Consider the following 128,916-nt stretch of genomic DNA (forward strand, 5'->3'; position numbering starts at 1 on the left):
AGACACCTGTAGTAGCTAGGTCACATGTGTGATACGAGATGTATCCCATGTAGACAAGAGAGCTACGTGAAAGATAAATGTAGCTAGGTCGCATGCGTGATTCCAAGTGAAGGACACCATGTAGACAAGAGAGCTACGTGAAAGATAAATGTAGCTAGGTCGCATGCGTGATTCCAAGTGAAGGACACCATGTAGACAAGAGAGCTACGAGACAAATCGGCTAGGTCGCATGAGTGGTACTAAGTGTTCACCATGTGTACAAGAGAGCCGAACTAAACGAAGTATGATGGTGGTGTGTCTTTGAAACCATTAAATATCGAGGATTCATCCGAATTGTTCAACGGGATGGTTTTGTGGTGATATTGTGGTTTGGACCTACACTTATGGTGAATGAAATGTGGTGAAAATGATTTGTGGTATATACAAATATAAGATAAAATGAGGTTAGCATAAAGAATTTGTGAAAGAGTGAAATTAGCATTAAAACTGTTTTTAGATGGTAGCAGTGACGTGATTTTGAAAAATCACCAAAAATAGGAGGAATATAATTAGAGGTTGAATGAGATGTGAAATTAAAGTTTAATGAGTCTACTTTCATATAAAAGAAACAGAGCAAGCAAAGGAGTTCTATATTTTGAGATATTTACAATTGTATGTGACTTGCTCAGGATGAATACGTGATCCCCTGTTTCAACTTTGAAAAATCATTAAAAATTGTACAAGGAAAATTAAGAAATATAGTTTACATGCCTAAATTCCTTATTGATACTAGTTTTAAATGAAACAGACCTCAGGGTTGTTTGAATTGTGTACTGAGAGATATTCAATTCGTAGTGAACAGAGGTCAGATCAGTCGAGCTGTGTAACAGGGAAACTTTAACTAATAAACTGTACTAATCGGCTGAACCAAAATTATATAAAAAATTAGCAAAAAGCTTTATGAGTCTAGATTCAGGAAATTTTACGGATTTGAATTTCGAGTTTTGTAACTCGAGTTATGATTTATTTAGTGAATATGACGCAGCAGAGACAGCTTAATCAAAGTGGAATGAATAGTGAAGTTAAAGTAGATATACTTGAATTGTTGTGTAAACATGTTAGATTCTTTAATTAGTATTTACATACTTACTTACTAAGCTATAAGCTTACTTTGTTTCTCTCTTTTGTCTTATAGTGTCCTTCGGCTTGTTCAGGAGTTAAGGATCGTGAAGATCTACCCGCACTATCATACTTTAGGGTATTTGAACTAAACGTTTTGAATTATGGCATGTATAGTAGGCTTAATTATTTTGTTACGTGTCATATTTGTCTAGGTTTAAAATATTAGTTACAAGACTCGACCAGCTACTTTGTACAAGTCATTAAAGTTGGCTAATATTGTTCAAGACATATGTTATACGATGCACTATCAAATTGGATGACATATTTACATCTCGATTATGTTTAATGGTATGTGTTATGTTCTGGTAATACCTTATATCCTGTTCCGGCGACGGTAACGGGTAAGGGGTGTTACATGCCAGCCCCCACTTATTCGCCTCTGATTTAGTTATGTGCTTATTTAACTTACTTGTCTAGTCAACAAGTTGTATTAACTTGATGATGTTAATTATTTTGAAAATGAAAATGATGGACGTCAAATCCACCAAATATAATTCCTACTAAATACTCTGGATAGTAGTAAGAGTGGTAGTAGTAGGGTCGAGTCCACAGGGATTGATACTCTAATCAACTTTTGAGTTTGGCTTATAAACAGAATGTCGTGTCAAGGGTCGTGGCTAGAGTCGTGCCCACGACTCAAAACGTACCAGCTGAAAAATAAGCAAATAAATAAGTAAAGCGGGGGATTTTGAAATTGATTAGAAATTAAATAATCAAAACTGCTAAGATAAATAATTAAATAAATCAGAAATTAAATTGGGATTTGCAATCAAATGTAATGAGCCTTAGCCTTAGACTCGGTAAATTCCGTGTTGAGAATCGATCCTCGAAAATTGATCTTCTCCTTCAAACGATAAGCTGGTTATAGTGGTTAAGAACGTCCTAACCACCAATTCTTCCTCTCGTAGCTGGTCCCGGTACGACCTGCAAACCAACCCTTACCGATTATCTAACAGAGATACACGTGTCCCTGATTCAAGATTCTAGTAGCCTTGCGTTCTGAAGAACCCAACTCGAATTAACGGCCTCAACTGTGTGGGTCGTTTAAACCCGATCACCTCTTCCTCTATTTGTTTTCGGAGATCTAAATACAGCACGGTCGATTCATTTCTCCAACTGTCAAAAAACACGACTCCAACCCAACGAGCTCTTTTTGACTTGAAATCGAATTATCCTTAAGGGATGAGTTGTCAATCCCGATACTTAGGAAAAAGGTGAATACCGATTGGAAAGATTTTAGGTGCGAGTATGAATTTCATGATTCTTGACCGGAAAAGAACACTTGCCTAAAGCTAAGATGGAATTTAGTTAAGCATGAAACTGTTCATGCTTTGTGAGTTTGGAAAAAAAGATTGATGATTATGGTGATGGAAATTGGAAAGGAAAAACAATTGAAAGGCAATTAGCCCAATTTTAGAAAAGAAACAAAACCAAGTGAAAAAGTGGCAGAATGCTAAACTCCAATTTGAAAAGGGAAAAAAGAGAGTATTTCTATTCCAAATAGAAGTAGGAATACAAAAATAAGAGATGATTTTCTAAGAACTAAAAGCCCATATTTATATACATAGGGTTTACTAAAAATATGCTAAAGCTAAATTAATAAAATAAAAATAAAAATAAATAATAAATAATAAATAATAAATAATAAAATAAAATCTCCTATTTTTAGCTTTTTAGAAAGTCAAAATTGATGTTAAATCCTTGGCTTTCTCATCTTTATGATTTGGCCCCAACTCAACATGACCACTTTTTGCTCATTTTTGACCAATTGCATCCCTGACAAGATTAATCCATAAAAACACCAATTAAGCAGGGATTAATTCAGAAATAAGCCAAATTAAACACAAGAATCATGTAAATTAACATGTTTATCAACTCCCCCCTACTTAGCTCATGCTTGCCCTCAAGCATGTTTGTTCTTTCAAACATTAAATTTGTTCTACAATTTATGAAAAATCGAGCCTTTTTTCGCATACATAATCAATGTAAACAATGACGGGCAAAAATAAATAAATGCTCAAGATATAAAATTTGATCAACAAATGTCATAAAATTGAAACATGTGGACTAAATAATTTCACTAAATTGAGTTTGAATCCGATAAAATGTAAGGCATTATTTAATTAACTATGCATTAGAAAAAATTATTCACGTGGTCAAACCTTTTAAGGTGAACTAGGATGACAACCCAAGCACCCTATCCCGATACTCAGTTTAAACCGTCTTAAATTTTATTTATTTATTATATATATTTTATAAAATAAAGCTCAGTTAGCGGAATGTTTATAAGTTATCGACTTGTCACTCGAACCTTTTTACATGAGATAAGATGACAATACAAGAACCTTACCCCGGTTACTCAATCCGGTCACGTTTTCGAAAATTCACTCAAAACTTGAACCTTTATTTATTCACTTATTTATTAATGCACAAGCAAATATAATTTTCCAAACAATCAATTTATATGGAAAAAATCAAGCTACATATATCAATTTTAAGACACAAATGTTGACTGACCTATATACTTGAACATTTTAATTCAAATTTTGCCCAATTGTCCAAATTAACTAAGTATGGGATTAAAGGCTCAATGTTAAATAAACTGTCGAATGAACTTAATGTAAGATTGAACACATGCAAAAGAGAGATATGCAGCAAAAAGCATGCATATTTACCATCCATTACCATCCATCCATCCCCCCTACTTAAACTATGCTTGTCCTCAAGCATATATTATATGAAATAAAAGTTAACAGCCTAAAATAAAAAGAAAAAGTGAAGAATACTCCCCATATATGTTAATGACGTAGTTGGTGTTGGGAGTAACTATTCTGTAAGATGTCGAGGATTGTGGAGACTTGGGTTTCCATTGTTCCAAGTCGAGCCTCAATTCGGATTAAACGGGCCTCTACAGTCGGAGGTTGTTCCTCTTGTTCTCGAGTAGCAAAATGTGGGCGTTGGCGAAAAACCATATTCTCACAAGCAGTTCGTGTACATGTCAAGGACGAGAAATCGATTTCAGAGATGGTGTTTTTTTTTCAATTAGCAAGTCGTGCCCACACCACCATCATGCTCGTCTTCTTGAGAATTCACGGCCTCCATAATGTTCCTGAAAACATCAATTTGACTGAGTAAAATAAGAGTTTATTTATTTACACCCTAAATTTTTCTTAAACTAAAAATTAAATAAATAAAAATAAATTTGGGTTGCCTCCCAAAGAGTACTTTTTTTTAACGTCGTTAGCTTGATGACCTGTAAATTTATTCAGCCAGCTCCTCGAGAACCAATTCTTCAACCAAGTGGACTTAGAAGTTTTCGTAAAAAGGTTTTAATCGCTGGCCGTTGGCTTTGAAATTTTTTTCAGATTCTTCGCTTTTGACCTCGACTGCACTATGTAGAAATACGTGAGTAACAATAAAAGGCCCCAACCACTTAGTTCGAAGCTTACCTGCGAAAATTCTTAATGTAGGGTCATAAAGTAATACTTTCTGGCCTACCATAAATTGTTTACGATTTATCTTTTGATCATGGTACGCTTTGGCCTTATCCTTGTAAATTTGGGCACTCTCATACGCTTCTCGTCGAATTTCCTCAAGTTCCTGGATATTTAATTTACGATACTTACCTGCAGCTTCCAATTCCATGTTGCATAGTTTGACTGCCCAAAACGCCTTATGTTCCAACTCAACGGGAAGATGACACGGTTTACCAATAATTAGTCGATAAGGAGACATACCTATAGGTCCTTTATAAGCTATTCGGTAAGCTCACAATGTATCATTAAGTCACAAACTCCAGTATTTCCTATCTGGCTTAACGGTCTTCTCCAAAATCAACTTGATTTCTCGATTCGACACTTCCACCTGACCGTTCGATTGTGGGTGATAAGCTGTAACGACTCGTTGCACCACTCCATGTTTTTTCAAGAGCGTATCAATTACTTTGTTGCAAAAATGCGTCCCTCGATCGCTAATCAAAGCTCGCAGTGTGCCAAACCTGGAAAAAATACAACTTTTCAGAAAATCGACTACTATTTTGGCATCAACACGACGAGTGGCTTTTGTTTCTACCCATTTTGACACATAGTCAATAGCAAGTAAAATATAAACATTACCGAACGATGAGAAAAAAGGGTCCATAAAATCAATGCCCCATATATCGAAAATTTCACAGACATGTATAGAGTTTAGAGGCGTTTCATTTTTTCGTCTCAAGTTTCCTACATTTTGACACTTTTCGCAAGTTTTAGAAAACAGATATGTGTCACAAAAATATTTGGCCAATATAGTCTTCATTCAAGTACTTTATGCGCAGTTTGTTTGGGGCCAAAATGCCCACTACATGCATAAGAATGACAAAAGGATAGAATGGATTTTACCTCAGTTTCAGGAATGCATCGGCGAATTACCTGGTCAGAACAGTACTTCCAAAAATAGGGGTCATCCCAAGTATAGTATCAAGACTCACGTTTGATCTTGTCTTTTTCAGATCGCGAAAGGTTAGGAGAAACCATACCTGTAGCAAGATAATTTATGATGTCTGCATACCAAAGAAAAATCGTCTGGGCAGTAAGTAAGTTTTCATCCGGAAAATCATCTTTAAGTGGTGTTACGTCCGTTGATAGAGGAATTCGGCTCAGATGGTCAGCCACCAAATTTTCACATCCTTTTTTATCTTTTATTTTGAGATTGAATTTTTGCAGAAGTAGTATCCACCTTATAAATCTAGGTATTGCTTTCTTTTTCCCGATCAGATATTTGAGGGCTGCATGATAAAAAAAAAACTACAATATTAGTTTCTAATAAATATGAACGAAATTTTTCTAAGGCAAAGACTATAGCTAGAAACTCCTTTCCAGTGGTTGAATAATTGATTTGCGCGGCGTTTAAAGTTTTAGAGGCATAGGAGATAACGTATGGTTCCTTCTCGATCCTTTATTCAAAGACTGCTCCCACGCTATGGTCACTAGCATCGTATATTATCTCGAAGGGATAACTCTAATTCGGTGGTTGAACAATAGGTGCCGAAACGAGCTTATGTTTGAGAGTGTCAAACGCTTCTTTGCATGACTGGTCAAACTCAAATTCATTGTTCTTCTGTAATAGGTTGCAAAGGGGTTGCGCAATTTTCGAAAAGTCTTTAATAAACCGCTTGTAGAAACCTGTATGACCAAGGAAAGATCGAATCTCCCTCACAGTAGTGGGGTATGGTAGTGAGTTAATGATGTCGATTTTTGCTTTATCGACAGAAATTCTCTCTGCAGAAATAATATAACCTAGAACTAATCCATTGTCTACCATAAAATGGCATTTCTCATAATTTAGAACAAGATTAAATTCTAAGCATCTTTCTAAAATTTTTGCAAGGTTAGTCAGACATACCTCGAAGGACTCACCATATACAGTAAAGTCGTCCATGAACACTTCGATAATTTTCTCAATGTAGTCTGAAAATATACTTACCATGCACCTCTGAAAAGTGGCTGGTGCATTACAGAGTCTGAATGGCATCCGTCTGTAAGCGAATATGCCAAATGGGCATGTAAATATCGTCTTCTCCTGATCCTCTGGTGCCACTGGAATCTGGAAAAACCCTGAGTAACCATCAAGACAACAATAGTGAGACTTTCCAGCTAAACGTTCTAACATCTGGTCAATAAAAGAAAGTGGAAAGTGACCTTTCCGAGTTAAGGAATTCAATATCCTGTAATCGATGCAGACTCTCCACCCGTTTTGGACCCGAGTGGGAACCATCTCACCTGCCAAATTCTCAATTACAGTCACACCCGTCTTTTTTGGTACTACGTAGACTGGGCTAACCCAACTACTGCCGGAAATGCGATAGATCATCCCGGCGTCTAGTAGCTTTTGGACTTATTTTCTTACCACTTCCATTATGGGCGGATTGAGACGCCTTTGAGCCTCTCTTTTAGGTACAACATTATCCACCACTTGAATTTTGTGCAAGCGAGTCGAGGGACTCAACCCCTTAATGTCGTCTATTGTCCATCCAATTACCTCTTTATAGTCACTAAGGACTCGTACCAAGTTTTCTTCTTCTACCCTCTTGAGTTTACTCGATATTATCACTGGTAGTGTATTTTTTTCACCGAGAAAAGCATACTTCAAGTGGCTTGGGAGTGGTTTGAGTTCCAACTTCGGAGCCTGCAAAACAGATGGTACGAGCTTAGTTTGTGAGGGAGATAATTCAAAGGTTTTACCTGAAGCTTTCCATAGTTGCAATGCCTGCATATGAGCTACTATTTCGCGAACAGAATCTTCAATGGTTATCCTCTCCTCAAGTTTCTTAATGGCATCAAAGTACAAACTTGTAATGACCCGAATTTTTACAGTTATCGAAAAAGTGCATTTCCGGGTCTCCGTTTCTGAAAAATAGATTTGTAAATATTTATTAAAAATATTTACTAAGTTAAGAGAGTGATTAATTAAAGTTTAATGAAGCAAATTAGCTTAAATAAAGGATAATTAGATAAAAGGATTAAATTGAATGAAGTGTGAAAGTTTAATTATAGGATAAAGAAATTGAAAAGACTAAATAAGTAAATAAGCCAAAAGAGTGCCAAGTGAATGGCAAAATAAAATACATGTGTAATAAGTATTATACATACATTTGTAATACACGTATGTATTTATTTATTATTTAAGTAAATAACTAATGTATTGATTATTATTAAATTGATATTATATGATGAATAGATTAAATAAAGAAAAGTGTATAGTAATATATTAATATATGTATTAATAAAAAATACATAAATTTTAATATATGTATTTGATATTAAATGGATATTTATTATTTAGTGAAAGATATTTATTAAATAAATAATTATATTATAATATATTTATATGATAAATAAATGTAAAATGACAAGTGTATGGTGAGGATGAAATACGAATGTAATAATTTATGTGTACCCAAGTGTAAAATAAATATTTGATATTAAGTAGATATTTAATAAAGTCATTATTATTATTATTGTTATTATATATATATATATATATATATATATATATATATAAAGTAAAACAAAAGAAAAAAAAAGAAACAGAGAAGGAGACGAAACAGGGGAAAGAAAGGAAGGAAAGAAAAATAAAAGGAAAATTGGGGTTTTTGAAGCCTTAAGCTTTACTAGGTAAGTCAATTTGATCACTTTTCTTGTAATTTTGATGTTTATGGAATTCTAGAGAAGAGTACTACATGAATTATATCAAAAGTTAGGAAGTTAATGAATTTTTATGTGTTGATTAAGTTGAACAAAAAGATGAATTAAGGGCTAAATTGATAGAAATTCAAGTTAGAAATGAAATAAGGATTGAATTGTAAAGTGATTCATAAGTTTTATGCTTTAAGGACTAAATTGAAAGAATTTTGAAATTATGGTTTTATGATGAAAAATAGATAATTCTGTCTAAGTTTGGTTAAAAATTGAGTAGAAATAAAGTATGAATTAAGATAGAAAAGTAAGTGAATTTAGTTAGGATTAAATTGAAATTAAAGAAAATCAACATTTTGCATTATAACTGTTTGGGACAGCAGCAGTAGTTTAAGTTTGAAAAATAAAAAAAATTGTATAAATTGAATTAGAGGATGAATAAAATATAGAATTAAAGCTTATTGAGTCTAATTTCTTATAGAAGAAACTGTGTAACCTATTGAATTGTAAATTATGAGATATAATGAGTTTTGTTAGACAAGGTCAGAATGAATTCGAGTTCCCCTGTTCTTACTTTGGAAAATCACCAAAAATTGAATAAAAATAATTAGAGGCTTAAATTTATATTTTTAGAATCCCCAATGAGTCTATTTTCAGGAAAAATCAACGAGAATATTATCTGAGTTCTGTACTATGAGATAATTAATTTTTAGTGAAGAAGGATCGAAACTGTCAGACAGCAGAATAGGGGTGAATTTAAAGAATAAACTGTATTTAATGGCTAAACAAAAAATTCTGAAAATTTTATGGTAAGAAGATTTGTGAGTCTAGTTTCAGGAGAAATTAGCGGATCTTAATTTAGAATTCTGTAACTCAAGATATAAATTAGTAATGTATTAATGATTATGAATTGTATTAATTTCGTAGTCAATGTGGTACCGAAAATCTCAGCTAAGAAAGGACAAGACAAAGTCAACGGGAGTTAGCTCGGAAATTATGGTTTGTATTTTTATAATCTAAACTTAATACTTAAATTATTGGATTTATTATTTAATATATATATGTAGTAGGTGTTTTGAGATGATTATATGAATTGGATTGAATATTGATTATATTGAATTGATTTATGGATATATGTGAATTGTTATTGAATTGAAATTGAAATTGCAATTAAAATGTAAATTGATTGGAAAAGTGAAACAAATAAAATACATGAGAAGTTAATATTGGAATGGCTTTGATTGGATGATATGGAATTGAACCAAATTGAATTGAATGTGATTATTTGAAATGTATATTGATTGAAAAGAAATTAGTGATTTTAAATTTGATTGGACAATAAATAAATAAAAAATATGAATTGAATAAAAATAAAATAAATTATGAATATGTGTAAATATGTGAATTGTGTATTGATTGAAAAGTGGTTGGAACTGAATCAAGTATAATTATATGTGAATATCTGAAATATGTATTGATTTTTAATTGTATATTGATTAGAAAGTGGATAAGTGAATTTGAATTGAATTGAATTGAATTGAATGGAATGGAATTATGATTAATTGAAATGTGTATTGGTTGGATATTGAAATATGAGAAATTGTGATTAAATTGAAAGCGAATTTGAAATAGAAAAATGATTTGAATATCCTATTAACTAGTCGGACTGAGTCGGATATAGTTGGCATGCCATAGGATTTAGAAGTGTTCAGGCACTGAGTGCCATACTGGTGTGTTTGGTTGGAATCGGTATATCCGCCAAAGTCCGAGTCTTGTTAATATGGGTAAACATGAATATTAAGTAAAATTGGAATAAGAATTAAATTTCCTATTAACTTGTCGGGCTAGTCAGATATAATTGGCATGCCATAGGATTGGAAGAGTACAAGATTTATCGACTTTACCGATCGGGCACTTTATGTGCCGTATTTGAGGCACTTATGTGTTCGTTACTGTTACCGCTGCTGCTACTGTTACCAATTCGGCACTTTGTGTGTCGAATATTGTTACTGCTACTGTTATCGATTCGGCACTTTGTGTGTTGAATATTGTTATTATATCAGATTCGATTCAGCACTTTGTGTGTTGAATCTTTATCTTATCTTATTCTTTATTATCGTTCGGATTTGTTCCGATGAGGTACTCTATGTACCGTACTGCTACTGTTACTATTACTGTTCCGGCTTCGGCCGATGAGGCACTATGTGTCGTACTGGTGTGTTGGTTGGATCCGTGTATCCGTCTGAGTCCGAGTCATGTTAATAGGGGTAAATAAAGGTATAAAATAACTGATTATTACTGAATAATTGACTGTTACCGGATAATTGACTATTACTGGATATTAGACTATTACTGAATAACTGAATATTACTGAATAATTAATCATTACTGAATAACTGATTGTCACTGAATGAATGACTGCTACTAAATACCTTAATAGTTACTGAATAATTGACTGTTACTGGATAACCGATCAATTGATCGATATTGAATAACTGGTTATTATTGAATAATTGATTGTTACCGAATAACTGTCTGTTACTGAATAAATAATTGTTCTGAGTGTTAATGAATATTACTGATTGATTAATTTCTATTGAAAAATAATAAATGATTTGAAATTTAAAGTAGACCAAAACATTGGTTGGAAAGTGAATGTTTGAATTCTCATTGAGTTTGAATAGTTCAAAATATATAAATTAATATGTTTTATAATTGTTTATGTAACGCCCCCACGCCCGAAACCGTCGCCGGAGTCGAGCTTGAGGAGTTACCGAACATAATTTATCAAATTAAAAACTTCAAATCATTTGTTTCTACATTCACAGCTTTCTAGCTACCTGCGTCACAGTTACAAGAAAAATCATATCTCGAGTTACGAAACTCGAAATCAAAATCCGTAAATTTTCCCTAAATCTAGACTCATATATCTATTTACTAATTTTTTCTAGAATTTTTGGTTGGGCCAATTAGTACAGTTTATTAGTTAAAGTCTCCCCTGTTTCAGAGTTCGACTGCTCTGACCTCTGTGTATTACGAATCAGATATCTCTCTATACAGAATTTCAATGACTATTATATTTTTTCTCTTAAAACTAGACTCAATAAGGAATCTGCACATATAAAGAAAAACTTCTAATTATTTTTGTAAAAGTTATTATAAATTTTTAAAGTCAGAACAGGGGATCTAGAAATCACTCTGGCCCAGTTTCACAAAAGTTTAAATATCTCATAAAATATAATTTATATGCCTGTTTTGTTCAATCCACATGAAAATAGACTCATTAATCTTCAATTTCATAACTTACTCATCATTTAGTTCCATTTATACTATTTTTAGTGATTTTTCAAATTCATGTCATTGCTGCAGTAATATTCTATTTTAAGGCAAATTTCATCTTTTCATGAGTTGTTATGAACTAGATAACCTATTAAACTTTCATGATATCAAACATGATCTAAATTTAACCATCACCATGACTTATCAATATCAAACATTTTCTCAACCAATCATGGCATATCATAAAATTATTTACACAAACTAAGTATATTGCTATACATGCCACACTTAAGTTTTACAAGCCATTTACCCAGATGAAAGTCCTTTAGATAGTGTGATCGAACCTTCGACCCGTCCCGATTCCCGAGCTAGCTTGTTCAAAACTACAGTAAATAAAGAGGAGGGAGTAAGGATAAATGCTTAGTAAGTTCATATGTAAATAACAAGTAACATAACAATACAAATATACCAAACAACTTTAGCATGGTATCACCAAAACATATGTCATATTTCTAAACATCATTCATCATCTTACCACCTTATCGTTGTTGTATCTATTATCAACCCGAGGGTTAAGAACATACCTGTCCAAAGTGTCCATTTCACAACACTTACCAATACGTCGCTTGCATCTTAAGTGTTCTTTCATTTCACTAGAAATTTCACCCGTTGAACACATCGGAATACAACTCGAATACACGGATAATTTGCACATAAGTGCCTCATGTGTAATCAAGAAATCACGTAACCCGCCCCTAAGTGAACTCGGACTCAACTCAACGAGCTCGGGCGTTCACATCCATAAGTGAACTCGGACTCAACTCAACGAGTTCGGATGCCTAGTTACATTTCACGAACTCGGACTCAACACAACGAGTTCGGACATTCGCATCCATAAGTGAACTCGGACTCAACTCAACGAGTTTGGATGCTCAACCATCCTAGTGACATGTCATTTATATCCTAATCTATTCCTAAGATTCAAACGGGATTTTCCTCGAACACATATCCTTGCCATCTTCCGTAAAATACCAAAACCAATACTCGGTAGGACTTTATATTTAACAATTAATACACATAATTTGCATTTTATTCGAAAATAACCACAAAGCATATATTTCATAATAAAAATCAGCATATCATATAATTAACATCAATAACTTAAAAATAACAATTATGCTACATTATTTACACATGAACTTACCTTGGTACCAAAATATAAAGATTTTGCAATTTAGTCCACAATATTTTCTTTTCCTCGATCGCGACTTGAATCTCGTTTCTCTTGATTATGGAGTTTGGAAGCTTGAAACAAACCCTAACTATGGAGAACCCTTGAAATTTTGGCCTAATGAAGAAGATGGACAAAAATTGACTTTTAATTTTGTTTTTAATTCATTTTAAGAACTAAATGACCAAAATGCCCTTACTACTAAACTTTCCAAAAATTCCTTCCATGTCCTAATTTTGTCCATGAACTCAAAATTGGTCAAATTGCTATTTAAGATCTCCTAATTAATATTTCAATGCAATTTCATACTAAAAACATCTAGAATGCAAATTTTACAACTTATTCGATTTAGTCCCTACTTTCAATTTAAGCATTTTAGGCATAGAATTTCATCACGAAATTTTCACACAATCATGCAATCATATCATAATCATCAAAATAATTATAAAATAATTATTTCTATCTCGGATTTGTGGTCACGAAACCACTATTCTGATTAAGCCCTAATTCAGGATATTACAGTTTAAGTGCTCAGATTATAGAAATACCACTGAGTGTATACTCAGCGTACGATTTATTTTCGTGCGTAGGTTAAGTTAAGGTTAGACCGTTGAATCAGCATCCCAGGCCGACCCCGAATTCAATGAGGTAATGTATGTCGAGTATTGGTAATGGCATGTACCTAGGATGTTTTATGAGAGTCATTTAGGTTGTAGAAGTATTGATGAAATGAGTAAATTATGGTTGGCAACGGTATATAATATGAACTTTGAAATTTACTAAAAATTCATAGTGATTCTAAATTAGTCCTGAATTGAATTTATTGTTCATATTGGACTGCGAGGGCCCATTAAAGGGACGACATCATAAAACTAGGATGAGTGTGAATATTTATTTTAATTAATGACCAGAATTGGACTGTACTGACTGGTAATGTCTTGTAACCCTGTTCCGGCGATGGTATAGGGTTACGAGATGTTACAAAACTTGTAACACCCCTAACCCGTACCGGTCGCCAGAGGGTTAAAGATTATTACCATATACAAAAGAGTCATATCAAGATAATTAGGTATAGTGATTCATTCTTAAGTTCAATTCACATCAAACATTGAAAACATTAATCAAATCTCAACCACACATTCACACTAACCATTTGGAACACATATAGTAACTTATCAAGCCATTTTCGCATGGCTATGCATATATACATTATCGAAATTTAACTACTAGAGTACCAAAAGGCTTAGATAGTGTGGACGGCTTCGACTTTGAGATCCCCGAGACCGTAGCTGACGAACAAGATCTATAAAACAAAGAATTAAGGCACCAAAGTAAGCATTACAATGCTTAGTAAGTTTTAAGCATCTCAAACAATCAAAACGTATCATATAAAACGAACATTAAATATCACAAAACTCGTATTCTAATTGTAATTCACTTGGCCAAATATACACAAGTACACTAGTTATAAATTCTATTGGCCGAATATGTATTTATGAATACACAAGAAAATTTCTAGCACATGTTTCATTATCTACATGGTTTATACAATTACGTTTAGTCACATATTTTCCTATAATGACTTACAGTGACCGAATATGTCATTGTCTTATCCTAAAATACCGAATTCATCCACACACCTATATATATATACATGGTTCTTTGATACTAATAAATCATTTTGAAATCAATTCACATATGAGCACATAATACGTACGTTAACATGTAAAGTATATATGTTACTTACTCGACGATGGTTACCACGGACATTCAATATCGTAGTCTTACTTAACTTACTGGCCTCGGTCCTGTCAAGTCTAAGAACTTGAAACACATTTATAACACAAGTCCACGGGTCTTTAACCCGGGTACCATTCCAGCACGTAGCCTGCGGACTTCAAGTCCGGATATATTTCCAGCACATAGCCTGCGGACCTCATATCCGGATATATTTCCAGCACATAGCCTGCGGACTTCATGTCCGGATATATTCCCAGCATATAGCCTACAGACCTCATGTCCGGATATATTTCAAATACCATGCATACTTAGTCATATTTTAACATGTCTCATTCAACCTATCACTTTAGTAATCATTTACTACATACGGATATAAGCTCAATATGCACATCATCATTCACATTTCGGCTCAAGAGTTATACTTAATACCATACATTCATTTCACCATTCAAGATTAAACCCAAAGTGACCATTATACTATAATGGTATACATACACTATTTATTATACAACTATAATCAAGAACAAACCAAAGATTTCAATTCACTTAATATACTCTTATAAAAGCGTCATCAATTTCATACTAAAAGAAACTACTCAAAACTTACCTCGGGTATAATTGAACAGTTACGGATAGGCTACTCGATTGCTTTCTCCTTCCCCTTATCTGATTTATTTCCTCTTTGCTCTTGAGCTTTAAAATTAAACAATTGAATTTGTTTAATTACCTACTCAACTTTAATTCTTTAATAATCACATTTGATAATCATATAACTTCCATACATGTTAAGTTTTATAAAATGTACCATGACTCGATATCATGCCTATTATTTACACGAATTTATCTATATAATATATACATATATATGTATAACCGAATGTCTCTATGTCACAAGGTACTTACCTAAGGCATATATTTTTATATACCTATGTGTGACTAACACAATTTAATCAATTACTCATTTTATGCACAACCACGTATACACACACATATATAATCATAACATGCCTTAATATCTCATATACCACATTCGGCCCTAACCACTCAAACTTAGCTTTCATATACAAATTCCATTTCATGATCAAATGTAGCAAATTGTACATAGGTTTCACCTATGCTAAACAATGACCGAATATACATTTCGAAGAAATAAATTACATAATACATAACTCACATTACCAAGTACATATAACCCTAATGACCTAATGTATATCACCCCAATTCCTATGACTTAGCCATTTACCCTTTTAGCCGAATATCCATAAAACATCTAGTTCACATACACAAACACAATCTCTTAAGGCTTATTATATTTTCAAGTACACATCAAATTTATATAGCCGAATATACATATATATTTAGCTCATCAAACCGATACTTAATCATATTTCCCCTAACACAAATGTATTCGGCAATGACCACAACTATTTAACCAACTTTAAAAACAAACCACAACATTTTAAATTCATCTTATTCCTTCCCCCCCCTTTTGACCGAATATACATATCAAATGAAAACTCAACTAAACAACAACATTTTTCTTTCCAAAATGCATATACACACATAGGTCAATTTCAATTCATACTTTTCAACCATGAACTCTACTTATTCAACCATCATTTAAGCTACTTAACATATAACTAACATCTTCCCAAAAACTTATCAAAATAATACCAATTTAGCACTTGCCGAAAGGACACTTGTTCATTGATTCATGAATATAAACCATGGGTTAACTATGCTATGTATTTATCCATTTAATTTCATAATCAATTACAAATAAAAATTGCATTACATACCTTTAAATGGAGATAACCATGGCCGAATGCCTTGGCTTCTTCTTCACTATTTTCCTTTCCCAAATTCAGCAATCAAGAAAGAAAGATGAACATCTATTTTTTTATCATCTTTTATTGTTTTACTAATTAATTTATTTCAAAAATAAAGCCATTACTTATTATAATACTTAAATAAAACATATATTATACATCAACCATCATTTATGGCCGACCACTAACAAAATTGGTCCATTTGACATGCAAATCCCTCATGTCAACATTTCATGCATTATTTGGCACTTTAAAATTTACCTATCACACTTTCAAGTTTTATCACACGAGTCCCATCTTATAAATTTCACATACAAATGACAAAATCAAAGAATGAAACTTTCACACATGCATTTACACATATAATAAATATAGAATTTAACAGTTAATTATTTTTATGACTCGGTTTTGTGGTCCCGAAACCACTTTCCGACTAGGGTCAAAATTAGGGCTGCCACAACTCTCCCCCACATAAGGAATTTTCGTCCCCGAAAATCTTACCAGTGAATAAGTTAGGATATCGATCCTTCATAGTGTCTTCAAGTTCCCAAGTAGCTTCTTTAACCCCATGCTTAAGCCACAATACCTTCACTAATGAGATTTTCTTATTTCGTAATTCTTTTACCTCACGAGCCAAAATACGAACCGGTTCTTCTTCGTAACTCAAATCAGATTGAATCTCGACCTCTGATGGATTAATTATGTGCGATGAATCAGATCTATAACGTCGAAGCATAGAAACATGAAAAACGTTGTGAATCTTTTCAAGCTCGGGGGTAAAATCAATCTATATGAGACCGGTCCAACGCGTTCGGATATTTCATACGGCCCGATGAACCTCGGACTCAATTTGCCTTTACGGCCAAATCTGAGCACCTTTTTCCAATGTGAAACTTTAAGAAACACTTTGTCTCCGACCTGATATTCAATGTCTTTTCGCTTTAAATCTGCATACGACTTCTGACGATCTGAAGCTGCTTTCAGACTTTCACGGATTACTTTTACTTTCAGCTCAGCATCTTTAATCAAATCAACCCCGAAGATTTTATGTAATACCCCATACCCGTACCTGAGACCGGGATAGGATACGAGGCATTACCAAGATTTTCAGAATAATTTCAATTAATTTATATTATTTAGTATTCATTTTCATGTTTCATGTAACATCCTTTTCAAATATTCAATTCAAACATCATATAAAATACGATACAATATTTAAATTGTCATATTTACATGCTCATTCAAGATATACGAACCTACCTGACTAAATTGCAGAAATACCAAGATTTAGGGGCATATTGGTAATTTACTATTTCCCCAAATTTCACCCAATCTTAAATTGATAATTTCATTCAATTTATTAATTTAGATAATAAAACAATTCATTCCCTTCAATTTAGTCATCTTTGACATTTTTACAAAATTGCCTCTAAAGTTTTACTTTTATTCAATTTAGTCCATGAGCTTAAAACATGAAAATTAGCCATGCTAACTGAATATTCATATATATTTTCCTCCTCCTCCTCTCCATTCCACATCCTTAATGTATATATCATGCTTAGAAGTAACGTTATCAATAATTTCACTATTGACTTATATGTATATTCAAAGCTATCCATCTGTGTCATTGTCACTAAATTATTTATATCTGGAGCTATGGAACTCAAAATTAAGATCGGCTAATTTTCCCTAAAACTAGACTCATATATATTCTTACCATAAAATTTTCAGAATTTTTGGTTTAGCCAATAAGTACAGTTTATTCTTTAAATTTTCCCCTGATCTGCTGCCTAACAGTTCTGACCCTTCTTCACTAAAAATTAATTATCTCCTCGTACAAAATTCGAATGATGTTCCCGTTTATTTCTATTGAAAATAGACTCATTAAGAATTCTAAACATATAAATTTAAGCCCCTAATTACTTTTATCCAATTTTTGATGATTTTCCAAATTCAGAACAGGGGAACCCGAAATCATTCTGACCTTGTCTCACAAAAGTTATTGTATCTTATAATTTACAATTCCATTGCTTACATAATTTCTTTTATAGGAAACTAGACTCAATAAGCTTTAATTTCATGTGTTATTCATCCTCTAATTAGATTTCTAAAATTTTTGGTGATTTTTTCAAAGTTAAACTACTGCTGCTGCCCAAAACAGTTTTAGTGCAAAATGTTGACTTCTATTTTACCCCAAATTTCACAATTCATACAATTCAGTCCTTGCTCAATTAACCCCTGAATTAAGATAACTTTCTCAATTAATACATTTTCTAGACATTATAAGTTATTTCATAACTATTTGAATTCAGAATTTCACATGAAACTCTAGCTTCAAACTCTTTTACAATTAGGTCCCAAACATTCACTTTCTATTCAATTCTTTCAATAAAATCAGAATATAAACAATTTAAAGCTCTAATTCCATGCTAAATCATCATATACTTCCAGCACTCATCCATAACAACTTCAAAAATTAGACATGGAATCAAAAACTAATGAAATAGTAAGTTGGACCCAATTGTAAAAGTCCAAAAGCATAAAAACTTCAAGGAGAAAGTAAGAATTAAACTTACATGAAGCTAGAGTATGAAAACCAGCTTGAACCCTCCTCCATGGCTATTTTTCAGCTGATGAATATGAAGAGAAATGAAGAGAATTCTAGATATTCCAATTTAGTCCCATTTTTATTTAGCCAATTTTGGAAATTTTCCAATTTTGCCCTTATTTCACCCATTTCCTGATTTTTCTCAACTATTGCCGCCCAAAATATCTCCTTTAGGCTTATTTTCACTTTAGGTCCTTCCTCATTTGACAATTGAGCTATTTAATCCTTTTAGCAACTTTTACACCCTTTTCAATTTAGTCCTTTTTATTTAATTAACCACCCAAACGTCAAAATTTTCTGACTAAATTTTATTACTACCTCACCAAGACTCCATAAAAATATTTATGGCTCGATTTATGAAGTTGAGGTCTCGATACCTCATTCTCAACTCAATTTACCTAATTAATTCTTTTAAATCCCCAAATTCACTAATTCAAAAATGCTTTTATATTCACATTTGACTCATAGGTATTAATTTATTAAATTTTTAACTCACTCGTCAGATTTGGTGATCTCAAATCTCTATTCCCGATACCACTGAAAATTAGGCTGTTACATTTTATTTTCACTAAGCTCGGTCCAAAACAACGGTGTACGGCATTTACGACCGTACAAAGCCTTGTAAGGTGCCATCTTAATGCTTGATTGAAAACTATTGTTGTAAGCGAATTCAATCAAAGGCAAATACCGTTCCCATGAACCACTAAACTCAATGATGCAACATCTCAACATATCCTCGAGTATCTGAATGATCCCCTCGGATTGACCATCAATCTGGGGATAAAAAGCGGTGCTAAAATGCAACTTGATACCCAAAGCTTCTTGCAATTTCTTCCAGAATCGCGATGTGAATCTCGGATCTCTATCCAACACAATAGAAATAGGTACCCCGTGTAACCTCACAATCTAAGAAACATACAACTCGGCTAGCTTGTCAAGTGAATAATCCATACGTACGGGAATAAAATGAGTCGACTTTGTCAATCTATCAACAACAACCCAGATCGCATCTTTCTTGCTTGACGATAATGGCAACCCGGATACAAAATCCATCGTGACTCGATCCATTCGGGTATCATGATCGGTTGAAGTAATCCTGAAGGCACTTGATGTTCCGCTTTCACTTGTTGACATACCAAACACTTTGAAACAAAGTCAGAAATGTCTCGTTTTATACTAGGCCACCAAAACTGACGTTTCAGATCGTTGTACATTTTCATGCTACCAAGATGGACCGATATTCGGCTATTATGAGCTTCGTTCAAAATTATTGAAATAAGTTCTGAATTTCTTGGAACATACAATTGATTTCTGAACCTCAAACAATCATTGTCATCAATTTGAAACTCTGAATCCACATTCGAAACACATTCAGCTCGTTTAGCAACCAATTCATCATCGACTTTCTGAGTTTCACATATTTGATGAATCAATAACGGTTTGGCTTTTAATTCTACTACCAACGCATTATCGGATGAAACGGACAAGTGAACATTCATCGCTCGCAAAGCAAACAGTGACTTACGACTTAAAGCATCGGCAACTATATTAGCCTTTCCCGGATGATAGTCAATAACAAGCTCATAATCTTTCAACAATTCAAGCCAACGTCTTTGTCGCAGATTCAAATCTCTTTGAGTCATCAAATATTTGAGGCTTTTATGATCAGAAAATACATGACATCTCTCTCCAAACAAGTAATGTCGCCATATTTTCAAAGCAAATACGATGGCAGCTAATTCGAGATCATGAGTCGGATAGTTTTTCTCATGTGGCTTCAATTGCCTCGACGCATAAGCCACAATTCGACCCTCTTGCATCAATACAAAACCCAATCCATGTAATGATGCATCACTGTAAATGACAAACTCTTTACCAGCTTCGGGCTGCAGTAACACTGGGGCTTCCGTCAAAAGCGTTTTTAGTTGGTCGAAACTTTTCTGGCACTTTTCTGACTATTCAAACTTAATATCTTTCTGAAGTAGCTTCGTCATTGGTGTGGTTATCATCGAAAAACCCTTTACAAACCGTCTGTAGTAACCGGCAAGTCCCAAAAAGCTCTGAACTTCAGTAATATTTCTCGGGGGCTTCCAATCAAGTATGGCTGAAATTTTGCTCGGATCAACTCGAATACCCGATGCAGATACTACATGTCCCAAAAAGCTAACTTCTCTCAACCAGAACTCATATTTACTGAACTTAGCATATAACTGCTTATCCCGTAAAATCTGCAACACTAATCTCAGGTGCTCGGCGTGTTCGGTTTCATCGCGTGAATAAATCAAGATGTCATCTATAAACATAACTAAAAACTGATCCAAATACTGTTTGAAAATTCGGTTCATCAAATCCATAAATACTGCAGGGGTATTAGTGAGCCCAAACGGCATCACTAAGAACTCGTAGTGACCGTATCTCGTTCTAAAAGCAGTTTTAGGTATATCTGAGTCTCGAACTCGCAACTGATAATAACCCGATCTCAAATCTATCTTTGAAAACACTGATGCTCCCTTCAGCTAATCAAACAAATCATCAATACGCAGTAACAGATATTTATTCTTTATTGTCACTTTATTTAATTGACGATAGTCGATACACATTCTCATGGTTCCGTCTTTCTTTTTTACAAACAATACTGGTGCACCCCAAGGTGAGAAACTCGGTCGAGCGAAACCTCTATCCGTCAACTCTTGCAACTGAGTTTTCAATTCCTCTCGTTGGTGCCATACGATATAGAGCTATCGAAATTGGTGTAGTCCCAGGTACAAGTTCAATACCAAACCCTACCTCTCGAACAGGTGGTAATCCCGGTAATTCCTCGGGAAAAACATCTGGATACTCACAAACCACTGGTACTGATTCAAGCTTCTTTTTTGATTCTTTACTATCAAGTACGTACGCAAGATATGCTTCGCACCCCTTTTTTACAAATTTCTGAGCCAACATCGAGGATATTACTGCTGGTAACCCGTTCATATTAGTAGACTCAACTCGGATTATCTTATCATTTGCACATCTCAAATCAATAGTCTTTCTTTTGCAATTCACAACTGCATCATGCACGGTCAACCAATCCATATCGAGAATAACATCAAATTCATTAAACGGTAAAAGCATCAAATCGGCCAGAAAACAGGAACCTCGGATTATCAAGGGACATTTCCTGCACACTTTATCGACTAGCACATATCGACCCAAGGGATTTGACACTCGGATCACGAACTCAGTAGACTCAACAGGTAGAGTCTTACTGGATGCTAAACTCTCACATACATATGAATGAGTAGAACCAGGGTCAATCAAAGCAATCACATCAGTATCAAAGAGAGTGAATGTACCGGTAATAACATCAGGCGAATAAGCATCCTCGCGTGTGCGTATAGCATAAGCTCTAGCAGGAGCACGAGCCTCGGATCTGGTTGTAGCATCTCTAAACCCTCTTTGACCGCCGTTAGCATTCCCCGTATTCTTAGGTGGTCTACTTCGTGTCGTAGTAGTATTCGGTTTCCCACTCTGATTCATATTTTGCTCGGATAATCTCAGGTAGTCTTTAATAAAATGGTCGGCTGATCCGCATTTATAACAGGAGCGGTCATGAAATCTACAGCTCCCCGAATGCCATTTTCCACAATACTTACACTCAGTCCTATCCTATCGATCATTTCCAATACTGGTAATTGAAGTGGCTCGTGTACTCACAAAGGGTCGATCGTGGTCTCGTCTGGAAAAACCCAAAGTGTTTTTTGACCAGCCTGAATCATCTCGAAATTTCTTCGATGATTGCTGAAAAGACTTTCCTGAATATCTTTTACAAAATTCTTCAGCTTCGACATCAGCTTTTCTTTTCTCTTTACTAAGTTCTTTGGCTTTGCAAGCTCGCTCGACAAGTACTACGAACTCTCATATTTCAAGAATGCCAATAAACATTTTTATATCTTCATCCAACCCGTCTTCAAAACGTTTACACATAATAGCCTCAGACGATACACATTCCCGAGCATATCTACTAAGTCTGACAAACTTCCGTTCATAATCAGTAACCGACATAGAGCCTTGTTTAAGCTCGAAAAATTCTTTTCGTTTCTGATCGATAAACCTCTGACTGATATACTTTTTTTCAGAACTCAGTTTGGAAGAACTCTCACGTCACCCGCTCTCTGGGTACAACAGAAACCAATGTATTCCACCAATAATAGGAAGAATCATGTAGCAAAGATATAGCACATTTCAGGCATTCATCGGATGTGCAAGATAGTTCATCAAGTACCCGAATAGTGTTGTCCAACCAAAATTCAGCTTGCTCGACATCATCACTATCTGTAGCTTTAAATTCAGTAGCCCCGTGCTTTCGAATTCTGTCAACCAGGGGTTTATTCAACCTCATCTAATCAATTACTGGAGGCATCGTGGGTGCAGGGGGCGTATTATTCGGATGTAGGGGTTGTGGAGCTGCCGTATTAGTTCGAATGTATTGGTTGAACCAATCATTCATCACACTATAAAAAGTCTGTCTAGCCTCATCGTTTTGATTGCTCGCAATAGGTTGAGAGTCCATCGGCGCTGTCCCATACGCGGGAGCAGGTGCTACACTCTCAACAACATCAGCTACCGCTCGATTGGGATCGGGATCTATTACTATACGAAAACACATTTTTAACTGTCAAAAATCGTCACACTATCATTTAACACTATATGGCATGTAAAGCTAGACTCATAAACCCTATGTTAGTCCTAGAATCGACTAAACCGTAGCTCTGATACCAATAAAATGTAACACCCCTAACCCGTACCTGTTGCCGGAGGGTTAAAGAGTATTACCATATACAAAAGAGTCATATCAAGATAATTAGGTATAGTGATTCATTCTTAAGTTCAATTCACATCAAACATTGAAAACGTTAATCAAATCTCAACCACACATTCACATTAACCATTTGGAACACATATAGTAACTTATCAAGCCATTTTCGCATAGCTATACATATATTCATCATCAAAAAGATAATTATTTAACAACAAAAAGTCAAGCCTATACATGCCATTATCGAAATTTAACTACTAGAGTACCAAAAGGCTTAGATGGTATGGAAGACTTTGACTTTGAGATCCCCGAGACGTAAGCTGACGAACAAGATCTATAAAACAGAGAATTAAGGAAACAAAGTAAGCATTACTATGCTTAGTAAGTTTTAAGCATCTCAAACAATCAAAACGTATCATATAAAACGAACATTAAATATCACAAAACTCGTATTCTAATTGTAATTCACTTAGCCAAATATACACAAGTACACTAGTTATAAATTCTATTGGCCGAATATGTATTTATGTATACACAAGAAAATTTCTAGCACATGTTTCATTATCTACATGGTTTATACAATTACGTTTAGTCACATATTTTCCTATAATGACTTACAGTGACCGAAGATGTCATTGTCTTATCCTAAAATACTGAATTCATCCACACACACACACATATATATATATATACATGGTTCTTTGATACTAATAAATCATTTTGAAATCAATTCACATATGTGTACATAATACGGACGTTAACATGTAAAGTATAGATATTACTTACTCGACGATGGTTACCACGGACATTCAATATCGTAGTCTTACTTAACTTACTGGCCTCGGTCCTGTCAAGTCTTAAAACTCAAAACACATTTATAACACAAGTCTACGGGTCTTTAACCAGGGTACGATTCCAGCACGTAGCCTGCGGACTTCAAGTCCGGATATATTTCCAGCAGATAGCCTGCGGACCTCATGTCCGGATATATTTCCAGCACATAGCCTACGGACTTCATGTCCGGATATATTCCCAGCATATAGCCTGCGGACCTCATGCCCGGATATATTTCAAATACCATGCATACTTAGTCATATTTTAACATATCTCATTCAACCTATCACTTTAGTAATCATTTACTACATTCGGATATAAGCTCAATATGCACATCATCATTCACATTTCGGCTCAAGAGTTATACTTAATACCACACATTCATTTCACCATTCGAGATTAATCCCAAAGTGACCATTATACTATAATGGTATACATACACTATTTATTATACAACTATAATCAAGAACAAACCAAAGATTTCAATTCACTTAATATACTCTTATAAAAGCGTCATCAATTTCATACTAAAAGAAACTACTCAAAACTTACCTCGGGTATAATTGAACAGTTACAGATAGGCTACTCGATTGCTTTCTCCTTCCCCTTATCTGATTTATTTCCTCTTTGCTCTTGAGCTTTAAAATTAAACAATTGAATTTGTTTAATTACCTACTCAATTTTAATTCTTTATTAATCACATTTGATAATCATATAACTTCCATACATGTTAAGTTTTATAAAATGTACCATGACTCGATATCATGCCTATTATTTACACGAATTTATCTATATAATATATACATATATGTATAACCGAATGCCTCTATGTTACAAGGTACTTACCTATGGCATATATTTTTATATACCTATGTGTGACTAACACAATTTAATCAATTACTCATTTTATGCACAACCACGTATACACACATATATATAATCATAACATGCCTTAATATCTCATATACCACATTCGGCCCTAACCACTCAAACTTAGCTTTCATATACAAATTCCATTTTATGATCAAATGTAGCAAATTGTACATAGGTTTCACCTATGCTAAACAATGACCGAATATACATTTCGAAGAAATAACTTACTTAATACATAACTCACATTACCAAGTACATATAACCCTAATGACCTAATGTATATCACCCCAATTCCTATGACTTAGCCATTTACCCTTTTAGCCGAATATCCATAAAACATCTAGTTCATATACACAAACACAATCTCTTAAGGCTTATTATATTTTCAAGTACACATCAAATTTATATAGCCGAATATACATATATATTTAGCTCATCAAACCGATACTTAATCATATTTTCCCCTAACACAAATGTATTTGGCAATGACCACAACTATTTAACCAACTTTAAAAACAAACCACAACATTTTAAATTCATCTTATTCCTCCCCCCCCTTTTGACTGAATGTACGTATCAAATGAAAACTCAACTAAACAACAACATTTTTCTTTCCAAAATGCATATACACACATACGGCAATTTCAATTCATACTTTTCAACCATGAATTCTACTTATTCAACCATCATTTAAGCTTCTTAACATATAACTAACATCTTTCCAAAAACTTATCAAAATAATACCAATTTAGCACTTGCCGAAAGGTCACCTGTTCATTGATTCATGAATTTAAACCATAGGTTAACTATGCTATGTATTTATCCATTTAATTTCATAATCAATTACAAATAAAAATTGCATTACATACCTTTAAATGGAGATAACCATGACAGAATGCCTTGGCTTCTTCTTCACTATTTTTCTTTCCCAAATTCGGCAATCAAGAAAGAAAGATGAACATCTATTTTTTTATCATCTTTTATTGTTTTACTAATTAATTTATTTCAAGAATAAAGCCATTACTTATTATAATACTTAAATAAAAAATATATTATACATCAACCATCATTTATGGCCGGCCACTAACAAAATTGGTCCATTTGACATGCAAATCCCTCATGTTAACATTTAATGCATTATTTGGCACTTTAAAATTTACCTATCACACTTTCAAGTTTTATCACATGAGTCCTATCTTATAAATTTCACATACAAATGACAAAATCAAAGCATGAAACTTTCACACATGCATTTACACATATAATAAACATAGAATTTAACAGTTAATTATTTTTATGACTCAGTTTTGTGGTCCCAAAACCACTTTCCAACTAGGGTCAAAATTAGAGCTGTCACAAAACTCCTGCAAAAGACAGTTTGTAACTCATCATTGTCATGATATTCCAAATGTAACTCAATTAAAGGATCAATAATATCAATATTAGAAACATTAGAAATCATGTTAGGACGGTTCATGGCTTCGTAGACATTGAATTTTACTACTTCCCCATCGAACTCTATAGTGAGTATCCCACTTCTTACGTCAATTTTAGTTTGTGCGGTACTCAAAAATGGCCTTCCAAGAAGTATGTCTGATGCATTGGCTGAATTGTCATCCTCCATGTCGATGATGTAGAAGTCTACAAGAAATATTAGCTCGTTTACCTTGACAAGAACGTCCTGTAATACTCCCTCCGGATGCACCACAGATCTATCTACAAGCTGGATTATCACGCCTGTTTCCTCTAAAGGACCCGCGTTAAGTAATTTATAAATCGACAAAGGCATAACATTAATTGATGCGCCTAGGTCACAAATTGCTTTTTTAATACCAACGCTACCTATTTTACAAGATATGAAAAACATAACTTGGTCCTAATATTTGGGCGGTATTTTCCGTTGCAGAATGGCAGAGACATTTTCTCTGACACTTACCTTTTCATTTCCCAAAAGTCACCTTTTACTCGTGCATAACTCTTTCAGGAACTTCGCGTATCGTGGGATCTGCTTAATTGCATCGAGAAGAGGTATGTTGATTTCCACCTTTCGGAAGGTGTCTAGGATCTCCATCTCGTCTCGCTCATTCTTACATTGGACAAGTCGTCCGGGAAACGGAGGTGGTACTGCAAATGACTTTTGTGGTCTCGACTCCACTAGAGCCTCTGTGCCAAGTTTCTCCCTATCTTGACTAGCGTCTTGGGCGTGACTAGTATCGTGGCCTCGACTTGTATCATGTACGGGCTCCAAAACCTTCTCACTCTTTAGCATCATAGCGCTTGCATTGTGTCGTGGATTTGGCTCAGTCTGGGATGGCAGCTTACCTTGGGACCCCAAACGGCTAACTGTGAGTGCGAGTTTGCTCACTTGCTTGTCCAACTCCTGCAAATGCATGTCAGTTTTTTATTGGAAATTCTCAGTACTATTGGTTAACCTTTCCACTATGGCCTCCAAAGATGACTTTGGGGGTAGTATCTGTTGATTCTGCGGCGGCCTTTGTTGGAACGGTTGATTGAACCGCGGATTTGTCCCATAGTTGAGATTTGGGTGATCCTTCCACCTCACATTATACGAGTTCGAGTAAGGGTCATACCATTTTTGGGGTAGTCCTGGGAAGTTCCCGACAACATTCGCTTATTCTGTCGAATCCTCTTGTAAAATTGGACATGAGTCCTTCGGGCGGTCTGGCTTGGCGCAAATTTCGGATAACTGTGCTGGGCCTGTTTTATCTGAAAGTAAAGTTTAAACAACATTAGTCAGCTTATCAATCTTATCTTTTAGAGACAAAGAACTTAACCCATGAACCCGTCTCGTGGGTTTTGTAACCGGTCAAAATTGTTGAGAGTTGGCAGCCATGGTTGAAATCAACTCTCTCGCTCTCTGGGGTGTCATATTAACGAGTGCCCCTCCACTTGCAGCATCTATCATCTTCATTTCCATCGGGAGTAAACCCTCATAAAAATACTGCAAGAGTGACTGCTCAGTCAATCCATGTTGTGGGCAGCTCGTACACAACTTTTTTTATCGCTCTCAGTAATCGTAAAGCGATTAAGTGTCCTTCTTATGGATTCCTACGATATCCCTCCTTAGTTTGGTCGCTCGGGGCTGCAGGGAAGAACCTTTCAAGAAACAAACGAGACATGTCAGACCATGTGTTGACAGATCCTAGAGGCAATTAAAATAGTCACTCTCTAGCAGAGTCGGCCAGTGAGAAAAGAAAAGCACGAAGTTTGATTTGGTCTTCGGTTACTCCCTGAAGCTTTATACTTGTGCACACCATATGGAATTCTTTAAGGTGGGTGTGCGGGTTTTCATTCTGTAATCCACGAAAAGTGGGTAGTAGGTGGATCAAACCCGACTTTAGCTCGAACGGCGTTCCTCCTACTGGATAGGTTATACATAAGGGTCATTGTTCATCCGGGTCATTGCGAAATGGCGCGATAGTTTGTTCGGCCATCTCGTCTGGTTCGTCAAAAAATTCTTCGGTGTAAAATATAGTTTCAAATTCGAGATTTGGCCGTTTACCATGTCATATGGCTTCTCTTCGTAGTTGTCGGGCCAATTTCTCAATTTCTGGCTCAAACTCTAGATTTCCCAGTTCTGATCTGGTCATAAGGTAGACAAACAAAAGCTAGAAAATATCTCTAATCCCCGGCAACGGCACCAAAATTTGATGGGCGTCGAATTCACCAAATATAATTCCTACTAAATACTCTGGATAGTAGGAAGAGTGGTAGTAGGGTCGAGTCCACAGGGATTGGTACTCTAATCAACTTTTGAGTTTGGCTTATGAACAGAATGTCGTGTCAAGGGTCGTGGCTAGATTCGTGCCCACGACTCAAAACGTACCAGCTAAAAAATAAGCAAATAAATAAGTAAAGCGGGGGATTTTAAAATTGATTAGAAATTAAATAATCAAAACTGCTAAGATAAATAATTAAATAAATCAGAAATTAAATTGGGATTTGCAATCAAATGTAATGAGCCTTAGCCTTAGACTTAGTAAATTCCGTGTTGAGAATCGATCCTCGAAAATTGATCTTCTCCTTCAAACGATAAGCTAGTTATAGTGGTTAAGAACGTCCTAACCACCAATTCTTCCTCTCGTAGCTGGACTCAGTACAACCAGCAATGTAATGGCCTAAATTCAAAATTATCGGAACAGTGGTTTCGTAACCACAAATCCGATTTAAAGAGAAATTTATTTCAATATTTTTGCATGAAAATTGATATGATAGGAAAATCGTATGAAAATATTGATAGAAAAATTTTACCGATTTAGTGATTAAATAGAAAAAGAAATTATTGAAGAAATTGGGTAAAAACAAGGTATCGAGACCTCTATCTCGTAAAACCGAGTCAAAAATAATTTTATAAATATTTATGAAATGTTATTAATGTGGTATTAAAATTTCGTTAGGAAATTTTAATGTTTGGGTAGTCAATTAAATGAAAAGGACTAAATTGTAATAGGTGTAAAAGTTGCTAGAATGATAAATAGCTTAAAAGTCTAATGATAAAGGATTTAAAAGGAAATTAGACCCAAAAGTTATTTGGGCTGGACGGCAAGGGTATGAAATCAGCAGAAAAATTGATAAATTAAGGGTAAAATTGGAATATTGTAAAATTAACTAAATAAAACTAGGACTAAATAGGAAATATCTAGATTTCTCTTCATTTCTCTTCAATTCCAGCAGCTAAAAACGCCATAGGAGGGTTCTCTAAGCTGGTATTTCATAATTTTTCCACCAAGTGAGTTAATCCTTGCCTTTTTCTTGTAATTTTTGTGTTTCTAAGACTTTTACAACTAGGTCCTACTATTAAATTCATTAGTTTTTGATTTAATGGATGAAATTGAAAGTCACCATGGTTGAGTGCTGTAAGTTTATGATGAAATAGAATGAATTAAAGCTTTAATTTGTTTATGAGATGATTTTATTAGGTAATTTCAATAGAAATTGATTTTTAGGACCTAATTGTGAAAATGCTTGGAATTAAAGTCTATTGCTGAAATTATAATTCCTAAAGGTTGTAAACTAGTTTAAGGTGATAGAATAAAATGTTAATTGAGAAAAATCAGCTCAATTGAGAGGCTAATTGAGTAGGGACGAAATTATCATTTATTAAAAGCTTAGGGGAAAAATGGTAATAGACAGCTTGCACAAAAACAGTTTGGACAGCAGCAGTAGACTAACTTTGAAAAATCACCATAAATTTTAGAAATCGAATTAGAAGATGAAAAAAATATGTCATTAAAGCTTATTGAGTCTAGTTTCTCATAGAAGAAATAGTGTAAGTAATGGATTTGTAAATTTTGAGATATAATTAATTTTGTGAGACAAGGTCAGAATGAATTCGGGTTCCCCTGTTTTGACTTTGAAATATCATAAAAAATTGAAGAAAAACAATTATGGGCTTAAATTTATATGTATAGAATCCTTAATGAGTCTATTTTTAATAGAAATGAACGAGAACATTATTTGAATTCTGTATGAAGAGATAATTAATTTTTAGTGAAGAAGGGTCAGATATGTTGACAGCAGAACAGGGGTGACTTTAAAGAATAAACTGTACTTATTGGATAAACCAAAAATTCTGAAAATTTTATGGTAAAAATATATATGAGTCTAGTTTCAGTGAAAATTAATGGATCTTAATTTGGAGTTCCGTAGCTCAAGTTATAAATAATTTAGTGACTATGACTCAAGTAGACAGCTTTGAATGAACTATAAATAATAGTTGAATTATAGAGAATGTTGCATATGAACATGAAATGTACTAAATTGATAATTAAATTTATTTATTTCGATCCGGAAGATTCAAATACGAAGCTAGATCGAGGAAAGGAAAAAGTTCGGGATTAGTAGATTTTTATTGTTTACAAACAAGTATCAAGGTAAGTTCGTGTAGCTTGAATTATATTCTTAAATGCTTGAGATTGTATGTTATTGATGTGAATATGATTTGAGTGTTCATTGTATGAAAATTAATGAAACATTGATATATTTGATAAAATGGGAAGAAATCCGGTTGAATGAAAGGAAAATTCGATGGATCTCGAAAAGGAATTAACGGTAAAAGGATCTAGCAGGACGGGTGATCCTATCTGATATAGCCCTCCGAAGAATATGTGTAAAATGGATTTAGCCGGACGGGTAATCCGAATTAGGTCTCAATTTAGCTTTGACTGGTAATTCGGATCCAAGCTCATTAGAGTAATTGTCGTTGTGAGGATTTAGCTCGATGGTAATCTCATTGCAAGGTTGAGGCTCATGAGTGTGCTCTCTGAAATGGATATGTCGCACATGAATATGAATTGACGGACCCTGGATTGTACAATAAATGTGTACCTCTGAAAATCTATCGAAATTCCGATAAATTCAACGGGATAAATATGAAAAAATAGCAAGGAAATGGAAATCATGGTATTGACGAGCTCATCAATCATGATATATATTATTGGTACATGGAAATTATTGTACTAACTTGAATGTTGAGTTTGTGCATATTAGCGTAATAATGCATTGAATGGATATATGGATGTTTATTGTATTGTATTGAAAATATTAGGTAAGTATAATTCTTTTTACATGAGCTTACTAAGCACGAAGTGTTTACCCCGTTTCCTTTTTCCCTGTTTTGTAGTGTTAAGAGCTCGGAGGTCGGATTTGGTCTGAGACACATCACACTGTCAAACTTAGGATTTCGGTATATAAAGAAACTTTATTTTGGAAATCAATGGCATGTATAAGCTAACAAAGTAAATGTTAACGTGAAATGAATGTAAAGTTAGCCATTAGTATGGTTAACAAACCTGGTTTTAGATATGTGATGACGTTATCTTATAAATATGAATGAATTTATCTTGAAAATATGTTGAATTGATTTGGTTGATGTGGATTGGTCTCGATTTAATATTGCAGGGAAGGTTAGATATTTATAATGGGGCTATATTGAATATAAAAAAAAATTTAATTCGTAAACTCCGGTAATGCCTCGTACCCTATTCCGGCAATGAATACGGGTAGGGGTATTACATGCAAACCAACCCTTATCGATTATCTAACCGAGATACACGTGTTCTCGATTCAAGATTCCGGTAGCCTTGCGTTCTGAAGAACCCAACTCGAATTAACGGCCTCAACCGCGTGGGTCGTTTAAACCTGATCACCTCTTCCTCGATTTGTTCTTGGAGATCCAAATATAGCCCGGTTGATTCGTTTCTCCAACTGTCACAAAACACGACTCCAACCCAACGAGCTCTTTTTGACTTGAAATCGAATTATCCTTAAAGGATGAGTTGTCAATCCCGATACTTAGGAAAAAGGTGAATACCGATTGAAAAGATTTTAGGTGCAAGTATGAATCTCACGATTCTTGACCGAAAAGAACACCGGCCTAAAGCTAAGATGGAATTTAGTTAAGCATGAAATTGTTCATGTTTTGTGAGTTTGGAAAAAAAGATTGATGATTATGGTGATGAAAATTGTAAAGGAAAAACGCTTGAAAGGCAATTAGCCCAATTTTAAAAAAGAAACAAAACCAAGTGAAAAAGTGGCACAATGCTAAACTCCAATTTGAAAAGGGAAAAAAAAAGAGTATTTCTATTCCAAATAAAAGTAGGAATACAAAAACAAGAGATGATTTTCTAAGAACTAAAAGCCTCTATTTATATACATAGGGTTTACTAAAAATAGGCTAAAACTAAATTAATAAAATAAAAATAAATAATAAATAATAAAATAATAAAATAATAAAATAACATAAAATAATATCTCCTATTTTTAGCTTTTTACAAAGTCAAAATTGATGTTAAATCCTTAGCTTTCTCATCTTTATGATTTGGCCCCAACTCAACGATTTGTCTTTCAATTTGACCTTTTTGCTCGTTTTTGATCAGTTGCATCCCTGGCAAGATTAATCCATAAAAACACCAATTAAGTAGGGATTAATTCAGAAATAAGCCAAATTAAACACAAGAATCATGTAAATTAACATGTTTATCAGAAAATTAAGGTTTAGATCTAGACTAAATAGATTATGATCAACTTTAGTAGTACCGGTAAAAATTAATTTGCGGCTAAGATAAAAATATACTTGATGCCCAAATCAACCCAATAGATTTGTTCTTAATAATTTCTCTCAACTTGTGTACAAGAATATAGCTAATGAAGACTTAAAAAAACTTAGATTAAATTAATACTTAAAATAAAGCAAGAAAAAATAACTATAAAATTCGACTTTAAATTATGTCCATTTCTTACTTAAATATTTATTGATTTTTATAAAAAAAATATAAAAAATATTAGTAGAGAAGTTGGCTGAAAAGCATGGATGTACACCGGCACAACTTGCACTTGCTTGGGTTCTTCATCAAGGGGATGATGTTTCTCCTATTCCCGGTAAGTCCCATTCAATCACTTTCAACTCGGAATCCGAGGTGATACAATATAAGTGAACTCTTATATTTTTTGAAGTTTTTCATATATTTGGAGGATTGTTTCAATACTCATGTCAAAATATGTTGGGTATTAGACACGGATACTCGAAGAAAAAACAGTCAGAGTAAGTTAGTAACCTGCAGAAATAGCATAGACTTTTCTAGCATATTCCTCCAGATATATGTAAAACCTTAGGAAAATGAACATATCCGTGTTGGACACTCCGATACAAGTTCCTGTACCAACGGCCAGTTTGCATTGAGATTTAAAACCAAAGCTTTTGACACATTGTTTTCACTTCTTACAGGAACAACCAAGATTAAAAATCTAGACAGCAACATTGAATCAGTGAAAGTAAAGCTGACAAAAGAAGATTTGAAAGAAATTACAGATACGATCCCAATCCATGAGGTTGCAGGGGGTACTTATCCTGAAGGTTTAAAGCAATTCACTTGGAAATATGGAATACACCACCAAAGAAGAGGACCTAGGTTTAGAAGCAAAGTTTCATGGGTGTTGGGATGAATGGATTTCCCAGGAAACTGCAGCCATTGAAAGATTGATGAGTTACTAAAGCTTTGGATTGTCATTAATGGAGGGTTCAGTATTTATGATGTTGTTGTGTCATATTTTGTATCGTGTTCTTTTTAGTTGTTTGAAAGAATCAAGTAGTGTAAGTGTTTACTTGGACGAATAGAGTTGTAGCTATTGTTTAATCAATGTATGTTTTTATTGTTCTAATATAGTTCTTCATCTCTTCTTTTCTCTCGTTTGAATTGACTAACATACTACTAAAACAAGTTACTTATAGCCCAATATAGTCATTGTCATTCATTAATTCGTTTAATGATGAAATTAAATATTAACCCTTAAATTAATATATACAATTTCACTTTTTATTAACATTCGAATGATCGAAATATTATAAGTAGATAATTTTAATAAAAAATATAACTTTTCAGAATTCAGAGATAATAAAAAATTCACCTCAATTTAATAACTATTTTTATAATTTATCTTAAAATAACTCAAATATAAATTCTAAAAAAACTAAATATATATTTAACCATATGATTTAAACCATGTCTGAAAAAGAGCTTTATCCACTCATTATGGGATGACATACTTAATGACGTAAGAATGTTGACAAAGCTGAGACCAAGAGAAGATACTGGATAATCAAGATTTTCTATTTAAGAGCTCCCAGACCAAGCTCCGCGGGTCCATTCGCCAGCGCTGTCACATCACTGACCACCGTCTCCATTGCACAACCTGCTTTAACCACCATATAGCCTGAAACCCACATCACCCAAAGCCCTCGTACCCACGTCAATAGTTTCCAGTGCTATAATATATGTCTCGTGGAAGAGAACCTTTTAGTAACCTTACCACCATTGATAGGAACGACGACAGCCATCGAAGATCCTTATCAGCCAGCTCGGTCAAGGGTGTTTCCGAGCGGGAACGTGACCGACAAGTGGAATTACGTGGAGGCTCTGAGACACTTGCGCCACAATGGTGGGAGTTTTTCAACTTCAAGTTAGTGAATGAGCTCGTCAATGAGGATGATGAAAGCATCTTTGGTGCCATTCTTGAATATGTGTTTCCTTCGGCAACTAATCCAGGCCCTGGATACGTGATCGCCTTTCGAGGTACCCTATTCAAACGAGAAACTTGGAAAAGGGATCTTGAGTCGGATTTCGCAATAATCCTATACACTTCATCAAACTAGTCGTGTTCGGACCGCCATGAAATATGTTGAAGATAGGGTGTCAAAGGCTGGTTCTTCAAAGGTATGGTTAACTGGTCATTCCCTAGGGGCAGCCATCGCAATGCTTGCTGGAAAGAATACGGCGAAAAGAGGCAAATTCTTGTAAAGTTTTTTGTTTAATCCGCCATATGCATCTTTCCCAATTGAGACAATCTTCAAAGACAATAAGAATGTGATACGTGGACTTCAACTGACAATCACTGTTATCAAAGGCGGCGTTGTCCTTGCTTTGGGATATAGTGGTGATGAAGATTCATTTGCTGCAATATCAGGGTGGAACCCATGTTTGTTTGTGAATAGTAGAGACTTCACATGTCAAGGAGATATTGAACATTTCAAGAAGAGAAGAAAGAGCGACGACGTTGGAGTTTGGGGACTAATCAGCCATCATTCACTAAGAAATATAGTGATGAAAGAACTGAAAATAATGGATGTTGCAATTTCGGAGCCGCTTCAGTTGCTTCCTTCGGCAAATCTTATAGAGAATCTCAGTCCTCCCGAAGAAAGCATTTCACCTCATAAACTTCGCCATTGGTGGAAGCCTGATCTGAACTCGCGTTGTACTGTTTATAACTACGAATAGTTTGTCGCTTTCATGGCTGCTGCTTCACTGCCTTCTTGGTAATATATTGATATTATCACGGGGCATACGATTATCATTACCAGCTCTGCAAAAAAGTTGATAATAAATTGAGGCATTGTTTGAGCCTTAGTGTGCGCTTACCTCATTGTTTGAGCCTTAGTGTGTGCTTCCATTTGCTTGGTTTGTAATAAATCCTAAAAAATTTCATAGAATTTGAGGGTTTGTTTGAGCCTTAGGGTGTCCTGCACTTGCTTGGTTTGTAGTATGATTGTACAATATTAATGGAAATAATGATGAAAATCCTTTTCAATACTATTTGATTCAAAATTCCGTTTAAATTCACATTGTCCTGATTGTTATAATAAAAATAATGTCATACCTCAGTTAACATCCGCTTAATTATTTATATATTAAAATTTAAAATAAAATAAAAAATAAGTTTATATTTTATATTTTTTACAATTAATTTTAAATAATTTATAAAATTATTGCTTTATCTTCAAATCAATTGGCACCACTGCTGTTGGAACAGTCAAAAGGATTTTAGTGTACTTAAGTACTTATCCTCTTATTTATAAATGTTAGGAGTTTTTTATTTAAGTATTGTAAAATTTCTTGAAAATTTGAAGTGCTTATCCCTGTGATTTACTCATTATAGTATAGTTCTTACCACGCTTCGCATTGGAATAAATTAATTTTTGGGGTAAATTATGAAATAAAATTTAAAAGTCAAAACATGTTCTAAGTGCTTATACTCTTTATACATTTTTAATTTAATCCCAATACTTTTATTTTTTAAAATTTAATGCCTTTTTAACATGTGAAGTAAAATACATAGTTGCTGCAGTATGCACTTCTCAAGCAATTTCGTTGAAGAATATTTTGAGCGAACTAACTCTTGCACAGGAAGTATCATGTTATTCAAGAGTAAGTGAAAAAAAAAAAATGGAATTGATCCCTGAGTGTCATTTTACTTTATATTTAATCAGTAAAAATATCCTTCATATCCTCTCAATTTTGATATAATCAAACGGGTCATAATTTTCAAAAATATTAGAATATTTTAATCTAAAACCAATTAATGATTCGTCATCAATTTATAAAATTTTAATTAATATAATAGTAAATTTAATCTTACAGTTTACACAATCTATCTATATTTAAATACATCTTTTTATATAATTTATTCAGAATCAAAATCAAATTAACATAATATATAAACATCAAAGACTTAATTTGTTATTATATCAACCAAAATTATGTACAATTATTTATTTTGAAATTGATAATATTAAATTACTTCAATTTTTAAAGCAACAATAAAATTGAAAAATATTTCTACTTAGTTTTTAATCCTTGAAAATTTTTTATTAGGTAAACAAGCATAATCAAATCTAAAGATCAAATAATTGGATATTTATCTCAAATTGAGCTACTTACTGACTTGGATTACAATGAGTGTTGCAAGCAATAGAGGTCTAGAAAGCTTAGAACATGCATGCAATCAACAAGGACGGAAGAAAAACAAGATCTACTGAGTCGACAACAGCAAATCAAGAACAACCACAAACAACATGGTCCCCTGTCGCCATTGAAGCCCAACCACAACTTATTCCCAACAAAAGACCCGAACCTGCAGCGATCAAGAAACCAAGCTCCGATCAACTCCATACCATCGCCAGCATAAACTTACTGGTGACAACACTGATCGCCATCATCTCATTCGCCGCGGGTTTCACCACGCCCGGTGGGTACAAAAGCGATGGCCCCGAGGAAGGAATGGCGATTTTAAGCAGAAAATTGGCTTTTAGAGTGTTTGTGATAGCTAATGCGTTGGCCTTTTGCTTCTCGTCCACATCGATGTTCCTCCATTACTGCAAATCGTTTGTGGAAAAACTCGATGCCCATGCATTTTATACGTATATTACTTCGTTGTTAACGAGTTATGGGATTACTGCAACGGTGATAGCTTTTGTTTCAGGCACTTATTCAGCATTGTCTGATTTTCCTGGACTTGCTAAAGCTGTTCTTTCCATTGGGTGTTCATTCTTTGGGCTTCAACTTCTTGTTTATTTTAAATGAATTTAATGTTAGAACTATGTAAATGAATGAAAGCAATGTGATTTTGTTTTGTAAATAAATGCTGATAAATAAGGCTTGTTGAATGCATTGTGAATTAACACTGTGATTAATTTATTCAATGGCTAATCATGACATGATCTATGCACAAAGCCACAATCTAGAATAAAAGCAGAACCAGCAACTGGTGTTAGGCCATAACCATAGCTTGAGACACACTGGGACAGGACAGGCTTATGATCACATCCTAGGTTTATGGCATTATCATGAGAAAGAAGGGGATGTTGGTCATATTTATAGACATGATAACAAGTTAGCTACTGATTGAAAACCTGACTATGTTGACCATGAGTTGGCTTTATCATAGAATAATGAATTCTCTGTTTCAAAAAACCAAGAGCTTGGCGATAACCTGGAATTGGCTGTGGTGGACAACCAGGAGAAGGGAACTGATTTTGTCCGAGATTTGCAGCACCAAATAGTATTTAGTTTCCCTCTTGTCCTTCGTACTCAAAATTCAATGATAAGTTGCACTTTCTAGCAGGGTGGTAGAGTTTGCAATAGTCCTTAGTTCACATGGGAAAAAGGCTTAACGATGGTAACCAACGTTTGTGGGAGACTAGACCAATGTGTGGCGAACTTGAACTGGTGGTCTCTTTTTCCACGCTACTCAGTCCAGCACCTGGTATACCCCAGTTGGATCACTACACATTAATCATTTGTACTGAAGATTTTATTTCTCGAGCTGGACTATCCAATTCTACAAGGAATTTCAGAATGGAGGCCTCTCGAGTTATGGAGGAAAGCTGCCAAGGTGAGGTCAGAGAGGTCACGGGACCTTTCCAACGGTACCTTTCTGGAAAAAATAAAGGCTATGGGATCTAATTTAATAAGTTGGTCTCAAAGGATCCGTACTAATCGAGCTAAATTCAATAAGGATTTTTAGAGGAAATTAGAGTCATTGTCCAATCAGATCCGACTACTGCAGTACTTGAAAAGACTATAAATTAAATGTAAGCTTGCATTGTTGATGAAATTGACGAGGAAGTCTATATAGAAGTGGTACTTATATTTGACAAAAGTTATATATTTGATAAAATTTAAAATTTTATAAATTGTAAAGGGTCTTTTTAGGAAGTGGTACTAATATATATATTTTTTAAATATAGTACTTATATTTGACAAAAGTTATATATTTTGATACCAAAAACTAACAATGGTAACTTTTTAGTGTTTAATCCAAAATTGATACCTGAAGTTAAAGATGCCAACTTTTTAATGTTTAATCCGAATTTTAGAGTTGGATGAAAATTGTAATTAGTGATAATATTAGCAATTAAATTTCATCACATCGATCCTAAAACTTGAATTAAATCATATCCATCAAGTTGTATTTAAATAATTTAATGCAAAACTAAACAAATTTACAAATAATACTAAATTTAATCTATTAAGAAAATCATGAAAAATTCAAACATTAAATATTAGAAGTTATTTTCACTAAATTAATATTAAAACCGAATCTAGAAAATTAATATTTTTATTTTTAGATACGGAAATATATAAATTTTTTCAAATGCATGTATTATATTGGATAAAAATAACATAGATTTGGCATTAAAAAATTTCAAACTTGAGTACCAAATGTTATATCAAACAAAAAAAATATGAGATGACATTTTTTTTCTTGTCAAGCATATGTATCATATTGAATAAAAATAAGGGTAAACTATAAAAATAATCATTAAACTTTGGTGATTTTTTTACTAGACTATGAAAAGTTATATTTTAGTCACTAAAGTTATCAACTTATAATATTTTGGCCTCTAATTCAAGGATTAATATCCAATTTGATCCCTAAATTATAGCTTAAACATTCAATTTAGTACTTTTATAACATTTTTAACAATAATTTCAAAAAATAAAAATTCTAAAAATATAAAAAATCTTAAATTATTTTGAAAATTTATCATTTATTTGACATTATATTTTTAAAATTATAATCATGTAAAAATAAAACAAAAAATATAAAAATTATATAATAAACAAAATACGTATTTGCACTACGTGACCATGACTTTACGTAGAGCTGCGCGGCTGTAACGCAGCTTGGGTCTAATAGTTCAATCATTGTCGGTTTCCCTGTAGCTGCTCAAAGGAAAAGGCTTGGCTTGCTTTTCAGCACTGAAAGCTACAGTAGCAGACAAGTTGATCAGATTTAATTATATCCAAGATATTATGCAAAATGGTTTTATGCTATACCAATAAAAACGTATTTTTCTTTTAATTTGTAAAATACGTGTTTTGCTTGTTATAAAATTTTATAATTTTTTACATAATTACAATTTTTAAAAATATTTTCATAATTTCAAAAATAAATAATAAATTTTTAGGATTTTTTATTTTTTCTTATTAAAATGTTATAAAATATCAAATTAAATATCTTAACTATAGTTTAATGATCAAATTAGATATTAATCCTTAAATTAATTTACCACACCTCACTTTTCTATTAACAGACGAGTGATAAAAATGTTATAAGTAACTAACTTTAGTGACAAAAATGTAATTTTTCATAGTTTAGAGGCAAAAAAGGAAATTTCACCCCAGTTTAGTGACCATTTTTGTAATTTACCTTAAAATAACACAAATATCAAATTAGAAAAAAGATCAAACTTAGGTACCAAATGATATATTTAACCAATTTAAACAGTGTCAAACGTGTCTGAAAAAGAGCTTTATCCACTCATTCAATTGTGGCATATGGGATGACATACTTAATGACGTAAGAATGTTGACAAAGCTGAGAACAAGATAAGATACTGGATAAAGACCTCAAAATTTTCTATTTAAGGTAAGTTTTGAGAGGTTCAGTAATCAGAGAAGCCTTTGTTTATAGCACACAAAGAAGAAGAAGAAGAAAAAGGAAACAAAAGATGGCAATTGAGATTCCTAGAGTGAAACTTGGAACTCAAGGATTTGAGGTTTGAGATTTTGTTTCCTACTAGTTTATATTAGTTAAGAAAATGGCGTTTTCTTTTGGGGGGTAAAATCTATTATTTTTTGGTTGCTGCAGGTTTCAAAGCTGGGATTTGGGTGTATGAGTCTTACAGGTCACGATCATTCAGTGTCAGATGAAGATGGCATAGCCATCATTAAGCATGCAGTCGAAAGAGGAGTCACTCACATCGATACAGCCGACTTCTATGGACCCAAAACTAACGAAATTCTGGTCGGAAAGGTAACATCCTTTCGTCATCTCTTCAAGCTTAATCACATTGAAACTGAGAGCGATTCTTTCATGTTCTCAATTTCCCACACTCTTGTGTCTATTACATATTCGAAGATATGCGTGAGAGATGGAATTTTTTAGTTTATCAAATCGATATGATTTAATGTTTTCATTCTGGTTCTTGGCTCGTTAAAGGAATCTGGGAAATCAACATCATTTCTTTTTTTGCAGGCATTGAAGCATCTGCCACGAGAGAAGGTACAGTTGGCTACAAAATTCGGTGTTGAAAGCATGGGTCCAGATGGTCCGGTTATCAATGGCACTCCTGAATTTGTTCGTTCTTCACTTGAGGCTAGCCTTCAGCGCCTTGATGTGGATTATATTGATCTTTACTATATAATCAGAGTTGACCACAAGACTCCTATAGAAGATACCGTAAGCATTGCTGCATTAAAAACCCTATTTTGTCTTTCTTTAACACAAATACAATTTTGTTTTGTTTATGGGAAAATTAAGCATAATTTATATTTATTTCATGTATGATAGATGGAAGAACTGAAGAAGTTGGTGGAAGAGGGAAAAATAAAGTACATTGGCATATCTGAAGCTAGCCCCGAAACTATAAGGAGGGCACACGCTGTTCATCCTCTTACTGCTGTACAACTTGAGTGGTCGCTCTGGACTCGTGATGTTGAGGAAGAACTAATTCCCCTTTGCAGGTTTATTCTTCTATCTTCAATCATCGTAATTTTTTTTTTCGAATATAGGTATATTCAAATTTTTATATATTTGGAGGGATATAAATATACCCTTTTGCTCAAATAGATTGAAATTCACTTATTGATTGTCTTTTCTCAAGTTATCAACTGTTTTAAGTCCTTCAACTGCTCTGAGGTTATGTCTGCCTAAATGTGTTCAACAATGCAGGGAACTCGGAATTGGGATTGTTGCATATAGTCCCCTTGGTCATGGTTTCTTTGCCGGTAAAGCGAAGGAGGATACCTCTAATAGTTCTCTGGTATGGAAACTCACTTTATATGGCTTTAACCTATACTTAATCTATGTTATATGGGTTCAGGAGTAAGTGTTGGATACAGATATGTGTGCGACATGAATATATTCAGTTTTTTTTAAGTTTCATTTTCATTTATTTGAAGGATGTTACTCTTATACTTATATCCAAATATGTGTCAGAGACATGTTGGATATGAGTAATTAAAGAAAATAAAGAATTCGGATAACATAGTAACATGCTTCTAAGTTGTAAAAAAACAGATCGGTTGACTCATTACAAACATTTATTTTTTAAGGGAGTGTTCCCAAGGTTTCAAGGAGAAAACTTGGAGCAAAATAGGATCCTATATTCGAAAGTAGAGAAGTTGGCTGAAAAGCATGGATGTACACCGGCACAACTTGCACTTGCCTGGGTTCTTCATCAAGGGGATGATGTTTCTCCTATTCCCGGTAAGTCATATTCAATCACTTTCAACTTGAATTCCGAGGTGATCCAATATAAGTGAACTCTTATATTTTTTTGAAATTTTTCATATATTTGGAGAATTGTATTCAATACTCATGTCAAAATATGTTGGGTATTAGACACGGATACTTGAAGAAAAAACAGTCGGAGTAAGTTAGTAACCTGCAGAAATAGCATAGAATTTTCTAGCATATTCCTCCAGATATATGTAAAACCTTAGGAAACTGAACATATCTGTGTTGGACACTCTGATACAAGTTCCAGTAACTAAGAATGGCCTGAAAAATCCTGTACCAAAGGCCAATTTATATATATAACCAAAGCTTTTGACACATTGTTTTCACTTCTTACAGGAACAACCAAGATTAAAAATCTAGACAGCAACATTGAATCAGTGAAAGTAAAGCTGACAAAAGAAGATTTGAAAGAAATTACAGATGCGATCCCAATCCATGAGGTTGCAGGGGGTACTTATCCTGAAGGTTTAAAGCAATTCACTTGGAAATATGGCAATACACCACCAAAGAAGAGGACCTAGGTTTAGAAGCAAAGCTTCATGGGTGTTGGGATGAATGGATTTCCCAAGAAACTGCAGCCATTGAAAGATTGATGAGTTACTAAAGCTTTGGATTGTCATTAATGGAGGGTTCAGTATTTATGATGTTGTTGTGTCATATTTTGTATCGTGTTCTTTTTAGTTGTTTGAAATAATTAAGTGTAAGTGTTTACTTGGACGAATAGAGTTGTAGCTATTGTTTAATCAATGTATGTTTTTATTGTTCTAATATAGTTCTTGATCTCTCTGTTCTCTCATTTGAATTGACTAACATAGTACTTAAACAACTTACTTATAGCACAATAAAGTCATTGTCATTCATTAGTTAAAATATTTACTTTTAATTTTTAATGAAAATATCATTTAACTTTTCTCAAGAACTTCAAAAAAATACATTTATAAATTCTACTCAATCATTTACTTCCAATTTTAACTTTGAAAAGAATCAACTGAATTACATCACTCTATCCTCAATCAATTAAAAACTATTTTACTCACAGATTATTTCTTTCAAAGCTCAATTGTTAATATTTAATTTGGTTTTGTAACCTTATCTTCTCTCATAAAGTGAAAGTTTTATAATACAAGCAAATAAATTTTTTTCTAAGTTAATCCTTGAATTTGAAAATTATTCTTGAAATTTAAATTTTTCTATCAAAGTTAGTCCAACAATTAAATTCAAATATTAACTTAGAAAAAAATTCAGACTTAAATGTAAGTGTAATTACTAATTTAAAGATTAATTTGATTAGGAAAATAGTTCAAATCGCAATATAAAAACAATTAGAAAGTTGAGACCCTAAATTTCAAAAAGAGAACAATGACGAATTCAAATTTGGGGTTTGAGTTTTTAAGATAAGTTTATTAAAGAGTTTAGTTGGTTTGGGAAGTTGTCGAAATGATGCAAATATATAATATATGGTTGAGCACCTCTTGCGTAGTTTAAGGACTTACATGTGGTATACTCTCACTAACCTTTATTGGCTTAAACTTCTATCTATTATTTAAATCCGTAAATTTACTTAAAATTTAAATTTATAAATTATCTTAGTATAATTATTCATATTTGAATTAAATATTATTACTCGTCAAATATTCAAATCTGCAAAATTTAAATATACAACATAATATAAATCAAACAAAAAATCATTTTAAATAAAATTTAAGGATAAGTAGTGTATTTATAAATTATACATGAATTTTGGCCCAACGTGCAATTTGAAACCTAAACACAAGTAGAATCGTCATTAACCAATTTAAATTAGGTTAGTTAATTGCCTATTGCCTACGACTTTAGAACTATTCTTGAGGAAAAATCTTAAAAAGTTAGATTCAGACTCGCACCAAAATTGAAGTTCGAGAGTATAATTAAATGTAAGAAAGATTATAGCATTCTTACAACGCCTATCTAAAGATAATCCTATAAAATTTGGTGCTAAAGATTTCTAGTTCAAAAATTTCAAAATTGACTCCTATAATCCTAAATCGAAATTTAAACTGCTCAAAATTTAATATTATTAAAAAAATCAGAATATCCAAGCTAATCAATTTTAATTCTAATCTAATAAAACTTTAAAATCTAATTGATGGAAGTTTAAATTCTAACCTATAAGAATTGATAGAAAATTAAAATTCTAACCTCTATAGCATAGGATCTAAGTAAAGAAAGAGAAATCTAACCTATTTGAATGTTAAGATTTAAATTAGAAATATAAATTGAATCCTAACATCCACGGGCTGGAGAGCCCCAGGCTCGAAAAATGAAAAATTTTCTATTTAGGTCATTTATAATTTTTAGTATTTTAAATTAGAAAAGGTAAAATTACACTTTGACTTCCTAAAATAATAAAAATTTGATTTAATCATTTAACAATTATAAATATATAGACTATTAAAATGGTGAAATTACATTTTACTATCGTAAAAATTACAATTTAATTTTGATCTCCTAAAAATTTTTCCGACTTCACCCCGCTAATATCTAAATTAGATTCTAACCTATTTAAATCCTAAGATCTAAATTAATCCTAAGATTTAAATTAGAAAACAAACTTCTAACCTCTTTGAACATCTAAATTAGAAAAATAAAACTTTAACCTATTTAAATCCTAAGATTTTTTTTTTTAAAAGGTATGTTATTTGAATCTCAAGATCTAGGTCAAAGAATTCTAAATATAATCTAACATAACCTAAAAGAGATCTCAAAATTCAAGTAAAAAGAAGAAACATAACATATACCAAAAATAACAAAGAAAAACAAAAATAATCATAATTCATAAAATATTTTTTAATATATATAAAGTCAGTGGACTAATCCGGTAATTTTTCCAGCCGAAAATTGCAATATTGAAAAACGAAGCAAAAATCACAAGGACCAAAATTGTCGTTTTAAAATGCGGAAATCCTAAAAATAAAAAACAGAACGGAAGGACTTATTAACAAATATACCAACCAAAAGGCTGAATATATATACTAATCATTATTTCTGCCGAAAACCAAACACCTTATTTTTTCTCTAAAGATGCGGCTGCCCCTGTTGATTGCTATCGGCCGGCTCCGCTGCCGGAGATCCCAAAATTTTCGAGTTCCGACGGCCGAGTAACCTTGACAGTGGCCGAAAAAAATTGGAAGGAAATCTTTTCTTTCGACCAAAAAAACTTTAAACCCTTTATTTTCTTTAAGAACTCATTTTATTCGGTTTTTGTTTTGATAAATTTGGATTGGAGGCTTTGATTAACGCCTCGGGACCGGAATCGTAGAACTGACGTGATCCCTTCATCGAAGTCACCTTCAACCTTACATACAAACCCAGAAGATGCATTTAATTGGAGGGTTTACTTAGAATGATTTAATCTTCAAAGACTCTACAATATAGATATTTAAATATGAGTCAACACATGTCTACAAAATTGTTCAAGTCCTGACTCAACTAATTTTGTTTAAAAGATTGTCAACTAATTTGATAGCAAGCGGTCGGTGGTGATGAGATTTAAGGGAAAAAAAGAAGGAAAATAAAAAGAAATCACTTAGAGGCTAAGAAATAACTCTCTCTACACCAAGAGAAACTTCAAGATTGCAAAGATAAAAGAAAAAGAGATTCGGAGTACTCGGCGTAAATTCTATAACTATTTTTCTCTCTATATTATTTTTATTACGTTATATTTATATAAATTTGTTTTAAATTTTTTTGTGTGATTTGTTCAATTCAACACGAAATAAACTTTATTGTCTTGAAACAATAATGGATCATATTTCATAGTTAATTAATTAATTTTCTCGTTGATTGTTTCAATTTTTTAATTATTTATTCAGTTATGTGCTTATATGATTTACTTGTCTAGCCAACAAAATTTAAATTTAGACTAAATGGATTATGATTAACTTTAGTAGTGTCGTTACAAATTAATTTGCGACTAAGATAAAAATATACTTAATGCCCTAATCAACCCAATAAATTTGTTCTTAGTAGTTTCTCCCAACTTACCTAGCACAAAAATATAGTTAACGAAGACTTAAAAATCCTTAGATTAAATTAATACTTCAAAAAAAGCAAGAAAAATTAACTATAAAATTTGACTTTAAATTATATCCATTTCTCACTTAAATATTTATTGATTTTTATAAAAAAATATATAAAATTATGAATTTAGTTTCATTTTATCGCAAAAAGTATGAGACATATAATAAAATGTATCACATGTTTTGTTTTTATTGACTAATATCATATTTAAAAATAAATAAGACAATATTAATAATTTAAATATCAACTTTGAAAAAAATATTTTAAATAGTTAAAAATAAAAATAAAAATAAAAATATAATTTAAGCAATAATTTTACATTTAATTTAAAAATCCGAACAACTTATTTCGTCTTATGTTCTTTATTCACAGCTTTGAGTATTTATTAATTTTTGAAACATTTATATTTTATATATATTCAAAAATTGATATTCTAAAATTCTCTAGATATTTGAACTTTTTTTTAATATACCGATATAAACATGTGAAAAAGTTGACAAAAAGGAAAATGGTTGCTTTATAAAATAAAATGAAGTTATAGCAATATAGGTTAAATTCAGCTATTAGTCCCTATATTTTACAAAGTTATGGGTTTAATTCTATTTTAATTTGGTATTTTTAGACCTTGTACCTTTTAAATTTTAATGTTTTTGTCCTCACCAAACTATAGCCGTTAAATTCATTAAGTTAGATTTTACTATTTCCAAAATTTGATACTGTAAACATATTGTCATATATGTGATGACATGTCAACTTGATATTTTTACGTCTAATAATTAAATTTAACCAAATAAATTTAACTGCTATAATTTGAGTCATAACTAAAATTTCAAAACTCAAAAATATAAAAACTAAAATTGATCAATCTGGAAAATATAAAATTAAAATTGATTAAATTAAACAACATTTGCAAAATAGATATACTAATAGCAGAATTTTACCAGCAATATGAATGTTTCAGTAAAAACATTGACTTTCTAGAAAAAGACAAGAACCTTTGAAAAAAATGAATGAAAGGAGGTATTACGGCCCCTTTCTCAGGATGTTTATCTGATTATTGATTAACACACATGACATGATTTACTTATTGTATATATCTTTTGACCAATTCTTTGCCTTTTTTTTTGGATAAAGAAAAAATGCTTTGCCTCTTTGTGATGATGATTATTTATTAGTTTTTTTCTCTAGTAGACTAAAACGATTACATACGGGCTGACACCATAATGATGTAAGCAAATGTTGACAAAGCTAAGAACAAGGTTCTGGGTAAAGGCCTCAAGATCTTCTATTTAACGGTATGTTTTGAGCTGTTCGGTAATCAGAGAAGCCTTTGTTTGTAGAACACCAAGAAGAAGAAGAAGAAGAAAAAAAAAAGGGAACAAAAAATGGCAATTCAGATTCCTAGAGTGAAACTTGGAACTCAAGGATTTGAGGTTTGAGATTGTGTTTCTTTCTAGTTATATTATTAGTTAAGAAAATGCTTTTTCTTTGGGGGTAAAACTAAAATCCATTGTTTTTTGCTTACAGGTTTCAAAGCTGGGATTTGGGTGTATGGGTCTTTCAGGTCACAATAATTCAGTGTCAGATGAAGCTGGCATAGCCATCATTAAGCACGCATTCGAAAGAGGAATCACTCATTTCGATACAGCCGACATGTATGGACCCAAAACTAACGAAATTCTGGTTGGAAAGGTAACATCCTTTGTTTGATCAACTCTTCAAGTTGAATTACATTGAACTGTGAGGGATCCTTTCACTCTCACAATGTCCCACACTTTTGTGTCAATTACATGTTCGAAGATATGCGCGAGAGATGGCTTTTTTTAGTTTATGAAATCGATATGATTTGAAGGAATCTGGGAAACCTTTTTTGCAGGCATTGAAGCATTTGCCACGAGAGAAGGTACAGTTGGCTACAAAATTCGGTGTTGAAAGCATGGGTCCAGGTGGTCCGGTTATCAATGGCACTCCTGAATTTGTTCGTTCTTCACTTGAGGCTAGCCTTCAACGCCTTGATGTGGATTATATTGATCTTTACTATATAATCAGAGTTGACCACAAGACTCCTATAGAAGATACCGTAAGCATTGCTGCATTAAAAACCCTGTATTTTGTTTATGGGAAAATTAAGCATAATTTATATTTATTTCATGTATGATAGATGGAAGAACTGAAGAAGTTGGTGGAAGAGGGAAAAATAAAGTACATTGGTATATCTGAAGCTAGCCCCGAAACTATAAGGAGGGCACACGCTGTTCATCCTCTTACTGCAGTACAACTTGAGTGGTCGCTCTGGACTCGTGATGTTGAGGAAGAAATAATTCCCCTTTGCAGGTTTATTCTTCTATCTTGAATCATCATACCTTTTTTTCTTAAGTCACTTAAATGTTATTTGGATTTGAATGAGTATCAAGTATAGATATATTCAAAATTTTATATATTTGGGGGGTTATAAAAATACCCTTTTGTTCATATAGATTGAAATTTGATTATTGATAGTCTTCTTCATTTGGGAAGTTAAAATGTTGTTTTGAGTACTCTTGAGACTCAATAAACTCATGCCATCAACAGTTTTAACTCTTTCAACTGCTGTGAGATTATACCTACTTCAATGTGTTCAACAATGCAGGGAACTTGGAATCGGGATTGTTCCATATAGTCCACTTGGTCGTGGTTTCTTTGCCGGTAGAGCGAATAAAGATACCTCTAATACGCCTCTGGTATGGAGACTCACATTATTTGGCTTTAATCTGTACTTAACCAATGTTATACGGACTCAAGAATAAGTGTTGGATAATGGATATGTGTTCGACATGAGTATATTTAATTTTTATCTAGGTTTCGTTTTCATTTATTAGAAGGATGTTACCCTTGCATTTATATCCGAATAGATGTCAGAAACATGTTGGATATGAATATTTAAAGAAAATGAAGAGTTCAGATAACATAGGACCTTAATATTCTACAGTAACATGCTTCTAAGTTGTGAAAAACAGATTGACTGATTGATTACAAACATTTACTTTTGAAGAGAATGTTCCCAAGGTTTAGTGGAGAAAACTTGGAGAAAAATAGGATCCTATATTCGAAAGTAGAGAAGTTGGCTGAAAAGCATGGATGTACAGCTGCACAACTTGCACTTGCCTGGGTTCTTCATCAAGGGGATGATGTTGCCCCTATTCCTGGTAGGTCACATTCAATCACTTTCAACTTGGATTCTGAGTTGATCCACTATGAGTGTCTTTTTAAAGTTTTTTTGATATATTTGGAGGGTTAAATTAAACACTCATGTCAAAATATGCGGAATATTGGACTCGGATACTTGAAAAAGAAAAGAAAAGAGTCGGAGTAATATAGTAACCTGCAGAAATAGCATAAGTCTATGTTGTTTGTACTCTCCATTTTTTCTATAAGTGCCTGTGTCCAATACCTATGTCCAGCATATTTTCGGACATGATATGGGGCATACGACCTTCTAAAAATTCTCCAAATATATGTAAAAACTTAGGAAAATGAACATATCTGTGTTGGACACTCCGATACAAGTTCGAGTATCATAAGAATGGCCTGAAAATTCCTGTACCAAAATGCCAATTTTTATATAGTTTCCATTAAGATTTAAGACCAAAGTTTTTGACACTTTGTTTTCACTTCTTACAGGAACAACCAAGATAGAAAATCTAGATAGCAACATTGAATCAGTGAAAGTAAAGTTGACAAAAGAAGATTTGAAAGAAATTATAGATACGATCCCAATCCATGAGGTTGCAGGGAGTAATTATCCTGATTCTTTAAAGCAATTCACTTGGAAATACGGCAATACACCACCAAAGAAGAGCACCTAGGTTTAAAAACAGAGTTTTATGCGTGCTGGTGAACAGAGGAAACTGCAACCACTGAAAGAGTGGAAGCTCGTATCGATGCAGTACAAAAGCTTTGGATTGCCATTAATGGAGGGTTCAGTGAGAGGTGAAGCCTGTATTCCCAAATAAAAAAAACTCTTGCCTGTGGTTTGTAGCTAGTAATCTCCCAATTCATGTATTACTGTGGTTTATGTATTTATTCTAATGTTATTGTGTCATGTTTTGTATCGTGTTCGAAATAATCAAGTCCAAGTTTCTACTTAGCTTTACTTGGACGAATAAGGTTTTACCTGTTGTTTGATAAGTATACCTTTCTATTGTTATACTGTTCTCTCATAATAATATAATCCCATTTATATGGGTGAATTCTGTATTAAGTTAAACTGAAGGCAGAAATATTTACTCAGGTAATAAAAATAAATTTGACTTCTGTTTTAGCTTTAATTTGAATGATTTATACTTAAGATTGAGGTTAAATTCGAATTAAATTTTCGATATTTATTAAAAATAACAAAGAAAAATAAAATTTTAATTACTCGAAACCAAGTTTTAAAATATTTAAATTCGACCTACATGAAAGCTTAAATTGCTCCAACTTTACAATTACTTAATAAATTTGTTATTTCTTTAAAAAATCAAATCCCAATAATTTACAATGACACCTTTAAAATCTTTTTATTTAAAAGGATAAATCTTAAAATTATAAATCAATTTTAGTTTAATTTACAATGTCATACATAAATCTAAATTTTATTAAATTTATATTTGACATTTTGATTAAATTCAATTTTATAAACTAATAGTACCATTATCGATATAATACCCTTTTAAGTTTACATGTTGCATACACAAATAATTACAGTTAAGCAACATAAAAGTATTTACTTTTTAAATGTTCACAAATAAATCAAAATTAAAATTTTATGTAAATATTTGAACCAAATTCAAAGTTTGATGGGTATAATTGCACAAAATAAAATTTTATGTATTAAATTATACATTAAATCAAAGTTGAGTTATAATTTTGATATGTATCTTTTTTCTTTTTTCTTTTTTTAATAGTCCTTTTCCTAACCTTCCACCTTTAGCCCAAAGTTCACCTAACACAAACAGCATAGATAAAATCAGAATGAAGAAAAGGCCAAAACAAGCCCCCGAATTCACTCTTTTCCTCCTATTAAACAAAAGCCAATGGCCTCCTTATCCTTCCTCCACCTCTCCTCCGCCACCCGTTTTACCCCACGCGCCACTCCTCTTAACCACCGGGCTCGAACCCAGAAATCATTCTCCATCAGGTCCCAATCTGCCCCAGTCCTTTCCCAAGATGAGCTCAAAAAGCTTGCAGCTGACAAAGCGGTTGAGTCAGTCAAGTCAGGTATGGTCCTAGGCCTAGGAACAGGCTCAACAGCTGCCTTTGTGGTTGACAAACTGGGTCAACTCCTTTCCACCGGTCAACTTTCTAACATCGTCGGAATCCCAACCTCAAAAAGAACCCAAGAGCAAGCTGCATCACTTAATATCCCTTTATCCACCCTTGACTTGCATCCCCATATTGATCTCGCCATTGATGGTGCTGATGAAGTTGACCCTAACCTCGACTTAGTTAAAGGCCGTGGGGGTGCACTTTTGCGAGAGAAAATGGTTGAAGCAGCTTCATCTTCTTTCATTGTAGTGGCTGATGATAGCAAGCTTGTTTCAGGGCTTGGAGGGAGTGGTTTAGCCATGCCTGTTGAAGTTGTGCAGTTTTGTTGGAAATATAACTTGGTTAGACTTGAAGGATTGTTCAAAGAGTTGGGTTGTGAAGCAAAGTTGAGATTAGCAGGGGATGGTAGTGAAAAGCCTTACGTGACTGATAATATGAACTACATTGTGGATTTGTATTTCAAGAATCCAATAAAAGATGGGTTTGCAGCTGGGAAAGAGATTTCTGCCATGGAAGGTGTAGTGGAACATGGGTTGTTTTTAGGGATGGCTACCTCTGTTATTATTGCTGGGAAGACAGGTGTGGAAGTTATGACTAAGTGATTGAAGAAGGCAAAGGTGAGGTGGAAGTTGCATTGTTGTTATTTCATATTTGAGGGGATTTTGATTCTGGGTTTTGGGGGCGGGGATTAATGCAAATGTTTCGGATTTTGCTGCTGTGTACTGTAGAGTAACTGAACATTGTGGAATAATTGAGGATTTTGGAAATAAAATTGATGAATTGGTTAATGATTATGTTGTGCTTCTATACTTGCAATGGTCTATCTAGTTTCCCTGTTCTTTTGGTTATTTTTGAAGTTTGGTTGGATTGATTTATGGGTTTATTTAAGTTGTTCTTTAGATCATTTGTGGGATAATTTGTTGCTAAAATATTGATTTTGATCGTGTATTAGACTAATTGTAAATTGTGGAATAATTGGGATTTGGAAATGTCCTGAACCGTCCAATGCTTGCATGGTTTTTGTAATGGCCTGCTTTGTTTTTTGGAATTTTCGCATCTTTGAAATAGCCTTGCCTGGTGCAGCTGTTAAGCGGTTTTGCTCCTTCTGGCTGCACCCGAGCACACCTAATCATGAAAGATTTGCTGGTTATACTTGTGTTTCCTGTTTCCTTTGTCATCGAGCATCGAAGTGTAAGGAATGAAGCATTGAACTTGAAAGCAGCCATCTTAACTCATCAGCATATAGCAAGACATTTTCGCTTGAGCATCATGCCTTAGCTTTCTTGGTATTGTCCGCCTTTCCATTAGTCATTGAACATTGTAGAGCTGGAATAGAAGTAAAGAAACATTGAACTTGAAACCAGCCATGTGAACCAATTAGCTTATAAACGACATGTTCAGATTAAATCCTTAACATCGTGCCTAAGATTATTTTGTAGTGCCTGCCTTTTTGGTTTCCATTAGTCATCGAACATTGTAGAGCTGAAATAGAAGCAATGAAGCATTGAACTTGAAAGCATCCATATGAAGCCATTAGCATTATAACAAGACATTTTCAAAGTGAATCTGTTAGCATCAAGCCTGAGATTTATTGGTAGTGCCTGCCTTTCCATTAGCCATTGAGCATTGTAGAACTGAAATAGAAGAAATGAAAGAGTGAACTTGAAAGCAGCTACATGAACCGTATAGCATATAACAATACATTTTAAAGTGAATCTGTTAGCATCATGCTTGAGATTTCTTTGTTTGGCCTGCTTTTCCATTAGTCATTGAGATTCTAGAACTGAAACAGAAGTAATGAAACGTTGAACTCAGAAGGCAGCCATATGAACCAAATAGCATATAACATAACATTTTCAGAGTGAGTCCATTAGCATCATGCCTAAGATTATTTCGTAGTGCTTGTCTTTCTGTTTTCATTAGTCGTCAAACATTGTATAACTGAAATAGAAGCGATGAAACATTGAACTTAAAAGTAGCCATATGAACCCAATAGCATATAACATAACAGGGCATTTTCAAAATGAATCTGTTAGCATCATGCCTAAGATTTGTTGGTAGACCTGCTTTTCCATTTCCATTAGTACTGTGTTTTGGGGCTGTAGTAGGTTCATTTTATCTACTATTGCGTAGGCAATGTGACCACTTACTCATCATAGGCAACAAATGCTTCACTCTGTTCCTTGTGAATCCTGCTTTGGTTCATAGGCTCTGTGGCCCTACAGTGCTATAAACTCAAGATATTAACGTGTGCTGTAGAAACTGGTTTTGGTCCTATGAGATAGGGTGTAAATTAAAAAAGAAATGATTTAATAATTCTTTGAATGTTTATCTGATAACACATGTCGTGATTATTTAGCTCTTTTGACCAATTTTTTGCCTCTTTTTTCAATATCTTATTTAATAGTTCTTCCATTAGCTTAATTTTGAATGTCTGCAACAAAGTAGTCAAAATCAATTACCTATGGGGTGACATATTCAGAATTATTTTATAGTTCCTTCTTTTTTACGATATGTTTTGAGTTGCTATATAATCAGAAAGGCCTCCATTGAGAAGAAAAAGGAAACAAACGATGGTTGATGAACAGCAGAGAGTTCAGATTCCTCGAGTGAAACTTGGAACTCAAGGACTTGAGGTTTTAGGTTTCGTTATTATTAATTATATTAGCTAAGAAAATGCATTTTTTGTTGTAAAATCCCTTGTTTTTGTTTGCAGGTTTCAAAGTTAGGGTTTGGGTGTACGGGTCTTTCTGGATCTTTCACGATCCAGTCTCAGATGATGTTGGCATAATAATCATTAAGCACGCATTTGAAAAAGGAATCACTTTCTTCAATACAACTGACTTGTATGGACACAAAACTAATGAAATTCTGGTCGGAAAGGTAATTGCCTTAGATAAATTGTGTAGTGTTTTAAGTTGAATTACATCGACACTTTGTGTCTATTACATGTTCAAAGATAAGTACGAGAGATGGCTTTTTTAGTTTATCAAACTGATATGATTTCATGTTTTCATTCTTGTTCTTGGCTTGTAAAACGAATTCAATAATTTGGGAAACCAACATTATTTATTTATTTTAATATTTTGCGGGCATTGAAGCAGTTACCGTGAGAGAAGGTACAGTTGGCTACAAAATTTGGCGCTGAAAGCATTGGTCCAGGTGGTCTTGTTGTCAGTGGCACTCCTGAATACTTTTGTGCTTCTCTTGAGAGTAGCCTTAAACGCCTTGACGTGGATTACATTGATCTTTACTATATAATCAGAGTTGACACCAAGACCCCTATAGAGGAGACTGTAAGTATTGCTGCATTAGAAACCCTTTGTTATTGGTTTTCAGTTTTTCTAAAATATTTGTGTATGAGGCATATTCGAAAATGGATATAAAGGTTAATCATCCAAACATTTCCTTATCGGCTGTGTTTTCAGAACCTGACCAGACCGGCTGGTTGGACCGGGAACCAGCTGATACACTGGTCTGCAACAAGGCAAAAAAGCTGGTTGATCCACAAACTAGTACAGACTGGTTGAAGCGGTTGAACCAGATTTTACAATTATATATATTTAATTTTTTTTATTTTTTAAATAATTTATTTGATTTGAATCGGATGGACCGGGAACCAGCAGTCTGACCGGTTCTACCACCGGTCCAGTTCCGAAAACATTGCTTATCGGGTACATACTATCCATCTTGAGTGTGCATGCCTAGTTGGAAACCATTTTAAAACTCATGTTATTTGGACTCAAGGATGAGTGTCCAACACATGTATGTGTTCGGCATAAATATGGACCTCTAAACATTCTCTTCTCGGGGACATACCCATATTAGGTAGAACCTGGACATAAGGGTGACCATTGGATACCTGTATGTCCAAATATATGTTAGGCTCAGATGTCAAATACTATTTATTTTATGGAAAAATTAAGTATATTTATATTTATTTTATGTATGTAAGATGGAAGAACTGCAAGAAGTTCGTGGAAGAGGGAAAAATAAAGTATATTGGTATATCTGAAGCTAGCCCTGAAACTATAAGGTGGGCACACGCTGTTCATCCCATTACTGCTGTACAAATGGAGTGGGCCCTCTGGACTCATTGAGGAAGAAGTAGTTCCCCTTTGCAGGTTTCTTCTTCTATCTTGAATCATTATCCAGACTCGAACTACCCTTTGCAGGTTTCTTCCTCTATCTTCAATCATTATCCAGACTCGAACTAGTGTTGAATACATATATGTGTTCAATGTTAATATTTTCAAAAATGTTAGGGTTTTTTTTTTCCGGAATGATCATACTCTACCCTCTTGTCTATATCAAACATATTGAATACGGATCCTTTAGAGAAAATGAAAAGTCTAGCTATCATAGATTGAAATCGATTATTGATAGTCTTTCATTTCCCAAGTTAAATGTTGTTCGAGTATTCTTGAGGCTCAAGATACTCAAGCTTTTTAACAATTAACTCTTTCCAACTCCTATGAGATTATGCCTACGTAAAATGCATTCAACAATGCAAGGGACTTGGAATTGGGATTGTTCCATACAGTCCCCTTGGTCAAGGTTTCTCTGGAAATAGTTATCTGGTATGAAACTCTCCTTATTTTGGCTTTTAAACCCTTGTCACATGGACTCAGAAGTCACTGTCAGATACTATTGTGTATCTGACACGAGGATTCTAAGCTTTTGGTAAGTTTTTCTATATATACAAAGGATCATACTTGTATCTATATCCAAATACATGTTAAACACATATGTCAGACAGAGATACTTGGAAAATGAATAGTACATATGAATTTAATCTTGTACAGTAATAACCCTTTTAAGTCTTAATAGATAGATTCATTGACTGATTACAAATATCTACTTTTTAAGGCAATGTTCCCAAGGTTTCAAGGAGAAAACTTGGACAAAAACAGGATCTTATATTTGAAAGTAAAGAAGTTGGCTGAAAAGCATGTATGTACAGCGTCAAATTTGCACTTGCCTGGGTTCTTCATCAAGGGGATGATGTTGCCCCTATTCCTGGTAAGTCACATTCAATCATTTTCAACCTGGACTCTCTTGTTGTATCATGTAACTCGGATTGAAGCATGACTATTGGACAAAGTTTCATGTATATCAAGGATCAAGGATCCTTGTAGGATCACATCCGGATACTTATGCCCAGATATGAGTTGGACACAGGTACGCCATATCCAAATATGTGAAGTACTGGATGCGGATACTGTTAAAGAAAATGAAGAGTCGAAATAATATAGCAGCCTACAGATATATTTGACTAGAATTCACAGCAGAAGCAGCATAAAGGGCCTCAAAAATCTTGAGCCAAAAGATCATAGCTTTTAAAAGTTTCTTTTGACTTCTTACTGGAACAACCAAGATAAAAAAAAAAATCTTGATAGCAACATTGAATCACTGAAAGTAAAGCTGACAGAAGAAGATTTGAAAGAAATTTCAGAAATAATCCCAATCAATGAAGTTGCAGGGGCTACTTTGCCTGAAAATTTAATGCAATTCACGTGGAAATATATCAATACACCACCAAAGAACACACCAAGGTTTAAAAAACAAAAACTTTATGGTTTTTGGTGAATGGATTTCCCAGGAAACTGCAACCACTGTAAGACTGATAGTTTGTATTGATGAGTTACTAAAGCTTTGGATTTCCATCAATGTTCAGTGAGAGCTGAAGCCTGCATTACCCAAATAAACCAAAATTCTCCCACTGATTTGTAGTTAGTAATCATCTGTGTACTAATGCTGTGTTTTTTATATATATATATATATATATATATATATATATTAATGTTGTCATATTTTGTAGTGTTATAATTGTTTTTTCATGTTTTGTTAGAAATAATCCTGATTGTTTCATAAGTTTTATGTTTTTTTTTTATTGCTCTTATACATATTTTATCTCTTATTTTCTCTCATTTTCATTGACTAATATATTCACATTCACATTGGTGAATTCTGTATCAAGTTAAATTGAAGGCACAAAAAGAAATTCTACCAAATATCAAATGAACCTTTAAACTAATCGAATAATATGATTCTTGAAAATCTTTTTAATCCGATCCTTAAACGAGTTTACTTATAACCCAAGATTTAAGAATAATCAAGTTGAATTGAGCTTTATAGATATTGGAGAGGACTTGAAATTTGAAGTTCACTTCAAGTATAACTGAATCCACTTTTAAAGTGAGATTTTGATTTGAATTAAATATCTAATTAACTTCAAGTATAACTGGATTCACTTTTAAAGTGAGATTTTGATTTGAATTAAATATCTAATTATTGACTTTGCTTTATCTCATTTCTTATATTATTTATGCTGTTCAAATTGAAATTTTTAATATTTATTAAAAATAATTATGTATTAAATATATTTTAGAAATAATATTATACACACAAATTATTAAAGTCAAACATTAAAATACTTAAAAATTCGAATGACTCAAGCTAAATATAATCAAAACAAGGGAGTTGGAAGGGAGAGGATGAGTGCGAGTTAAGAAAGATGGCAAGTCTCTATCAGGTTATCGTAACCCATTTACTAGAGACTTGTTCCAATGTTAATAAATGGGAAAGCCTTGGTTTTCTTATTTATAGTAATCTTAACCGTTTAAGCGTAAAAATATAGCTTTTTGTCGTAGATGACGTCAATTGTTATAATATTAAGATCGTGCGTAATTAAAATATTTTATTTTAATAATTTTAAAAAGATTAGCTTTTGTTTCACAATTTGTGAAAGTTGGAAGCAAATCCTAGAAGATTATTTTTACCTTATTTAAGGATTTAGACAAAAAGAAATCATATACGTGAGTAACTATGGTATTTATTTATAGTAATAAGACTCAATACATTAATGATTTGAATGAACAAAAATAAATAAGTGATTTGTGTTAACTATCATACCAAAAAAAAACTACAAAACAAAGAAGGCAAGCGCTTAAGAAAAGGTTAATTATTTAAAGGGTAAGTATTTACTTTTATTTGCCTTAGCTTATATTTTAATTATTTATATTTAAAATATTACGCTTAAGTCACTAAATTATTAATTACAAATAACGGTATGAGAGTAAGTTAACGTGACACGTTAAATTATCATTTCAAATAAAACTTTAGATTAAATTCTAAAATTTGTCATTTTTTATATTTTAAGTAATTTAATTTAATTTTTATTCTCTTATGCTTTCCTTCTATTTTCTTCCTTCTTTTTTTTTAAACTAGTTTTTTAACAAATAACAAGAAAAACTAAGTTAAAAGAAACAGGAAGAGACAAAATTAGAGGAAAAGAGAAAAGCATGAAAAAAGAAAAGTTAAAAAATATAAAAGAAAAAATTTAAATTGCTTAAAATAAAAAAAATACGGTGGCCAGCTGTATAAATTAACCTAAATTTTTTATTTAAAATGATTATTTATCATGACATGGTAGCTTACCGTTATAACTTTTACGATAATTAACAGCTCAATAATAAAAATGTTACATCGCGATAATATAAGTTATTAAAATGTAAATTAAGGTAAGTAAAAGTAACTATTTTAATAATTTTTTATAAATAATTTTAAAATTTTGACATATATTTTTAAAATATTTTTATGGGATATTTACTAACCCGTAACTCTTTAAAAATTCCAATAGCGTTCTACCAAATATTTTCTTAATTAAAATCCCACCCTATAGTTAGAGATCCAATCTACAGGCCAGTGGCGATAGACTAGAGAAAAACCAAAGGCAGAGCAAATTTGATAAAAGAAAAATCTAAAAAATACCCCCCAAAAAAGGGAAAAAAAACGTTTACATTGAGAGATGGTGAGCAAAACAGAGGAGACCCAATTGAATAGGCTTGAAAACCAGGTAGATAATGGAGGTGGAGGTGCTTGGGAGTACCTTTGCCTTGTGAGAAAGCTCAAAGTTAGGCGTTCAGAGAAAGTCTTGAAATATGGTTTATCCATCTTAAATGATCCCAAGAAAAGATCTGCTCTTGGCCCTGAAGGTTAGTCTTCCTTTTAGCTTCTTTGGGTGACTTGTGGATTTGGGTTTTGCTTGAATTCAATGATTCTAAAGTGTTTCGCTTGAATTTTGAGTTTTTGTGTTGGGGTTTTTTGGGGTTTTAGAGTTTAGTCTTTTAGTTCTTTCTATTGGTTTTGCTTGAATTCAAAGCTTTATGAATTGTTGCCCCTGTTGTTGATTTGCTTGAATTTAAAACTTGAAGCTTAATGATTTTTTTAAGAAAAAGATTGACATTTTGATTTAATTTGAGTTATATAAATTAGATATTTTATATTTGTGTGTAAAATTGAAAGTGAAATAAGCTTGATTTGAATTGGTAGGCATTAAAATAAGAATTAGCTTTGTAAGAAAGTCGGGTTGAGTTTTCATTATATTCATTTCCCAGCTGAGGTTTTGAGAAGTAAACAAAAATAGTTAGGTAAGCTTGATGAAGCACAATTTGTAATGCTTTATACCTCTGAGACTTTTGGTTAATTTTATACCTGCATTTAGATACAAGAACTCATCTTAGTTTTGTACATTTTTCTCATGTGCCGTGACATCATCCAGTGCTTCTCTTTGTATTGAGTTTTATACACCTCGAAGGGCAATAAGCATCAGTGAATCAGTGTTATTTTATCTATAGGAATGTGATTTATGAGTTCTCATTTTATATTACCATTTACTTCAGTTGATTTATAGCGGTAAACAGTAATAATTACTAACAAGTACTTATATCTTGATACAGAATGGACTTTGTATGAGCAGGTAGCTATTGCTGCTATGGATTGCCAATGTCTCAACGTTGCAAAGGTACAAATCTTGTCTATGAGTTTTTCAATTTTAGATTTCTTTTAAGCTTTTCCGTTTTCATATTATGTTAAATTGATTTTCGCATTTTGGACTTGCATATATGTGTAAAACTAATTCTACTGTTTCCTATTTAAATATTGATCACGCCTCTGGATTGACCACTCTCATTGTTTACATGATTTCTCTTTCGAACATGTTAAGAGTATTTTTCTTTTTTGATGGAAAGAATTCTTTAAGGTCTTGCTTGTTCTTACAGTTTTCTCATCACTTATGAAGCCATTAGTTAGGAAGATATGACTTTTGTCTGTTTTATATGCAAAATGGTGTAACTCTTATTGAATGTTGTTGGTTTGGGCTCCAGTGAAACAGTTTGTATGCTTATCTGCATATTACGCTGTTTCATGAATCACAGTGCTGTTTAGCATAGATGCTTTGGTAGTAGATTTGTGAAGTTACCTGTCTTAAATTGGTACAATTTATTGTTGCAGGATTGTATAAAGGCTCTACTGAAAAAATTTCCAGAGAGCAAAAGGGTTGGTAAGTATATATGACTGTTAAATATGTTCTACATTTTCCGTTTGTGTTACGAAAAGGGTATATATATGTTGACACTAATTTATGCCGTAGTTTCAGTGATTTGTGAATCATAAACTCATGGCTTACCTTTTCATCATTAACACACTTGAATTAAGCTTCGTCCAAACATCTCAGTCAATATTCTACTCCAAACCTTATTGGGCTTTTATGTTACTATATTATGGCTTGAATAAGGATGGATAAACATAAACAGTTCTTGTATAATTTTGGATTCCATAGGATGCTGGCGAAGGTATTCATTGTCCCCGAACATTTGATGACCTAGTGGTTTTGTTTTGTCATGGTCTACAGGCAGGCTGGAGGGCATGTTGCTTGAAGCAAAGGGATTGTGGGCTGAGGCTGAAAAAGTTTACTCTAGTCTTTTAGAGGACAATCCACTTGATCAAGTAAATTCTGTGACCACTTTCCGACCCTCGCTTCCCCTCCTTCTCTCTGCCTTTCTTGAAAAAGAATCAGTTGTAATGGATAAAAGAGAAATATAATTGGTTATTTCTTTTATAAAAAACAAAGAAGAAACCAATGACAATAAACCCTATCTTGGGCAGGTAATACATAAGAGGAAAGTAGCCATGGCAAAGGCTCAAGGAAATATTTCAGGGGCTATTGAGTCGCTTAATAAATATCTTGAAATGTGAGATATCTCAGAAAACTCTGTCTCTCTTTCCCCCTTTCTGCTGTCACACATTTTCCTAATTCGATACTATACAACAGAGCAAATGTCACTCAATTTCCCCATTTTTCTTTTGATAGATTTATGGCAGATCATGATGCTTGGAGAGAACTTGCAGAGATATATGTCTCCCTACAAATGTGAGTTTTAATCTATTACAGCTTAACTATGTTGCCAATCATAAAATAGCAGTGATTTAAGCTTCTTTTTTTTTTTTTTGTTTTTTTGGTTGATAAATCAGGTACAAACAAGCCACTTTCTGCTATGAGGAGCTTATTTTATCTCAACCAACAGTTCCCTTGTATCATCTGGCCTATGCTGATGTAAGTTTCTTCTTTATTGTAGTTAAAAACTTCTTTTACTCGGAATTTTTTTTTTTGGGGGGGGGGGGTTGATTATCGAAATATGAGTATGTATCTGGCATGTGTATGCTCAGTTTTTTTAAGAGGAACGTACCTCCGTACCCATGTCCAGTATATGTTGGATAAGGATTCTTCAAGGAAAATGAAGACTCAAACTATCATAGTTAGAAACTGGTATGCAATTTCATTAGCAGTTTCTCACATTCCAATTTTCCTAGAGAATAGCATTCCCTTTGTAAACGCTCATCTTTAAGTATATTCTCGGCTCTTAATGAGCTCAATGAACAAAGAAATGGTTCGGTAGTAATTATGATTCTGCTAGGATGATCCTAAAACAAAGAACCAATTCCTTAGTGATTGTGGTTATGCAAAAATGCAAATGACCAATGATTCCCAACCAAGAAGGAAACTTCCAGGTAGACGTTGGATCTGTCTTCCTCTGTGGAGCCCTGCACCCAAACTGCCATTGATACCATTGTGTGGAGATACTGTTTGTTTTTACTCGAAAACCTTACTGTTTTGTCCCACAAAAGGAAATTCACAAGCACGAGTTTCGAGTCTTTACAGTTTCACAGGATAATGCTTTTCACCTTGCATTGGTTCAGCAAAAGATTTCTAGCTCGAACTCTTCTGATTCTCCTCTGAATTCTTGTTTTCATTGATTACGCACTATGCTTTTTCATCAACAGGTACTTTACACACTCGGTGGACTGGAAAACCTTCAGACCTCGAAGAAATACTATGCATCGACTATTGACTTGACTGGAGGCAAGAATACCAGAGCACTTCTTGGAGTTTGCTTGGTAAGCTCCTTCTCTTTTGAGAACTCATGCACTGGCCTTCATCTTTATACTAACTGAAATCTTACTGGAAAAAGAAGGGTTTCACACTCACTCTTTTCAATGTCCTCGTATTTTATCTTTCTGACCCAAAGTTTGAATCCTCTTGTTCAGTGCACATCAGCCATCGGACAGGTTTCAAAAGGAAGGAACAAGGAAGACAAGGAGAGTCCAGAGCTGCAGTCTTTGGCAGCAAAAGCCTTGGAGAAAGAATACAGGCAGAAAGCTGATGATAAACTAGGCTTGCTTACTTCTGCTTTAAGAAGTTTGAAAATTTAGTGTTAAACCCTAACGACATTGAATCAAAGCTTTTTGATTATTGCCCCATAAGGGGTCCAAAGATAATTTTCAGGAATGTTTTAATATCTTAAAAATGTTTCAATCTTTGCTAAATTTTAAGTTACATTGTTGTCATTTCTGTGTTTTCGATCAAGATCGTAATGGATAGTGTTGATTCGAGCTTTTTTAGAGGTCATATTGTCTTTTCTTAATCAAATATTATGGATTTGAATATTTTCGACTATCTTCGTTTTTTTTTTTTTTTAGGCACCTTCATTGTTCAATGAAAGGAACATTGGCAAAACCCTTTTCTTTTTTATGCTTTTAATGCTCCTTTCTATGTTTTATTTCACAGTTCGAATGTTCTTAAATGGTATTCAAAACGATCTGATTGAAGCAATTATTGTTTAGGAATTGAAACTACAATGCTAAGGGGATTCTTAGCATGGATTAATAGTTACAGGCTTATAGCTTTAATCCTTGTGATCCTTTTTGTTTTGATAAATTAATTAGTTTGTAGAGCACATTGCATATGTCAATTTGAGAGACAATATGTTTAAACCAAGTATTTTGAAGCTAAAATATGAGCCGTGCCGGTTAAAATGCGTTTCTTAAGACATATTTTGATGGAATCCTATGTCAATGTTAAGACCATCGAACGAGGTTAAGCGAACCTATTATGCTCTATCCAGCCAGATTTGTCTGGTTCAAAAATTTTGTTCCTGACTCGATTTCTTAAGACATATTTTGACTTATATTCAATGTTTCATACTAACTGTTCTTTTGTCAGATTCGTCGGAAAATGAGAAAAATTATGATTAACCAGGCCTCTTCATATGATCTGAAAGAACTTGTTCGCAAGGTTCATCCCTGAGGTCATTGGTAGAGAGATTGAGAAGTAGCATAAAGTATTTATCCCTCACTAAATGTTTTCATTCGTAAAGTCAAGATCCTGAAAGGCTCCCAAGTTCGATCTTGGCAAGTTGATGGAGGTACATATTGGTTCTCTTTAAACTTTGATTCAAGAATCGTATCATGTTGTGCAATTCGGTTTTTACTCTAGGATGTCATGAGTAGGACTGCATTCAGAGGATGTTGGTATGAAGTTGGAGAGGCCAGCCGATGTGACAATGGCAGAAGAGAAATTGAGGTTATAGGGCCTAAACAAGTTTCTATTTAATCACTTATCCATACTTATCCATCAATTGAGAAAAGTGGAAAATCGTAGTAGTTCCGTTGAAAACTCCATTGATAAAAATTCCAAGCAAACTTTGTTTCATTTAAGAAGCCATCAACAAAATCGTGTGGAGCTCAAAATCCGGTAAGAAAAGCCGAGTTTGGAGTAAAGATTCCATAAAACAAAGCTGTGAAGAGCTTGAAGATGGGGAAAAAGAATTGGAGGTTTGAAAAACTTGAATTGGCTAGGTTAGGGGTTTGAGTAAGAGTTGAGAAAACTTTACTTGGAAGAAAAGAAACCATTGTTTTGTTCCAATACCAAATCAAATTTGGTTCATTCATTTTTTTTGATATAATCAAACAACCATTGTGGAATCTAGATTATAGTATCAAATAATTAAAAGAAAACAGTTTGAATTCCTTGATATTTTTTTTCCTGTATTTTTATTTAGATAGGATAATACATCGCATAATACAAATGACAAATAACTAAAAAAACAATAAATATGAAAAACACAAAAAATATAAATATAAATAATTAAATAAATTATTTACATGTTAAAGCTAATATTACTAAAATACACAGATGTCCGGATTTAATTACTAAAAAAAATTATTCCATTTCAGTTTTCACAAACCTTTGTCTTGGATCGAACATTGACAATCTGTCAAATCATGTCCTTTTCATGGAACTGATTGTAATAATTGTCCTCGCGTGAAAAATAAAAAAAATAAAGAGAAAAATTGCAGACCATATGATTTTCATGGACAAAAAACCTTGCCCGTTGCAGATGATCTTAGCTGGCTAACCACAATAGGTGAAACTCCAATCATTTTAACACCCAAAAAGTAACTTAAATGGAAAAATAATTAATTCAACAAAGTTTCCATATAAGTTTCCTCTGATCTGACACAATACCATTGGTTGAGTTGTTCATATTTTTGAGTCATTAGACCAGACATTGCTGTTGTTTTTCCCTTTGAATCACAACAATTACTTTTTTGAAGATGTACAACCAAGCTTTAATGGCGGATGCATGGCTAAGGGAAGCTGAAGAAGCATTGAAGTTGGTGGAAGACATAGAAAATAGAGTAAACAACAAGAACCCATCACTTCAAAACCATGGAAATTGCGTTATAGACATTGCCGCTCGTTCCAAGCTTTTAGATGTTGGGATCAAAATTGATCGACTTGAATCACTTCTTAGAAACCCTCCTTCAAAACCCATTTTGTATGTTTGATATTTCTCTCTCAGTTGCATCTTAGATTGTTTGTTTAATTTCCTGCTCTTAATCTGTTTTTATGGTAACCTAACTCGAAATATATTGACTTAAGCATCGAAGAATGTTTCTCCCCTTATCGAAATCTATAAATGGATTGCTTGAATGTTGTATATATATAATGTATGTATTTATGTATACGTATCAGACTCTCAACTGAAGTGATGAACTATGTGTTAGATTTGTTCTTATTCTGTTACATAAGTAACCTGTTGCTGCAGTACATTTGCAGAACGAATGAAGATATCGACTATAGATGGAAGATGCTATCGGATATGCAGCTAAGAATCAAAGCTTTGGCTCTTAGACTGTATGCATTACCAACTTCGAGCAGGTATTGTGGTTCTCATGTCGGGGTTCTTTCATTTCGGGCCATTGACTTCGGAAAGTCTATAGTTGATAAATAGGGTGTTCTCCCGGTGCACATGGTCGGATGTTTGTCATATGCAGCCTTTCCCCTGCATTTTGCAGAGAGGCTGGCTGTTACCATGTCCCGAACCCCTGACCTTCCCGGTCGAGAAGGAGAAATGTCAATATGATGATAACGGGAGAGCATACAGAGATTGTTATGGAAACTGCAGGGTTTGAACTTATTTAGCTTTGCAATTTTCTTCTTCTTTGCAGGCCTGGAAACTCGATTCATGGAAATCACAACGACATGAACAAAATCATCACCGACAACATACAAGGTAGAACGGATCTATATTCCGAATGCTTGGAGTGGGTAAAGGATAGGATTTGCAACTTCTAATAGAACAAAATGAGCTAATATAGTGATCTAGAAGATCCTATCATCACCATCTTAGTATGCATATGATTTCCAATTATGATTTCGATTTCTCTGCGTTACGTCGTAATCTGCATGAATGGATGGACCGGTTTGCTCTCCGGAATTAACTAGTTCTCTCCTATCGTTACATTGCATGCCATTACCATACACGTATCATGGAAACTGATGCTTAGGAAGGTCTCTTTTCAATGCCTTCAAACAAACGTTCACCAACTTTGTTTGAGTTAATCATCTTGTGATTGCAGATCGAACAAAATCATTCTTGTCCGAAGAGGATCGAGAGCTTTTCCGACCACTTATTGTATGTTCATAGTATTTCCATGAGATTTAAAATCATTGTTCCCTGAGCTTCTGTATTCTGAAAAGGCCTTGTTTGTTGCTATGTTCGTGCAGGCTAACGATGTATCGATGACGAGCCAAGTGCAGGTATTCGTTTCTTATTTCAAACAGATCTGTTCACAAATTAAGCTCCAAATCGCTTTGTTGATCTCTTTTTGCGTTGCAGACGAAACAAGGCAGTACTTCGACTCCACTGAGTTTTCTCCAGAAGATTTGCTGGTTCTTCGGTGCAATACTCGGATTAGCTGCACTTACATTTATCTTAATTCTTATCTGTGCAGTCATATAATCTAATACTTATCCGAGCTGTTCCAACACAGGAAGGCTCACATAGCTACATACAGATTTTTAGAGTACGGTCGAATTATATAATCGACAATTACTGACATTGATGAACGACTCAAAACAATTTGATTATAATTCAATTCATAACGGTCGTAAGTAGAAAATTCATATTCTTCTATCATTAATAAATAATTTGTTGGACAATACTCAACGCAGTTACTACAATACTTTTATAATCTACTGCAATGTTGAGCTGTTCTTGAATGCTACTTCCTGAGCCTCCTAGTGAGCACTCTAGGCATAAATTGCAGAGGATTTTCCTGAGAAAATGTTGAAAGTTACTTTTTTTTTTTTTCTGAAGAATTAAATCAATAAATATTGTCATTATAAATATAAGAAACTCTGGTATTGTGTACGTTGATTGATATATATTCGAAGATGAAAATTTCAGTTTGACATTTCATAAGAATTTTCCTAGCTGCTCTAATGGCATAATAATGTTTCTCTATTGCGATGTTTGGATAATAATAATAATAATAAGGCATAATGATTTATTTGACCTTTCAACTTTACAAAAATTCATTTTAGTCTTTTATTTAATTTTGATACAAAATGAATTGCCATGTAATACCATATTAGCAATTAATTATTTTTAAAATATAAAACATTCAAAAAATATAAAAATTAAAAATATATTTATTTAATATTTTTAATTTTTAAAAGCATACACATGGATGTTACATCAATAAAGTTAACATATGTTAACTTTTTCATCTATTTTGAGATAATTTGATAAATAATATAAGTTTAAGGACTAAAAACAAAAATTAAATTATTGTTAAAATAATTTTTTATAAAATTAAAGGGCAAAATAAATAAGAATATAAAGAATTTTCCACTATTGATTTTTAAAATAATAATTGAATTATTTATTTATTTTAATAATGAAAATCTATGGTTATGGTGATAAATTTACAGATGGTCATCCACGTAAAGTCAATTTTATATATTTGTCAAATCTATGTAATTTTATATTTTCAAAAATAAATTATTTTATTATTATGCCTCTAACCAGCATTAAAAAATACTGGGCTTTACATAGCAGGCCTGGAAAACCAAAATCCCCAAATTTACAGCCCAATTCAAGGCTAAAACCCTCTCCACTGAAACCCTAACTCTCTATTTTCGAGAATCAACTGAAACCCTAATCATATAAGATAGTTGTTTTTTTTTTTTTGCCATATACAATCCTTTTCCTTGAGAGTTGGTGCTGCTGGTGAAAGCTTTCACTGTATAACTGCTCCGAAAAAAAAAAAGAAAACAAAAATAAGAGAAAGATTCTTGCTTAACCATGGCGGACAAGGCAGTGACTATTAGGACCAGGAAGTTCATGACCAACAGGCTACTTTCCAGGAAACAATTTGTGAGTAAGCTTTTCTTTTTCTTTCTCACTCTCATTTTCCATCTACTTTGTTGATAGTCAAACATGGGTCATTGTTAAATTTTAGTCTTGGGGTTTTTCACTTGACTTCCATTATTTTTTCTATTACATTCTTTGAGAGATCTCATTAAAGGAATATAAGAACTTAAGTGAAAAAATGTAATGCTGATTTTATTGCTTTGATAATAAGATGCTTAATTTAGGACTTTGCTTAATTTGTTTTCCTGGGGGTGGGGGAACTGAGAAATGAAATATTAGCTTGTATCTGTTTGAGTTCATTGTTGGTAGCTAAAGCTTGTTATTTGCTGCTTCTTTTTTGTTTAGATCATTGATGTTTTGCATCCTGGGAGGCCCAATGTTTCCAAGGTAAATCTTTGACATTTCCTAAAAATATTATAGTCTTATCATAGACCCGAATATGTGTCGGACATGTCAGCTTCAAATAAAATGAAGATTCGGAACTACACCAATCATAAATGTTCGAAAATTTGGATTGGTTTCATGGTTGTGTTATCCTGTTTTTGAGATGTTGGTTTGGGTTTTTAGGCTGAACTAAAGGAGAAGCTTGCTAGAATGTACGAGGTTAAGGACCCCAATTCAATTTTTGTGTTCAAGTTCAGAACCCATTTTGGAGGTGGTAAATCTACCGGATTTGGTTTGATATATGATTCTGTTGAGAACGCAAAGAAGTACGAGCCCAAGTATAGGCTAATCAGGGTAATTTCTGATGTCTTTTCTGTACTTTTTCTCTGGAATTTGTTTGTATTTTAAACTGCTTTTGCTTCATGTCTAGTATGTTGATGTTTATTTCTCGATGTAGTTTATTTGTGGAATTCTCTTTTCATACTCTAAACACTGCATTCGATCTGTTTACTGAAAACAACTCGTAATGGTGATGTTATAGAATCTGAAATCAGCTTTCATTGTAAAAAATGACAAGTTGGATATGGAACTAGAGTTTTCATCTATTTTGTGCTTGATAAATGCCTTGTTTTGAAGAAAACTTGAGATAGAATGTAAATATGTAATGCATTGATCCATAGTTTATAAGTTTCCGTGAATTTAAGTTATTTGATATTTGATATCGAAAATGGGTTCTAAATATTCTGGCTTGCCATTGCATATTCCTCGTCTTTCCATCATTAGTCATGAGTTGCATTTCTTTCACCGTTTCTTTGAATTGACTAGATATGATTCTAGATGCTGATTATTTTTTGCATGACTTTTTCAGAACGGACTCGATTCCAAGGTAGAGAAATCGAGAAAGCAAATGAAGGAAAGGAAGAATCGGGCTAAGAAGATCCGAGGAGTAAAAAAGGTAAATATCACTCGATGATTTTCACCATATAACTCTACTCAAACTGCTATCAATCTACGATTGATGGTTGTTGAGGCTGATTATATGAATGTTTTTGCTTTGTTGAACAGACCAAGGCCAGTGAAGCAGCAAAGAAGAAGTGAGATACAAGGATTTGAAAAAGAAGAGGTGAAGTTGATGCTGTAACTTAGAGCCAATGTTTTGAGGTGAAGTTGATGCTGTAACTTAGAGCCAATGTTTTCCAACACAAGTGTTTAGGTGTTCTTCAATCTGTTTTGTTTGTTTTTTTAAAAAAGAAAAAACTGGATTTTGGTGTTCAACTGATGTTTAATCTTATTTTTGCAGCAGATTTTGATATATTTAGTGAGTGTAATACTTTGTTATTTCCATTAATGTTCCCTTCCTTTATTTTGCCATTTAGCTTCTTTTTTTTCCTTCTAAAATATTAGAAAAAGACATTGAAATACTAGGCTTTTAGGTTACTTTTGGTTCAAGGAATGTAACATTTTCGGGGTAAAATGAGATTTTCATGATTGGATTTTAAACATTACTTTTGATATTTTTATAACATTAATGACTTTGATTCATCCTACTTAAATCAAAACAAATAAATAATAAAAACTAATTAATTAAATTTATTACTTTTTAATTTAAGTATTATTCAATTATTATACTAAATTTTGTACAGAATTGCCCCTATAAAGATAATTTTGGAATAATTGTTTAATCAAATAAAATAGCCATATGTTAGGAATATATGCAAAGTATACACAGATTGTTTGTATTAAAACTGTTAATTGGCAGGCGGTTCACTTGACTCAATAGCTTCTAGATATTTTAATATTTCATTAGGAATATATCTTTATGTAACACAATTTTGGTATATTAAAATTTTATTATAAATACCAAAATTTTAACAAATATTCTTAAAATTATTGGTATATTTTTAGAAACTTTTGTATATACCTAATGATATGCTATTAAAAATATAAAATTCAATTTAACCTGATTTAAATTCAGTAAAATGTTACCATATTGCTTTAATAGAGATGTCCAGTCATTGCAAAAATCAATTTATGGACGGATGGGGCATGACAGAACAAAAGGCCGAATATCAACAAATCCAAACCAAAGTTACAAAACAGAAAATAAAATATATTTTATTTAAAGAAAAAAAACCCATAAATCATTTTTTCTTTCTCAACCTGTGATTATATTCGTTTGGACTTTTCCATGTCACCAAGTGCCAGTTGACATCAGCTCTCTCTCTCCTTTCCTTGTTTACGCTGAAGACAAACTTTCTTTTTCAAAGGGAGATATGACTGAGGGTAAAGTACAACACACATCACCCAATGGGTTATTTTATTTTGTCATTTAACTATGAATTTTATTAAATTTCTATTTAATTATAGATTTATTTTTTTATCATCAACTATGAAATTTTTAAATTAATCACCTAGCAAATCAGTATTGTTTTTTTGGGTACATTTCCATTAATTGCATGGATGACATATTATATTAATTTATTCATAATTTTTTAAAAATAACTCTTAAAATTTATAAATGATCTTAATTTGATCCTAATTTAAAAAGTTAAAAAGATATAAAAAAAGCACATAGATATTTCAAAAACATATAATAAATTTAAATTTTATGTGAGACCTGAAACAAATTTTACATGCAATTGATTTTTTTTATTAGTCAAATTATGTTCTTAAAAGCATAATAAGGACATGAAATTATTCAGTAAAATTCCAATTTTAAAGTATTTGAATTTGCAAGTGAATGTTCAGTGTTAAATGTAACACTCATTGCTTAAGTTTACTTGGATAAGGGATATTATGGTAAGTGCCCTTAAAAATTTAACAGTTGAGTCAAATTTTTTTCGTCTAAAAACACTAATTTGACTAAACTAGAGAGGTGGAGGGTAAAATGATAATAAAAAAGAATTTGGGCAAAATTAAAAATTTTAGATTAAATTTTACAATTGGTCCCCATATTTTTTAGTTTTGAGCAATTTAATTTTTTTCTTTTTGATAGTTTACCCTTTTGTCTTTGTTATTATCATTTTTAATTTTGTTCGGCAATTAAAATGAGAAAATAAAATTTTTTTAAGAGGGACCAGGTTGAATAGATTTCGTCTTTTTTATGTATATTTTTTAAATTACATGGTAGATAAATTCTACCCAAGTCATTAAACTATTAATAAATTTACGTTTTTGTCATTTAACTTCAAAAAATAATAAAATGATCATTGAACTATTCAAAAGTTTTAATTTAAGTCATTGAGCTTTTCAAATCGTTGTTATATGGCCTTTTATGTTCTTACAGCATGCACTAACCGAAATTTCTTTTTATCCTTCTCTTTTATAGTTCATTTTTTTTCATGAAACGTCTTTGAACGTCAATAAATTGCAAACCAAAATCCAAACAACTTTTTTCTGCGATCTCCAACATTGACCATTAGATCAACTTAGATCTAAGGCATGTTTTTCTACTCGTCGATGGATCCATCATACCAATCGTCAAATCGTTGCTTGGAACTCGCTAGCTGGACCTTAAGAGAAAAACTTATAATTTAAATGAAAACTTCCGAATAGTTTAGTGATTTAAATAAAAACTTTCAAATAGTTTAATGATCATTTTGTAACTTTTTAAAACTAAATGATCAAAACGTAAATATGCTAATAATTTAGGGACTTTTGTTGTAGTTTACTTTATTTTATTTTACCCCGTTAGTTGCCTTGTTGGCCAAATTGGCTTTTTCTTTTAAGTACAAAAGAAAAAAATTGGAAATAAAAAAGAGAGGAAATTTTGATAATATACAAACAGCTATAAAGTAGCTTTCCTGTCTATCAGCTTTCTCGAGGTTACTTAAGCCTTTGAACTCTTTGGTCTTTGGCTTATATATCATTTTTGCTTCACAGATTGTACTGAAAAACACCATCTTTCTTGTGAATTCTGCAACTTTTGGAGGTTGGGTACTTTAAATATCTGTCAGATTATAGTTTTTGTTTGTGTTTTTAAGATTGGATTTATGGGTTTTTTTCGTAGGCTGTTTATGTTCTTCTTTATTTTATTGATTCTGGGTTTTTCCTCCTCTTCATTACTGTAACTTTCATGGGATCCGATTTTGCTTTTGGATTGATCAAGTTCAGAGTCATTTCTAGTCACTTTAGTGTCTCAACTCTTAGGGAACTAATTTCTCTTTCGTAATGAATCTTTTTTTTTTTTAGACAAACTAATTGTTATTTTAAATTACTGTTATTGTTCTTCAAGCGCTCAAAATGTCTTCCCGCTCCTTTTTGTTTTGTTTCAATCATGACTACTTAATCATATTCAATTTGTTTGGCTTGTTTTGCTAAATGATTTAATCTTTGGAATGTTTGTGCAGTAACTTAAAGAAGAAATGGGGGAAAAGAGTTTAATTGCCAAGGATGTCACCGAAGTAAGCAGTTGTTCATCTTCATTAACAATATTAAAGGATCTTTTTATGTGTTTTAATTCAATAAAAGTATTGCCATCCTTGTTAATATCGTTTGTTTTGGATATGAACAGTTGATCGGTAACACGCCACTGGTATATCTCAACAATGTTGTAGATGGATGTGTGGCTAAAATTGCTGCCAAGTTGGAGGCAATGGAACCCTGCTCCAGTGTCAAGGACAGGTATTTATTAAACGTCTTTTGCCGGTTGTATCAGAATATTTTATTGTAATCAACTCTATTACGCTGCATTAACTTATGGTAGGACTGAAGTTCTATAATCTTTGTTTTGAAAACCTTCTTTGCATGCAGGATTGGATATAGTATGATTGCAGATGCAGAGGAGAAGGGTCTCATTGTACCAGGCGAGGTTGGTACTCGCTATATTTCTCTCTTAAAATTCAAGTTTATGCTAGGTTTAGGGTTTTAAGTGGATTGTAGTTATACTATTCTAGCTATGCCATAGGCTGAAATTGTGTGTTGTTGTCAACTTGTAAAGCATCTCTAGTTAACCATTTGAACTTACATAGAGAAAGCTTTATGTAGAAGCTTGTTGGCTTTCAAGTTTTTGTTCCTTTTAAATTCGATATTCAAACTCCTTTCATTTTTATATGCAAAAGTATAGCTTTCCTTGAGCTCATGTCACGATCTTGTTGCTTTAATGTTGAAAGTATAAACTCAAGGAGAGAAGTTTTAACTTGACAAAGTTTCTGTTTTTCCTATATGATGAAGAGTGTGCTGATCGAGCCAACTAGTGGTAATACCGGAATAGGGTTGGCATTCATGGCAGCTGCTAAGGGTTACAGACTCATAATTACGATGCCTTCTTCAATGAGTTTAGAAAGAAGAATGGTCCTCCGAGCTTTTGGAGCTGAGCTAGTTCTTACGGATCCAGCCCGGGGCATGAAGGGGGCTGTTCAAAAAGCTGAGGAAATTATGTCAAAGACTCCTAATTCTTACATTCTTCAGCAATTTGAAAACCCTGCCAACCCAAAGGTATCATTCAGAACTCTTTTCACGCATATGTTAGTAGTTCGAGCCGTTGAGGGTGTTGTGATTTGATTCTTTGTTCCTGTTTTAGATCCATTATCTGACAACCGGACCGGAGATATGGAAAGGCAGTGGAGGAAAGGTAGATGTCCTTGTCTCTGGTATCGGGACTGGAGGTACTGTAACAGGAGCCGGGAAGTATCTGAAAGAGCAGAATCCTGGCATTAAGGTTAGACTTTCTGATCCCTAACTATTACTAATTTTGTTTGTCTGTCATTGTGCTTTTGTGTTTCTTATGTTTCCATTGCTCCTTGCTTTTTTCGATTCAGCTCGTTGGCGTGGAACCAGTTGAGAGTGCAGTGCTTTCTGGAGGGAAACCTGGTAAGTTGTTCTTTTACAAACTATATCCAAACAGGTGGTCAAAGTCAAACCACTCAGACCTCTGGTTTATAATTCCAATCATAATATTTTATTCACATCAAATTTGAAAATTTTCCCTACAAAGCTTTTGTACATTGTCCCTGACAACAGGCAAACAGCATGGCTTTAGTCTCTTAAATCTTAGGAAGATTATTAAATATTTTTGCCATTATCATCTGAAAATTCTTTTCCGGTACTCCTCATGCTAAAATAAGATTAATGTTTTATCTATTGATGGATGGTTGCATTTTTTAATGTTCAAGGTCCACATAAGATCCAAGGAATTGGTGCTGGCTTCATCCCTGGGGTTTTAGACGTCAATTTAATCGATGAAGTCGTTCAAGTAAGTCTTGATGATATTTAATTTATTAAGACCAATGTTTTCTTCAACTTCGGATCTATGTGCTATTATCCTATATTTACTCAGAATTGAGCATAAGTGTCAAATAGGAGTATGTGCCTAATACTGTAATGTTCAAATTTTTCTATGTTTTTTTAAGCCACACAGCTTTTATCTCATAATTCATTGCTGGTTTTCATTATTTCATATCCTATGATCAATATATGTTATAGATGCTTATAGGGAAGGCAACTCGGTGGTATTCGACATATGAGCACACTTTCTTCAATTGCAGCTTTTTTCTTCATGCTTGTAATGATCGATTACCTGTATGGCTGCAGATATCAAGTGAAGTAGCTATTGAAACTGCAAAACAACTTGCTCTGAAAGAAGGATTGTTGGTAAGGTTCTTCAGTTTTCTTGATATAATTCAATATGGAAATCCATACCTTGGTGCTTGTTCACAACTAAACCGAAAATTGACACTCAAGCTTCTGTTGGATTCTTTCTGCAGTTTCCTTTAGTTATAATTGTTTGGAACATATATTACAGGTAGGTATATCATCCGGTGCTGCCGCCGCCGCCGCGATTGAGATAGCCAAGAGGCCAGAAAATGCCGGGAAACTCATTGTTGTAAGTTTTTTTTATTCAGTCCTACATCATTCTTTCTGAACATGTGATTGAAGTAATATATTTGAAGATAAATGCCGCCATTGAAAAGGGTTATTGAGAGTTCAGACATTTCTGTGAAATTACACTGATAATACTATCGGCATACACATGGATTCTAGATTCTATACGCCTGCATTCTTGTTGAACAAAATTATATTAGGTCATCTATGGTGTTTTTCGCCTTGAGTCTTGCATATGTTACTCGGATTCTGATGTAATATACTTATTTGGAATTCTATGTATCTTTTAAGGGTCCGAACTCCAAACTAGTTAATGGGTCTTTATAAGCACTAGTTAAGTACTAATTGATTCGTATTTTTATGATAACTTTTGCATTTAGTTTTACAATGTTACTAAGCACTGGTTAATATTTTCCCCTTTTTTAAATTTGATCTAATCCAGGTGGTCTTCCCCAGCTTTGGAGAGCGATACTTGTCTTCCGTGCTGTTTGAGTCCGTGAAACGGGAAGCAGAGAGTATGGTGTTTGAGCCTTGAGATGAAACATGGAGAAGGTAACCTATTGATCAAGCAACATTATCAACTTTCGCCATTGATGGTTCTTGTTTTCTTCTAGGGTTATAAAAAAAAATTGGTGTTTGGACATGGTGTTGAACCCTGTTTGTTGCAGTTCACTGTATTTCTTTTCAAAGTTTTAACACATATTAATAAATATTTACATTGGAATAAATATTGATCGTGTTTATGGAGGTGCAGTCGCTCAATGTTTGAATTTGATTCCAGATAAATGTGGGATTGTTTGAAATAATAAATAAGATTAGTTCAAGCTCAAGCTTGTGTTTTTGAGCAAGTTTAGTTCAAGCCTTCCTGTCTTCTTTGAGTAGTAAGGGAGCACAGTTTTTTTTTTTTTTTAATTCGGTAATTCTTTTTTTTATAAAATTAAATTAGTATTGAAAATTTTTTGAATAAAAAATTGAATTTAAGTATAAATATTCAAGGTCGTAGTTAAGAATAAATCGACCTTATCTATTTATTTAATAAATGCATCCGATTGAACAAGTTTAATAATACAATTTTATTTCAAATTAAGTTTTGTTTTCAAAATAAATAATTAAATCTTGAATAAATCGACCTTATCTATTTATTTAATTATTTTTGTTAATATTTTTATTAGTATTTATATTATGCATAAATTGCAAATTTAGCTTCTATATTTTAATTTTCATTCTTTTGTATAATTAATTTATTTTATAGTTCATGTTTATCGTACGATCAATTTTAAATTAATTTTTATTATTTTTAAAATTTTATACTATAAATATATTACAACATTTGTAATATCATATTAATTTGTTATTTTATGTAATATAAAAATTATATTATTAATAACTATCATCTAATAAAATTGATTAAACGAACTTAATAACAATATTTAGGTTAAAATTAAAATTTAAATTTTAAAAATATAAATACTAAAACTAACTAAATTAAAATAGGATGAGTTAAATTCGTGATTTACAAGGACATGTATAGATATATATATATATATACATATTATAGATTGATATATATGGATATATATGTTATATAGATTGTTCTTTTTTTAGTGGAAATTTATGTTATTATTATAAAATGATTAGTCAAACACAATCTTAAAAATCAGTGGAGCCCACAAGTGACGTGGTACCTAATATCCACGTGTCCAGCTGCATTGGATGCTTAATTCGGACATCGTCAACCGAAAGCGCGTGTGGTGATGATTGCCAATGGCAGTTTCGTAGATATTTCTGAAAGTCAAGCCTTATTATTATTAATTACCCGCCAAGGCTTATTATACCATTTGCTAAGTTTTCCCTCCTTTTAACAACACCTTTTATTACATGACCCTTTCCAAAAATAAAAAATAAATAAATTAAAAATAAAAGAAACTGAGAGAAAATGCGAGAAAGTGTAGGAAACTGAAAGAAAGTGAAAATAACAAAAGAAAAAAAGGGGGAAAAATGAAGCACATTTTTAAGAAGTTACACATAGGAAGCAATCACGAATATAATCGAGCTTCGACAGCCGACACGTCTCCGTCGCCATCGCCGTCATGCGCCACCGATCATCAACACTCGATGTCCGGAAATGCTCTGATGAGTACTTCTACAACCACTACGTCATCATCTCCGGTGAACACGACGCCGATGCCGGTACTGTCGAGCATTGGTTTGAGTACGCCATCAGCTCCGAACAATCGAGCGTCGGACTATATGTTGTCAGAGGAAGAGTTTCAGGTACAGTTAGCATTGGCGATCAGTGCTTCTAATTCCGAGGATCCGGAGAAAGATCAGATCCGAGCGGCGACGCTTTTGAGCTTAGGGAATCATCATGGAATGGATTTAGGGTTCGGGAGGGATAAGGATGACGTGGCAGCTGAGGTTTTGGCCAGGAAGTATTGGGTAAGCATTTTTACGTTTTCGTTTTTAATCATTTTTCTAAGTTTAAATTGGAAATTTAGTGAATTGAATGGATTGATTGAGCTTGAGTTGTGAGTGTTTTAGTTGGCTCTCGTGATTGCATTTTTGGACTGTTTGGTTTGGGCAAGTTACAATACTGAACTAGAGGGAATTGTTTTGAATTAGCTTCAATTTTTTTTTTTTTTGGGGGGGGGTAGGGGTATGTGCTTCTTTTTTGGTTAGTTGAGTTAAAAGTGATGTGCTACATTACTTAGCTTCAGGTGGAGAAGCTGGAAATGGCATCTACCACTTCGGTGTTGATAGTTTCTTAGGAATTTTTGGTTTTGAGTAAGGGATTTTATTTGTCTTCGTTTGCTTTGCCATTTTGAGAGTTGAAAATGTATGTGTTGAATCTAGTAAAGTGAATAGGCTTGAATTTGGGATGTTTAGTTGCTGCTAGTGATTGGTTAGGCCAAACTATGGTTTGAATTTGAATTTTAGATTTTTATATATGGTGAATTCTGGAGGAAAATTTTGAATGAAGCTCTGGCCTCTATGAATGAAGCTCCAGCAGTTATTACCTAGCTTGGAGATTGAGGATAATAATGTTAATAGGAACCGTTTTATAAGATGAAGGGAATAAATTTGAAGTGTATTTGAGAATATGTTTCTAGTGCTCTTAGTCATGACCTTTTTGTCTGGCTTGTTTTGCTTTAGTTGATGTTTGGTGTTTTGGTCTTTACACAGGTTGTCTTGCTATTTCTTTCAATCTTTTGACCACTGAAATTTGTTTAATCCAGAAACATTGGCAACTTCTATAACTAGTATTCCATTGACACTTGCCTAGGGAATTTTAGCAATTTACTGTTTGGAATTATATTATGATAATTTGGACTGAATGAGTCTTTTCTTCCTGTCATGTTCTCGTTGGTTTATAATCAAATAAAAAATAAAAGGACTTAGCTACTTTCAGTGTAGAAGAAGTGATGCAATAACTCTCTATTACATAGAGTTCTTGCATGTCTTGCTATTTCTTGAGTTATTCAATTTGAATTGACTGGTTGGATTGCTTTTATTCACCAGGAATACAATGTGCTTGATTATGAGGAAAGAGTGGTGGATGGTTTTTATGATGTATATGGGCTCTCCCCAGATTCAAAACTTCAAGAAAAAATGCCATCTCTTGTTGATCTTGAAAAGAATCTCGGGAATTCTGGCTTTGAAGTTGTAATTGTCAATCGAACGATTGACCCAGCCCTAGAAGAGTTGTTGCAAATTGCACATTGTATTACTTTAGATTGCCCTGCTACCAATATTGATGTGTTAGTTCAACGGCTTGCTGAACTTGTAACGGGACATATGGGTGGACCTGTTAAAGATGCTAATATAGTATTGGCTAGATGGATGGAAAGAAGCACAAAGCTTAGAACATCTCTTCATACAAGTGTGTTCCCCATTGGCTCCATAAATATAGGCCTGTCTCGGCACCGTGCTTTACTCTTCAAGGTTAATTTTTGAAATTTTGAGAATTACTTCAGTGCCTGTTCTAATATGGTTATTCCAGTTATGCCTAGTATAAAAAAAATGAGTTCAAAATAATCATATCTATTCTGTTGACTTATGGCTGTTTCTCTATGCAATTTCTAAGGATAAACCCTTGAAATTTTTTCATGGGCTGGGATTAAAACTCATTCTTTGCAGGACTGACCCTCTGAAGGGGTCATGATAATAAACAGGGCTATGCCTTTGCCTCAGGTTCTAATATTTAGCTATTAAGTTCTGGAAACAAAATTGCCTTGATTTATCTTTGTTCTTTTAGTTGCCACTCCTATGCTCATAATTTTGTAATAGGGCTATGTGCAAAGTTTATATTTATTTTCTATCTGTCCTAATGTAGGTGTTGGCAGATAGCATAAGGTTACCTTGTATACTGGTAAAAGGCAGCCACTATACTGGTGTTGAGGATGATGCTGTAAATATAATAAAGCTTGAGGATCAAAGGTTATAGCTTGTGCTTCTTTCTTAACTTAATCTTTTACTTCTATTTAGGTCTAATCTTGTGTTTTTGAATCTCCAGGGAATTTTTGGTTGATCTAATGGCAGCTCCTGGTACACTTATACCTGCTGATATTTTAAGTGCGAAAGATGCTACTTTTAAGCCATACAATCCAATTATTAGCAATATCCCAACTCTTCAGTCGTCTGATAATGGTTATTCAAGAGCAAAGCCATCTAGCATTGAGGGTAGTAGTCAGCACCCTGTGGTCAATGGTAGTCTGCCCATCAATTGGGGGTCAAGTACTGGAACTGCAGAAGTGTTGCCTTCATTATCAGGTCCAAGTGGTGATTCTACTGTTAGTTCTTCAGGATTATATAGAGTGACCCCTGGAACTGCAGAAGTGTTACCTTCATTATCAGGTCCAAGAGCTGATTCTGGTGTTATTTCCTCTGGATTATCTAATAGAGTGACCCCTAATCAGTTGGACCATCTTCCTTCGACTGCCATTAGAACTTCTGCCAATAAAGGGAGTCGTGGTGCCAATGTAGTTGATAGCCTGAGAGTGAACGTTAATGTAGTGCCATATGGTCAGAGTAGTCAAGAGGACCCAAAAGATCCTTTTGCAGATCTTAATCCATTCCAGAGAAAAGGGACTAGCAAAACTTACCAGCAAAACAAACCTACAGAGACCAAAGTTGACGAGTTTCAGAGGCTGAGAAATAATGTAGCTGTGGCGCGACCCCCAGTACCATTGATGTGGAAGAACCGACCCGTATATAATGAGGTTCCTCAGAAAAAGGAGTACAATTATATGGAGGGCCTCTTTCCAAAAATCAGTTGCAAACCTAATGATTTTAATCAGTCATCATCAGCTTCCACTAGCTCTACCAAACCAGAAAAGGTCTACTCTCACGGATTTAACTCCCCTGGGCGCTTTGATATGTTGAATAGAGAGAATAAAATCCAGAATTCTTTGTCTGTTACTAGCTCATCTGTGGCATCCACTACCAGTCAGTTTAATAGCTCACAACTGGTTGAGGACGCAAACAATAATTTTAGGGAAGAGAATTTCAGGAATGGACATGATTTACAGAATAAAACAGGGGATTTAGCTAAAGAGCAAGATAATGAGATTGGTTTCTATAATCATAGAAAGTACACCCAGGAGAGATATGTGGAGAATAACCTTAAATTGAAGGATCCGGAAAGTCCTAGCTCATCACTTGATTCTGGCAAAGGCAAGGTTGAACAACTATTTGATGATGTGGATGTAGGTGAATGCGAAATTCCTTGGGAAGACTTGGATATTGGTGAAAGAATTGGATTAGGTAATGGATGTGGCTTATTGAGGTCCATTACATGTGGAAATTTCTCTCATTATGCATAGGTCAATTTTTGCATATAAACTAAATGTTGATTCAGTCATACTTGCATATTGTGTCTGCCATGTAAGATTTATTCCCCTTGTTTTATATTTAAGAGCTATTGTTATTAGCTTTCAACAAAAAGAACAGAGCTATTGTTATTCCCTATGAAAATCTTGAGAGTTTAAATTGAGTAATTCTGATGCTTGCTTTGCAAGAACTTTTACCATTTTTGGGAGGTATTCTAAATTTTGTTTTCGTGTGAATAGGTTCTTATGGAGAGGTCTACCATGCGGATTGGAATGGCACGGTTAGTATATACTCTGCTGCACTCTAACGCAGTTTTCATCTTGTATTTCACTCTGTGCTGTCTCCGATTAGTATTTTAGAGGATTCAGGTTTCAAGCTGTCTAACAATTATTTGCGTAAAGCATAGTAACGAGGTCTATTTTCCTTGTTTTGAACTCAGTACTGAACCATAAATATACTTTATCTAAATGATGTTATGCACTACAAATTAAAAGATCAATTAGTTTATAATTTTGGGCTGGTATGACTAATGGTTATTGAACTACAGGAGGTTGCTGTGAAGAAGTTCCTAGACCAGGATTTTTCAGGTGATGCTTTGGCTGAGTTCAAAAGAGAAGTAAGCAACTTTTGAGCATTTGTCTCTCTCTTAAAAGGATAGTTAGTTAAATAAGTTTTCAGATATTTTAGTTTTTTTAGTTTATTTTAAGACAAACATCATGCCTAAGGTCATGGCAGTTAAATAGGTCCAAGTCACTGATCCTGGTTTCTGTTTCTCTCTAATTAAGGTGCGAATAATGCGTAGACTGCGCCATCCAAATGTCGTTCTTTTTATGGGTGCTGTTACTCGCCCTCCAAACCTGTCTATCATTACTGAGTTTCTTCCAAGGTAAGTCTATGCCTGCATATGCAAAGTACATACAAGGTTGGCAGTCTACAACTACCAGTATACATATGCATTTATGTGACAGACATGTCGATAAACTTTGAGATCTAAAATTTTCAAATGCTATTTGGTTTTCCAGAGGAAGCTTATATAAGATTCTTCATCGTCCTCATTCTCGAATTGATGAGAAGCAAAGAATTAAGATGGCTCTTGATGTGGTATGGAATTGATTGCTTCTGCAATTGTTTTATTTAGTATGTCACATCCCTGTAAAATTTCAAATCTGTTTTTATTTTGCAGGCTAGGGGCATGAATTGCCTACATGCCAGCATACCTACCATTGTTCACCGCGATTTGAAGTCTCCTAATCTTTTAGTTGATAAAAACTGGACTGTTAAGGTAAATGATGTTTGTATGTTTAAGCCTGTTGTGCTTCTTAAAGTTTCTTATTCTTTTCAAGGAAAAGAATTAGGAAATTAAGTATGGCTGCTGTGGAATTCTTGCTCTGCACCCTCTGATTGCTAAACTGAACAATTCAGGTCTGTGATTTTGGATTGTCACGGTTGAAGCATAATACCTTCCTATCATCCAAATCAACTGCAGGAACGGTTGGTATCTTTGGCCTACTGTGCAATATATTATAAAGTTAAATAGATAGAACAAGTAACTTCTGTTATATTTATGTTCTTTCTTCATTTCTCTGACTGAGAGTTGCCTTCTATGTTTTAGCCCGAATGGATGGCACCAGAAGTACTTCGCAATGAGCCCTCCAATGAGAAGTGAGTTGTTTCTCTTCCATCGATATTGTTTAATCCTGATCTTCCTTCCTTCGTTCTAGGATTGCTCAATCCCTTCATTCTAGGATTGATCAATCCACGAACATTTCCCTCTGGTTCCTGAATTATCTGTTGGATTTCTGAAAATATAGTGAAGATCATAAAATTTAAAGTTTCATATCTCCATAGCAGTTCAAAATTCACCATGCTAAGCTGTCAGTGTCACCTTTTGGTTACATATAATCAATGTTCCGAATTTTCATTTTTTTTCTAAATTACACGAGTCCTACACTTGTGTTCGACATGAGTAAGAAGATATGACCCTCCAAGGGTCTTCTAAATGAAAGAGAAATTTCAGAGAAAATTTGAACATATGCATGCAAGTTACCTACCGTATCATAAACTCACTTGAGTCCAAGTAACGTAACATATAATTGCGTTAATTGTTTTTTTACTATGACTCAATATTAGTGATCAAAGTTAAAAAGTGACTGCTATTTTCTCGCAGAAACTCATGGATTTTAAAGCTGTGAAATTAGTAAACTCTGCAAGCTTAAAACTAACATGCATTCTTTTGTGTTTTTTTGGATGTATAGATGTGATGTTTATAGCTTTGGAGTCATTCTTTGGGAGATTGCGACTTTGAGGCTACCTTGGAGCGGAATGAATCCAATGCAAGTTGTGGGTGCTGTTGGTTTCCAGAATCGTCGCCTCGACATTCCCAAGGAACTTGATCCTTTAGTTGCAAGGATAATCTGGCAATGCTGGCAAACGTAAGTAGCCCGGAACTTGAACTTTAAACTAACAACTATATTTCTATTACAATACTAAAATCCAGTCTAATATATTGCCCCCATTGTTTTTAGTGATCCAAGTTTGCGACCTTCGTTCGCAGAGCTAACTGTAGCTTTAAGATCGTTGCAGCGGCTTGTTATCCCTTCCCATCAAGACCAATCAAACTTGCCTATGTCACAACAGATTCCGGTAAATTCTACACCCTGAAATCAAATGTCTCGGTTCTTCAATTGTGAATAAGAAATGTTCTCAACGAGGGTATTCTATTTATATTTCGTGAATATATATATATATATACATGTTACTTGAATTGAGTGTAAATGTTAGATACAGAATATGTCGGACATCTCTCGATAATTGTATCTAAATCAAATTACATTTAATTATTTCTTAAAATTTTCATGAATTTTGTAACATTTCATTAATAATATGTTTAAAAACTAAAACATAATAATATATGTCTAATTTTTAAAACATGATAATTGATATTAGATTAATTTAAATAAATAATATTATAAATAAATAAACATTTATTTTAACATTATTTATATTTCTAAATATGTAATTCAATAGTGTCTATAAAATAGGATAAACATAAAAAGAATTTTTAACTTGCAAAAACCACTTAAATTTATATAAAAAGTAGAGGGTTTATGTAAATTTATATAAAAAAGTAGAGGGCTTATGTTGCAAATTTTTCCTCTACAAATGTTTTTTTCTTTTTCCTTTCCACGTGATAAATTTTATTGTGTAACGCATTAAAAACTAACCTTATAGTATATAACTGACTTGAATATTAACCTTATGGTATATAATTGGTTTCTATTCAACTGTGATGCACGAATCAATTATGTATATTAGATGAATTTTCTAAAAATTAAATAAGTAATTAATTCAAAATAATTTAAAACGTATAATGAATTTAGAATTAATTATATGAATGTTATTTAAAAAGTGTTTAAATATTAATATTAATTTATTATATTTTAAATAATCTTATTAATAATTTCTATAGGTTTGTTAAATTAATTTGTTTTCATGTTAAAATTTTCAATATTTAATTTTATAATCTTCTATTTATATTTACTTTAAACAATGAATTTAAGTTAAGTAAACATTGCAAAATAAAAGCGTAACTTATATAGAAATTTATGTAATCTTCGATAGCATTTGATTAACTTGGGTTGGATCTTTTTAGTTTTTATTTAACTTAAGGATGTAAAAAGTCTTCAAATTTTTTAAAGTAAGTAATTAAATTTGTACTTTTTTTGTACTCAATTGGATACTTGAATTTTAAATTGCATAAAAAAGACTTTCGAACTTTTTCAAAAAAAGAAATTAAGCACCCACTTTTTTTTTCACTCAATTAGATACTTGAACTATCAAAATGCATTAAAAAGGTTCTCAAACTTAAATAATTAAAAAAAAAAGAAGCAATTAAGTCCCTGTATTTTTTTTACACTCAATTCGGTACTTAAATTAAAATGCATAAAAAAAGTCAGGGATGGATCTAGGGAGGCTGGCAAGGGGCCCAACCCCTTAAAATGGAAAATTTTCATTTAGATCATTTATAATTTATTTAAAATTTTAAATTAGTAATGGTAAAATTATATTTTGGCCCACCAAAAATGATAAAATTTTGATTTAACCCTCTAAAAATTATAAAAATATAGAATATTAAAATGACGAAATTGAATTTTTTTACTATCATAAAAATATATAATTTAATTCCGCCAAATTTTTTTTTTCACTTCGCCCTTGCCTACCCTTAGCCGTATTTCTAGATTCGCCACTGAAAAAGGCTCTTTAACAGATTGACTATTAAAGTTATAAAAAGTTATAAAATGCTTCTATTGGTACGATAATTTTTATAGTTTTTTTATGAATTTTATATTTCTTTACATTTTTATAATTTTCTTACGACTTTATAAAATTTTATAATTTTTTTCTATAATTCTATATGTTTTATAAAAAATTATGAATTTTATAAAATTTTACAATTTTTATAATTTTTTCTAATTTTAATATTTTTTATTAAAATCTAATAATTTTATAACTTTTATTTATTTTTATTTTCATTATTTTTTGTCACATATCACGCCGTGGTTGTGACACGTGGTAACTTTAACTAAAAAAAGTAGGGGCGACAAACTTGAACGGTCAAAGGATCTTTTTCTGTGGCAGATCCAAAAATAAGACTTAGGGAGCAGGGGCGAAATCAGAATTTTAGGGGTCAAAATTAAATTATATATTTTTTTGGGAGTCAGAAATATAATTGGCATGAGTTCAAATTATTCTATAAGCACCATCAAATAATATAATTTATTTTAAATATAAAAATATATTTTTGTAATTTCCTTAATCGAGTTGATGCCTGATTGACTCATGATACCAACTTAGTTATAGACTTAAATAATAGTAGAGATATTTCATGTGTTTTTATTATTAATTAGTTTCAGACCAAATAATTTATTATTTATTGTATGTTATTCTTAAACACACTTCTATATTCTAAAACATAATTTCCACACACGTATTGATAATGTTGTTCATTGAGTTGGTATCATTAGTCAACTTAATATTAACTCAAGATTGATGACAACACCATGATAAATAATTATATTTACTTTGTATTTTTAATATGATATATTTACGTGTTTAAATTTTATTTTATTCACGATTTAATCTATTTTTATTTTAATATCGTACATATTCATATATTATTATTAATTGATTTCAAACACTACGCTCTATTATTTATTGTATGTTATTTTTAAATTAACATCTGTGCTTTAAATATTTAGTTTTCAAAGTGCGAATCTAAAGGGGTCTGTAGAGGCCTTGGCTCTCCCAAAAAAGAAAAAAATTTAATTTAATCGTCTTCTAAATGGAGAAACTATAAATTAGTACATAGTGAAATTGCATTTTTCCCCCAAATGAAAAATTTCCAATTCAATCCCTTATAAATAAAGAAATTATAAATCAATGTATAGTAAAACAGCACATTTAGTCGCCTAAAATTGATTTTTTTATTTAATCTCTTCAAAATGATATACATTAATACATATAAACTTATATTTTAATCTACAAAAACAATAATTAAATTACAGTCCCTAAAAAGTTATGGATTCACGACATGTGATAGAGTTTTTAATAAAAATACTAAGCTTTTGTTAATTTAACAATTAAATAAAAATTTAAATAGAAAAATAGATATAGATTAGAAGTAACTATGAATTAAATAAAAATAAATAAATTAGATTGGATAATCACTTTTTTAAAAAAATTGTTTGAATTACTTAGATTTTTCATGGTCCCTACAACTTATAGGTTTTTTTATAAAAATGACCTAAAACTTTTAATTATTTACAAAAATAACTCGCCCTGAAAATCATATACCTAAATAACCCGTTTTGAATAATAAATCTTGGTGCCGCTATTACCATTGGCGACACCACGTATCACAATCACTCAATGATCGGCTCGTGAAATTAAAATTTGATTTCTTTTGGTGTCATCGCTGCTCTTGACGACATCCAAAGAAATCATAATTGTATGGGCCAATTATTGAGTCATTGTGATAGATAGTGCCGCCAATGGCAACGGCAACACCGCAGTTTTATGTTCAAAACGGGTTATTTACTCAGCATGGGTCATTTTTATAAATAATTAAAAGTTTTGGATCTTTTTATAAAAAAACCTACAGCCCACAGTCCCACTCCTCTTGTAGACTTCTACTCCTTTTAGACTTCTTTTTAAGTCTGCAGTTTTCCCGTTTAGTTTTTCTATAAAGATTTCTTCCCTCATTTTTTAGCAATAAAGGAAAAAAGATCAAAATCAATATCAAGAAAACGCTGTCGAATTACGTATCAATTCTTTTCCTTTTAGGGTTTAATTTAATATCTTTCTGTTGACCATTTGATTTTCATCGACGTGTTTGATTTCTTTTTCCTTCGGTAAGTTCAAAGCTTCACTTCTTTTCTCATTTTATTTTTTAATAATCTCTCTACGATCATTGATTTCTCACGTTCTCACCGATCTTTTTTAGTTTGTTTCTTTATGAATTTATTTTAGTTGACTTTTTTTTTTAATTTTTAGTTTTAAGGGAAGATTGTTGAATCTGTAGTATTTCTTTGATCATTTTTTGGCGTTAATTGGTTAGTTTGATCATGTAGGTCTATTTTGTTTGAATTTTCGATGAGAATCTAAATGTTAGTTCTTAGTTGAAATGGTTAAGGTTGTAGTAACTTTTAAGCTGCTACGATATTTAGTATATTTAATTGGCATTTTGAGACGAAATTTGGCTTTAATTTAGAGTTTAATTGTGTGTTCATTGAATGATCGAATCTTTTCTGGCAGAATCATGTGGAAGGGTTGCTACTATTTTATTTTAAAGAAATATTAATTACCAGTTAAAGGTAGATAACTGTGGTCTATTTTGGTAAATTTGAGGTACTTTTGTCCTTGTTTAATTGAGTTTAGGGTTGCACAAGATAGGTTATCTACTTAATCTATTGTATTCAAAGATTCTAGTATTTAGCCACATTGAAGGTGGTAAAGTTTTAAATTTTCACTTAACTGATTATGTAGAGTTCACTGCAATGCATCGAGTGGGCAGTGCAGCGAACAATGGCAATTCTAACCACCTGCGTAAGGAAAAGCGACTGACCTATGTATTGAGCGATGCCAATGACAGAAAGGTTATTTCTTTTTATGGTTTAAAAATCCCTTCATATTTTTCCTCCCCCCCCCCCTTCTTTTGAAGTAGACAAGTAGTCTTGCTTGATGTGTTTTTGGAAATCTCAAGGAACTTGCTTATTTAGATTTTATTATGTTTCTAGTTTGTTTATCTTTATATTTCACTATAATGCTGTCTACATTTTTTAGATTTTATCAGGATTCTTAGTCTGCATTTTTAGTTTGTTTCCTGGTAACTTTAACTATAAATGAATATATAAAATTCTAGAAAGCTTGTGTATTGAGTAAGCAATGCTTATTGTATATTTGCTATGCCTATAAACTTTTAATTTTAAAATCTATTTGGGTCAAACTTGACAACTTCCTTCTCTGAGTTAGTACTGCCCAGTGTCAAAATTGGATGCTTTTTACACTTAGGAAGCACGTTATATTAAATGAAAATGATGCCTGTGTTCTCAGTTATTAATTATTTATATTAATTAAATGTCCATAATTAACTTAGGATCTTTTGTACAATCAAATCGAATTATTCTGCTATTAATTCAGTTTATATTCTCAGCAAAAAGCCATTATCTGGATTGTATTCAACCATTTTATTGGTTTATATTGGGTATAGTCGCTTGGTACTGATGTTTCTGCACTTTGGTATGTTGTCTAGCAGCATTGTGCTGGCTTAAATTGTTTAGCTGTCCTACAGTCGTCTGCCTCTGATGGATGTAACTATCTCTTCACTGGAAGCCGTGATGGCACACTTAAGAGATGGGCACTGGGTAAAGATGCTGCCACTTGCTCTGCCACATTTGAGTCACATGTTGATTGGGTACCTTCTATTTTGCCTATGACAGTTTACTTTTGGATTTGTGCATGACCAACATACTTTAGCTGATAACTTTCTGTTAGAAGTTGTAAAGATTTAATTTATGTTCAATTTTTGATCTAGTAGAACTATATCTTGATTTATAATCAAATTGCACTTCACTTACATCAATAGTCAATTTAAATGTTGAGTGCTCTTTTATCTTTTGTTTCCTTCAGTTAGCAGAATACACCATCCAATCATCTTACACATATATAACATATCTCTGTTACTGCCTAAGTTATGAATGAGCATAAAACAATTTTCTTGTTATACAGGTAAACGATACTGTAATAGCTGGTGGCAATACACTTGTTTCCTGCTCTTCAGACACCACACTGAAGGTTTTCTATTAATTAATGCTGTACCTCTGGCTGTTTTTTTTTTTTTTTTGACTAAGCATCAAGTACTGATATGCTCTGTCCTTGGTTATACCCAGACATGGAACTGCTTGTCTGATGGAACTTGTACCAGGACTCTCCGCCAACACTCTGACTATGTTACATGTTTAGCTGCAGCTGAAAAAAATGTAATTTCTATGCAATATTTTCTTTGAATTTGTTAGCTGCATGGATGAAAGGTTCTGAGTGCTATATTGTTAGTGTTCTGTGTTTAATTTGGCAGCATAGGTTGTGCTCAAGGTATGGTGTTTATGATTATAGAAGTCACATTCTGATTCTCTTTTAGTGTCATACTTTTTAGAACAATTGGGTTGCTTCTGGTGGTCTTGGTGGGGAGGTTTTCATATGGGATATTGAAGCTGCGGTTACTCCACTTTCAAAGTCAAGTGATGTAATGGAAGATGATTGTTCCATTGGTATCAATGGTTCTGCTAATCCATTAACAATATCAAGTTTGCGAACAGTTAGCTCGAATAACAGCATTAATGCAAGCACAATGCAGTGTCATGGATATGTCCCCATCACTGCCAAAGGCCACAAAGAGTCGGTCTATGCATTGGCAATGAATGATAATGGAACCCTTCTTGTGTCTGGTGGAACTGAGAAGGTAGTTTGCGCTTCTTACTGAATTCAAGTTTTCTGACAATATCATGTTTCTCTCCACCTATGACATTTTGGAAGAGATTGTCTTATCTTTACCTCACTTACATATAGGTTTTGCGAGTTTGGGATCCAAGAACTGGTTCAAAGACTATGAAGCTAAGAGGGCATATAGATAACACCAGGGCTCTCCTTCTGGATTCTACTGGCAGGTGGGTGCAATACGTTCAGCTCTGCAGCCCTTAGTTATGATTTGAAGTAGAAATTGCTTGATGTTAGTTGGAGGCCTTACAGTTTTGGAGCTTTATTATGCATTACAAGAAGCATTTTTTTTGTCTGATAATTCATCTTGCAACTGCGGAACAGTTAGTACTGGCCTAAACTGGTTGGTTGATTGGAAAATTTTGGTGCATTTCCAATTGTCCCTGGATGCTATTTCGAGAACAATGAGGGTGGGTGAACTGAGGAAACTGAACCTTGTTATGGGCTTATGCCTCTATGCAGATCAGATGTACTTGTCTGCATTTGTTTTCAACTGCAATATGGCTTTCTAGTGAAATTGGAATGAATAATTTTCTTTGGACATATCTAGAAGTTTATTGTTGTATGATGGGTCATTCCCTTGATTTTCTTCTGGTGAATTCTGTTATTTGATTGCATGCTCTTCTGCTCTATTTATTTAACCAGTGATGTTTTTGACAGATATTTTGTTTTCTTTCAGATATTGTTTATCTGGGTCCTCTGATTCTATGATCAGGTACACAATTTGTTGGTTTAGCTGTTATATAACCACATGCCATTTTTGACCATATAGAATCTAAGGCATTGCCTTTTAAATGGCTAATTCTATTTTGTAGGCTATGGGATCTTGGTCAGCAACGTTGCGTGCACTCTTATGCGGTGCATACAGATTCTGTTTGGGCACTTGCAAGCACCCCAACATTTGGTCATGTTTACAGTGGTGGTAGAGATCTTTCTGTAAGTACATATTCATGCCAAACCTATCTGATGGACATGTATATCTTTTTTGCTAATGTTTTGATATGAAAATTGACTAGTACTTTGTGCTGATGTAGGGTTATGGCTGATTACTATTTCAGGCTTGATTTAGACTAAAGGATTGGAAATTACAATAATAATTAGGGGTTTCGAGTTATGGTAATGGGATTTAGATTGGGATATGCTGCTTTCGAGTTTTGGTAATGGGATTTAGATTGGGATATGCTGCTACTGTTAACAGTACTCACAGGTGTTAATTTAATGGTTAAGGGTTTAATTTGATAATGAATTTGCGTGAGTGGAGTTAGAAGGATTTAAGGTTGGTGTAAGATTGAAGCCATTGCCTGAAGTAATATAGTAAGAAGAAGAATTAAGGTATAGGTTTCGCATCTAGAATTTCTTAAGCTTTGCACTAGGCAAGGATTGGCACAACAGCTGCTGCAGTTCTCATACAATTGTTTTTTAGTGAATGAAGTTAATCATGCTAATTTATGGAGTTCAAGTAATAATATTCATACAAAGACATGTGATGCAAAGTAGGAGACTTTCAAGTTTGACTTGGTAAAATTACATCATCTAAACAATGAATAAAAACCTAATAAGGAAAACTCAAGTAAATATGATTCCTACCATCAAAATTTTCAATTCCTGTAAAAGTTAAAATTACCAAATTAATGAACCAACAAACGAAATAAAACTTTTTAACTTTAACTGGATGAAATTTAATGTTAAGACTTGATAATGTCTGTTTTAGCTTAAATAACTTCTAAATCATTATGATGTCAAATAATGGCCAAACATCTAAATCTTTTTGGTTATTGATCTTGACAATTCCTCTCATCCGTGTCTTCTACCTCTAACATTTAGCTTCAACTCACGACTTGTGCTTACTTTTCTACCTACATCAGTTATATTTGACAGACTTGACAACAAGAGAAAGTATATTGCTTTGCAAAAAGGAACACCCAATTTTGCAGTTGGCATTGAATGATGATAGTATATGGGTTGCAACAACAGATTCTTCAGTTCATAGATGGCCTGCTGAAGGACAAAATCCTCAGAAGGTCTTTCAAAGAGGTGGTTCATTCTTGGCTGGAAACTTGTCTTTCTCGAGGGCAAGAGTTTGTTTAGAAGGGACAGCCCCAGTAAGTGTAGTGTCTGTGTATGTAATGTTTATGTGTTTGAAATTACAGCAAATCACTTCACTTATCATAAAAAATCTCTTCTTATACACTTGCATTTTAGTGAATTTGATGCTTCTCACTGAGCTGTTAATGGTTCTGTTTCATATGTTTCTTGTTCAACCAACCTCTAGAAAACACAGAACAAGTAATAGACTTTCTTTCATGAACCATGAAATGTTTTGGTTTATTATTAACTTTTTTAATGGATATCTCTTTGAAGTTTGGCTGTCTGTGGAATTTGTTGTAGCAGTGATTGTCTATCCCTTTCCCTTTACTGATGTTCAGACATTATTGGGTATTGGCAGGCTCCTGTTTATAAAGAGCCAATCTTTACTATTCCTGGAACTCCAGCAATAGTTCAGCATGAAATTTTAAATAACAGAAGGGATGTGTTGACTAAGGTAAATTTAGCAGTACCTATATTTGTTGGGTTTTAGTTCCATTTTTTTATATTTATGCTTCCTTAACAGGATACTGCTGGTTCAGTAAAGCTCTGGGATATAATCAAGGGTATTGTGATCGAGGACTATGGACAGGTGAACTAGATTCTTCCTCATTTTCCATCTTTCTTTCTTGAGAGAAGTGGATTGCCCTTTGCTTTCACTTTCAGGTTGGGTGCACATAAACGCACTTGTACATGCACCGTTATGTTTTTAGTTGTATGCATTTATATATTTCTTTAATTTCAATGCCCAGGTCTCATTTGATGAGAAAAAGGAGCAGTTGTTTGAGATGGTGCGGTAACTATTTATTTGAAGTTAAGTCATTTCAATATAATTCAATTTTCTTTTTGGAATTTACTCTTGATTTTTGTTTAAAACCATTCTAGGTAAGCATCCCTTCATGGTTCACTCTGGATGCCCGACTTGGAAGCTTGTCTGTTCATTTGGACACACCCCAATGTTTTTCTGCAGAGATGTATTCTGCTGATCTGAATATAACTGGCAAGTCTGAGGATGATAAGGTATTAGGTTTTTCCATTGATTGTGGCAATCTTTTGATGTAGTATATGTGAGAAATCTGTGATTATTGCATTCATCTGGTTTTGACTTTCTTTGGCAGGTTAATCTAGGCCGGGAAACCCTTAAAGGTCTGTTGGCTCATTGGATGACCAAAAGAAGGCAAAGACTTGGCTTGCAGACTCCAGCTAATGGAAATGTTTTATCAAGAAAAGATACTACTCCAAGAAGTCTTGCTCATTCAAGAATTGAGGTGGATGGAAATGCTCTTAATGACTTCACAGTCTATCCTCCTTTTGAGTTGTCTACAGTTTCCCCTCCTTCAATTATCACTGAAGGTTCTCAAGGAGGTCCTTGGAGAAAGAAAATTACTGAATTGGATGGTATTGAGGATGAGAAGGACTTCCCATGGTGGGTTTTGGACTGTGTATTGAATAATCAGCTCCCATCACGAGAGAACACCAAGTAACTTCTGTAACCTCATTAAACTTTCCTTTGCTTATTGGTCGACTTCTTTTTGTCAATAGGCTTGCTACACAGAGATGAACTTAATTGGAAGTGTTAGCTTTCTTTGTTTTTGTTTTGTTATAGCCTTTATCGATACTTTTCTTGTGGACATCTGCTTTTCTCTTGATTTAGAAAAAGGAAATGTGCTTCCCATACATTGTCGCTCGACATCAAGAACCATGTGGATAATATGAATTTTGTTGAGAAAGAGAAATTTTGGAGAAAAAGAGTTTCTCGAGGGAGAGAATGAAAAATTATGAGAGAGAAATATCTTTATCTTTATTTTTATTTTTACTTTTTCTTAGTTACAATAGCCTATATTTATATTTGATTGAACCCTAAAAACCCAAAACTATTCCAAAGCTTGATATGGCTCTAATAATGGGGATTATTATAAAATGCAGCAATTACTCTTAAATTATCTTTACCAACCACTAGTAAATAAATTATTACAAGAACATCTTTACCAAACCTCAATCAACATAAGTGCTCCTAAAAGATTTTTATAAATACTAGTCAATGTCCCTTGATTCCCACGCTTCCCCTCACGTTGGGTTATTTTCAGATTACAGTTTACAAATTAAGGAATATTTAAGTGTATCAGATAGGATTCTGTAAATATTTTACTGATTACTATCCCTAACTTTAAGGCTGTTTTTTTTAAACAGCATCCCTAGAGTTAGTCTGTTTCCTAGTATAGAGTTTCCTAAGTTAGGCTTACTATGTGTATAAATATTTATGTAATTTCTTATGAATAAGACGGAATAGAAAAAGCCTGTTCTTAACATGGTATTAGAGCCGTTTTTTTAGCTCAGATTCTGGGATTTTTTTCTTTGTCTGGCAACTTCTTCTCATTCCCGATCAACCCTCAAGCCTGTAGAATTTGTTCAAAAGAAACATGGCTGAAATTGTCAAAACCAGCAACACTGGAGAAGGGAATTCTCAAGAATCATCTGTTGAGTTCAAGAAAGAAGAAATTGAGAAGTTGAAGAATCTGCTGAGATCATTGGAAAAATCTCCTTCAATAGGTACTAGTGGTTTGGTTTTTCGGTATATCCTCTTCTCAAAATTCTAAAATCTCGGATATACCCACAAAAAGTTCTTGGGTCATTGACTCAGAGCTCTGAGACCACATGACCCACTCCTCACAAAAATTTGTTTCATATACACCTTGTCCTAGTAGTAGAAAGATAACAAGAGGCGATGGTTCTGTGATCACAGTGGCTGGTCAAGGTGATATTGTTATAAACAAAACCCTTACTCTTAAAATGTCCTTCATGTTCCAAAACTATTTACCAATCTTCTATCCATCCAAAGAATTACCAAAGACTCTAAGCTGTAGTGTGGTTTTCTATCACAATCGATGTCTTTTTCAGAATGAATACGAGGAGGATGATTGGACATGCTAAGGAAGTAAATGGCCTATACTATCTTGAGGAATCCAATGGAGAAGTTAGTGCTCAATTCCTCACCATTATCTTTCATATCCGAATCTATTAAAACCAATAAAACCAAATTTGGCTCCATCACCTCCGCCTTGGTCATCCATCGTTTAGAGTCCTCAAAATTATGTTTCCTTCATTGTTCAAAGGATTAACTGTTGAAAAATTCCATTGTGATGTCGTGAACTTGCAAAACATAAACGTACCTCTTTTCCGGTAAGCAATAAAAGAACATCCGCTCCTTTTACTCTTATTCATAGTGATGTTTGGGGACCATCCACTATTTCAAATATTTCGGGGCTCGTGGTTTGTATCCTTTATTGATGATTGTACCGTGTGTCTTGAATATTTCTTTTAAAAGAAATCTGATGTAAGGTCTGTCTTTCCAACCTTTTACAACATGATTAAAACACAATTTGGAGTTGAAATAAAAGGTTTAGGTCGACAATGCCAAGGACTATTTCAATCAGTTTCTCTCACCATATTTCCAAGAAAGAGGCATTATACATGAGTCATCTTGTGTTAGCACACCCCAACAAAATGGTGTTGCCGAAAGAAAAAATGGTCACATTTTAGCTATTACAAGAGCCCTCTTGTTCCAAAAAAATGTCCCTAAACAATACTGGGGGGAGGCTGTTTTAACTGCTACTCATATGATAAATAGATTGCCTACAAAAGTCCTTGAATCTCAAAGTCCTATGCAAGTTCTAGCAAAATTCTTTCCTGATTTTAGTACTTCAAGTAGCCTTCCTCCCAAAATATTTGGTTGTGTTGCCTTTGTACATGTACATTCTCAAAATAGAGGAAAATTTAATCCACGAGCTGTTAAGTGTGTCTTTCTCGGTTATTCTTCCACTCAAAAGGGGTACAAATGCTATCATCCAGCCACAAAAAATTTTATGTATCAGCGGATGTTACTTTTGCAGAACAAGAGAATTTCTTTACTCGTCCTTATCTTCGGGGAGATCTTATTCACGAAGATAAGGACAGAGAATCTTTCTTCTTGACATTCCAGCTCTGTCTAGCAACCAAACACTGCATTCCAGCTCCTGTCCAGCAGCCAAACACTCACATTCCAGCTCCGTCCAGCAACCAAACACTCACATTCCAGCTCCTGTCCAGCAACCTGAAGCAGAGCCTAATACACCCAAATCACAAAGAGGGATTCAGGACACTAGTCCTTTCTTGGTTTACTCAAGGAAGAAGGCACGGTGCAAGTTCAATCATCTTCTCCTCCTATACAACCTGAGGTAATTGCTGAACCTACTACTGAAACTACTGAAAATTTAGATGAATTTCCCATTGCTATTAGAAAAGGGATTAGAGCACATACAAAACATCCCTTGTACTTATTTTTGTCTTACAAAAATTTGTCCCATAACCACAAAGCGTTTCTTACTAGCCTAAATTCTATCTCCATTCCCAAAACAAGATCCGAGTCATTAGAAGATGAGAATTGGAAAAATGCCATGAAGGTTGAAATGGAAGCTCTTGAAAAAATAAGACATGGGACTTGGTGAAATTACCGAGAGGAAAGAAACCATGGGATGTCATTGGGTGTACACAATGAAGTATAAATCGATGGTTCTTTGGAGAGGTACAAAGCAAGATTGGTTGCTAAAGGGTACACTCAAATGTATGGAGTAGACTACCTTGAGACATTTGCCCCTGTTGCAAAGATGAACACTGTGAGAGTGTTGTTGTCACTAGCTGCCAACCGAGGCTGGAAATTACAGCAATTTGACATAAAAAACGCCTTTTTACATGGTGATCTTGAGGAGGAAGTATATATCAATGTTCCACGAGATTCGGTCCAAATCTGGGATGGTAGTTTGAGACTAAAAAGGCTTTGTACGGACTAAAACAGTCCCGAGGGCTTGGTTTGGAAGATTTACCAAAGTAATGCTCAAGTTGGGGTATAAACAGAGTCAAGGAGATCACACTCTGTTTGTAAAACACTCATCTTCAGGGGGAGTGACTGCTTTATTAGTCTATGTAGATGACATTATAGTGATGGTGATGACACGGAAGGAATGGAGAATTTAAAGAAATGCCTAGTAAAAGAATTTGAAGTCAAAGAACTCGGAAAGTTAAAATATTTCCTTGGTATTGAAGTGGCACACTCTCTGGAAGGAATCTTCATATCTCAGCAAAAATACATAGTTGATTTGTTGACAAAGACAGACAAGTTGGGATGTAAACCAGCAGACACACCCATAAAGGTGAATCACAGACTTGGAGATGCACTAGAAGATGCAGCAGTTGATAAAAGTTCATATCAAAGACTTGTGGGGAAGCTCATTTACTTGTCTCATACCGACCGGATATTGCCTATGCAATCGGTGTTGTAAGTCGGTTTATGCACAACCCCAAAGAATCACATCTTAGAGCTGTGTATCAAATTCTACAAGACTTAAAGGGCACGCCTGTAAAGGAATCCTATTTAAAAGGGGAGAATTTAACCCTTGAAGCCTATCTTGATGCAGATTATGCAAGGTCTATGGTTGATAGAAGATCAACCTCGGGCTATTGCACTTTCCTAGGAGGCAATCTTGTGACTTGGAGGAGTAAAAAACAGAATGTTGTGGCTAGATCTAGTGCGAAGCTGAATTTAGGGCGATGGCTCTTGGAATTTGTGAGCTATTATGGCTAAAAATTATTTTGGAAGATTTGAAGTTCAAGTGGGAAGGTCCAATGAAGTTGTATTGTGATAATAAGTCTGCTATCAATATTGCACATAATCCAGTTCAACATGATCGTACGAAGCACGTTGAGGTTGACAGACATTTTATAAAGGAAAAACGGGCGGTGGCTTAATTTGCACTCCATTTGTGTCCACCGATGGTCAACTAGCAGACATACTTACCAAAGGGTTGTCTCGGAAAGTTGTTTCAAAACTAGTAAGCAAGTGAGAATGGATGATATCCACTTCCCACTTGAGGGGAGTGTCGATTACAGTTTACTAATTAAGGAATATTTAAGTGTATCGATAGGATTCTGAAAATATTTTACTGATTACTATCCCTAACTTTAAGGCTGTTTTTTTTAGACAGCATCCCTAGAGTTAGTCTGTTTCCTAGTATAGAGTTTCCTAAGTTAGGCTTACTATGTGTATAAATATTTATGTAATTTCTAATGAATAAGACGGAATAGAAAAAGCCTGTTCTCAAAAATATTTATCACGTCCAGCTTGGACTTAAAGTTCTCAAAAATATTTCAACATAATGCCATTTCCAGTTTGGTGGCACGGAAATATATAGACTAGTGATATGTACTCAACTGCAAGCTGTGGGGCAAAGTGTGGGATTTTCTAGTAGGGTTTAAATGGACATAGGCTCTCTAATTTCAATCACTAGCTTTTGGGTGTGGTTCTCCAAAGGCTCATACTAATTGGTATGAGACTTAGCTAGTCCTCACGCCTTTTAATTGCAATAATGTGATAGATGGTGACATTGGTAGTGTAGTGTAGGCCTGAGGCTAGAATAAGCTAGCACAAAGCTAATCCATGTAGGGATTGGAATTGCGGAGCTTGGTGGATTGATATGTACGGAATTGTAAGGTTTGAATTTGGATCCCACATAGGGATGTATGAGACTTCCTTATGGGGTTTATATGTATGTAGGCTCTCCAACCTTAATAGCTAGCTTTTGGGGTGTGATTCTCAAAAGGTTCAATATCAACTAGTCTAAGAATTCTTCTTTTTTTTTTTTAATCTTCTCTTTGATGAAGTGGCGTTCGATCTTCACGTGTTCAGTTCGATCATGGTGAATGGGGTTTTTGGCAATGCTTATTATTGGCTTATTATCATTTTAAAGTTTCATGGAATTTCCTGTAGATATATTTATTACATTCAACATTTGTTCTAACCACATTCACTCACAAATGCCATGTGACAATGTTTTAAATTCAGCTTTTCTATTGTTTGTGGCTGTGACAGATTGCTTCTTGGTTTTTTTTTGTAGTCAGGCTCCCTATAGAAAAAGTGTCACAATAGGTGGTTGATCTTCAGTCTATCATGGAACTAGCCCAATCAGCATCTGTGTATGTTTGACATCTCTGTTTGATATTTTCTTGAGTATGTTCTTTTGCTAGGACTTCCATTTAGATATTTAAGGATATGATCCATAGGTTCTAGATGCTTCTCAATTGGATCAAATATGATCCATACTCTATTTCCATCTTGTTAGCAAGATCCATGAAGGTGTCTGTTGGTTTGCACCTAAGCCTCCATGTTTCTTTCAATAGATCTGGAGCATATTTTTGTTGAGTGATTGAGATACCTTTTTTCTAGATACTTGAAATTCAAATAACCTAATCGGTAATGCCACAAAATTATTGCTCCATCCCTTGTTGGTATAAGCTGATGAAGCCGCACAAGTTGGTTTTTGAGATTGCCTTTTTGGCACATCAAGGTAGAGGCCCATCCACATCCTAGCATAGCCTATTGTCTTCCTCGAGTCCAAGACTCGAAATTCACACATTTTGGGAGTAATTTAGCAACACAATTAGGGTCTCTTGTAATCTTATGTATGGCTAGCATAATGCAATCAAAATTTGGCCCAAATGCTATTGAATCAAGGGTTATATCCTTGAGTTAATAACTGAACTTGTACCAGCCACCTTAAAGAGACCCATCAGCACTTTCCACCATTATCACGACATGGATTATATTTATGAAACACTGTCACATCTCACATGATCTGATGCCCCTGAATCCAGAATCCACACACTGGTTTTCTCGTGTCTAGCATTGGGAGCACTCATATAAGTATATTTTTATGTTGTGGAGGTTCTCAAGTAGGATGGTACCTCTTCTACTTGCCATGGCTGATTTGAGAGGCTTCATCCCCCCCCCCCCTTTTTTAGGAATGGTTTAGAATAAGATCTTATGCTTTGCAGAGAAAGAGAAATTTTGGGAGAAAAAGAATTTGCCAAGGAAGGGAGAGAATTTTTGAGAAAAAAACTTTATTCTTTTCCATACTTTTTATTAGTTATAATAGCCTCTATTTAATCTTGCTAAAATCGTAAAAACAAGAAACTATCACAAAGCATGATATCAGACCCTAATAATGAGCATTATTGATAGTATTTCTACTAAATACAAGTCAATATCCCTTCGTTTCCCCATATTTTTTTTTTCCGGTGTTCACTAGGGTGTCTTTCAGTCCTTTCTCTCTCTTGATGAATTCCCTTTTCATTTTTTCAGGTGCAGCTTCTACCTTCATCCATGTGAAGGTTCAGCTGTTCAGATCCTCACACAGGGGAAGTTGAGTGCACCGCGTATATTGAGAACACAAAAGGTAGGTCTATTTGGTTTTCTGTAGTACTTGCAAAAGACAATTTCTTTTGCATGGAAATTGATTGTGCAAGGTAGCAAATGCCGTTATTATACTGATTTAGATCACTCGGGTAAATACTCTAGAATAAATTCATATTTCAGAGCACAGAAGGAATAAGGGTCCGAACACTGTTAGGTTATTAAAAATGTTATTTTAGGGCGCATATACAGTATATTGATGAGACTACATTCACTCTGTTGTGGTTTTGTAGGTTATTAATTATGTCAAAGAAAAGATGGTGCTTGACAAACCAATTGATAATTTAAATACCGTCGGAACATTTGCTCCTGGAATTGGAGGACAATTGCAGCATTCGGCAGTTGGAGATGGATCTTTTCGGTCTGGATTGAAGCCACGGCAAAAGCTTCGGCCTTCTGTTGAGATTTTATGCAATAATCAGGCAAGTCAATTGCTTGTTGAATGCTAAAATGCCATTGGCTAAGAGCATATCTGTCAAAGTTGTGCGACTTTTTCCTCATTTTCTCTTACCAATATTTCAATCTGTGGAATTTGAAATAAACATAGAAAAATAATTTTAGACCAACTTGTTAGTTCAAGTTCAATCACAGTATGCTGGCCCCTTTTTTTTATCTGTTTACTATCTGTTCCAGGTATTATCTCCTGATATGAGCTTAGCTACTGTACGGGCTTACATATGGAAGAAACCCGAGGATTTGGTACTTAATTATAGAGTTATTCAAGGCAGGTGATTTGTTGATTCTGAGAGTCAGCTGCGACTTATACATGTTAGTTAAGTGACCTATATTACTCTTTACAGAATAACATACATTGATGTATATTCTTCAGGGAACACTATTTGTCATATGATAAAAGCAGGAAACTTGTATCACTTTGTTTTATGTTTTATTTCATTTTGGTTTTGGAAAGAAAAAGGGGGAGGGTAATTCGATTTTTTGAGAGGAAGCCTGCTGATAATTCAATTCTTCCCTGTTAATTCTGTCAATTTAAAATGGAATCATTGTATCTTCATTTTGATCCGTGGATTAACATCATATAGTTTCTCTTTGAGAATATTTGCCCATTGGATATCCATGGCAGGCTCTCTGTTTAACTAGTGTTTGAACTGTATTCTATCGTATATCTATCAGGCTGCAGGTTGGTCTCAGTATTTCAAGTGGAAAGCTCATGCCTTTTGTAAAGTGTTGAGAATCATATTATTCATCTGAGGTTGCCTATCATGGCCAGAAGTGTATGGGATCCTTATTTATACACATGTATATATCGAAAGATGATTTTTTTTCTTATATTGGAGCATTTCTCCATACATAGTCAAGTGGATCGAGGTACATAAACCTTTCGTCTTTGTCTGGTCAAGATGTTCTTGCCATTCATCAGGTGAAAGAGAGAAAGAAGCTCTAGGGTTGAAATGCAAGCGGCAGAAGTGTTCATAACTCCGGGGACAATTAGCCAAAAAAAAGGTGCTTTCTAGGACAAAAGATCAGGCACCTATTATGAAGTTTTTTATCCATAGAAACTATTATGAAGTTTTTTATCTTTTACTTTTTAATTCCCAGAAATAAGACAAATTGCATAATCAGTCTTGTTTCTGGAAAATATCTCTTTAACACCTTGTCAATCTTTCAGTAGTTTCCGGAGGCAAGAAACGAAATCATAATTGCTGCACCGGGTTAGTTACAGTAGCCGGTTAGATTTTTGAGTCGTATTTCATGCTTATCTACGAGTTGATACTTTGGGAAATTGATACTATGTTTATTTAAGGAGTTGTTTGCTGCTTTTAAGTGATTTTAAGAGTATTCTGAACTCACATCTTAGTTTAGTTTGTTCATTATGTTGCCTTTAGGAGGTGCCATCTATGATTTGGTCTGTACTTTCTGGTTTTTGCATTGTTTATAAATTCTGGGTCCTTGTGTTTAATTGTGAAATTTAGATGAAGTTTTGGAGCTGATGTTTTTCTTATGGACCAAGGCGGAAGTATTCATTTCCAGCACTTCACTTTTGTATATTCAAATACAAGAAACGACTTGAAAAAGAAATATTATACTCTTTGCTTACATATACCCATATCTAATATTCACTTGGGAGTTTGAGTTTGAATGGGCAAAAATATTATGGAGGTCTCTGTATTAAAAGTAAGATTGTATTTTATCTCTTTCACTAAAAAATTCGTCAAATTAGTCTTATATGTTAAATAAATAAATAAAAGTAAATTGGTCATTTCTATAAAAAAAATACATTATTTTTTATTGTTAAAAAATAAAATGGTTGACAGAATAATCAGACAGTGACGTGTGGTATAGTACGGGTATCTCATATTGGCATACAAAGATCAGTTTTTAACGGTGGGAATGTTTCATCAATTTGCTTTTTGATTTAATGCAAATGAATTAATTTACTTATATTTTGAGTAGATTCAAAATGCAATTCGGTCTTCTATAATACTTTTACCGGCTTGAATCACAAAAAAAAAAATCTTCCCATTTAACGAAGTGTTAGTGTAGCTGGAAACTGGTGCTTGGTGTGCAACACCACTCTCTCTGATGGTTCACGAGTGAAGCAGCGCAAAGCATTTTGAATATGGGATCAAGTTTGCAAGTTTATATCTAGTATAAATATTCATGTATAATATATGCGTGTATGCATGTCCACGTACTTTATCTATGAGTTGAAAAAAGTCATATTGATCAAAGTCTGAGCATGGAACAATGGAATAAGTTTCGAGGATTGAAGACGATCAAATATCTTATTTAAAAGTTATTATATAAATTGATTAAATGAAAAATTAAGATTGATGTTTAAAATAATTAACAAAATAATAGAAGGAATCGGATGAATAGATATTAATTAGTTTGTATTTTCATGCGATGCATAGGTTGATTGTGTATATGTAATATTTTATATTAAAAATTCAATATAATTTGTGTAAATAAAATATATTAAGATTCATGTGAAAACTAATTTTAACCATAAAACATTTTTTTTAAATCAATTATTACATAACACTTATTATTATTAAGCTTAAACCTCCACTTTTAAGTTGCTAAAATCATAATTTTTAAAATAAAATCTTTTTAACTTTCATCTTTTAAATACCTAAAACTTATAAAAAATTTATTGGTAGCAAAAATCTACAAAATGTTTATTACCATGTTATCCTTTGATTTTCATTAGTGAGAAAGTAATGGTCTTTTTAGCGTGAGAGAATTAAGATATTTTGAAGCGCTTAGATTATGGACTACAATTTTTATCAATTTATATTTGTGCTTTGAAAGTTTAATAAACTAAAATAATCTATTTATAAAAAAATTAAATTTTCAAATGTATGCAAGCCGGAGAAAAAATGAAATTCATGGTGTTGTTTCTATAAATGTATATAAAGATGGAAAAAGAATTTAATAGTGTGAGAGAAGAAATTTTTTTTTTTTGTTTTCTCATTATTATGAGATTTAAAAACATGTGGGAATGTGTATATTTCTTACTTATATTAATTTTTTAATTATTGTGCATATTTGGTGAAGGATTATTTGTAGAAGCATTTATAGTATAAACTATTCATTCATTAAGCACAAGAATATTTAAAAGAAAATATTATAATCATTTTCATCTTTTAATTGAAAATATTTAATAAATATAGAAAGCCATACGATACGATTAATTTTTATTTTAGTTGTATTATTTATAAAATAATGATAATAATTGTATATATTAAAGATATTTAAGTTTATTATATCTTCTATCAAAAAAAATATTATATCTATGTAACCAAGTTAACATTGATTATTAATTTATAATTATGTTATGAGAATAATTAAATTAAATATAAATTAAAAATATGTGCTTAAAATTTAGCATTAATAATTAAGAAATATTTGTAAAATAATTTTAAGAAAAACTGTTAGCAATCAAATATATCACGCTAATTTAGGCACAAGTAAATGGAGAACTCGAATCTAAGAATTAAAAATTTGTTAGAGTTCATATATAATTTGTTAAAGGCATTACTGTTATGATTTTTCCTTCTTCTTGAATTTACCAAAAACAAATCGAATGAGTAATATTTGTTAGGAATAAAAATATTAGAAAAATTTCTTGTTATTCATAAAAAGTATAATTTTTATTATTAATATTTTAATAGATACTGATAATTCACATAATATGTTTCGGAATTAATTTCTTGAGCAGTAATAATGTAAATCATGTTGATTATCAATATACAAATTTAAAGATTTGATTCCTATAGATTTTGTCTAGAAACTCCCATCTTAATTTACCGTTACCAACAACTACCAAAACCCGCCATTTCTTCCCTTTTTCTTTTGTACATCTTTATGAAAATGTAACTGTTAAACACACCATCCAAATGAGTGTATTGATACAGTAATTATTCATGGCTAAACCAGTGGAAGTTAATGGAAATTTGGGGGATTTTTTTATTAAAAAAAGAACAATATCTTTACATCCTGTAAAAAGAAGATAAAAATTTTATGAACTTAAAACATTTTTGCTGTCATTCCATGATTTTTTGACAATAAACTATAGAAATATATGAAACAGTAAAGTGTAAAATTAACCATGTTTTGTTATATGGGTGTTTGCACCAAATTTCATTCTTGTACTCTACTTTCTTCTTATATTTATATTAAAATACATATTTGGTATAAAAAGTGTGACATGTTTCAGTTAGAGGGTTTTAGGCAACATTATAGTTGTTGTTTCTTCTGCTTGAAAAAGGGTTCCAACAAGTTCTTTTGGCAAGTTGTTCCCATTGAGTTTGAAGTTGCTCGATTTTATGGACAACCTGGCATTTTTGGTGTTTGAAGAAAGGCTGCAATAAGTTTATCAAGTGTAGAACTGTAGATATTTGTGTTTAAAGGTTATAAAGTATATTTTAGTTTTAGTAGGAGAGTGATGGCTGGTGCTGTTACTTGCCCGGTATGGCACTGTTTTGGGATAAATAAGAAGCCTCGTTTTAGAGTGAGAGCTGAGAGATTAGATGGTAACGAGTTGTCAGTAGTGTCAACTGATGGGGTCTCCGTCAAGGAAACAACAGTTCCTGTAGTAGTGGGAAAAGGGTATTTGGTTGATGGTGGGAATGGGAGTTTAAAGTCTAGAACTGAGAAAAGAATGGGTTGTGAAGAGTTGGAACTATTGTGGGATGATGGTTATGGAACTAATACTGTGAAAGATTATGTGGATGCTGCAAAGGACATGATCAAGCCTGATGGTGGACCACCAAGGTGGTTTTGCCCTGTTGAATGTGGCCGTCCTATTAAAGATTCTCCTCTTCTTCTGTTTTTACCTGGTAAGTTCAGTGTTTATTACTTTTTCTTAGTTTTTCAAAAATTTAATATTTCCCGGTTGATGGGTGAATGGAGTTGACTAATTAGAAAAGATTAATTATTTACCTTTTCATTTTATCACCAATCATTATTTATAAACTCTTCAAATTACTTGGTTTGGTTTGTCATAAATGAATTTTAATACCTTTGATGTCCCTGTATGCTTTTTATAGTTTATGCTTCTGCAAGTTAAGATGCTTTTGCTACTATTATGAAATTGATATTTATTAAATTATTGTTAAAAATGTGCAACAAATTTTAAATATGAATTTTTTTTTTTGGATAATTTGGTTTTCAAAATCACAAGTTAGATTCCTAAAGTTTTATGATTTCTTAGTATAGTACTAACATATATGTTTTCACATTGATAAAAACATAACAAAATATTTTAATTAAAATATATAGATTTACGACTTATAATTGGCCCTTCAAAATTTTATACCAAGATCCATGAATACTTTAAGTTTACTGATTTAAACTAGTATTTTTCCTTCTTTTGTTTCTGAATTCTGATGCATGTAGGGCTTGATGGTGTTGGGATGGGCCTCATTTTGCACCATAAACCTCTTGGAAAGTAAGTTGTTTTATCTCCCTTAAATACTTATGACCAATTTTCCCTTAATTTTTTTGGCTGACAAATTCTATATATTTCCTTCCAATGGTAGCAATCAAGGTTAGTTCAAACTAATTTTTCAGGAATTACAGCAGAGGCAAATCAGTTCATAGCTTCCTTGCTGAAAATTTAATTTAAATGGGGTTAACTTACTCATTTTCCTGAAAAAATACTGTCTTGAAATTGTTTTCATTGTTTTCAGTTCTTTCCTGTCACATTATACTGACTCATATTCACCTCTGGCATTATGTTAATAGTTGTTCTATTGGAAATGTAACAATTTCTACTGAAGATTTTGGTTGAGTACTGCAGGGTTTTTGAAGTTCAATGCCTTCATATTCCAGTCCATGATCGAACACCATTTGAAGGTTTTTGTCTTTCAAGATCTTTCTTGACTTATTTATAAGTTTTATCCAAGTTGAAGGTGCATTTGAATGATGCCCTAAGCTTGAAGGTTTTTTTGAGTTGCATGAGTGCTTATTCACTTTGTTTATAACTATGTTGGTCCGGTTCATTTTTCTTAAAAAATTTAAATATACCCGTGTTGGCAAATCCCCATATTTAGTGCATTATTTTTAATCGCTATGCATCTTTTGTAAACAAAAAATCAACATTATTCTTTTGAATATGAAGGACTGGTGAAACTAGTTGAAGAAACCGTTAGACTTGAGCATGCTTCACGTCTGAATTGTCCAATCTATTTAGTGGGAGATTCCATTGGAGGATGCTTAGCCCTTGCTGTTGCTGCTCGTAATCCCAGTATTGACTTGGTGATAATATTAGTAAATCCAGGTCAGTTTTCATACAGAAGTGTCCTTTTTTCTGCTCTTTTTTCATCAAGTATTCTTAAAATCGTTGTGAACTGAACTCTGTTGCTGAAATGCCGAGGTGAACCTGATGGATTCTTTTGTTTTTCATTTCATTTTAGCTACATCACTAGGCAGGTCTCGGCTGCAACCATTTCTCCCTATACTGGAAGCTTTCCCTGATGGACTACACGTTAGAACTATCCCCTTTCTTTTGAGCCTTGTGATTGGTAAGTGCTTGCAGTGGCATGCTATATTAAATCACCATCTATAACAACCTGTAAGGTTCCATTTGGACCCATTAGACCTCATGATTTTGTATAGAAAAGATGTCTCACATATTAAAAATAGAATGGATACTTATATATCGAGTCGAACTCTAATACATAGCAGATGTGAAATTCATGGCTCCAAGACCACGGCTCCCTGCACGCATCATATGTAAGATAACCATTGGTCAGTTACAGCACGCTTAGATTTGTTCAATTTAGGTTCCAGTGTTCTACAAAAGCTTTATAAATGGAGTGGATACTTATATCGAGTAGAACACTAATACATAGGCAATAGGAAATCCATGGCCCTAAGACCATGACTCCCTACTGACATCATATATAACCACTGTCCTATTACAAAAAGCTCAGTTTTGTTCCATTCAGGTTCGACTGTTACACAAAGTCTGAATGTATCACCAACATTGGCAATTTTAGCTAGTTTGAAATCACTTGATTCAGATTACAGCTTTTGTTTTAATGAGATCAGGGGAACCATTGAAAATGGCAGAAGTAGGTGTTGAAGGTAGGCTTCTTCCCACACAGAAAATTGAGCGAATTTCTAGCAACCTCACTGCTTTGCTTCCGTTTTATTCTGTAAGAAATATTGGATTTATCATTTATTTTTCCTGACATTTGTTGCATTGCATGTAATGCTACTTTTCCTTGCTTTATTTTCAGGGTTTGGCTGATATTTTACCAACGGAGACTCTCATTTGGAAGTTGAAGTTGATTAAATCAGCTTCTGCTTATACTAATTCACGTCTCCATGCTGTTAAAGCTGAAGTACTAGTGCTTGCGAGGTCTTTATTCACTTATCTGTGCTGATGCTACTCAGATTCGGGGATAGAGTCGGATATGGCTTGACTATGTTGCTTTGACTCTTCGTTTTGCTTGAAATATCCATGCTGGACACTCATATCCGACACGTAACTCAAACTCTCCAAATACATGGAAAACTTTACAAAAAAAAAAAAAAAGAAAGAAAGAAAGAACATAAACAAATACCGGAATTCAACATTCACACCCAAGTCTGAACAAATTAGTGACTCAACACGACTTATATTCCCCTTCTGAATATGTGTTGGATATGAGTACTTAAAGGAAAATGAAAAATCATAAGTAGCATAGGTGCTTTCTGTCTTTCTATATTTCTGGTGAATTGTTTCTGAAAATTTATGTGCTTTGCCTTTGAACTTCATGGCAACTTCATTATGATTGATGGGTTTTTTCATTTTAGTGACAAGGATCATCTATTTCCTAGTGGAGAAGAAGCACTTCGTCTTAAGAAATTATTACCAAATTGCATGATTCGTATCTTCAAGGACAATGGCCATACCCTTTTAATGGTAAGTTACTGCTGTTAGATCTTATGATTCGGATTCTGTAATCAAGCTTTCATTACTAGGTTTATGTTCTTCAAGTTTAGAATCTCTGTAGTTAGTGATTCAATCTTTTTGTGCTGTATGCACAATACTAGGACTGAGTCGTACGACAGTGAACCAGAAAATCCTCCTCTAAGAGGGTGGATTTACCCTCGTTGGCATTTATCCCTTCTGAGATGAACCTATGGTGGAAAGGGTAACGAAGTCCCTTTAGAGGGAACCTTCAGACCTTAAAAGAATAATAGGAATAAACTGTTTTGCGTATTTTCCCTTCTCGATGGCTTTTGTATAGCACACATAACATGGTTTAAAAAGGAAAACATTTTGTTGTTGTTGTTCTCTTGAAATGTTCATGTCCAAGACACAGTCGGATACCAAGTATGGGGATATGATGGCTCTTTTAAAACTCCCAAATACACTGAAACGATTCAGAGAAAATTAAAAATGCTTATATTGGACATATACCTATCACCGTCACCCTAGTCCGAGTAACCTCGACTTTGACTAACATGTTTTTGTGTGATGGTGTAGGAAGACAGCATGAATTTATTGACTGTCATTAAAGGTACCTGCAAATATCGGCGCTCCAAAAGTCATGATTTTACCAAAGATTTTCTGCCTCCCAGCATGTCTGAATACAGATATACATTCAATAATGTATTTGGGTAATTCTACCAACCACATATATATATCCGTATATAGATATATAAATATATATACACATATACACATGTATATATATATGAGAAACCTATTGAAGTTGCATCATTTCACCGATTTCTCTTCATTTGAGACTCTGTACTGATATTTCTCTCTCACACACATATATATTTATAAGAAAACTGTTTAAGTTGCATCATTTCTTCGATTTCTCTTCATTTGAGACTATGCAGGTTGATATTTTCTGCCCCTGGAATTGCAGATTCTTGAATTTTGCTTCATGTTCTTCATTGTTTTCGACCATGGAAAACGGGAAGATAGTCAAAGGACTTGCAGGGGTTCCAGATGAGGGTCCAGTGTTATTAGTAGGTAACCATATGTTACTGGGGATGGACCTTAGCTCTCTGTGTGAAGCATTCTTAAGAGAAAAGAAGATCCTGGTCCGTGGAGTGGCCCATCCGGAGTTGTTTTGGGGAAATTTTCACACATCATCCAATGTTTTTAATTATTTTGATTTAATGAAAGTGATGGGAGCAATGCCTGTCTCACCAAAATCACTTTTGAAAGCTTTATCTACAAATTCCCATGTTCTTCTTTATCCTGGGGGTGCTCGTGAGGCCCTCCATCGTAAGGTGAGACTAAGGTTCAGGCTTTATCCAATGGAACCAAGTTTGAACCTGCAATCCGGTTGCAAACACGTTTTCGATTGTGTTTCCACTGTGGATATCAAAAATAGTCGAATTCTTGCAAAGATTTTTGCTATTATAAATGTTTTCGTTATTGCAGGGCGAAGCATACAAATTATTTTGGCCTAATCAACCAGAATTTGTGAGATTCGCAGCACAATTTGGGGCAACCATTGTACCATTCGGGGCTGTAGGAGAAGATGATATGGCAAAAGTAAGTTGCTGTGTCTTTTAACCATGTAAATGTACATACAAAAATATAATATCCTTCTCGATTATATATTTATATAGTGTTCATATTATTTCTTAACAGGTTGTATTTGATTACTATGACTATATGAAAATCCCTATGCTTAATGATAGAATCAAAGAAGTCATTCGGAACGGTGGTGTACAAATAAGGTCACTATTCTCCCTCTAATCAATCTTTTCTTTTATTTATTTCGGAGCTCGATTTTGATTTAAAATGACTATTATCTTCACATATGAACCCGACAATGCAAAACATGAAGCAATACTAAACGACCCTATGAAAAACAACAATAAAAAGCTGCATTTATGTGCAATTTACAGTTGAATATGGTGTAAATGCAGGGATAAAGCAAAGGGAGAGGTGGCTAGCCAAGAGATATTCATACCGGGAATGATACCGAAAATTCCGGGTCGATTTTACTATCTGTTTGGGAAACCGATAAAGCTGAAAGGAAGGGAAGATTTGGTGGAGAATAGAGAATCTGCAAATGAAGTATATTTGCAGGCAAAAGCTGAAGTTGAACGCTGTATTGGTTACTTGTTAAAGAAGCGAGAAGAAGACCCTTTTAGAAGTATCATTAATAGACTAATCTATAGAACTTTCTATGCTCCTTTACACCAAGTTCCTTCTTTCAAGCCCTGATAACAAAAATAAAAAATGGCACTGGAATATATCCATCTTTGATTCTATAATTGTTATTGTCGTTCCGGTTTTTCGGTTTTCTCGATTTCCTTTTTTTATTATTAGTTCATGAGTTGTTTTAGTATATCTTATGTTACTTGGAGGTTTTCTTTTTATATATTTATATTGAATACAATTCGAAACATTGATGAAGAGAAATAATTTTTCAAATTAAGTACACTTGTTTTAATATATATATATATATATATATATTGATCAAAGGCGGATTTAAGGGGTTGGTAGGGCCCGACCCTACCTAAAATGGAAATAGTTTCATTTAACCTTTTAAATTTTATAAAATTTTAAATTAGTAAATATAAAATTATACTTTGGCCCTCTAAAAGTAAAAAAAAAATAATTTAATCCTTTAAATATTATAAAAGATGAACAAGTAAAAAAAAATAATTTAATCCTTTAAATATTATAAAAAGATGAACAATTTAATTTCGACTCCCCTTAAATTTTTTTTCCTAGCTTTGCCCTAAATTTTTTTCCTAGTTTTGCCCCGATATTGATAGTAATTTATATCTTGATACGATATAGGGGTGAAAATACTAAAATTAAATTTATATCTATAGTTTTAATTTAGAATAGTTAAATAAAATTAAATTCAATGTAATATTGAATAATTATTATTGGAATATTTCAATTGTATTGAAATTAAGTTAGATTTAGTTAATATGAATTTTTGCTTATACAATTGAAATAATAATTAAATTTTAAGAAATAAACAATTATATATATATATATATTTCAATTGTATTAATATTTAAAAAAGTTAAAAATTATTATTTTTAGGGTTGATCAAAACTTACTTCTAATGTTAATTATTTTTACAATTATCTAGATTAGATAAAAATTATTTTATAATGAAAATCTAATTATTTAATTGGATATTTGTTAAAATTATGATTTAAAATTTTATTTTAACATGGCCACCAAAATAAATATTTTAACTATTCATTAAAAATGTCTTCTTTTTTTTTTGGGTAAAATGTTATTAAATTGCAAAACATAATAAGGTTGATTTATTATGAATGTAGGTTTAAGTTTAAATATTTATAAAATTTTAATTTTATGTTTATCAAAATAAATATTTATCTTTTGAGTACCGAATTAAAACTATAACTTAATATTCATCTTGTAATAAAAATTAAATTTAAAATAATTGATGAGAAAATCTTAAATTTATTTTAAATTTAGAAAATATATAAATGCTTCATATTTTCAAAAAATAAAATAAAACAAAACAATAATTGATGAGAAAATCTTAAATTTATTTTAAATTTAGAAAATATATAAATGCTTCATATTTTCAAAAAATAAAATAAAACAAAACAATGGAGACACAACCAAATATTATGTCAGTCTTCAAGCTAAAAGACCAATATTGAGGTATGTTAATTACTCATTGCCGTCGCCCTTAAATTGTGGTTGCGATACTGCTATTTGACACCTAATTCTGGGTATTTTATTAGTATCAAATTAATAATTATTATAATCTTTCAAGTAAAAATCTTCCAACAAATATCATCAATTAAGGGAGGAACAAAGGGGGTTAGCAAGGGTTTTGGCCGCTTGTAAAATGTAAAAATTCACTTTTAATCTTTGTATAATTTTAAAAATTTTAAATTAATATATGATAAAACTATACTTTGACTCTTTAAAAATAAAAAATTAATTTAATTTTTAAAAATAATAAAATTTAACTTTTACAATTATAAAATATTCAACTTAATTCTGGTCTCCCTCAAAATTTCATGGCTTCGCCTCCATCATTAATGTTAGGTTCTTTTTTTAATTGCATTATTTTTCTTTATTTTATCATTTGAGTTTTAAGATATTTCATTCCAAAATAGAAAAATTGGTAAGTTTTATGAAAGTTGTGATTAAAATATAATTTTTAAAATTCTTTATATTATTATTAAAAAATCATAAATTAAAGTTGCAAAAAAATTAAATAGAGAGTATTGTAATATAAGGAATCGATAAAGGAGAATGTTATAAACAGAGTGAAATTAGTAGTAATATTTTAAGTTAATTAAGTAGAATTATGTTTTAGAAATATGCAAGTGTTTTAGTATTATTTAAAGAAATTATTATTATTATTATTATTATTACTATTATTATTATTATTATTATTATTATTATTATTATAAATACAATATAGACAAATATTGGTTTACGTGTTTCATCACTTTTAATTAAATCCATATAAAAATGTTTTTATAAAATTACAATTTCAGCTCATTAATATTAAAATATTAATAACTTCATATTTTAGCATTTATTTTAATTCGTACTATTTATTGTTGATTGTCAAATAATTTTATGAAACTAAACTTCTCTAAGTATACAATTTTTCAATAGATTTTAATTGACTAAATTATTATAGTTTAAATTAAACATAAATATTTATTTAGTATATTTTAGTTTATAAATACGATGCATAAGTATACAAACTAGTGATGAATAATATGATGGACGATGATTATGGATGAAAACGAGGTAGGGTGGGTGGAACCCTATCTGACTTATTAATTCAACTAGATTTATCTCGAAAATTAATTTTAGAATAATTTAATCTTATTAAAAAGATTAGGAGTGAAATTAGAATTTTTTAGGATTGAAATTAAATTATAATTTTATAATAATAAAAATATAATTTTACTATTTTTAAAGAATTAAATTAATTTTTATCATTTTATGAGAGATAAAGTATAATTTTACCTTTAATAATTTAAATTTTAAAATTTTAAATACCTTAAATAAAAAATTTATTTTAAAGAAGAACGATGCCGTTTTCAACCCCTAACTACACCCTAAATTCTTGTAATGCTAAGAAATATTGAAAAATTAGTTTGCAAACATTGAAAATTTTAATAGCATGTTAGATTGCATTATCTTGAAATTAGTGCATTCCTCTATCTTTTATATGCATGTAGATGCGGTGAACCCTAAAATTTTGTTATTTACCTCAATCAAACGCAAAAATAATAATAAACTAAAAAAATATAAGAAACCCTACTAAAAATGAATTTAACATAATGATCTAAAATACCCCTTATGAACAATACGGCAATATAAGCGGTGACTACAAAAACCCTAAACCCCTCCATTTCTCTCTCTGCAAATAACGCGGCACCCCATCACGGAGCTTAGGTTAAACAAAATAAGGGTTTTTTCGTCAAAAGGTTTACATTTTTCCTGACCCTTTCATTATGTTGTCTGTGTGATTTTTTTTTTTTTAAATTGGGATTCTTGGTTTTGTTTGCTGTAACTTCGACACTAATGGGTTCCTTTAAGAAACACCTAACTATTGGTTCTTTTAAGTTTTATCTGTTTTGTTTGTGATTATGAATTGAAATGGTAATTGAGAAAAAAAAAAAAAAGGGTGCTTTTTGATCATGTTTAAATTTAGTAGTTTGATGCTTGATTATATTGTTAACAGTAATTTCATGGTGATGGTGTTTTTAGGTTTGTTGGTTGGAAGATTTAAAAATGCTTGTACTGTTCGAGATTCCGGCGGGCTTTGCCCTTTTCAAAGTATTGGATGAAGGGAAGCTAAATAACGTTGAGGTATTTTCATCTTCAAATCTTGTTAGATCAAGTAGAAGTCATTTTTTTAATGAATTTATTGGCATTATGATCTAGTTTATGAAATATTTTAGTTCCAAGTTTGGATTGAAATTTGGGGTATTGTTGTTTTTAGGACTTGTCAAAGGAATTCTTGGCTGCTGACTCAGCAAGAAAGGTAATCACATTTTAGAATTTTTTTAGCACATTTGTTGTTCCTCGAGTAAAGAATCTGATCTATTCTTTACTATGTTGTTTAAGGTTGTGTCGTTGAAAGCCTTTTCCAAGTTCGAAAACACTGCAGAGGCTCTGGAAGCCGCGACAAAATTACTTGAAAGCACACCAAGCAAGGGTCTGCGCAAATTCTTGCGTGCTCATTGTGATGGTGAAACATTAGGAGTGGCTGATTCAAAGCTTGGAAATGCAATTAAGGAAAAACTGGTCTGTTAATATTCTTCATATGCAGATTCTATGGTGATATTCTTCTGTTTTGTTTAGTTGAATTGTGTTTAAATTGAAGTAACTACTTGGTCTGCAGAAAATTGATTGCGTTCACAATACCTATGTCATGGAATTGCTGAGAGGCGTAAGAACCCAGTTGACAGAACTAATATCCGGCCTTGGTGCGCAAGATCTGGCTCCCATGAGTTTGGGTTTGTCCCATAGCTTGTCTCGGTACAAGCTGAAGTTCAGTGCGGATAAGGTACTTAGAAGAGCATTATCTATTTCCTTTTGAATTGGAGGGTGTTTTACTGGGAAGGTTTTGTTGAATAATTTCCAATTGTAGAAATGTGTAAATAAATCAGTATTAAATTCAAGATTGCATGGAAGAGTTCAGTGAGTTATAGTATGAGGTTAATTGGGAATTCTCATTAATACAGAATTTCCTGTTCATGTAGTCTTTTCTGGGTTCGAAATCATTGGGGAGAGGCTTTGATATGGGTTGGTGATGTGCCAATAAATGGTGCAATTTGCTTGTTATCCAATAGTTACTTGGTTTTAAAGAACTTCCTTGGCACATGATTCTCTGGAGCTATGGTGACAGTATACCGTGTATTGCTTTAGGTGGATACGATGATTGTTCAAGCCATTGGTTTGCTTGATGATCTTGATAAAGAGCTCAACACATATGCGATGAGGATTCGTGAATGGTATGGTTGGCATTTTCCGGAGCTTACTAGGATTGTGCAGGACAATATCCATTATGCCAAGACAGTGAAGCTAATGGGTGACCGAGCTAATGCTGCTAAGCTCGATTTCTCAGAGGTATGATTCTTGATTAACAAATCAGAAAATTAATACCTTAAGCTTGTCAACCAAGTGTGTGATATATAGATGTGAAATAAAGTGCTTGAAGGAAACCTTTCCATATTCTTAGAGTTATCTTGCTTGAACTTTCTCAGATATTACCGGAAGAAGTTGAGACAGAATTGAAGGAGGCAGCAGTGATATCCATGGGAACCGAAGTTAATGACCTTGATCTTATGAATATCAAAGAACTATGTGATCAGGTTCTGTCACTTTCTGAATACAGGGCTCAACTGTATGATTATCTAAAGAGCCGGATGAACACTGTTGCACCGAACTTGACTGCTCTTGTTGGTGAACTTGTTGGTGCTCGCCTCATCGCTCATGGTGGCAGCTTGTTGAATCTTGCAAAGCAGCCTGGAAGTACCGTTCAGATTCTTGGTGCTGAAAAGGCTCTCTTCCGAGCTCTTAAGACAAAGCATTCAACTCCCAAATACGGGCTTATCTACCATGCATCCTTGGTTGGGCAGGCAGCACCAAAGCACAAGGGGAAGATTTCAAGGTCACTTGCTGCAAAGGCTGCATTGGCAATCCGATGCGATGCTCTTGGAGATGACCAAGATAACTCTATGGGACTTGAGAACCGAGCCAAGGTAAATCATAACTCTGTGTTTAGTGTATTTCTCCGGAGAAATGTAAGGTATTTCTTACACATTACCCTTTGTAGCTGGAAGCAAGATTAAGGGCTCTTGAAGGCAAAGAATTGGGACGGTCTGCTGGGTCAGCTAAAGGCAAGCCTAAAATTGAAGTCTATGACAAGGATCGAAAGAAGGGGGCCGGGTTGATAACTCCTGCCAAGGTCCTTGCATCTCAAATTTTCATCATTTACTATATGATTTGTCATTTAGGTATTCATTTTTATTCTTTTGTTGTATGTAGAGTTACAATCCTGCAGCAGATTCAGTTCGCGGGCAAACAACAAACTCAGGTGCTCTTGATGAGCAAGACACAGCCCCAAGGAAGAAGAAAAAGGTCGATGTCGAACCTCAGGAGGAGGAAGCAGCAGAAGTGGCTGCTATTGAAGATAAAAAAGAGAAGAAGAAGAAAAAGAAGAAAGCTGATCAGGAAGCAAGTTTGCCAATTAGTGGAAACGAACCAGAAAATGAAGAGCCTGTGCCAAAGGAAAAGGAAAAGAAGAAAAAGAAGAAACGTCAAGCCGAGGACAGTGGGGAGAATGTTGAAGGAGAGAAGGAGGAGAAGAAGAAGAAGAAGAAGAAAAGTGGTGATTGAGAAAACAAGAAAATTTTTGTTGAATGTTAGGTAAACAAGTTTTTTGAGTAATATGCTTGTAAAATGTAGTCTTTTGCTGAGTTGTTAATTATGTGCCAGTGTTTCTTTAAACCCTAATTCTGATGTATTATCAACTTCCTTATGGGTGCAATTGCAATGATATATCAGAACATTTTTTCATCTGAATTTAAGGAAACTTACCTCTTTAGTGCATATTAAAGATATTCACTCAACCCCTAGTTATAGTTTAATTGATTTATATAACCGTTCTTATATTATTCATTACATTTTCATTTCTTTTAAATGTTCCTATTCATGATATATTCGGGTATTGATACGAAAACAACATATTCCATTGATGGAAAAATCCCAAAAAGGAATCAACAATGGAAGCTCTCCTTTAAGTGGGAAGAAGAAAGAATATAAATATTAGGGTAAACTATACATATAGTCAATTAACTATAAAAATTTTCATTTTAAGTATTTAAAATAAAAAGTATGTAATTTAAGTACTTATGTTATAGAGTTTATTTATTTTGATTACTTTCGTTAAAAACTATTTTCCATACACTTAAAAGGATTGACATATAATTTGCCAAATACTAATTATTAACAAAAGAATGAAAATTTAAATAGTTGAAAAACTCCAGAAATTTAAATGTTAATAAAATGTTTTTTTTCAAATTTTAAGCTAAAAATTTGAGGAAGAAGATGAGGATTAGATTTTCTGGGTTTTCAACTATTTAATTATTAATTTTCTTTTATTTGGTTAATAATTATTATTATATAAATTACATTTTAATCATTTACATAATACGCAACACTTATGACATGATAAATTGTGCTACGTAGCATTTAATGATTGGTCCGCATGTTAAAAAAAATGTCATGGCAAATTTCTGTTAGCATGTTTAATGGGAGTGTCTAAAAAGAATAAACTATGTAACATAAGTGTCTAAATTGTAATTTTTTTATTTTGAATGCCCAACATAATGTCTTTAATGAAATATTCAGTTAATATAAAATACGATAATATAAATATATGAAATTTTTAAAATAAATTATAAATATATCTTATCATGCAAAATACAAATAAAAAGAATGATGTCAAAATTTTTATACAATCCCTAAATTACCCATAATCCCTCTCAACCTTTAAATAAAAGATAAATATTTTTCAATAATTTATATTCTCCCACTAACAATAAATAACGTTATAATTAAAAAAATTAAATATTAACAAATAAAAACAAATAATACAAGCTTTTGAGTACATGAATTATACATATTATATTCTTTAGCAAAATCAATGTATTTGTTATATCTATTTTATGATTAATAAAAATATTTTTCTCGAAATTCATAATTGTTTCTCGATTTAAATCTATCTTTTTTGTTTAAAAAAATAATCCCTTCAAAATAAATTTAAATTTTAGAATTTTTCAACTTATAAATAGGAAGATAATGTCTTGTGTAAGACTTGAACTTATATTCTTCTGCATTAGTAACAATACACATACCAATCAAGTTAAAACTCAATCAACATTTATTCAACTTATTTTAATCCTAAATAAATACCAAATAACTAAAGAAAATTGCGTTATTTGATTGACCAACAAGTCTAATTTGCACAATTTGTACTAGATTGACTTGAATCTTGATTTTTATACTCCAATTGCTTTTTATTTTGGTAATTTTTTTATTTTTAACATATGTTTATTTAAAATATAAAATTCGATGCCCATAATATAAAATGTATTGTCTGATCATTTAATAATTAATAAAAGATAATATTTTGATACCGACATTTATAAATATTAAACTCTTGACGATTCAGGCATTTTGAAAGCTATGAAAGCCTACTCTCATAAGTATTGACTTCAAATAAATTTAAAATGATCAATCCCTTTCCCTTTGTGATAAATTTTGTAGTTTTTTTTAAAAATCATTTTAAAAACCCTGTCAATTAATCATTTAAGTATTTTTTTCCATAATTAATGAATTAATAGTATGAAAATTGTTATTAATTTTTGGCTAATATAATATTATTATTGTATTTATCAAATGCTTGACTGTAAATTTTTTAGTGTTTTTTAACTAATAATAAGTTATTATTTTTGGAGCGTTTTACTGAAAAATATCTTTTTTTAAAGTTAATTACGGAAATGGGTCGATTTTTTGGTTATTTACAGGACTAGGCCATTTTTCTCGAAAACGCGTTCACGTCAACGCACTTTCAAAGTACGTGTCAACAAAACGCTTCTCTGGGGGAGCGCTTTTGTCCACGTCAGCAGAAAACGCTTCCTAGAGGGCGCGCTTTGCTGATGTGGACAAAAACGCTCCTCCAGGGAAGCATTTTGCCCGTTTTTACGTTAGGGTTTTTATGGTTTTTAGGGTTAAGGTTTTTTTATGTTTTAGGGTTTAAAGGTTTTTAGGGTTTATAAAAAAATTTGATTGATTTGGGGTTTAAATTACTAGTAATTTTAAATACTAAATACTAAATTAGAGTTTAAGGGTTTAGGGTTAATTGATTAAATTAGGGTTAATTGATACATAATCGTTTAAACATACTATTTTAATATTTTATTTCTTATAATATTTTTGTAAAAAACCCTTAAATAACTCTTAAAGTGTAAACAACAACTTGGTAATTCGATTACTTCATCGTTTAGGTTTTTTTCCTTATCAATAGCTTAGATCATTTTATTTTTGATCCATCGGCTAAGTTTCTTTTACCTTGTAACAAGTTCATTTCTGATTTTTTTTTAATTATTAATTTCCAATATACATACACGAAAAATAAATTCTCAAAGATAACATGATTGCAGCATACATACATACTGGCGCTATGCTAAGTTTAGGGTTTCGAGAAAAAATAATTGAATTAAAGTTTAGGGTTTTAGGGTTAATTCATTAAATTAAATATTAATTTTAAATACTAAATTAGAATTTAGGATATTAGGGTTAATTGATTAAATTAGGGTTTAGTGTTTTTAAATAAATTTGTGTTTAGGGTATTAGAAAAAAAAAACATATAAGCAATATAATTTTTTTCTTAGGGTTTAAGGTTTAGGGTTTTTGCAAGAATAATTTTGAGTAGACATTTCTGAACAAATAGTGTCGAAAACACTTCAAGCAAGATGCAGTGTCAGAAAATTTCTGGAAAAAACTCCCACGTGGACACTCTTTTGCTACAGTAGTTCGTAGAAAAATAAATCCGAGTAGACGTTTCTGAATAGATAGTGTTGAAAACGCTTCAAGTAGGATGCACTGTCAACAAAAGTTCTGAAAAAAGCTTCCACGTGGACGCTCTTTTGCTACAGTAATTTGCAGGAAAATGAGCCTGAGTAGACGTTTCTGAACAAATAGTATCGAAAATGCTTCAAGCAAGATGCACTGTCAGCAAAAAGTTCTGAAAAAAGCTCCCACGTGGACGCTCTTTTGCTACAGTAGTTCACAGAAAAATGAGCCTACAAATGAGCCAAATTTTATTCCTAGGTTGCATAACTTACAGCAAAAAAAATTAGAGAGGCTAAGAAAAAAAGAAATTGAAGATGAGTGAACGTATTAGTGCTGTTATTTACTATGATGGTGAGGTCTGTAACACCGAAAATGGTGTTGTTTTTTTATTGGAAGACACAGCGAGACTGGTTTTTAACCAGAACATAGATTTGACAGAACTTCGTAAAAGAATTAGGCATAAAATCTTTAGAACGACGCCAATGAAAGTTTTGTCTATTAAGTATTGATTTTGTGTATTAGTTGATCCTGTGACATATGACTCATTCGACATCAAAGGAGCTCGTAGCTTGGAGGCAATGGTGCAGACTCATCTCGCTAGTGGATCACCCTATGTTGAGTTATATGTACAATTTTCATCGCCAAATGATGCATTTGCAGCTTCAACATTTACTGTCGGTCGAGAGGAGTATACGACCCCTGCCCGACACTCCGTTAGTGGATGGCAAAACACCGAAGTGCCCATGTTTAATAGCATTATGGAATACCCAACCCCTGCACGACACTCCGTTAGTGGATGGAAAAACACGGAAGCGCCCGTGTTTAGTAGCAGTATGGAATACCCAACCCCTGCACGACACTCCGTTAGTGGATGGGATATGCACCTCAGTGGGTCGATGTTTGATGATGGAAATACGTAATAGGAAATGGCATCAACTTCTAGTGGCTGGCAACCCACATCTGATTGGAGATGTTGTGAAACATCCACAAGAATGGATGATGTACTCCCTACGACGTCCACCGGCGAGGGAACATCTTTCGTTGCAGATGATGGTGGGTCAGATGATGAGTCCGATGTGGATCTACCTCGAGAGCCCAGGCCTGATGGTGCAGAAGTTGCATTCTTTTCTGAATCGGAGCCTGTTCCAATCGTACTTGAAGATGTTGAAGGGGGTTCAGATGAAGAAGAAGAAGATCTACGATTCAGAGTGTACTTACCTCCAGCCCACATGCATAATGTTAATCTATCTCAAGATAATGCATTGGAGTTTCAAGATCTACCATACAGAAGGCGTGACCGTACAAGTTCCTCATTAGATTTGGGTGAATTGGAAGTTGGTAAGGAGTTTTCCAATAAAGATAGTTTTCTTGGTGCATTAAAACAACATAGCATCATGAACAGGGTTAACTACAAAGTAGTTAAATCCAAATTCAATAAGTTTGAGGCCAAGTGTGCAGTGCAAGATAGAACATGTTCATGGAAAATCATGGCCTCGTTGAGGAAAAAGACAGGCTTGTGGGAGATAAAAAAGTACAAAGTTCCACATACATATGTTGCCGGTACAATATCAATAAACTTCTAGGGTTTTTGAATAATATTGTTATTACGTAATGTTGCATTATTTAATGTACTTCGTTGAGAGGTATTTCACAATATCATCCCAAGATGAATTCAGATATGTTAGCTACCTTAATACTACCGACGGTGAAGGCGGATCCCAGAACTTCAGTGCCGGTCTTAATTGCCAATTTTCATAGCCAGTTGAGGTACATGCCCTCTTATCGCAAGGCTTGGATAGCTAAGCAGAAGGCGTTAGAAAAGATACATGGTGGATGGGACGCTTCATATAATGAAGTGTGGCAGTGGTGTCAGGTGCTGGAGAGATATGTCCCAGGTTGCGTAACAGACTTTGAAACGAAACCTGCGTACTACAACGACCGATTGCTCCATGGATGCCAAGTATTTAAGCGTCTATTCTGGAGCTTTAAGCAATACCGAGACGCATTTCTATATTACAATCCATTGGTACAAATTGACAGTACCTTTATGTATGGTAGATATACCCATCGGCTATTGTTAGCTGTGACACAGGATGGCAGTGGGAGAATTCTTCCAATTACGTTTCCAATAACACCGGGGGAGTCAACTGATGATTGAGAATTCTTTCCTTCTAGGTTAAGGAGGCATGTCTGCCCCCAACCTAATATCTGCATCATATCGGATCAGGGCACCGGAATACTATCCGCAGTTGAGCGACAGGAAAGCCTGTGGCTTTGCACACACCATCGGTATTGCCTAAGGCATGTTGCGTCCAACTATTACAGGCAATATTGATCTAAAAGTGAACAACGGCAGGTGACCAACATGGGTATTTAATCTCTACTAATATAATTTCTTTTTATTCTGAATGGAAGAGTGGTTTGTAATTTTCGCAATCATCTTATATTGGCAGGGTATGAGATAAGTAATGACCGTTTTCATGAGATGTTGACGGTTTTGCTTTCAGTTAACGAAGAAGGCGTAAACTACCTCTGTAACATACCTTTCGAACAGTGGACACAAACATACGACGGCGGCCTACGATATGGTCAAATGACCTCGAACTTGGCTGAATGCATAAATTCTGTTTTAAAAAGAACGTGTCATTTACCGATAACATCGGTTCTGTGAGAGACATATTTTTGTTTAGTGGGACTATTTCCAAAGCGAGCAGCAACTTATCAAGGCCAAATGCAGGGAGGCCATATATGGTGCGCAAAGGTATTGCAAGAAATTAACAAGGCGAAGGTGCGGGCGAACATCATGCACACAGTTTGTCATGATCGAGACAACCTATAGTTTCGTGTGACAGAGTTTGACAGACCCCATGAAGGTATTATTGGCGGGCAGTATCGTGGACACTTGAGAAATAGGACTTGCGACTGTGGGAGGTTTGACGCACTTCGTTATTCATGCGCTCATGTAATTGCTGCTTGTCAGAATCTCCGTCTAGATTCCATGAGCTATGTCGACGAAGTGTACAAACTAGAAACCATGTACAACGTGTGGAGACACGTATTCCCACCTATCCTAGATGAACGTAACTGGCCACATGTATCGTTTGCTCCTTTTAAGCTGTTAACGGATGGAGAATTGCGTTACAAACCAAAAAGTCGGCCTTGCTCGACTAGAATATGTACCAATATGGATATCCGAGAAACAATCAATCAACAGAAGTTGTGCGAATGGTGTAGGAACCCAGGCCATATAAGTAAATCATGTCCAAATCGAAATAGTTGATAGTTGTCGTAAAAAACTATTTTGTATTATTTATATTTTATTAAATGAAACTATGTTGTATTACAATTGTTCTATTCAAAAGAACTTTTATTTTATTAAATGAAACAATATAAAAAATTTGTACAAATATATTAAAAAAATAAATATCCGTGGTGGTCAGAATCCGTACCACATGGGGGTTATCGACGGGTCCGTGCTGGATTCTTCCTTTGACCAGCTTCCAGCGGGGGTTGTGGTTCCTCTGGTAGGGGATCTAGTTGTGGGTGTTGGGAGGGTGACCCACATTGATAGAATAATAACTGTAGCGGTGTTTGCATCACAAAAGGCGAAGGTGTTTGAATCTCGTAAGGTGATGGGGATTGGTAGAAAGAAGAGCTCTCCGATGGCGCCTCATACGATCCCTCATGCTACGGCGGCCTATAGATCGACAGTTGCCTAAGAGTAATCGAGAACTGAGATGAACCGGGCCATACATTCCAACCTGTCATAGGACTAGAAAAAGGAAACATATAAGGGTTAGGATACATATAAGGGCTAGGATACGCACCTCGCGTAATTTGAAAAGGCTGTGATGTGGGTGTCGACGGTTGAACTGTTGGGCCTAGTAATTGTGTGGGCGCTGTTGATGGGCCTGCGTCGTCGTCCCTTCTTTTTTGATTTAAAGGCCCTCGTCGTTTTCTTTGGGCACGAATTTATCGTCGCCTCTCCTCTTCCGACAATAAATATGGCTTGCCATGGATCCCAAACCATGGCATGTATTCCGGTACACACGCTAACTCTAAAACGATAATCGGTTCCCGAGTTGGTATATAATCATACTGATTTTCCAACATTTCGATATAGTGTGACCAGAATCTCGGGCAATCCGTATGCAGTTACCGTAAATTGACTTTGTGCTCATCATCAAACACCTCAGGTGCCACGGGAATCGGTTGTCTGAATCCAAATTGCCTCAATACTCTATCTGACTGGTGCATCTCCACGGTAGCATAGTTCACCAATGCGACCTTCACATACGAAGCGTTTGGATTTTGAAAAAATTCATTCAGAATTACTGCCCGAACTGCCGAATCCTCATATGGTGTCCATTGAAACTATATGAACATGATAAAAATATTATTTATATACATAATACATAATATTAAATACTAAATACGAAATGACTATTTTATTATGTATATATATTTTATTTAATACTTACTTGTGCTTCCGATCGTTGGTCTAATACAAGCCGTATATCTTCGAGAGAGGTAGGTATTCTGACATAACTCGCCAAATAGTTCCACCTAATTAAATAAATTTTTAGCATACAATTTTATTCTAAATCTACGTAATAATTTGTAAAATCTAATATAAAATTTACCTCTTTATGAGTGGAAATGTATATGGGTGGTCTACTCGAGGACGTAAAAATGGAAAGCGAAACCGTGCCCATGATTACAGTAGTGATAGGCAACCTCTTATTTTGGCTTTGTTCGGTCGTGTCGCCCTGCACATTTCCTTGTACAATGTTGCCAACACGACAGGCCCCCAACTCAATTCGTCGACTGCTCTAAAATCTACGAGTTTCAACAGCCATCTTAGATGTACGAGGTTTTGTAATAAGTCCGGCATCAGATAACCTCCAATCATCTCAAGAATGTATGCACGAGCATATCGTATTCTTTCGAGTTTATTCGAATCATTATTCAACTCCGAAAATGTGTCTCGTAATCAGCCCATCTCGATCCGACCTCCGTTAATATTATTCGGTATAGCACCCAAAAGCTCGTAGCATACGGCTCCCCAATTAGTAGATGATGCCGACCCGGTGACTGCGTACCCATCCACCGACAATCCCAATTGCAAATGCACGTCTTCCAGAGTGATAGTACACTCTCCGCATGAAAGATGAAAAGTGTGCATCTCGGGTCTCCACCTTTCTACCAACACACTGATTAGTTTCGGGTCCAACTTGCACCCCCGGCCTATCGTGGCCACGTGCCAAAATCTCGCTTCCCGTAAGTAATTCTTGATCAACGGCGATGGAGGATCAAGCATATTACGGATGTAGCATTGCAACACCCGATCTACAGACTATTATAAAAATTTATAAAACAAATATTAATTAAAATTGCATAAATTAAATAATGCAAACATCATAAATGAAAAAAAAATCAAGCAGTATTGAAATTTTAATTATAACTGCATAAATGAAAAAAATATCAAATAGTATTGCAAATTTAATTAAATTTGCATAAATTAAGAAAATATCGAATAGTATTGAAAATTTAAAATTATCACTTACCATTGTCATTTGCTCAACGGAGATGTGCTTATTATCGAGACGGATTAATTTTTTGGCCATTGCTAACACGATCCGATTTTTTTATTTAAAAAATAAATTCAAAAAATTTTAAACAAATAAAATTGATAGAATTTTGATAGAATTTTGAGAAAATTTCAATGAAACTTGATAGATTTTTGAAGGGAATATTGAAAGAATGTTGAGAATTATGAGAGAATTGTGTGAAAAATAAATGAAAATAAAGGAATTTTGAGAGAATAATAGAAATTGTGAGAGATTTGTGTGAAAAATGATTTGGGGGGCCTTTTATAGTTTTTTTTTTTGGACCGTTGGAAGCCAACGGTCAAATTTTTTACCGTTACAGGGCAAAACGCTTCCCTGGGGGAGCGCTTTTGTCCACGTAAGCAAAGTGTGCCCTTCAGGAAGCGTTTTCTGCTGACATGGACAAAAGCGCTCCCCCAGAGAAGCGTTTTGCTGACACGTACTCTGAAAGCGCGCTGACGTGGACGCGTTTTCAGGAGAAATGGCCTAGTCCAGTAAATTACCAAAAAATCAACCCATTTTCGTAATTAACTTTAAAAAGGGTATTTTTAGGTAAAATGCCCTTTATTTTTTGTTACAATTGTTGAATATGTTACCCGTATGGTATAAAAAGTTGTGCTATTATATATGTTGTTATTTTAGTACGTTGATGTTAATTTTTGGGGAGGATTTTTTATTATTAAGAATTGCTGAAACCGATAGAGTTATTTGTAATATTCAAAATTTCATATTTTGAGTGTTTCAAAATTATTAATGAATTTATGATACAAATTCATTTGAATGAATATATGATTTATTAAATGTTTGTTAATTATATTATTTAATTTTAATTTTAAAATATATAATGAGTTGACGGTAAAAGTATCAGAAAATCCCTATAATATATCTAAGATTAATTGCATTTTAGCTCTGCTATTGAAAAAATAGACAGATTAGTCACTGTAAGTTAAATGAGGGGACAAAACAATCTCTCCAATCAAATTGCGCGGTTAAATGTCTGTCCTGGTATTTATATATAAGGTTTAATAATTAATTTAGTCTCAACTTTTACATATCTATTCCATTTGACCCATACTCTTTTATTGGAGGTAAATTAGAAAATTTTGAAACTTATAAAGTTAAAGGGTCAAAAGTTCTTAGTAACAAATTTAAAAAATTAATTCCTTTTAATTTTAAATATTATTAAAATTTTATAAACTAAATTTATAAAAAAAGTTATAAAAATTTTAAGATTATTATTTTATTAAAAAACAATATTTATCTATTAAATCTAATAACAAAATTGTTATTTTTAATAAAGATTTTATAATTTAAAAAATAATAACTTTTTTATAATTTTATGATTATTTTAATAATTTTAAATTTTAAAATGATTTATTTTTTAAATTTGTTACTAATACTTTTTACTCTTTAGCCTTATTAGTTAAAAATTTCTTATTTACTTTCAATAAAAGAGTAAGGGTCAAATTGAATAAATATGTAAAGGT

At 33.1% G+C, this 128,916-nt stretch overlaps 14 protein-coding genes and 1 pseudogene across 21 annotated transcripts; 14 read left to right on the forward strand and 1 right to left on the reverse strand.

The window, feature by feature from the left end:
* Positions 1 to 7,035: 7,035 nt before the first annotated feature.
* On the reverse strand, positions 7,036 to 27,923 carry LOC128296479 (uncharacterized). The gene is made up of 3 exons (XM_053031723.1): positions 27,497 to 27,923; positions 26,894 to 27,373; positions 7,036 to 7,547 (listed from the first exon to the last, which is right to left on the reverse strand). Exons 1-3 carry the CDS (start codon positions 27,921 to 27,923, stop codon positions 7,036 to 7,038), a joined length of 1,419 nt encoding a protein of 472 aa, XP_052887683.1.
* Positions 27,924 to 32,543: 4,620 nt separating this feature from the next.
* On the forward strand, positions 32,544 to 34,711 carry LOC128296480 (perakine reductase-like). Its single transcript, XM_053031725.1, has 3 exons — positions 32,544 to 32,628; positions 33,842 to 33,931; positions 34,278 to 34,711. Exons 1-3 carry the CDS (start codon positions 32,544 to 32,546, stop codon positions 34,493 to 34,495), a joined length of 393 nt encoding a protein of 130 aa, XP_052887685.1. The 3' UTR covers positions 34,496 to 34,711.
* Positions 34,712 to 35,324: 613 nt separating this feature from the next.
* LOC108468264 (GDSL esterase/lipase At4g10955-like) lies at positions 35,325 to 36,324 on the forward strand. The gene is made up of 3 exons (XM_017769155.1): positions 35,325 to 35,622; positions 35,735 to 35,833; positions 35,954 to 36,324. The coding sequence occupies exons 1-3, from the start codon at positions 35,325 to 35,327 to the stop codon at positions 36,322 to 36,324; spliced, it is 768 nt and encodes a 255-aa protein (XP_017624644.1).
* A 4,890-nt stretch (positions 36,325 to 41,214) lies between these two features.
* LOC108470027 (probable aldo-keto reductase 1) lies at positions 41,215 to 43,900 on the forward strand. The gene is made up of 7 exons (XM_017771205.2): positions 41,215 to 41,387; positions 41,480 to 41,644; positions 41,867 to 42,070; positions 42,182 to 42,354; positions 42,563 to 42,653; positions 42,946 to 43,099; positions 43,469 to 43,900. Exons 1-7 carry the CDS (start codon positions 41,340 to 41,342, stop codon positions 43,651 to 43,653), a joined length of 1,020 nt encoding a protein of 339 aa, XP_017626694.1. The 5' UTR covers positions 41,215 to 41,339; the 3' UTR covers positions 43,654 to 43,900.
* A 4,321-nt stretch (positions 43,901 to 48,221) lies between these two features.
* On the forward strand, positions 48,222 to 51,437 carry LOC108470204 (perakine reductase-like). The gene is made up of 7 exons (XM_017771473.2): positions 48,222 to 48,624; positions 48,719 to 48,883; positions 49,068 to 49,271; positions 49,353 to 49,525; positions 49,821 to 49,911; positions 50,223 to 50,376; positions 50,852 to 51,437. Exons 1-7 carry the CDS (start codon positions 48,577 to 48,579, stop codon positions 51,034 to 51,036), a joined length of 1,020 nt encoding a protein of 339 aa, XP_017626962.1. The 5' UTR covers positions 48,222 to 48,576; the 3' UTR covers positions 51,037 to 51,437.
* Positions 51,438 to 52,140: 703 nt separating this feature from the next.
* LOC108469986 (probable ribose-5-phosphate isomerase 3, chloroplastic) lies at positions 52,141 to 53,265 on the forward strand. Its single transcript, XM_017771148.2, has one exon. It carries the CDS (start codon positions 52,246 to 52,248, stop codon positions 53,077 to 53,079), a length of 834 nt encoding a protein of 277 aa, XP_017626637.1. The 5' UTR covers positions 52,141 to 52,245; the 3' UTR covers positions 53,080 to 53,265.
* A 132-nt stretch (positions 53,266 to 53,397) lies between these two features.
* Positions 53,398 to 56,932, forward strand: LOC108469988 (probable aldo-keto reductase 1; annotated as a pseudogene).
* A 3,181-nt stretch (positions 56,933 to 60,113) lies between these two features.
* Positions 60,114 to 64,226, forward strand: LOC108467776 (uncharacterized). The gene is made up of 9 exons (XM_017768538.2): positions 60,114 to 60,474; positions 61,219 to 61,283; positions 61,772 to 61,820; positions 62,172 to 62,266; positions 62,426 to 62,511; positions 62,631 to 62,690; positions 62,792 to 62,873; positions 63,602 to 63,715; positions 63,866 to 64,226. The coding sequence occupies exons 1-9, from the start codon at positions 60,288 to 60,290 to the stop codon at positions 64,028 to 64,030; spliced, it is 903 nt and encodes a 300-aa protein (XP_017624027.1). The 5' UTR covers positions 60,114 to 60,287; the 3' UTR covers positions 64,031 to 64,226.
* A 1,749-nt stretch (positions 64,227 to 65,975) lies between these two features.
* LOC108469161 (uncharacterized) lies at positions 65,976 to 68,105 on the forward strand. The gene is made up of 6 exons (XM_017770049.2): positions 65,976 to 66,438; positions 66,720 to 66,821; positions 67,112 to 67,176; positions 67,523 to 67,578; positions 67,671 to 67,703; positions 67,783 to 68,105. Exons 1-6 carry the CDS (start codon positions 66,215 to 66,217, stop codon positions 67,903 to 67,905), a joined length of 603 nt encoding a protein of 200 aa, XP_017625538.1. The 5' UTR covers positions 65,976 to 66,214; the 3' UTR covers positions 67,906 to 68,105.
* Positions 68,106 to 69,077: 972 nt separating this feature from the next.
* Positions 69,078 to 71,076, forward strand: LOC108468012 (40S ribosomal protein S24-1-like). The gene is made up of 5 exons (XM_017768861.2): positions 69,078 to 69,324; positions 69,667 to 69,708; positions 69,889 to 70,059; positions 70,574 to 70,660; positions 70,771 to 71,076. Exons 1-5 carry the CDS (start codon positions 69,253 to 69,255, stop codon positions 70,801 to 70,803), a joined length of 405 nt encoding a protein of 134 aa, XP_017624350.1. The 5' UTR covers positions 69,078 to 69,252; the 3' UTR covers positions 70,804 to 71,076.
* Positions 71,077 to 73,435: 2,359 nt separating this feature from the next.
* LOC108470187 (cysteine synthase) lies at positions 73,436 to 77,255 on the forward strand. Of its 3 annotated transcripts, none has more exons than XM_017771451.2 (11): positions 73,436 to 73,636; positions 74,055 to 74,108; positions 74,219 to 74,328; positions 74,458 to 74,515; positions 74,878 to 75,141; positions 75,227 to 75,364; positions 75,465 to 75,516; positions 75,819 to 75,898; positions 76,237 to 76,296; positions 76,448 to 76,528; positions 76,970 to 77,255. In XM_017771451.2, exons 2-11 carry the CDS (start codon positions 74,070 to 74,072, stop codon positions 77,060 to 77,062), a joined length of 975 nt encoding a protein of 324 aa, XP_017626940.1. In that variant the 5' UTR covers positions 73,436 to 73,636; positions 74,055 to 74,069; the 3' UTR covers positions 77,063 to 77,255. The 3 variants fall into 3 exon arrangements, with proteins under 3 accessions (XP_017626940.1, XP_052887908.1, XP_052887907.1); XM_053031948.1 differs by lacking the exon at positions 73,436 to 73,636 and adding an exon at positions 73,678 to 73,872; XM_053031947.1 differs by lacking the exon at positions 73,436 to 73,636 and adding an exon at positions 73,690 to 73,710.
* A 1,112-nt stretch (positions 77,256 to 78,367) lies between these two features.
* LOC108470308 (serine/threonine-protein kinase EDR1-like) lies at positions 78,368 to 85,206 on the forward strand. The gene is made up of 13 exons (XM_017771612.2): positions 78,368 to 78,966; positions 80,047 to 80,469; positions 80,861 to 80,964; positions 81,041 to 82,290; positions 82,596 to 82,636; positions 82,904 to 82,972; positions 83,142 to 83,242; positions 83,379 to 83,457; positions 83,540 to 83,638; positions 83,779 to 83,847; positions 83,969 to 84,018; positions 84,612 to 84,788; positions 84,882 to 85,206. Exons 1-13 carry the CDS (start codon positions 78,526 to 78,528, stop codon positions 85,015 to 85,017), a joined length of 3,039 nt encoding a protein of 1,012 aa, XP_017627101.1. The 5' UTR covers positions 78,368 to 78,525; the 3' UTR covers positions 85,018 to 85,206.
* Positions 85,207 to 88,535: 3,329 nt separating this feature from the next.
* On the forward strand, positions 88,536 to 102,842 carry LOC108469847 (uncharacterized). Of its 6 annotated transcripts, XM_053017986.1 has the most exons (19): positions 88,536 to 88,766; positions 89,170 to 89,228; positions 89,401 to 89,510; positions 90,167 to 90,328; positions 90,643 to 90,708; positions 90,804 to 90,893; positions 91,067 to 91,372; positions 91,480 to 91,577; positions 92,087 to 92,122; positions 92,223 to 92,343; positions 93,273 to 93,509; positions 93,854 to 93,949; positions 94,019 to 94,084; positions 94,245 to 94,283; positions 94,378 to 94,512; positions 94,611 to 94,972; positions 101,663 to 101,756; positions 102,007 to 102,195; positions 102,407 to 102,842. In XM_053017986.1, exons 3-19 carry the CDS (start codon positions 89,412 to 89,414, stop codon positions 102,503 to 102,505), a joined length of 2,295 nt encoding a protein of 764 aa, XP_052873946.1. In that variant the 5' UTR covers positions 88,536 to 88,766; positions 89,170 to 89,228; positions 89,401 to 89,411; the 3' UTR covers positions 102,506 to 102,842. The 6 variants fall into 6 exon arrangements, 5 of the variants coding, with proteins under 5 accessions (XP_052873946.1, XP_052873945.1, XP_017626400.1 ...); XR_008269430.1 differs by lacking the exons at positions 89,170 to 89,228; positions 102,407 to 102,842 and adding an exon at positions 100,419 to 100,497 and having other exon boundaries at positions 102,007 to 102,053; XM_053017985.1 differs by lacking the exon at positions 89,170 to 89,228 and having other exon boundaries at positions 88,539 to 88,766.
* Positions 102,843 to 106,472: 3,630 nt separating this feature from the next.
* Positions 106,473 to 112,628, forward strand: LOC108468265 (phytyl ester synthase 1, chloroplastic-like). Its single transcript, XM_017769156.2, has 13 exons — positions 106,473 to 107,076; positions 107,636 to 107,687; positions 108,039 to 108,094; positions 108,360 to 108,518; positions 108,655 to 108,762; positions 109,292 to 109,398; positions 109,483 to 109,604; positions 110,042 to 110,150; positions 110,718 to 110,851; positions 111,109 to 111,478; positions 111,633 to 111,746; positions 111,846 to 111,934; positions 112,127 to 112,628. The coding sequence occupies exons 1-13, from the start codon at positions 106,683 to 106,685 to the stop codon at positions 112,425 to 112,427; spliced, it is 2,115 nt and encodes a 704-aa protein (XP_017624645.1). The 5' UTR covers positions 106,473 to 106,682; the 3' UTR covers positions 112,428 to 112,628.
* A 2,707-nt stretch (positions 112,629 to 115,335) lies between these two features.
* On the forward strand, positions 115,336 to 118,766 carry LOC108467563 (probable nucleolar protein 5-2). Its single transcript, XM_017768238.2, has 9 exons — positions 115,336 to 115,660; positions 115,944 to 116,045; positions 116,179 to 116,220; positions 116,304 to 116,483; positions 116,581 to 116,745; positions 117,108 to 117,308; positions 117,446 to 117,943; positions 118,018 to 118,149; positions 118,230 to 118,766. Exons 2-9 carry the CDS (start codon positions 115,968 to 115,970, stop codon positions 118,578 to 118,580), a joined length of 1,647 nt encoding a protein of 548 aa, XP_017623727.1. The 5' UTR covers positions 115,336 to 115,660; positions 115,944 to 115,967; the 3' UTR covers positions 118,581 to 118,766.
* Positions 118,767 to 128,916: the final 10,150 nt, after the last annotated feature.

This window comes from Gossypium arboreum, chromosome 8, assembly GCF_025698485.1.
Source record: "Gossypium arboreum isolate Shixiya-1 chromosome 8, ASM2569848v2, whole genome shotgun sequence".
Classification (NCBI taxonomy): Eukaryota; Viridiplantae; Streptophyta; class Magnoliopsida; order Malvales; family Malvaceae; genus Gossypium; species Gossypium arboreum.

What these genes read in the sequence shown, in the direction of transcription:
- LOC128296479 (XM_053031723.1), bottom strand. Translation starts at nt 27,923, where the DNA reads ATGCATTTGCAGGAGTTGGACAAGCAAGTGAGCAAACTCGCACTCACA. An exon ending in CCTGAAAGAGTTATGCACGA is followed by an intron (nt 27,374 to 27,496) that starts GTAAAAGGTGAC and finishes CTTGTAAAATAG; the next exon opens with GTAGCGTTGGTATTAAAAAA. An exon ending in ACAAACTGTCTTTTGCAGGA is followed by an intron (nt 7,548 to 26,893) that starts GTTTTGTGACAG and finishes TCTATTTTTCAG; the next exon opens with AAACGGAGACCCGGAAATGC.
- LOC128296480 (XM_053031725.1), top strand. Translation starts at nt 32,544, where the DNA reads ATGAATACGGGTAGGGGTATTACATGCAAACCAACCCTTATCGATTAT. An exon ending in GTTCTCGATTCAAGATTCCG is followed by an intron (nt 32,629 to 33,841) that starts GTAGCCTTGCGT and finishes AAATATTAGTAG; the next exon opens with AGAAGTTGGCTGAAAAGCAT. An exon ending in TGATGTTTCTCCTATTCCCG is followed by an intron (nt 33,932 to 34,277) that starts GTAAGTCCCATT and finishes CACTTCTTACAG; the next exon opens with GAACAACCAAGATTAAAAAT.
- LOC108468264 (XM_017769155.1), top strand. Translation starts at nt 35,325, where the DNA reads ATGTCTCGTGGAAGAGAACCTTTTAGTAACCTTACCACCATTGATAGG. An exon ending in ATACGTGATCGCCTTTCGAG is followed by an intron (nt 35,623 to 35,734) that starts GTACCCTATTCA and finishes AATATGTTGAAG; the next exon opens with ATAGGGTGTCAAAGGCTGGT. An exon ending in AAAGAATACGGCGAAAAGAG is followed by an intron (nt 35,834 to 35,953) that starts GCAAATTCTTGT and finishes CTGTTATCAAAG; the next exon opens with GCGGCGTTGTCCTTGCTTTG.
- LOC108470027 (XM_017771205.2), top strand. Translation starts at nt 41,340, where the DNA reads ATGGCAATTGAGATTCCTAGAGTGAAACTTGGAACTCAAGGATTTGAG. An exon ending in ACGAAATTCTGGTCGGAAAG is followed by an intron (nt 41,645 to 41,866) that starts GTAACATCCTTT and finishes CTTTTTTTGCAG; the next exon opens with GCATTGAAGCATCTGCCACG. An exon ending in TGATGTTTCTCCTATTCCCG is followed by an intron (nt 43,100 to 43,468) that starts GTAAGTCATATT and finishes CACTTCTTACAG; the next exon opens with GAACAACCAAGATTAAAAAT.
- LOC108470204 (XM_017771473.2), top strand. Translation starts at nt 48,577, where the DNA reads ATGGCAATTCAGATTCCTAGAGTGAAACTTGGAACTCAAGGATTTGAG. An exon ending in AGACTCCTATAGAAGATACC is followed by an intron (nt 49,272 to 49,352) that starts GTAAGCATTGCT and finishes CATGTATGATAG; the next exon opens with ATGGAAGAACTGAAGAAGTT. An exon ending in TGATGTTGCCCCTATTCCTG is followed by an intron (nt 50,377 to 50,851) that starts GTAGGTCACATT and finishes CACTTCTTACAG; the next exon opens with GAACAACCAAGATAGAAAAT.
- LOC108469986 (XM_017771148.2), top strand. Translation starts at nt 52,246, where the DNA reads ATGGCCTCCTTATCCTTCCTCCACCTCTCCTCCGCCACCCGTTTTACC.
- LOC108467776 (XM_017768538.2), top strand. Translation starts at nt 60,288, where the DNA reads ATGGTGAGCAAAACAGAGGAGACCCAATTGAATAGGCTTGAAAACCAG. An exon ending in ATCATCTGGCCTATGCTGAT is followed by an intron (nt 62,874 to 63,601) that starts GTAAGTTTCTTC and finishes TTTCATCAACAG; the next exon opens with GTACTTTACACACTCGGTGG. An exon ending in CACTTCTTGGAGTTTGCTTG is followed by an intron (nt 63,716 to 63,865) that starts GTAAGCTCCTTC and finishes CCTCTTGTTCAG; the next exon opens with TGCACATCAGCCATCGGACA.
- LOC108469161 (XM_017770049.2), top strand. Translation starts at nt 66,215, where the DNA reads ATGTACAACCAAGCTTTAATGGCGGATGCATGGCTAAGGGAAGCTGAA. An exon ending in GCATTACCAACTTCGAGCAG is followed by an intron (nt 66,822 to 67,111) that starts GTATTGTGGTTC and finishes TCTTCTTTGCAG; the next exon opens with GCCTGGAAACTCGATTCATG. An exon ending in CGATGACGAGCCAAGTGCAG is followed by an intron (nt 67,704 to 67,782) that starts GTATTCGTTTCT and finishes TTTGCGTTGCAG; the next exon opens with ACGAAACAAGGCAGTACTTC.
- LOC108468012 (XM_017768861.2), top strand. Translation starts at nt 69,253, where the DNA reads ATGGCGGACAAGGCAGTGACTATTAGGACCAGGAAGTTCATGACCAAC. An exon ending in TACTTTCCAGGAAACAATTT is followed by an intron (nt 69,325 to 69,666) that starts GTGAGTAAGCTT and finishes TTTTTTGTTTAG; the next exon opens with ATCATTGATGTTTTGCATCC. An exon ending in CCAAGTATAGGCTAATCAGG is followed by an intron (nt 70,060 to 70,573) that starts GTAATTTCTGAT and finishes TGACTTTTTCAG; the next exon opens with AACGGACTCGATTCCAAGGT.
- LOC108470187 (XM_017771451.2), top strand. Translation starts at nt 74,070, where the DNA reads ATGGGGGAAAAGAGTTTAATTGCCAAGGATGTCACCGAA. An exon ending in TAATCGATGAAGTCGTTCAA is followed by an intron (nt 75,899 to 76,236) that starts GTAAGTCTTGAT and finishes GTATGGCTGCAG; the next exon opens with ATATCAAGTGAAGTAGCTAT. An exon ending in CTCTGAAAGAAGGATTGTTG is followed by an intron (nt 76,297 to 76,447) that starts GTAAGGTTCTTC and finishes CATATATTACAG; the next exon opens with GTAGGTATATCATCCGGTGC.
- LOC108470308 (XM_017771612.2), top strand. Translation starts at nt 78,526, where the DNA reads ATGAAGCACATTTTTAAGAAGTTACACATAGGAAGCAATCACGAATAT. An exon ending in TTTTGGCCAGGAAGTATTGG is followed by an intron (nt 78,967 to 80,046) that starts GTAAGCATTTTT and finishes TTTATTCACCAG; the next exon opens with GAATACAATGTGCTTGATTA. An exon ending in TGGCTGAGTTCAAAAGAGAA is followed by an intron (nt 82,973 to 83,141) that starts GTAAGCAACTTT and finishes TCTCTAATTAAG; the next exon opens with GTGCGAATAATGCGTAGACT.
- LOC108469847 (XM_053017986.1), top strand. Translation starts at nt 89,412, where the DNA reads ATGCATCGAGTGGGCAGTGCAGCGAACAATGGCAATTCTAACCACCTG. An exon ending in CTTCAGACACCACACTGAAG is followed by an intron (nt 90,709 to 90,803) that starts GTTTTCTATTAA and finishes GGTTATACCCAG; the next exon opens with ACATGGAACTGCTTGTCTGA. An exon ending in GTGGTGGTAGAGATCTTTCT is followed by an intron (nt 92,344 to 93,272) that starts GTAAGTACATAT and finishes TACCTACATCAG; the next exon opens with TTATATTTGACAGACTTGAC.
- LOC108468265 (XM_017769156.2), top strand. Translation starts at nt 106,683, where the DNA reads ATGGCTGGTGCTGTTACTTGCCCGGTATGGCACTGTTTTGGGATAAAT. An exon ending in TGATCGAACACCATTTGAAG is followed by an intron (nt 108,095 to 108,359) that starts GTTTTTGTCTTT and finishes TTGAATATGAAG; the next exon opens with GACTGGTGAAACTAGTTGAA. An exon ending in CTTTGCTTCCGTTTTATTCT is followed by an intron (nt 109,399 to 109,482) that starts GTAAGAAATATT and finishes CTTTATTTTCAG; the next exon opens with GGTTTGGCTGATATTTTACC.
- LOC108467563 (XM_017768238.2), top strand. Translation starts at nt 115,968, where the DNA reads ATGCTTGTACTGTTCGAGATTCCGGCGGGCTTTGCCCTTTTCAAAGTA. An exon ending in GGAAGCTAAATAACGTTGAG is followed by an intron (nt 116,046 to 116,178) that starts GTATTTTCATCT and finishes TGTTGTTTTTAG; the next exon opens with GACTTGTCAAAGGAATTCTT. An exon ending in CTAAGCTCGATTTCTCAGAG is followed by an intron (nt 117,309 to 117,445) that starts GTATGATTCTTG and finishes GAACTTTCTCAG; the next exon opens with ATATTACCGGAAGAAGTTGA.